At 42.6% G+C, this 144,179-nt stretch overlaps 1 protein-coding gene across 1 annotated transcript; it reads left to right on the top strand.

Annotated features, from left to right (window-relative positions):
* Nucleotides 1–29,841: 29,841 nt before the first annotated feature.
* Nucleotides 29,842–129,553, top strand: WNT7B (Wnt family member 7B). Its single transcript, XM_005239366.3, has 4 exons — nt 29,842–29,926; nt 84,252–84,478; nt 112,884–113,155; nt 124,295–129,553. The coding sequence occupies exons 1-4, from the start codon at nt 29,856–29,858 to the stop codon at nt 124,772–124,774; spliced, it is 1,050 nt and encodes a 349-aa protein (XP_005239423.1). The 5' UTR covers nt 29,842–29,855; the 3' UTR covers nt 124,775–129,553.
* The last annotated feature ends 14,626 nt before the right edge of the window (nt 129,554–144,179 follow it).

Here is a 144,179-nt window from a genome sequence, read left to right as displayed (position 1 = left end):
AAGATCAAGCCGAAAGCACAAGGAAAGATTACTCAACTACTATTACCTTTTTTTTTTTTCCTGTTTTCTCTTTCATCATGGTTTTGTTGATAGTATTTTTTTTCTCTGAAAAGGCCACAGTTTAAACTCTCTCACAGAAAGATATGGTTCCTTCATATGGTTCTATACCTTGACATTTTTGGCTTTGATTTCCCTTGCAGTACACCTTTAAACATTTTTAGGTCGTAGAAGGAGCAGCAGGTATTTCCTGAGACAATGAAAATGCAGAGAACAACAAAAGTCTCCTTTCTCACCAAGATGTATCTTGCCCCCTCTCGCTTTTCCTCCTCTTTGTTTAGTTTTTTCCTCTTCATTAATCATCATCTACTTGGAAATAGGGATTTAAAAGATCAGTCTGTCTTTCTTCAGATGAGGGCAGCTTATCAACAACATTTGTAAACCTGGGCCACTACACAAGATGCTGTAAAGACACCAATTATAAAGACACTTCGTCTCCTGAAGAGCTTACAATTAAGTGTCTGACAAGAGACCACAGCTGGACAAACACAAACACAAAAAGAAAGAAAAGAGAGACTTGTAGTGGTATTGGGCAAAAGATCAGGTAAATCATCACTCGGACAATACTTACATGCACGCACACACTTAGAAGATCACTGTGAAGACCTGAATGACTACATGAATGCTGTTCAGTTGTGCTTACCCAGCCAAGCTAACTCCAGGGGAAAACAAACAAACAAGTAATTTATGGATATTGTGTTTTCCGCAGTGTGTCCCTGGGCAAGACGACTGGGTGCTGGGCAGGACATCACAGCAACCCAGGAGCAGAGATTTGGTTTTGAACCCTGGAGCCCCCATTACATCTGGGGAAGGAAACCTCCATGAACTTCCCAGGGTGTGATATTCTGAGGGCTTTTTCTGCTACTGCTCTCTCACTTAAACCTTTTAAAAGCCACTGCCAAGCAGGGGAGAAGATCCAAAGATAAGAACTTACAATTCCTCAAGGTCTCACAGGTGGAAGACTTGGCACAGCTAGAGAAGATTTTTTCCCCCATCCATGTCCCTCCTCCCTCTTCCTACCCTTGCCTCACCACGTAGTGCCTCTGTACTCCTGGAATATTTTGATTTGAGCTTAACTCTACCCAAACTCTGCTACACTCCAGTAAGGCTAAGCTGAAAGGCCTGATGAGGAAATGCTGCTGGGAAACATCTGTGCTTTGTTATATGCAACTGAAGAGTTAAAATTATTTTCATAAATGCCATAATGTATAAAAGCTGTGAACACCCAACTGTAGTGTCAGACTTCCAAAGTGTATAAATGTATTTGTCTCTCATATTAGTAAACGTTATTTGAACAGAAATAGCACATTGTAACAGCCTAACAAGAAGCAGTCTTTCTAATGACGTTTGAGACTTCTTTGCTCCACTGTATGGAAATATTTAAAACTTAAAAGGTTTCTATTACAACATAGCATTTAAAATGGCTCAGTCCTGTTCCCAGTAAAGTCAAAGAGAGTTTTTACCATCAGCTTCAGTGAAAATGGCATAAGGGCCAAATTGTATTTTAACGCAATTTTTCCCCCCTGTATTTTATTCTAAGAGTCAAGGAATGTCTCCAAAGGCCCCCTTACCCCTTTAAAAAAATAAAAATAAAAATCAGGCAAGGTATCAAGCATCAGCCACTATCATGGCCAGACATTAATGTCCATTGAGACCTCTGCACAGCTAACAGTAAGTGGGTTCTGAATGTTAGAGTTCCACCATGCACAGCATGTTGGGCACAGAGAAACACCATGTATTTTCAAGTTTATTATGCTGCTACCTTTTAGGATCCTTTCTCACAAAATCCACCACACTGTCTTATTTGCACTGAGACAAAAATTCTCACCTTATGCACACATCTCAAAGATAAAACTCAACATGAACAAGTTATAAAATCTGATCCTTTAAAGAGATTTGAGCACATTCAGCAGCTTTTTATCCATTTCCTTTTTTATGATTGACAGATGTCAAATTAAACAAATGAAGAAACAGTCCCATAAATTTTTAAAATCCATGTCTCAATTTAAATAACGCAAGGACAAACACCATTTCTCAACTGAGCTTTTCCACCAGCCTCCATTATTAAAGTGGGGGGTTTTATTGGTTTTTATGTTTTATGCTTAGTTTTTTAAATAATGTTTTAGATCATGCATTTTGAATCTCTGTTGAGCCTTAAGTGTTATGTGAATAGCAAAAGCTTATCTAGCTTCTTGAAAAAAGTTTACAGGAAACATGGAAATGACACATCCTAATATTTAGTTTATTCTTCCTTCTTCTGTTTTTTGGTTCAGTTTTTTTTCCCCTCTCCTGTCTTTTAGATATTCCTCTGCTACAGTGCTCTAAATATTAATGTAACAGCAGAAGGTTTTCTCTGAAGTATCGCTGAAGAATCTCCACTGCATTTCTTAATGGGGTATTTTCCAAAAAGCTTGTTTGACATCCCTTAAAATATCAGCCAAAGTGCTTACCCATCCATCTTTTTAACTGCATCCCCTGGATTTATCTGACCACAGACATTTATCTCAAACAGCTAGTTTTCAATTCGCACATCTAAAAACTGAAATGGAAAAAAACCCAAACAAACAAACAAAAAAAAAAACCCACAGGAATGAAAAATAATGATGTTTCTCAGTTAGCTGTATTAGAAAACTAGAGGAAAACTAAACTTGCAATGAAGCCACTGAGCTGGGACAAAGGCGATATTTTATTTTTTTTTTAGTTGCTGGTTTGATCAAAGATTTTGTAGAAACTTAAGCATTGGCTAGTATGAAATTAATTTCCCCCCAAATTTCAGATGGGAATAGTAGTACTAATAATAATAATAGTAATAACAACAACAAATATGTTTCTCTTCCTTTTTGTTAAGCTTCACTGGAAACTACCTACTGTACATATGTCCAGATCCCACAGTGGTGGGTTCTTGATCTAGCTGGGTTGCTAGATGTAGCACAAATATAGTGGTCATGAAGCAAACATGTTTATGTGCTTCTTAAAAGTTATATTAAAAAAAAGGCCTGAGCATTTTTTAATGTGGTAGTATGCATCATATTAGGATGGGAGTCACCCAATATCAACATTCAGGCCTGCATCTTTTCCTTTAAATATGTAAGCAGCAGCAAGCAGTTTCTGAAATACTTGCCTTGAAGTTTTCATCTGAGCACGTTTCAGTGAGTAAAGGGGAGGTGTATAGGATAAGCAGCTAAATTGCTTCCTAAATGTTCAAGTGGGAATGAATACTCGAGAAGCCAACTGCTCATCAGAATCTGGAGAATGATGTTTGGAAACAGACTGCTATAATTAATAAATAAAGTCATAATAAAGTTTTTCCCATCTGCTCTTTGTTATGATTTCTGTTCAGTACTTATATGTATATATATATATGTATACACACACACACACCCCATGTATGAGTAAAACACATTACACTGAAAAAAACCTTCCAGGTTGCCTTCCTGATTATTTTTTTTCCAGTGAATAATCAATGTACATTACCATGAATACTGTGTCTCAGTGGGTAAGCAACAATATTTACATATGCAGATAAACACAAGAAATGTTCTTGCTGAAGTTCAGGGTTTATAACCTCCTGTTAGTGGTAAAGTCTTTATAATTTCCTGAAGTATTTGCTGTTTGGGTTGAGGTTACTTTTTTCTTGTACTACTCTGAGCTGTGGCAAACTCCTCTAGCATGGTGCTTCCCTCCCACCGGTCTAGAAGTGTGCAGGTACTCAGTGCCGGACACAATGCAATCCTGAGTATGTGTGTGGTGGTGCATATGCTACCCCATCTTTCCGAAAAGTAAGGATGTAGCAACAGCACCAGATAATCATTAAGGCACAGAAGCACATCAGGCACAAATATTATGTCCCCGCAACAAGCTCGTGTTAGAGTTGCCATGGGAAAGCTAACCCTGAATTTCCTGAGGTCTCGGGTAAAAAAGGCTTCGGCCGTGCAGCATTGACACGGGGGGCTGGCTCCGCACCCCTCAGTCACAGAGCTAAATGCTACAGGTGTTCGACTGAAATGGTTTTTTGAGCGTTTTATTCGCTTCTTTTCCTCTGGTGCCCTGCTTCAGTGTTGTTCTGTTTGAAGAACCCAAAGTGACCCTTTAAGCTTAAACACAGCCAGACAAACTTTTATCCCAGACAATTATGAGGGAAAACACGGTAATGTCACGCAAACGTGCTCCAGTGGCTTAATTAGAACGAAGTTAGAAGAGACGGAGAGAAGCTGTAAATCTCCTGAGACTTCGGGGGGCTGTTGCGGGAGGGTGAAGCCCTTGCAGCGCTGGGAAAGGGCAATACAAGGGCGGCGGAAAAAAACCACAAAACCCACACACACACCCCAACAACAACAACACCACCACCACACACCCGCATTCTACAGGGGAAAAAAAAAAAAGTTAGAATAAGGCTGTATAATTTTAAAGGAAAAAGTTAAAAAAGCCTTTCGGGAGAGAGCCCAAGGAGTTAATTTCCATCAGCGCTCGGAAGCGGCAGCAGCCTGGGAAGGCTCCCGGCGCCCTCTGGTGCGAGGCCGCAGCAGCAGTGGAAATTTCCTTCGGAAACCAGCTTTGTTACAAAGTTCAGACAGATTAAAATGACTCTTAAACGTGCCGACGGGACGAGGGGTAATTTCCCCAAGCGATGAGGCGGGACAAGGGAAGCCTTGATCGGAGGGCAGCTTAGTTTGGGGGTGATGGGGAGGAAAGGTTGCTTTTTTTTTTGTCTCGATATTTTTTTTTCTTCCTAATTTCGGCTCCGGAGTCTCAAATTCAGCCGGCTGCGATATGAAGAAAGGAGCCTTGAAAACCGGGCGGTGAATGAAAACATCGCAGGCTCCTCGGAATAATGGTTGCAGCGTGACAAACATCTTTTTAAAAAGAGAGAGAAAAAGCATGCACGCCTGTTTCCCTCCGGTCTGGAGTTTCCAAGGGAGGGCTAGCCTAAACGAGCACGGAGAAGAAATGTCTTCTTCCTACATTACTTTAATACTAAAAGGGAAGAGCCTCAAAAAAAAAAAAAAAAAAAAAAAAAAGCATTCCTGATTTCAAGCCCCTCTCCCTTAAAAACGAAGGATGCTACATAACTCCGGTCGACACCCTTATTTTAGTTGCCAGGAGAGCTCTCTGTTAGCAGGCTGCGAATTCAGATTTTTTAACATCTTTACAATAAGTAACAGCAAGTAATATGTAGCTACTTTTGAGAAACAAAACGCACAAGCACACACAAAAGCCTACCTACAAACGAAAAGGGGCCGACAGATCAAAACGGGAGTGCAAACCACGAGGTTCCTTTAGGTACATGCTGGGCAATGCGCTCTGGTTTTATCCCTTAAAAAAGGGGGAGGCGGGGGTGTGTGGAAACAGCTTCCCAGTTCATCTTTACCAGCTGTTTCTCCTTCATTCCTAATAACTCCCAAAATGGCCCATCTTCCAGCAAATGCATCCTCCAACCCCTTCAGGAGAATTGACAAAATGCAGGTACTGCTCTTTTTTTTTTTTTTTGGGGGGGGGTGGGGGTGGGGAGGGGGGGCGGGGGGCGGACCTGCAGCCCACGGAGATGCTCTGCCGGGGTGGGCGATGGTCCTCGTCGGTACCTGGTTACAGCGATGATGTTAACGGGGTTTTTTTAGCTCGCCTTTGCCCACATTTCTTGCTGTGGGCATCCTTTTCACAGGGGCAGTAGGCGCTGGGTTTCTCCCTCAGCTAAGGACAAATCTACCTTTAAAAAGGAAAAAAGGGAGGTGTGTTTTATTGTTTTTGTTTAAGGAGGCTTTAAGAAAAAAAAAAGGGGGGTGGAGTGGTTTTTGTTTGGTCAGTTTGTTGTTGTTGTTGTTGTTTTTTAAAAAAGGAGGCTTTTAAAATAAAGCGCTTTCACCTCCCGCCCTGACAACGCTTGAGAAAGTTTGGGGAAATAAGCAGGCTAGTCCCTGACGGCCGCTCTGCTTTTTGCACACCAACCAAAACATATTTCCTTGACGGAAAAAAAACCCAACAACAACAAAAGCCCAAAACTAAACACGATTTATTTGATAAAAGCCAGGAGATTTCTGCTGTCAAGGTGCGGAGCCTCGCCCGCTTGCAGATGTACACACATGCGACTTTTCCACCCCGAGTTCCCCACCGAAGGGCTTTAAAAGGGAAAAGACGGTGGTCGGTTTGTTGGCGGTTTTTTGTTGTTGGTTGTTGTTTTTTTTTTTACTTAAAGAACCCATTCTGCAGCCAGCGATGTCGCCGAATATTTGTAGGAAGGGTCGTGTGCAGGCGGATTTGTCCTATTAATAGGACACAGGAAGAGCCGGGAGAGCAAACGCCTGCCCTGGAGACAACGTTATTCGGGGTGATGGATTAAGGACAGGCACTGGATATCAGTACTTTGTGGATGCTGAAACGCGTCGTTATTTCGCGTTAAATAACATTTTAGAATAAACCCCCCCATCCCACCGCCCGCCTTTTCTGCTGGAGGGATGCGGAATTATTTGAAAGCGGTAGTAAAATGGATGGAGGTGGGGGGGTGTGTGGTGTGCGTGAATACAGACGGCGGCTCCTTCTTGGGAAGCCAATCAACAGTATAGATTATCAACGTCCAACTATCAAGGGCTGCTTTGCCGCGATTAGTTTTAAATCATAAACATATAAATACGGGAACTAATTAAGAGACCACATCGGAATTTACCTGGAAATGACTGGAAAGTAACAGACCATGCCCGAAAGCTGTCAGTACCTTCCAGGAAAGCTTGTTGATGTTGAAGTTCGATAGCTGGCGGCAAAAAAAATAAGGCGGGACACACACACACGCACGCACACACACCCACCCCCAATGTCCCCGTGCTTGGAAGGCAACACACGATACGTTTCTAAAAACCCCGATCGCCTAATGGTTATTTTTGTAGTTAAAATATTGGCTGCAACCGTAGTTGTTTAAGATCTCTGAGTAACACGCTGTTACAGACATACGGAACATTTTAAATATGACCTTAACAGTTTAAGAACTAAAGCATTTTACGTAAAAGGGCTACGGTAGCTATTCTTTTTCCCTGGCTAGAAATAAGTGATTTTTAATTAATTATTTTTGCAACAGAGACTTCACAAAATAAGACTTTAGTATTTTTGCTTGTGTTGTGGTGGTGTTTGGTTTTTTTTTCACTTCAGGCTTTTGTTGTTCTGGGGTTTTTAATTACCGACTTCGTGTCCATGTCTATTACCATTAATAGGAATATCCAGAAGAAAAGAAAAAAGGAAAAAAAACCACCAAACCAAACAAACATGGAGGCGAAGAGGAGGGCCTGAATATACTGTTTTAATGAAGTGAAAGACAAAACTTCTATTGACTTCCGTGGGAACAGAACGAGGCCCGACGAGAATTACTGCTGGGTGTCCCCATGTTTATTTTCCCTCAGCCTTGCGAGAGGAGACGGACGCTGAACACGGATGATGCAGCTCTCCCGGGCGGGTGCCTCGGCGGCAGGGCTCGGAGAGGCCGTGCCTTCGCAGGGAAGCGCGGTGGGATCGGAGAGGAGCGCTGCCCTGCCGCTGCCCGGGCGGCACCGACCGGGTCCCTCCCCGCCCGCCCCGCCACCGTCCCTGCCCGGCGCGGCCGTGGGGACACGCGTGGCAGCTGCCCGCCGTCACCAGTGGTCGCCTCGGTTTGCGGAGAGCCGGAGCAGGACCTGCGGATCGCAAGACCAGCTGACAGATGGGTTAGCGGGCTCCCGCCGGAGCGCTCCCTGGCTCTCAGTAAAGCCAGTCTTCCCAGGCAGCGGCAGCAAGCCAGGGGCTTTGCAAATATTCCTTCCAAGGCGGAGTGAAAGGGGCTTAAACGGGATTATCAAGTACCCCGCAATATTCTGCTTTCATTCCCGTTTCAAATAAATTATTTTATTAACGATCCATTAACTGTTTTAATGACCCATGTTATTTAATCACCAATGCTGCATGAAAGTTATTATTTATTTGAAACTTCATTGCAATTTCCAGTCACTTTCCACTTACCGCGGGCATAAGATGAAAGCGAGAGGGCTGTCAAATAGGAGAACACAGAGTTAGTCCCATGTATCGCAAGATGAACACGACCCTTAGCCTCCTGGTTCCATTTTTAATACAATTGAAAGTATTTTTCCACTGGCTCAGCACTCACTGTTCCAGCTGATGTCCCTGGAAGGTGTTGGGTACTGAAGCCTTAGGAAAAAACAGGCCACCTTTCAATAAAGGCCTAACTATTAAATAGCCTATCTTTAAGCACCTACATTAACAAACAATAAGCTCTGCGACTTCATTTCAATCCCCAACTCACTGTACCACTCTCCAAAGATGACATAAACAGATGTGAGCACTGCAGAAACTGTGCGAAAGTTAAAGCAAAAAAAAAAAAGGGGGGTGGGGGTGGGTGGTGCTGTATGTACGCGATCAGAAACGAAAAAATATTTTAGGGGATGTTAGCACTGTGACAGCTGCATTTTCGAGCTCAATCCGCAAACGCGTTCATTCCCTCTGGAAACACAGCCAGTCCGTTTCTACCGCCGTCCTAATAAGAATCTCGGCAGTGTTACACTCCCTGTACGGCCTCGTAGCACCGGCACCGACCCGCGGAGGGGATATTTAGGGAACAAGGGCCACCAGCTAATAACCTTGTAGCAAAACTGCCGAGGCACGAGAACCGAGTGATGCTTCCCGACATCCGCGGTTTCTTTTTATCCGCGTCTGACCTTTGCAACCCATCACATTTGTGCTCCGAGGCGGGGGTATAAAAAACCTCCCTTAGTCCCCTAAAACTTCACGGTGATGTGTCTGAAACTCAGCCCCGCGCCTAGCTGGCAGGCTTCAGATGCAGTGGCACAGAGCAAGCCCACGGGGGAAGCGAGGAACCCACAGCACGCACGGGGTGACACGGACACCAGCAGGGACTCCCTGCCGGTACGGGGCTAGGCAAGGCTGCAGGATCGGGCCCGCACGCTTTGTTCCCTGATCGTTAAATTAGGAACAGAAATAGTTAAAAAAATTAGCGCAGACCTAAACTCAAAGCATGGTTGAGATCTTAGAAAAGCAAAAACGCCCCAAACCCCACGCACAACCAAACCAATAAAACACCAAAAAACCCAAACCCAAACTAAAAGCTTAGGGCAGGCGGTCAGTGACACAGCACTGCATGTGCCTAATGACTGAACTGTTGCTCGGATCTTCCTCCGCGACGATCCCACCACGCAAGGAATTAACTTTTTTTTTTTCCCCCCTGCGATGTCTCTTATCTTTTCTGCACGAAGCAGCAATCTCGTCTGTCTGCACTAGGCCTTGTACAACCTCCTAAAACAGTGCAGTGCCCTGGGCATACCCAAGATTGAGATATTCTGATTGAGGTTTATTTTATTTTAAAAAAACCCTGCATCTTTAAATATATCGGGAGCAAATTAGACCCGAGGTAATGCAAAGTCAGTAACAGAAGCGGTTTTTCTAGCCAGGCATTGTCTTTATGTCTGGTTTATACAGCGCTTAGTAAAATGGATTAAACAGAACGATCCCTCGGTGAATCTAAGCAGTGTGATAAACCACAGTGATAAAATACGACCGTACCATTCTCTGCATAATACCTCCGGATTATTTTATGATGGTTCATTCCCCGGTTATTACCTCTGCTCATGACTAACGACCGCGGGGCTGGCTGCCAGAATTAAAATGCACAATCCAACTCGGGGAAAGTTTTAAATCCCGGGACTGACCTTCCTCTTCACCAACAGTAAAAACCGAAGAGTTTAGGAGGTGTAGCAATAAACTGTGACCTGGGAGCAATGCATATATTTTTAAATAATCGGTGTGATTACTTTTAAAAAATTAGTATGATTTCAGCAACCTTGTCCTTTAAATACACTTCGGGGGCCCCGAATATTATGCGTGCAATTACTTGAAAGGCAAAGGGCAGACAGGGGCACTCTGGAAGTTCGCATTCTGGTATTTTTTCTTAGAAATAAGGCAGTACAAAACGAAAGGAGACTACAAGCAGGATCAGACGGTCACTCCATGCAAGCAGCACGTAGACATCCTCGCCATTTTAAACAGTCACCACGAAAGACCCTGTTCCTGCGCATTAAGGACAGCGGAGGACAGGATTACATCAAATACTAACAGGAGCATTAATTTGGGGACTGCGAAGAAGCCGAGTGACTGCTCAGGGGCCAAGGTGCTTTCCGCGTTGCCCCCTGCGCTCCCTCGCCCGGCTGCGGAGCGCGGCCCGGCCCCGCCCGGGGGAGGGGGGACGGTCCTGCCCGCCGCGTTACCGCAAAGGCTTGGCGGTGGGAGACGGGGGGAAGCGGGTGCGAGAGCCCTTCGGCTGGGGACACCGCCGCTGGGCTCCCGCACAGCGACAGGCAGGCAGCGTCCTGCACCTCGCCGCACCGCGCCCGTTCAGCGACAGCGTTGCAGTTTCAGAGAGCCGAAAAGTTAAATAATAATAATAAGGGAGGAGAATCGCAACCTCCTCTAGTCTGTATTTCCAGGCAGGGCCCTCCATGAAAATAAGGCTGTCACTCAGCCCGGCGGAGGGGGTAGGACCGAAAATAAAGATGTCTGCACGCTGCCGTCGGGTCCTCCCCCCTCCCACGGCGGAGGGGCTGCCAGCCTCAGCCTGGCAGGCCCGGGGTCCCGCTGGCCGCACCCTGCACGCCCCGTCGCCCTTCCTCGGCCCCCCGGGCGGGGCAGCCCGCAGGCTCCCCTCAGGAAAAAGGCGGGCTCCGAGCGGCCGCGTCCTGTCAGTGCGTGCGTGCGGCCGGGGGGGCGGATGGGGACATCTGCCGCCGGGCTGCCGCTGCAGCGGCACGCACAGCGCGGGGGGGGCCGGGGGCAGCGAGGAGAGCCCAGCGCGGCAAAGGGCGGAGAGAGAAAATGTAGGAAGGCGGGAAGCCGGGCTGGCTGCCACCGGGGCCGCGCAGAGCCGAGCGGCCGCGCCAGCGCTCCGCAGCTGCATGGCGGCAGGCGGGGCGGGCTGCCCCGGAGCGGGGTGCCGGCCGAGAGGAGCGGCGCGGCGCAGCTTTTCCGCCTCCGAGGGCGGACCGGGGGCCGGGCTGGCACCGAAGCGACTCCAGCTTCGTGCCAAGGGGGTAGGGAGCGAGCGAGCTTTCTCCCCGGCCCGTGCATGCTTAACCGGGAAACTGCAGTGCCCCCCCAGGCCTGTGTCCGCCCCGCCTGCGCAGCCCGCCGCGGCCACTGGAACACGCAGCGGCGGCAGCGCCTGGCGGGCGGGGGGGCGATGCCGGGGTAACGGCTGGACACGCGTGGGTGCCCCCCCGGGCCGGCGCCACGTCGCCCCGGCTCCCCGCAGCCGACGCTCGGTCAGAACCTGCTGCGGACAGGGTGCCGCGCCCAGCCCGGTGCCGCGCGATAGGGTGCCCCGGGGGACCCAAGCGTCCGGTCAGCAAGGGACACGCCGGCGCCCGCCCCCACCGTGGCTCAGCCTCTCACGGACGGTAACGGGCCGCCGGGCGGAAGACGTAAACAACCCCTTCCAGAAGGTTCTCCGCGCGCTGACTAACAGGCCGGGCGAGCCTGCGGCGAGTGCAGGGCGCCCTCTGCTGCCGGCTGGGCAGCACCCGGCCCGCCCCGCCGGGGTCCCCTCCCGCCCTGGCGAGACCCTGTCCCGGGAGCTGCGGGGCGGGGCACCCCTCAGGGCACCCGGCAGGCGGAGCGAGGTGGTTACGGCTGAAAATAGAAAATTTAATGGTTTTGTGAGGGAAAAAAATCGCCTTTGAAAGCTGACTTGGCATCCTACAATATATACACTCCCCCCCCCCCCCAACCTGCTGTTGGTATAATTTTTGTCAGGATTTTGTCAAATTTTTATTTACAGCCTGAATGTTTTAAGGTAAAAGCACTAAGGTGAAAAGCAAAAGTTGAGTTAAACTCAGCTGATGAGCACAACATAGGGTTTTGTCATCTTTTAAAAAGTACATGACTTGTCACCACTTTATGGTGGTTTATAGTTCCATTAAATGGCTCTGAGTATCAGATCACAAACACTGAAAATGTAAATCCAGCTTGTCTAATCCAGAGTGTAAAATATTCTTGTGATGTCACAAAATGATGGCTTATAAAATATTTTCATTTAATTAGGAAACACTAAGAGGATTTCTGCAAGAAAAAAAAAGGCAAGGAAGCTCAGTCTGAATTATTTGTGTGGTGCGAACTATCATGACGACTGCTAAAGCTTTTCAAGTACAAAAATGCAGGCTTTGCTTGCTTTTCATTTTTAGGCCCTAATTCTTTAATTATTCAGGCATGCAAATTCCTGTGAATAGGGATTAATTATGCAGGTAATCAAGGTCTTATTCTGAGTTTACTGCTAAAAAGCAAAGATTAGCTGATACTATATACAGTGTTGCTGACTCAGTGTTCGTGCACTGAAATACTAATTTAAGGTACAATAATGGTTTGGGATTTCATGGGAGTAAAAAAAGGGCTATGGATGAATATTACGTGAACCGAGGAACACAATCCATGGCAGCAGCGCTGCAGTCAGTGGGCTGTCCTGTGAGAGAGATGTCCTCCACCTGGATCGGGCGCTCATCCTCCCCTTCCTTTGGCAGCTGGGTACAAATAGAGGTGCCGCAGTGTGTGCCGTGAAGGACTGAGGGTGTTGGAGGCTGTCTCAGGTTGGGAAGAGTGAGCTTGGATCGAGAGGTGGGAGGAAGACCCTTAATTCTGCCATTTTGTAAAGCTGAGCTAGTCTCTGTCGAGGATGCTGCCTGGTGCCTTCAGGGGTCTGCCTCCTCCAGGAAGGTGCTGCATTCATTACACAGCGTCATGGCACTTTATTTAGTTGCCCCATTCCCTCTTACTTCACTAGTGCTTGGACACCAAAATGGCGTTGAGTATCTTGGCTTGGGTGCCAAAGCACACAAATCTAAGTGGTGGCAGACTGTGACATAGAGAAGCTCAACTTCTGTACATAAATGCTGCACTGTATCATTTAATAAATGATGCTGTCAGAAGTACCACGAAATAACACCAACTGTGAGCACTGTTTACGTCTCAAAAATTTTTTGCAGCTGTAATCACACTTAGATACTTCAATTAGCAACCCCTTATTTAAAGCTGATGGTTATACTCGTATAGTCTCCAGACACACATGTGTCATTGTGTCTTTAGTATGACTTATTCCAGTAGAACTATAATTTGTTTTGACAGACCTTCTCCTGACCCTTCAGACTGATATATTTTAATGTGGAGTTGAGCTTAAGCCCCCAAAAACAGTGAGGCTCGGGGCAGGGAGCGGTGGAGCCCTGCCAGGCTGCCGCCATCCCACCCGGGGCCGTCAGTGTGGCCATCTTGTGTGAGGCAGTGGGGGGTGGGTGTGTGTGGCGCCTGTTTCAAGGGTCGCTTGCAAGCTGTTCATCACTTCAGTGCTTTTGGCTTTAAGATGCGGTGAGTTAGAAAGCCAAGATTTGTGGATTTTCCTGTTTTGGATACTTTTTAATCATGAGTCCCTTTGGTCAGGTAAAGAAATAAAGACATACCCTACAAAATGCCTTTTTGGAGTTGGAGAAAGGGAGTTGTTGTATGCCTCTGTCAGAAGAGCCGGATCCAAAGAGTTAAGGAGAAATATTACAATATTCATGGTCCAAGGAGAAGAAAATTAGGTTTATTTTAAATGCCAGAGGATTATTTTAAAATGTTAGGACAAGAGTTAGAGGTCTGTGGAATGGGCAGCCTGAGTCCTTTGGAGGCCTCGTGACTCTTTCATCTTTCTCCCTCCCCGGAATTCCCATTCCACTCCAATTGTTCATGGCACCCTCTGGGCAGCAGGGAGGCGTCCACACCATTAAAAAAGCTGTTTTATTTCAGACTGACAAAAATGCACTATAGCATCTGTCTCCTGCACACACAGCAACTAACAAACCCTTTCAGCTTTTCCCTACTGAAGTAGCTTCCTCAAGCCTCCTTCAACAGCCACTTCTTTAGGCAGGAAAAAGAAAACCCAGGCCCTCACCACCTTTTGCCCACCAATTAATCTACTGGCAGATGTCCAAAAGGAGAAATGGCCCTCTTACTTTCATTGAAGTTATATTTTTTAAACTCACCGACAAGAGTGGTGATTAAGCAGCTTTTACAGTGTGGCAGTTCTGACAGTGTTAGTAGGAAAAGACAGCATGGGGGATACCAGTACAGCAGGGAAAAAGTCCACACATTTTATAACCAGTCACATTCAGTTTGAAGAACATCATAATGCCATTAATTATATAGAAAATGCTATTGAAAAATTTTGTATGAAAAATAAATTTCCTGTTTACAAATAGTAAATAGCATTCTCAAAGAGCAAAAATAGTAATGTTGATACTAATCAGTATTAGCATTAGTATTAGCATAGTGTTTTTCAGCCAGCTTGAAGGAAGACATCCTGTTATGAACTGAACATAAAAGTTCAAGCTCATTCTTTATTCTGAAGATAACTGCTGCAATCTAAGAAAAACTGCTTAGGAAAGGAACATGATTAAAAGGAATCATGACTGGAGAACCTGCACGCTTGCATCTTCTGGTGACATTTACTTCAGATAGGAAAGGAGGGGAGAGAGAAAGAGAAATTAAGCTCACAAAGAAATCTGATTCACCCTCTTATTTTGTCAAAACATGATGAAATGTGAAGAAGGAAAAAAACCCCATCATAAAAAAGCACACAAAGGAGAAACCCATCAGCACTTAGTAATGGAATTATGACATTCTATTTACTTCACTAGAACAGTAAGGTATCATACATTGTCCTGCTGTTAGGAAAGTTTACAGATGGTTTACAGAATGCCCACACTCAGGACTTGCAAGCCATAGGGTTGCTGTAGTTAGATCAACACAGACATCATGGTGCAAATCCCTTTGTAGGTACTGTAGTATTGGTGTGACTTCTGAAGAAACTTCCTGGCCAGGGACAAGAGGGGATGGTGGGATCAGACATCTCCTTTTCTCCCTTATGTTGCATTCAGTTTCTCAAAGCATTGTTTCTCCTGCCCCAGGGGCAGAAGCCACTTCCAGCTTTGGGTGGCTGGAAGAAGAAAGGCCAAGGAGCTGATCTTCAATTGTATGGCATGAACAGCAACAGATGGAGGACTAGGAAACAAATGAATTGTTCCTTCCCTTTCTGGATCTCTCACTGGATTTAATTATCCAGGGATTTTGTAGCTGTCAACTGATGGATGTGCAGTCTACCAGCGCTTGCTGGCTAATCCACTTTTGGGCTGTATTAAATTGGTTGAAAAATGATTTAATTAGAATAATATTCTGCTGTAACATAAAACAATAGTGGGAGAATGAGGAAGTCTATGGAAAAAGTATTATTGGTATCAACAGAAGAAACTGAGTTTAAATTTCTAAGGGGTAGATCTGAATTTCAGTTACATTAGTGCAGCATCACAGAAAGGGTTGGGCTTGTTCTTGTAAGATTGAGAATTACATAAAAGAAAAAATGAGAGACAAAAAAATTTAGCAAAAATAATAATAGGATATATGGTCTTGTGGTTTGGTAGGAATCCAAATAAAGGATATTAAATTTGGTTTATGTGGTCAGTAGCATCTTGTAAACCCAGATGCAGAACACAGAGAGTGGTAAAACACTAACAACTGGAGGAAGAGAAATCGAAAGTTGTAGACCTATCAAAAGAAATACAAGTGAGCTCCTTTAAATAAGTACTTGAGGTTTACATAGCTGGAGATTTGTCTTACACCATTACAATCCTCTTGTGTGTGTAAAGTTTTTATCCAATGAATCAAAGAAAAAAACAACACCAAAACCCAGGATGGTGCACAAACCGGAGTGTGTTTTGACATTTTGTATCCATTCTTATGTTCTTACCTCTGAATAATGGTTTTAATTTTAATGCAGTGGTTTGGACTTGAGCCCTGAGTGAAATGAGGGGCTCTCTGTGTACCTTAAGGTCCAAGGAAACTTGTTTAGGATATATATGTTTTTTTAATATTTTGTGCTTAGTGCAACACACAGAGAGTCTTTTGGCAGAAGAGTGAAAGTTTTTTCTGCATCAGTGGTATGCCTTTATTATCCTGAATTGTTTCCTCTGAAGTATAGCTGTATACCAGTATTGCTGTTATCTTGGTTGGATTGAGTATGTCCATTTTCTCTAAATAACTGGAAAAAGAAAGTATTTTTTCATACAGACTGTTTGCATACTGAGAAATGGCATGGCATGGCATGGCATGTCAAAGAAAATTAGACTAGACTAGACTAGACTAGACTAGACTAGACTAGACTAGAATAGAATAGAATAGAATAGAATAGAATAGTTCAGTTAGAAGGCACCTACAACAACCATCTAGTCCAACTGCCTGACCACTTCAGAGCTGACCGAATGTTAAAGCATGTTATTAAGGGCATTGTCCAAATGCCTCTCAAACACTGACAGGCCTGGGGCATTGGTCACCTCTCTAGGAAGCCTGTTCCAGTGTCTCTGGAAACTTTAGTGCTTTTAGGAAAGACAGGTAAATCATTATTTTAGTATCCATGTTTATGAAGGGAGTAGAAATGGCCACTGAAAGCAGAAGCCTTTTACTTCCACAAAATTCCCTGAAAAAGCCCAGAGTGATTCAGGGAGTATCAGTATATCTCACAAGATACATACGGTGTCTTCAACAATATAAGCCTAATCTCCTTATGTTTCTGTCCCTGTGAGGAAAACATAATTTTCCCCTGTTTAATCCATATCAGTAATCAGATAAAGAAAGGAAGGTCTCGGATAAAGAAAGGAAGGTGAGAATACCCACAGCAACAACTGTTGCAGTCACTCGCATCTATGGATGACTTCTGAAGAAGTGCCTTCATTATGAATTGTGCAAGAGTGGCCAATACCCTGCCCTTTATGTAGGAAAGTGGGGTTTTTTTAGCAATTTTTTTTTTTGACATAATCAAATCTTGTCAGTAATAACATCAGAATATCCCTGTTGCCTTTTGCAAGCCATGAATACAGAGGTCTAGCTCACAGTTTTGGCACTTCCCATTCAGCAAAACTGGCTCAAAGACGTCCAAAGACAGTGGTATATTTATATTCTTTGGCTTTGTTACTGCTTCTTTTGTATCAGCCAAATCTACTGCCATCTGTTTAGGTTTTGCCTCACTAATGATACCACTGCTGTCTTTCGTAGCACTATTTGTGAGTTGATAGCAAAGCAAGTAGAGAAGGAACTAGCATGAATGTGCCCATCTCCTCACCAAGGCAGGAGGCACAGTGATGGAAATGATTCACACAAAGTCAGTCAGTCAGTCAGTGATTCAGTGAAAACTAGTACTAGGTGTGTCAAATTCAGTGTACTCAAACTTCCTTAATGTCATGACAAACTACATGAACAGTGACTAGCTGAAGTAACCTGTGACAAAGAATTAAAAGGCAGAAGGCACTCACTTGCCAGTTGTTTGATTTCTACGGGTAAGGGTTGTATTTTTTTATTACGTTATCAGCAGGATGTCTTACACTGAAAATAACTGGAACCAAGTTAGTCTGTCAGTATCTACAAGGAAGACCATCAGAAAAGCCACACCAGTCTGAAGGATAAGTAACAGATTCTAATTTAAAAAACAGGAGCTATAGCTATGAAAATCATTGGCAGAAACAGGGTCTTGTGGATTCCAGAAAAACTACATTTGCTGTAGGATTACATTCCTGAACGCAGCTTTCATTTTTATTTTCAAAATACCGTTCTTGAGTTACAAACAAATCCTGTATATTTTTGATACAATGGTTCATTTTAACGAAGTGCTTCTCTTTCATTTGGTCCCAGAATCCTTCTTTCCTTCACTCCTATCCAGTTTTCACCTCTTTTCACTGTCTGCTGACTCTTCTGCACACCATTTTTCTCTTATATCACTGTTCTTTCCCAGTTTCTCTGAGTATTACTACCTTACAACTTCTGTTCTCTTTGTCTTTTTTTTTGTCAGCATGTACGTGTAATAGCCACCCTTAAAGCCATTTAAATATTTACTGTCCTATATCAAATTCTTCCAAAGCATATATTTATGCTACGTATAGCAAAGAGATTGCTCTGTATTATGACACCAAAAAGTAAGATTTATTAATAAGGCAATCTTTACAAGAGCTGACGCAATACAGTTCTAAGGAATGACAAGTAAGATTTGGTTTCGATATTACAAAGGAAAAGTACCCATACAACAATAGGAAAGTTGAAAAGAATCTTCTAGAAAAAATCATGTTTGTTTTGTTTTAATTGCCAAAAGTAAATGGACACCTACAGCTGTCAGCCAAAAGAGGGGTTTCCCCTCCTTACCTTTATGCCCCATTGATTGTGAGAGATATTGTCTGTGGACAAAGTGGAACATTGCCTTTAGACTCAAATCAAGTTACAACTTTCTAAAAGAAGAAAATAGGGATTGAAAAAATATGATAAGGAGACATTTAACCAAGAGACTGTGTTTGATAAAAGCAGTAAATATGTTGTCAGTTTGCAGCTCATGGAGACTTAGTAGACAATAGCGTAACAATCAACTGTAGTTTGAAAGATCCCTGTTATACCAATCAAAGAGCAAAAGGCAAAAGACTGTATTTGCTCTGGCATGCACACAAACAAGCCCATAATGATTCTGTGAATAAAGCTTTCTATCGCTTTAGAGGGAACAATTTACTCTGCATAAAACTCCCCTGCATTCAGAGACCCTACAAACACAATGTGAAGTGGTGAGGAACATCCCACAGAGTGGTACTAGATTTCAGGGCTCTACTGTGGATTTGGAAGGATGTTGGGGACTAATCATTTAAGCTTGCTAACCAGCAATTCTGTGTTGTGGTGCCAGCTTGAGGAGGAGAAAGAGGATGTCAGGTTAACAGAGAAACAAGAGAAAATCCAGTAGTTAGGATTCCTAGATTCTGGACTACATTTGTTCTCTACCCAGACCAGACAACAGCCAGCCAGTAAAACCGGAAGAATTATCATTGGCTTACATGCATTTTCATATATAGAGTGGTAGTAAATAGAGTTACATCCAGCTAGCAACTGGTCACAAGTGGTGTTCCCCAGGGCTCAGTATTGGGGCCAATCCTGTTTAATATCTTTTTCAATGATCTGGACGAGGGCATTGAGTGCACCCTCAGTAAGTCTGCAGATGACACCAAGTTGGATGGAAGTGTTGATCTGCTTGAGCATAGGAAGGCTCTGCAGAGGGGTCTGGGCAGGCTGGAGCAATGAGTCAAGGCCAGCTGTATGAGGTTCAACACGGAGAAGTGCTGGGTCCTACACTTGGGTTACAACAACCCCACGAGCGCTACAGGCTTGGGGAAGAGTGGCTGGAAAGTGCACAGGTACAAGCACAGTGGCACCTATACTTATTTACCCCCCTCCTTTTATAAAAGCAGAAAGATAAATTGATTCTAGAAGCCACAGAGTATTAAAGACTCTGTGCTAAAGCAAGGTCACTGAGACTTTGTTTGCTAACATCACTAAATAACTGATTGCTTCTCCTTGCTTTACTTGTTTTGCCATCATGGATGGTAGGTATCACAGTAGCCCAGCACCTGCCAGCCCGGTGTCTTACAGAATCTCTTTTGCATGCTTCCTTAGGTAACCTGTCCACATGCTTTGCAGCTTTCAGGGAGCACACTGTATAGCGGGGAGACATGGGGGCTATGGCAGCCACATGATGATTTCAGATAATTGTAGAATCATAGAATGGTTTGGATTTGAAGGGACCTTTAAAGGTCATCTAGTCCAGCCCCCACTGCAGGAGTGCAGGTGTCATGCCAGAAAGGCCTAACAGGGAAGCTTCTGCCCTTTTGGACCTTTGCTCAGTAAGCCTGTGCTTGGTTTGAAAATAATTTTTTAAATAGATTTTATAATGTATGTAAGGTATGTTAGGGCTGCATCCAAAAAAAAATAATGCTGAGACCCTTCAGCTCCAATGAATGTGATGATAGAGTAGGGGCAGTCAACACCACTTAAGATTTAGGCCTTGGTCTCTACAGAATCTTGTACTGAGATTAATCAGACACTGGATTCAAGCAAAGAGTTAAATCTGAAAAGTAAAGTATGCACTTTTAAACATCTCATAAATTGCTTATAACTACACAAAATACTGCAGGGTGCATGTGAGTACCCCCACATGAAGCTGAACTGCAGCCAGAAAAAATATCCTGCAGCTTTTGCTGATAATCCTGATGAAAGAGAGACTTACTGTAATAGAAAGAAAATGTAGGAAAGATTTGTAGATAAGTAACCATTTTAATTCAGTGACCTGGGGGAGGACATGACACAAACAACATTATCTGATGAATCATTGAAAACTGTAAAGGGAAGAGTGGCAAACGTTTCTATATTATTTCCAAAGTCTGGTCATTTCTGTATAACTCAGTTAATATATCCAATGCAATTATATCATCCAATTGCAGTGTGGCAACATAGCTAGGTTAGTCGAAACCTGATACACAGAGGCAAAGATTAAAATACCAGTGTAAAAGAAACAAATGTTTTAGAAAACAGAGGAAGGGTAAACTTAATTGGACACAACCTTGTGAAACTATTCGTTAGGCATCGTCTTCACCTGAAAACCTCTTTAATGAGGCAGGTTTTTCAGATTTTAAACACTAGAAATAGATCAAACTCTTAAGAAGTAGGCTAATGAATGGACATATATCTCAGAGCTATCATTACTGTAGCTTTAAATGAAATGCAGTCCATCCTGAGAGCAGTAGATGGTCCTTCATAACAGCTGGGCAGAAGAGACAGGAAACTAAAGAAGCCAGTGTCATCATGTTTGGGTTGGCACATTAGTATCATCAATCCTGTGCTTTCAAAACTAATGCTTGGACTCTCCCCCCACTCCCATTATTAGATTTACTTTAATAATCAGGATAATTTTTAAAATAGCAATTCTAGATGTGTTTTCTTAGAAGGCCATATTTTCTGGGAGGAGGGGAAAAAATTACATTTAGTTTTTCTTGGCATCTCACATGTATGGAAAAAAAAAATTCAGAGGTTCTCATCTGTTATTTAAAAACATCAAGCATTGGAAGGCATGTGATTACCTTGGAAATCTGGCAGTGATGTACTGTCAGTTGTATATAATTTAAAAACAACATACATAAAATTGAGAGATGATACTTTTATTCCAAACAGGAGGGCATACATACATAAGAGATTTATCTCAAAATAGCAAACAGTATACAATAAAACAAATTAATAATTTCAATATGAATAAAGCCTGTTAAGTCCTGTATTTTTATGCAGAGACGGTTATGAGATCCTTTAATGAGTTATTCTCAGGAAAAAATGAATGTTTAAAAGCTCAATTACAAGATACAGAATATGACCTAAACATATGCCTGTTATAACGTTTCTTACTGGTTATTGAAATCTGTTGACTGTTTCCTTGATATAAGAGGAAAAAAAGATGCTATTATATGGTTTTCTGCACTTACTGTTTGCCTTTTAGGATGTTTCCCTAGCAGTAGACTGCACCAGATAGCTAGAGCTGCTGTAGCAAGAGACGGATGTGTACTTTGACTCTAGTCCTAAGATTTCTGGGAAATGTAGTTCAGAAATCAGAAAGGAAAAAAAGCAGTTTTTTTCACAGGATTATTTGCAGTTAGTGAAATTTCAAAATTTTTGTAATGTTTAAATGCAGTGATGATTTACTGGTCTCATGGCAATCCCACAGAAGCATGTGTTTCTTCTAATGCCAGAAACACATTTAATGATTTATCTGAGAGATGAGTAATACCTTTGAAAGCAGTAAGATGAACTGCTAAAGAAAATTCACATGATTAAGCTGTATCACCAGTAATATACTGATAAATGAAAAAAGAGGTAAGCTCATCCATGCTGTGGTCAAACCAATGGGAAGTGATTAATCTCCAAACCGCTCAAATTAGAAATGAGTAAATTCTCTGTCACTGTCTAACGAGGCGGGGGCATGGATGGATGGAGGTGAAGCAAGCAGGGTGAGAGGAAACCTTGCTAGACCTTAGATCTCCAAATGTTGACATCTGACTCAATCGGAGGAGAGAACCATTATATGTACTATTTTATTTATCACTAACGATTTTTTCCCCTGTATGTTCTTTTCCACTTCTTTTTTAATGAGCATTCCTATTGTATACGTATGGAGATTCTTACCAAGGTACCTCAGCTTTTTACAATGAAAAGTACCCTCTCAGAGGGTTACCTCAAGAAGGAATCAAAAGGACCTGCAACTCTAGATTCACAATGTAGCTACACATAGTAGGGAGGAAGCTAACATTGAATGAGGGGACAGCTGCAGTGGCAGAAAGGCTATAGTAGGGCCTGGTCAGGTTTTTCTGTTTGGTATTTAAAGGGTAAGAGTGTTTCTTTCTTATTTCTGCAAGGAAGCAATCTCCCCTTAGCATTGGTAGAAGAGTGCCATGCTCCCTGTCTATAACCTCATCCCATAATTTGGCACTGTGGGCCCACCCTCTGGCCTTACCTACACTGGGATGCTGCCCTAATGACAAACGCTCCGTGTGTCTAACTATCTGAACCAAGGTAAAGATGCTCTTTACCTTAGTGAGCTTTCAAGGTTTGTTCCTGTGATGCAAACAGTAATTTCTAAGTCATATTTGAAATCTACAATCATGCAATTTCACTGGGACAAAATACACAGAACATGTACAGCTTTAGTCTTCTCAGGCTGATTATCAGTGCTTACTGGTTTGCAATTCATAGAAGCCAAAAACAATTTTGCAGCAGATGGAGTAAGGTTACAATAGAAGAATGTCAGTTAGGAAAAAAGACTCTCTTATAGACTGCTTATAGACTCTTATAGACAGTATGTAGCTTCCCTTTAATATTATAAAAATTCCAGCACACAATAGACAGGCAGAATAATTTAATGTATCACATAACACTATTCAGTCAGCTTTTGAAAAGATGATTTTAAAGGCTAAGCATAATCTAAAACCACCGTGGTACTTTTAGTAGTCATCATTTGAAAACACAGATAACAAAAGAGATGTGTGCCCCCCTAGATATCTCTGAGATTATGATTAGAGAACAGGAATAAGCGTGTCAATTGCAACAAAATTTACTTCTGAGTCCTGTTTTTCCTTTTTTCATCATATATAGTTGTCAACCTAGAGACTTGCAACGGCTCCTAGAAAAAGGGAAGAGAAGGGATTCCTCTCTACATAACACAGAAACAACAGTGAAAGTTTGTGCTGATTACAGATGAAATTACTAGACTAAATTAATTTTATCTTTATTCCAGTATAAACCTTGATGAACTCAATATTTAGTTTGCATTCATTTGGGCTACCTTAGGCAAACAGCAGACTTGGGTTCCATGAGGTTGTCTCACTATTGTTACTTGAAGCATGGAATGAAAGATGTTCACAGAGTTTCAAAACCTAAAGTCTCAAACCTTAAGTCTCTGTATTACTGAACTTGATCAGGAATGTGCGAAGGCTCCTTTTATTAGACGTTTTCTATGTGAGGACCTGTGAGAGCACTTGCTACTGCAAGATTAAGATGAAATGGGTCACTTCATGAAATACGCCCTAGAGACAACTGCTTTGGGTGTTCCTCTGAGCTCCTGGATACAAACCACAATATCCTTTGGTCAAGTTACATGCTTTCTGAAACTCCTTCAGAGTAAGTTGAGAAGGTCTATTCTGTATCTCACCATGCTTTATGAAGCATAGAATTTTCATAGCACAGTGGTTGAAAGCAGAGTCACAGAATCGTAGTCATCATGTCTAAGAGGGACCTTGATGCCTGTAGCCTGTGGTAGGATCCTGTACAACTAAATTTCTGTAGATGTCTACTTCACCTAATCTTAAATCTTGGGAAAATTTTCCCTAATTCCTAAACTAATTTTCTCTAAATGCTGCTCAAATCCATTCATCCCATGCATCTGTGTACAAGTCCTTACCTTGCCATTTTTGCACATCTGAAGACTATTATCCTCTCTCTGCTTAGTCAATATTTCTGCAAAATAAACAAACGCAGCTGATTCAACTTTTCTTCATGGATCATGTCTTCTAAACATCTTCCTATTTTCCACCTCTGGGTCACCTCCAGTTGATCTATATCCTTGAAGTATGCTGCTCAGAAGACACAGTTCATTCATCAGTGTAGCCTTCCAGTGCTGCAAAGAGTGAAAGGATTAGTTCACATACAACGTACCAGTTTATTCAGAGCATGTAACTTTTTTTGCAACTACGTGATATTGCTAAACCATGTTCCACTTTAACTGCTGAACCTTCTTCTGCAGAAAATCTTTCAGACTAACCTAGCCAAGAAGTAAGAAGCCAGTTCATGCAGAACAGAAGAAAGAATTTAAAACTATGAGAAGTCCAGTGCAACAAAGCCAATAAAGATCCATTTAGCAAGGGAGGAGTTAGTGAGAAAGTCTGTTAGTTCCACATCATGCTGGTACCCCCAGACACATATAATGTATCCAATTATACATTTCTGTGGCTTGCCCAATGCCCCTCAGCTTTGACAAAACAAAAAGTAAACAACAGTTTTCAAATGAGGATTAACTTGGAAATGTGAAACATATGAAGCAACTGAGCATACACACCTCTGTTACTTATTAATCTAATTTGGTGTCTGCTAAAATGATGACATGTTAGCAGGCTTAGGAATTACAGGAAGACAGTTACCCTGAGAAGCAGAACATATTCCAGGCAGTGACATATAAAAAAGGGGGAAGGAAAAAAGGAGGAGAAACAGGGAATGGAAAACAGGGAAGGCACAGAGATGAAAGCCACTGGTAATCAAAGCTGTGGACAAATATTGTTTTGTGTAATACCAAGTGAGAGACCAATTAAGTGTAGCAATGGCATTTAGTTTCTATGTCAGACCAGATTCAAACCTTGACCTTGGTGCAAAGATTTTATTGCCATTAATTGGTGCTGTGCTGGACACCTTGCCAAATGTATGTCCCAAGAGCATAATCACTCACCAGATGAGTTTCATATCCTTCTCCTGAATCAAAGTTCAAATGCCAGATGACTGAGAACAGGACTGGGCATCAGAAACTCACTGAAGGACATCCCAAGTCTTAAAAAAAGCCCTAGAGACAGAGAGTTGGGTTTGGTAGTCCCTCAGAAAGAATGGGCATCTTAGACCTAGGAAGCAGTTGTGTAAATGAGAGAGACTAATTTAAGAAAAAACTTAATGTGCAAAGGTCTGGTAACATACATATACAAAATACTAAAAACTAGTAGTAAATGCATATACTTAACATATACATTTGTAAGAACATGTATAAATCATGTGTAAGATCATGGTCAGCTATAAGATACCCTGCTTTGTATTCTTATTTTCATTTTTCTTCTTTTAGTTCTTTTCCTCTCTCTCTTTTTCAACCACATATACTCTGTATATTTCCCCTGAGGAACATTTTCACTTTTTTTCTTAGGGTTAGATGGGGGCCTTCATCTACAATTGCATGGAGCAACAGTGCCAGACAGTGGCTGGCTGGGATAAATGCAGCTGGATTTTCCCTGTAGTTGTCTTTGGGACCTGTAACAAGCACACTAGTCACCTGTGATTGATCTGAGCAGTACAGAAAGAAGAGAAAGGCACGTAAAGCAGCCTGTCGCGGAGAAACTATCCCTGTTGTCTGCATTCCCCAGAAATTTCACGGGATTCATTCTGACTTTGAACACTGTGCTTGCCCTAGGGAAGACTATGTGAGCTGTGACTGACAGTTTAAAATTCCTTTCCTGTGCTACACTGCTCATACTTCCATTTACAGACCTTTACAGTGGTCATTCTCTCCTCATGCTGTGAGGATTCCTCCTTCTGCTGGGACAGAGCCCCCTGTCTGTAAGGCCCTACTAGCCATAGTAGCCCAGATCAGACTAACAGCACAGTGTCCCTTGTGGCACAGTATGGGTGCCGTGCAGTCTGGAATAAAATAAGACCGATGCCTTGGCCAGTGAATCTCGTTCCTGTTATCTCCTTTTTTTAAGAGACTGACACCCAAGCAACGGCACACCCAGTAGTAACCTCCTGTTGACTAAGCTGTCAGGCAAACCTGAAGATCACTTGGGTTCTCCACCTTCGGTGCAGGAAACGCCTCTTCAGTTGGAGTGGGGGTAAATGCATTTGTGATGGATTCTGAAAGCTGAAGAAGTCCAAAAGGCTTTTGAAATATTTAACCACAGGAGCCATTTTATCAAAAGGCTGTGGGGAAGTATGGGCACCAGGCAGCAGTGTGGTATAGATGACCTGTCCTTCTGTGGGTTTAGGGGAGTGAATGTTAAGCTTTGTCAGCAGAAGATCAATGGGTGGAAAAATTACTTACTGAATTTTCAATCAACTGTATCACCTGCCACGACAATTATTTTGGATGAGTAATGAATTATGATCGTGCACTAGAACAGCATTCAGCAAATGGTTTCAGCTCCCATCTGCCAATGGTTCTGTATTTATGAATATTACCTTATTTTCAGGAAGTCTTTTAGCATTACGAAGGTGATATTTATTTAAATTAGTTCAACGAGCTTCACACATTTTGCCTATAAAATTAAGTATGTGAATTTCTGAATGCTAATGTGAGAATTAGCTATTTTAATATTCTACAGTTGTTTTTTTCTTAAATCACAGAATTAAGCTTCATGAAATCATCTTACCCTCAGCCTAAGCTTTCAGCAATAGTTAAATTAATATTCGAAGGAAAGAAAATCTATCTTTTTTTTTCCCCAGCCCAGCATCTTCAAATCAATTAGCTGAAGATAACAGTGGAGTAAGGGTCAAAAGTACAAAAAGATTTTGCCCTTTAAACCATGGCATCTCCAAGCTAGTTTAGACACAATCTAGTTTAGTTTCTGTTGTTAAAAACAACTTCTTGGCTTTGCATGGGAAGATGAGGAATACTCACTAGCTCAAAGAAGCAAGGAGGACGCACTAGGCTGGTGGAGCACAGGGTTATGGAAGAGACGGCGGCAATCAGTCCTGCTTCCATGGGTCTTGCGAGAAAAAAGGCAAATGAACGCGTATTAAGTGATCTTTAGAGAAGAATCCTAACAACTAAGAGTTGTGTTGCTGAGCCCCTTCATTAACTTCCCTGGCTGGCCAGGGTCTAGTCTCTGTACGCAGACGGCGCCCCCCCGGCGGCTGCCAGACCCACGCTGGGGTTTGCTCCCGGGTGGGGGGCACTGCAGAGCCAAGCGGGCCCCCACGGGATGCACCCGGGATTTGCGCTCCTGGAGCCAGCGGCCGCGGCGGGAGTCGGCCTGCAGGGCCCGGGGTGCAGGGCAGAGCCCGGGGCTCGGGATGAGCCCATCACAGCAGGAACGGGGAGCCCCCGCTGCACCCTCCGCCGCCACCAGCCCCCGCAGCTCTCGCCCAGCCGCCCGGGCCCTCCTCGCCCCGGCCCGGCCCGCCCCGGCAGCGCCGCCGCCTGCCGCCCCTGGGTGGCGGTGTTACCCTGCGGGACGCGGCCGCGCCCGGCGCCGGGGCAGAGCCGGCCCCGCTCTCCGCGGCAAGGGCGCCGCGCCGGCGTTTGCTGGGCCTGGGGCAGAGGCTCCTCGCGGCTGCCCGCTGCCGCCGCCTCGGCCCTGCCGCCGCCCGCCGCGCCGGAGGGAAGGCCTTCGCGCCGCCCGCCTCCGCCCCGCCGCGGGCAGCGTCCGCTCCGCGACCCGCGGGCTCTCGGGGGGGACTTTGCCTTCCACAGGCTTCGAAGACCGGAAAAATAGGGGGCAAGGGCGGCAGGGGTGGGGATGTGGGGGGGTGCTGCATCTTGAATGCCCTCTGGATGTCGGTCGAAGAGTTTTGAAGGCAGCTCCGTGTAAAGTTTTGAGGCTCTTGGAGAAATGATTTTGCAAAAGGGAAACATGGCCTGTCTAAGAATCCCTAATAAAACAGTGGGGATGGGGAAAAAAACCCAAAACTATTAGATCGGGGAGGGGGGGGCGGGAAAGAATAAAGGGCATTTAAATACAAGGGAAAGAGTGTGAAAGGAAGACTCAGCATTTTAAAAGGACAAATTGTTCATAGTTAAATATCAGGGAAAATGTAGCAGAAGCGGTCTGGACGGCTGGGTGCCTGCAAGAGCCGGAGCATTGGTTATTAAAGAATAAAACGTGAGGAATGCGGGGGGAAAGGCAGAGCGAAACCGATCAGCAGGGTGAGATAGCGGAGGGCGGCGGTGGGGTGGGCAGCACGGGGGGCCCGGCGTGAGCCTCCCCACAGCAGGGCCCTGCTCTGTCCCGCTTGGCTCCCGCTGGCCCTTCCCAGGGACCGGCTTGGGATCCCCGCGCAGAGCCCCCAGGACACCCCGTTTCCGAGAGCAGGGTGGGTGATGGCAAGGTGCGGGCAGCGCTGCCTGTGGGAATCATCTAAAAATGACCTGCGATTTCACACTGCATCTCTCCAACCACGGCAGCCTGGCTGGGCTTTCAAAAATCCTTTGTGCTCTCCGTCAGGATAGATACTTTACGATGAAGTTCTGTGTTCAGCCTCTTTTGCTTGCTTGTCACTGCCTGCTTTCCTTTCAGCCTTCACTGGTGTGTGTTTAGCCGATTCTCTTTGAGAGACGCCTGGAGCTATCTGTGCTTACTGTTACTACATGTATATAAATGTATGTATAGAAGTGGGCATAGGTGCATGGGTTTATCCATATCTATATAATTTACCACAGCCCACAAACGTGTATTTGAGTGTTATTTAAGCGTGCATATGCATGTAGATATATGCCTTCAGACAGGCACACATTGTGTAGTAGACTGGAATAGATAATTCCACAGAACACAGGAATAAACTGAGCAGCTCAGAGATCAGTGAGGAAGAAAGAAAAGACAGACGAAAGAAAGACAGACAGAAAGAAAAGGAAGCCTTGCATGACTGTTAGTGTCTGAACATGAAGTGAGGTTTTGTCTTGCCAGTTAATCTCCCTAGGAGCAGCAAACTGAGTATCCTAAACTCGTGTTAAAAGCCAAGTATATGTGTTTCTTAAAGGAGGAAGAATGTTTTCTTACTGTGGAGTGGAAATGAATTCAAATCCAGTGACAGGCGCTTGTGTACAGCAGGTTCGGATGGCCAAAGAGAAATAGCCTTGACACACACAGACACATCGCCTTTTAGCCTACGGAGCTGTAAGCAAACGGGGGTTAACGCCTGCCTCTTTTTGATTAGAAAGCAAAAAGAAAAAAAGAAAAAAAAAGTTTTAACAATCTCTTTTGCGAAGTCCGTACATTGCAATTCCAGCCGCGTTACCATACTAGAGGAAATGAAAAAATGCTTCGGTTTCAGAGGACGAGTCCTTTATTTCCCTTACTGGATACGTTTCTTGTGTTTTTCCCAACACTCCGGCTTAAGGACATGCCTTCTGAAACACAAACACACGCATAACTCACACATGCACATGCACACAGACAGATAAGATATGTATTAGATCCTGACACATCGGGGTGGGGGGAAGAGCAGGAGAGAGAGAGAGAGAGGGAGAGGAAGAGGGGGAGAGAGAGAGATCCTCCTACCTGGAGCCATAGATTGCAAGATACGTAGTGCTACCTGGGGAAGTCAGAACAAGTAAAAACACATTGAACTTCAGGGCTCTATGAGGCAGTTGATCAAGATCAGTGCTTGCTCATTTTTTCCCTCAGACTGTCTGTCTTGGGCTTTTGTTTTACCGTTTTGAGCAGCTCTTTCTATTTTTTCCTCCCTCTCTAGTTTTAATATTGGAGCCGGTTTCGGTCACTATGGCTCTGGGAAGAGCTGCTTGTCTGCACGGTGTGGATTTTTTACAGTTCGGCCGGCTTTGCTCCTGGGTAGCTTCAGCAATGCTCTTGACTGGGATTTAATCGACAAGATCAGTTCGACTTTTTGTGCAATTTTTTATGGCTCAGTCCATTCTCTAGATCATGCACAGAAACTTTCGGAAGTGGATTTTCTACGTGTTTCTATGCTTTGGAGTCATCTATGTCAAATTAGGGTAAGTCCTTGTGCACGACAAATCTCCTTGGCTTTTGGGTCACGCTATTACAGAGTTGCGAACAAAATGTCGCAAAGGAAAAAAAAAAACAAACAACCAACCCAAGAAGAAGAAGGAGGAAAAAAAAAAGGTGACGATTTCTCTCTCTCTCCCCACCCCGCTCCCTTGGGTGTCCCAGCGGTGGCAGTCCCCCGAAGCACCCCCGTGTTTCTTCCAGGTCCCGGGGCAGCGCGGCGGGCGATGCCCGGCTGCGGGGCTGCCCAGCGACGAGGCGCTCCGGCAGCGCTGAGCCTGGAGGGAGTCGGTCGCGGGTGGTGACGGATCCTTTTATTTTGTACTGTTTAAGCGAACTTAAATATTATCTCTGGCGTACAGAACCCTCAGCGTAAAAAAAAAAAAAAAAAAAAAAAACAAACACAACAAAAAACACCAACCAAAAAGCAAAAAAAACCAAAAAACAAACCAGCCTGACAGAGAGCTGCTGCTGCTGGGACAATAGAGCAGAGCTGAAGTATTAAAAGGCGAAAGGGGCGGGAGGAGGGGAATCCCTGCTCTGAACCTGCACTCAGGGATTTGTTTTATGCAGGCCTAGACACAATTTGCGTTTCTATCCATCACACGGACGTGTTGAAATTAACTTGACAACTGGTCCGGCTGCCTCCGCGCTGAAGGGCCGGCGAGCCGAGCGGGCTCCGCCGGAGGGAGCGGCTGGGGCCCGCGGGCCGGCTGGCAGCGGGGGCTCCCGGGCAGCCCGCTGTTTGCTCCTCGGTATTTGATCACCGCGATGGAGATCGCTCTGTTATTTTAGTTGCCAAGTTTCTCCCTCTGCCTCTCCCCCCCCGTACCTGTATGCCCTTATTAATATTGGTCGTCGCAGTAGGCTGACTTGAGTTGAATTTCCACATTCCTGAGCCCCAGCCGAGTCCTTACCTGTCGAGCTACAAACTCTTTAAAGATCCTCTCTTTGCATAGCTGCGGGATTTTTTTTTTTTAATGATCAAGAATGCATAAGGTGAGTTGCAATCCAAAAACGCTCGCTTCCCATCTTGGAAATCAATAGGGGGAAGAGAGGGGGAGCCAAAGGGCAGCCCCCAAAGGCGGGATTGCGGGGGCAGTTCCTCGGAGGGACGGGCAGGCCGGCCGGCAGCACGGAGCAGCGGCCCGGCCCGGCCCGGAGCGGGAGGGCAGCGGCGCAGCCACAAGCGGGGAGCTGCCTGGCCCTGCCCGCCCGGCCGCCGGGACCTGCTGGGGGTGGCAGCCCGCCTGCCCCGCCGCCGCCGCGGGCTCTGCTCCGGACACGGTGCGCGGCGGGGAGAGCCCCGGCCCCGCTGCCAGCAGCCCGGGCAGTGGCGGAGAGGAGGGGGCTGGCGGGGGAAGGTAGGGAATCTGCCACGGGGAGCACGCCAGAACGGAGGATTAATGTTACACCGGGGTGGTGGTGAAATTAAATCGTGCTCCTCGGGGGTGAGAAGGGAAGCGGCGCTGCCCAAGCAGGGTCGGTGACCCCGCCCCGGGAGCTCCCCCAGCTGCGGGCAGCAAGGGCAGGGCTGCCTCCTTTGCAGGGCGCCGCCGAAAGCCAGGGGCTGCCTCCCGGAGGGTCCCCAGCAAATCGCTCGGCGGGCACCAGCCGGATTGCACCCCTCTGTGTGTTTACTTACTCATTTATTTTCGGCGCGGCTCTCGGCCCGCCCCCACAGCCGCAGGTGCCGCCACAGGGGCCGGCGGAGTGCGGCGCTGCCCCGCCGGAGACCCGCGGAGGATGCGCGGGCGCGGAGGGGGCGCGGGAGACGCCCCCACACTGCCCCCTGCCCTGCCCCGCCCCCGGTGAGAAGCCCGCGCCCACCCCTGCCCTGGCAGACACCCATGCCCGGGGGTCACCCCAAATCCTGCCTGCTGGAGGCAGGAGGGTGTTTCGGTGCCCTAACCTCTGCGGGGCTAAATACCTGCGCCGCCCTTTGTCGTAGCTGTGGTCGACAGCGATGGGCTCTGTCGTCCTCCCGGCTCAGTCTGGCAGGGGTTTGGATGAGAAGTGAGTTTGGTGAGGCTGTGTATCCATAAAGGAAGCGATGACGGGGGCACCCCATCTGCTTCAGTAGCTGGAGGACTTGGTACAACGCATCCCTCGCAGAGAGGCAGGCGAGCTCAAAAAAAATCTTTGTAAAGTAAGGGTAATGATATTGCTGTTCTCTTTCACTGCGGTTTTATTTTTAAAGGGAACGGAAGATTGGGCACATGTTGCAGCCTGGAAAGCAGATCTCTTTTCGAAATTGATTGTGGCTATTTTAGAAGGGGATTCAGAGCAAAAATCACAAGAATGCTGTTGGACTGAGCCTGGAAGTAAAACTGAGTGGACAGCAGGAACAGTAAAAGCCCTTACAGAAACCCTATCAGATCCATCACCGTGCCTGTAAGGTGATGAGGATACTTCACTTTCTCTGAACAATAGGAGATAAATTTGCTCTGAGATCCAGGGCTACTTCTAGGTTAGGCATGTGGGATGCAATTATTTCCTCTTTCATCAGCCACTGGAACTACCATTTTGTTGAAACCATATCCTCTGAGTGTAATGATACCTTTTCCAGTGAGCTTTTTGCATAGAAAAGGCGGAGGGTGGGGGGTGGAGGAGATGAAGTCAGATAAAACGTAGTTTGTCTTCCAGTGCATTAGGTTTATTTTGCAGCCTGAAGGAGAGAGCCATTGTGTCAGCTGTAGCAAAGAGGTTAGACTTGGCAGACTTTTTTTTCTCTCCCCTTTGCTGCGGAGCACGTGTTCACGTCTTAATAAAACGTGCTAAAAGCTCCACTTTCAGTGGCAAACATGAGACAGAGGGGCGAGAAAATAACGCAATACATTAAGTATTCACCCGGCTGTTGAACGGGGCGAGGGGTGTCCCATGGGGTGACACGTAAAGAAGCCGCTATGTCCAGTTAGGAGGAGAGAGCAAGATCCCGCTCAGGTAGTCCTTCCTCTCAGGGAATTCCCGTTGTTCCCATTTCTATTCCCTATCCTCGAGTTTGCTGGAGAGAGAGAGGCGTGAGGTGAAGCATCCCTTGATATTTCTGTCGATGACGTTTTCATTCAGGCAGCGAAGCGTAACCCGTCTGCAACCTGCTTACTCTCTGTATCCTCTCGCGAAAATAGATCACACCAAATATTGACCTCGGCTAGCAGCGGGATTAAAACAGAAATATTTCCTGCGAAGATTGCAGAGCACTCGGCTCCAGTTTAATTAATAAATACGTCGGAAGTTAAAAACCACAGCTGTACCACAGATGCAAGTGACAGCGGATGCGCTGGGGATGAGTGATGTGACCTTGGAAAAGACGGAGCCGAGGGCAGTGCTCGGATGAGGGCTCTTGGGGCAAACCCCACCCTTTTCTTCTCTGTCTTCTCTGGAGGGAATGAAGGGGGACAGCCGGGCAGCGCTACGGGGAGCGGGAGGACCCCCTTCCCCCGCGGGGCGGAGGTCAGGGTGCGGTTGGTGGGATGCAGGTGGTGGGAGCCGGCGCTGCCCAAGGGAGCAACGGAAGGCGCCGGCACCCCTTCGGGGGGCGGCGGGGATGTTTCCCCCGGCCCCGTGTGGCAAAGCCGAGCGGAGCCAGGGGCACACAAGGCTGTGGGCGCCGGACCCCCCGGCCCACCCTGGCGAGGCCGGAGCACGCCATTCCCTCTCGCGACTCCCAGGGACGCGGCGGCAGGGAACGGGCCAGCCAGCCCCGCTCTCCGCCCCTACGGCGAGGTTCGCCTTGTCCTTGTGGCGTTTACAGCACACGCCAACGAAATCCCGCTCCCCTCGTCCATCCCCGGGGCTGTCCGGCCGCGGGGAGCCCCGGCGCCCGGCCCAGCCCGGCCCGCCCCCCCGGCCCCGCGGCAGGCAGCGGCTGGGGCGCAGCCTCGACGGCGGGCACCACGTGGCAGCGTCGGGAGCGCCGGCGAGGCCGCGGGGGCCCCGGGAGGAGACCGGCAGGATTTACGCTCTGACCCCCGGACAGTGCGGCTACGGCACCGGGGCTGCCCGGCACGGTCCCCTCGGCGGGACGCTGCGCTCCCCGGCCCCTCCACGGGCATCCTTCGTTGTGCCGCTGCCGCCGCCTCTCCTCGCCCTCCCCGCCAGCCGGACATCCGCTCATTTTAAGAGACTCATCATTGCCCCCCTTTCTCTCCCTTGGGACGAGACTTGCAGCTCGGTGAGATACAAGAAATACTCGGTTCCGACCAGAAAGGAGTCCGGTGTGCTGCCTACCGGGCGTTACCTTCCGAGCTCTTACCGGCTTCCGACGGGCTCTTGCACCGGACACTCTCCAGGTTTGGGGTAAGAAGGAAACCGCAGCAGACAGTTAGAAGAAGGAAAGAAGGAAAGAGGAAAAAAAAAGAAAAAGAAAAAGGAAATACTTCATTCATGCTTGCTCTGGTTCATCTGCCCGACTATGGTGTCAGCAACCATTTCAGTGCCGTTGTGCCTCTGTTTTGTCCAAAATACACGTGTTTGTGGAAGAAGGAACGACAGATGTTGAAATGTCCGTATTAGGTGTTACCAACAGTACCCTCGCCTCCAGTGCCACACCATTTTATTGAAGGGAATATACTCGGCTTCAATCAACAAAACAAGTGCGCTTCTCGGTACCCCCGGCTGACATACATATAGAAACCATTTGGATGGAATTTAGCAGGTTATTCTTATCATCATCATCATCACTATTAATTTTCCGACGTAATAACCGGCCCGTGGTTTTAGAATAAAATTTAACTTTCCGAAAAGAAACGGCACGATTTGGTTTCTTTTATACAAGTTGCCTTCCCCTACACAGCTAAGCTGTGGATAAAACCAGCTTCGACCCGAAAATTCTGGAGATTGCTAAACCGTCTTCGTTTCAGCTGGGCTGGGTCAAATTCTGCCCGCACCAGTTCGAAGGTTTCCAGCACCAGCATTCACATTGCATTTTTACAAATGACTTTATTATTATTATTATTTCTTTCCCCCAGGCACATCTTTAAAAGCAGATGCACATTTGAAAATATATCCGAAGCCGAACAAATGCTAGAAATAAAACATCAAAAGTGGCTACCCGTTCTCCCAGTTCACGTTCAGCACAGCTGCCCCAACCACAGCCTGCATGCCTGAGAGGAAGAACGGGCATTACAGGAGATACACATCTATGTGTCTATATATATGTATACATACGCACACGCACACTTGAAGAAGTATAAATACGACGGTTTTAGAATCTTACATAATTATAAATAAGACGATTCTGGGATGTAAATAATCGTTGAAAGGCTGAAGCTTCTGTGTCTTGTTAACCGAGATCAGCGTTTCTCAAAAGGACGTTGACTGTCCCAGCGTCTGTACTGAACCTGTAGATGAAAGTGGTTAAATGAAACCAAATCCCGAAAAGATTTTTATCGCATATTGGGTGGCAGACAACGTTTTTACACCAGATCTGCAATTCCTATTCTGTCTGAAGGAATATTTCGTTGTGTCACGGAGGCAGCAGCACCCATGTACTGGGACTGGTTAGCTGGAGGAGGTGTTCCCAGGGTTTTTGGTAGAGCTCTTGGCCAAGAAAACTCCTTGAGTCATTAGTCGATTAACCTGAGACGAACATTTAGAAATCCTACGGACCGAGGAGCCTTCGGAGCCTGGTTTTTGCTCATTTCGGCTGCATTTGTGTTAAATTATCTGCGGTGCGCGTTTCGCTTTCGGGGTTCATTTTCATACCCTAGCCCCGGCATCCGCAGCCCACGTCTTTCCACCATCTCTCCCACCACTAAAACTTCTTTTTTTCTCCCTCCGAAAAAAAAAAAAAAAAAAAAAGGACAAAAGCGCACGAGGCAAAGAGGAAGAGCGACCGTCTCCTGCACAGTTGGGGCTACGCGGGGCGAAGGGCTCCCGCCCGCCGGAGCGGGACGGGTCGAGCATCCCTTCCCCCGGGGCGCGCCTCCGAGGGGCCGGAGGAGAAAAGGCAGGGAGAGGCAACTAACCTGCCGGGAAACGCCTCTTCGGGCTGGCATCTTCTCAGGAAGGAGAGAGGGAGAGTGAAGAGAGGAGACGACAGCTCTTCCTGCCGGAGAGGCGAGAGGTGCGGGGCCAGGGCGCCCTCCGCTCGCCCCCTACCCCGGCTGCTTCACACCAGTCCTCTCCCTCCCCTTCCCTCACGCGAAATTCAATCTCGCCAGGAAGCTACGCGTGTACATGTCTTTATTTCTCACTCAGGCGGGCTACTACAACAGATACGCTTTTTTTTTTTTTTTTTTTTTTTTTTTGGATAGGTTCCCCTGAAACCGGAGCTTAATTTTCAACACCGGGGACAACGACAGCCAAACCCCTGCGAGGCTAGAGGGCCGGTGGAACCCTTCAGGGGAACTGGGACAGCCGCCCATAATAAAGCAATTAACCGAGAGCGGAGCTGGGAGCTGCCAGCTCCTTCAGGATCTCTCCCGGCGAGCTGAGAGGGTGCCACGGCTCGCCGAGCGGAGGGGGGGCTGTCACAACGCCCCGCGGAGCCAGGCGTGCGGAGAGGGCTCCGCCAGGGCGCACGGATTCATTGCATCCCGGGCTAGATCAGTGTCTCTCCATTGTCATCCTCCCCCTTAAAAAGAAAGAAAGAAAAAAAAAAAACCCAACAAAAAACCACGAGAGAGAGAAAGAGAGAGAGGGAGAGGGAGAGGGAAAGAAAAAAAGTAGGCGGATTGCAATGACTGACTGCCCAATGGCAGCCCCGAGTCTCAGGAGAGTTACAGAGAGAGGGAGAGAGAGAGAGAGAGAGGCACTTTCTGCCATCCAAATCCCTTAAACCATCCTCATTCCAACACGAGAACCCACTGTAACAACTTCCAACCACTGAGACATGACAGGCAGGAGCCCAGAGGCAGCAGCAGCAGCGAGAGCAGCAGCAGCAGCATATACTCTGCACAGGGAGCAGCATTAGCACCAGGGGAATACTAGACACAACAATACAAACAAACAAACAAACAAACAGACAAAGCCCCCCCAAGCCCAAGGGACTGGATTCCAACTCAGATTCAAGCCACAGCTGACACCAAAAAGGGTGGGGAATTACGACCAGGGGGGGCCAGAAAGGAATAACCAAGGAAGCGAACTCCAAGAGTGTAAACGGGATTCAGCCATGATCCTTTTTTCATCTCGCAGTGTGTTACTCTCAGTGTATTACCCTCAGATTTTCCTCATCCTTACCAGTGGGAGTTACCTGTAAGTGATCCAGATTTTTTTTTTTTCTCTTCTCAAAATACTGTTTGAAATGACCCCGCTAGCAGCTACCTAGGGGCAATGCGCAAAGCAGAGGGAGCCGGGAGAAGCCAGCACGGGCGGCAGCTCCATGCAGTGCGTGGTGGTGAGGATGGTGGTGGCGGTGGTGGCGGCGGCGGCGGAGGTGCTGTGCCGGTGGCGGTGCCGGCGCCGCCGGTCGGACTTTGCCGGGGGAAGGTGCACACCGCCAGGTAACTCCCGGGGTTGCCCCGCCGGTGAGGCCGGGGCCCGGCGTGCCCGCAGCGGGGGCGGCGCACCTTGGAGGGCGGCGGGGCAACGGGGCACTGAGCGGCCGGCGTCTCCCCTGGGGACTCCGACCCCGACTCCTCCTCCCGCCAGACCGGAGATGGGCATCGCTTCGCGCTCGCCGGGGGAAGCGTGTTTCTGCGCGGAGATCCCGAGGAGCTCGGGGCTGCTGCAGCCGGCGGCGAGCGCCCCAGCCCCGCAGCCCGGGGAAGAGCCCCCGGCCGCGGAGGCGCTTGCTAGCCGGCTGCCTTTGCTCCGGAGGGATCTCCAGTCCCGCGGTTAGAGCTGGCTCCAGGACCTTTTCCTTGTGAGGAAGGGGGTGGAGGTAGGGGTGGGGGAAATGAGAGTCGGTGGGTGGGACTGCAAGGAGTTTCGGTCTCTTTTTTTTAATATCTATATCTGTATCTAACGTTGCGGTGGATAAGTAGCGGCTGGGCTAGTCCGTGCGGGCTGCGGAGAGAGTGTCCGCCGTCGTGCTCCTGCAGGTCCCCCGGCAGGTCTCTGTCCCCGCCGGGCGCCGCGCTAGGGTGGCGGGGGTGGCGGGCCGGGGTCCCCGCGCCGGCCAGCCATGGTGCCGAGGGGAGCCGGGCTCGGCCGAGGCCGCCAGCCGGAGCCCGGAGGGGCTGCCGGGGAACTGTCAAGGGCTTCTGCGCTCCGGGCGAGACCTGACCAGGCTGTGGGGCAGCCGTGGGGCGAGGAGGGCGCTGGGGGCGGCCGGTCCCCCGGACGGTGGAGCCGGCTTAATGCAGGGACCCTTCTCCCTCCCTCGAGCATCTCCCCACGCCGGAGCCCGGCGTGCCCCGCCGCGCCGGCGCTCGGGGATCGGTCCCGGGGAGACTCCGGGGAGCGCAGCGGGGGTCCGGGTCCGGCCCGGGGGCCCGGCGGAGGGGCTCCCCTCGGCTCGGGCGAGCGGGGGTCGGTGATGTGGAAAACCCGCCTCGGTGTTCCCGGCCTCACATTCACCTCGGCTGCCGGGTCCGGGCGGATTTCCCTTCTCTCCCACCCCCGCACCGAGCTCAGAGTTTTTTGCACCCCAGCGGGTGCAAAATTTGAGCTCCTGCCCCTGAACTGGATGTGCATCTATATATACGAATCTTTTCTTTTTTCCCTTTCTCTATGCATGCACAGGAACACATGCACATAGACAAGCACGTGTGCGTGTGTTCCTCCGTGTGTGCGTGTGCGTATTTTCTGTGGGCTACGGATAAATATAATCCACCACTATGGAAGAAAAGTAGGAATAAACACACCCATAAAAAGAAACTAAACGCCTATTTCTACATTCTTAATTCTTAATGAAATGCACATGCCTTGCCTACCGATTTTTAAAGGCGCTTGATTTATGGAAGCACGTTAGGTTTAATTCAGCCAGAGCTGCCCGTTTCTATTCACGGGCGGGATATGTCTGCTGGTAGGTGACCAATAGCTTGTAAAAAAAATTGCAGGGCTATCTTTTTTTTTTAAGCAGGAGGAAGAAGTCGTAATAAATAAATAAATACACCCTTATAATATAAGCGTAGCCATATTTTTCTCAAAACCGTAGGAAATTACTATCCTACAAAGTTTTCCTTCTATAAATAGTTCAAATCTTAAAACAAAAGTTTTAAACCGCACACCAGATGCTGGGATGCTAGTGGTTTCCCTTGCTGTGTGACATAATTATAAGGTCCGAAAGCAAAAGCTATAGAAGTATAATAATAATACTAAGGCGACTGCTGAGGGGAAATACAAGGGAAGCAATGCCTGCTTTATTTAGAGCGAACTGCTTGGGGATCTTTTGAGCGCTGCTCCGCGACAATGAGAAGTTGTTGCGGGTAAATAATGCTCCCTCGCCTTTCCCTGTGCCATCCCCGGTTCATCCCCTCAGCGGCAGGTCACTCGGAGCTGGACCCGCGGAGCCGGAGCCGGGGTGGCTATTGCAGCCCAGCAGAGCAGAAGGGAAAGGGATCAGAGGTGAAACCCAACAAAGCGGAGCCCCCAAGCAACGCGCACCTCCCTCCATCCATCACTCCAGAGGGACGGAGCCGGTTGCCTCCCCGGGAGACAGCAGCGCACCCGGGGCCGGCGGGCAGAGGCTGGCCGGCCCTCTCCCCGCTCTGCCTCCGTGCCACCCGCGGCCCCAGCCCCCGGCCCAGCCCCCGGCCCAGCCTCCGGCCGGGCTCGCCCATCTCGGCCGTGTCCTGCCCCTGCCGCCCCCCTGCCGTGGCCCCCCGGGCGCGGGAGCAGCGGCGGGGACAGCCGGGCACGCTGCGATGCTTCGCCTCGCTCCCGTTGGAAAGTTAAAAGAGAGGAGTTATTTCAGTGCCTAATGGATAGTAGCCTAGCGAACTTGTGGTGTTTATCTTGTGGGTAAATATACTTCTCTGGCTTACTAATGGTAGCTTTTGAAGATTAAAGCATAGTAGAGCCTGTTCGAGCATTATCTTCTGGTGTCTGTTTCTGCTACCCTCGCTCTCTGGAGGGGAGGATGCTTCCCAAGCTGCTCTTTAGTGAGCTCCCATGGACTGTCAATAGTTATGTTAATTTTGCCCGAGATCTCTATCATCTTTGGGCTACGGGAGCATCTCCTCGGCTTCGGAGTTGCTGGTCCTTCAGGGACAGAGATGAAACTACCCGGCGCAATACTTAGCGGACGAGCGAACCGAGCGCAGGGTGTCTGTGCTCCATCTCTCACTGCGTGTGAGGCGGGGCGGGGCGGGGGGGCACGGCTCAGCTCCGTTATCCCGCTAGGAAAGCTGTAAAGCAAAAATCCCATCGTGATGAAAGTGGGTTTTCAGAGTGAAAAAGACAATGATGAAATGAAATGTCATTTTAGGAATGAAAAAGGCACCGGGGCCTCAGTGTTCTGTGTGCACTAGCTGGGAGGAAAGTTAAGTTGGAGTAGACTGTATCCAAAATTAGTTTAAAGAACCAACTCCTTTAAAAAGCTGATTTCTATATTGTAGGTATGCTATCTGATAAAGTAATCTTCTTCGGTGCAATTGCCTACTAACCTTTGGCCCGCTGAGACACTGTAAACATTTTTACAACCAGAAGCAATTAGTGTCTGACTTGCTGAAAAAGAAAATTGACTGCAGCTAGTACAGCTGGTAGTAGGATGATCTATGCATTTTAATGCTCTGGACATATTTTGTTTAATTTATATTTATTTAATTATTTATATTTATATTTAAAATATAAACCTGACATTTAATAATATTGATGTAATTAGTATAAATGTCTAAACCCCAGGATTATATATAACACTGTCTGGCACTGTTTCTTGCAGTGCGTCTTTCAGTATGCATGTGTCTGTACACATATACATATTTAGCTTCTTCTAAGGAAGATGGTGCTACTCTAACTTTCCATTTGTGTACTCCTTTCACTGTTCATCTTCTTTAGGCATTCACCAGCACTTATGCATTCACCAGCAGCACAAGAGTTGGTTCTTAAGAAGCTTATTTTGGGGATTATCTGCTGGCACATAGACAGAGTTAATTCAGTTATTGGCTATAAAGCGATTTGGAGTAACTCATGAGAGAGTGTGTGTATGTAGTAATAGCAGCATAAATCTTCAAAGCGTCTGTGTATTCTAACACCATAATACAGCAAATAATTTATATTAGTGAGCAGATATTACTGACTGGTTAGGAAATACAGAGGGAGAAAAATCCTCTGCACGTTTTGCACCTGTTCTGCAGATGCTCTCACGTCCTTACAATTTCACAACCTTTACAACAGGGCTTCCCCACACTCAAGGGGAGCGGGTTAGAAGAAACACGTATTTTTCATATGCCTACAGGGGAGTACTCATGCCTAAATCCCTAAAGATTAGGACTGCTGGTGACAGTCCCCAGAGTTTGTCTCCTGACGTGTGTAGTGCAGGAGGGAGCTGCAGAAGCAGAACACAGCCAACCTGCTCTGCAGTGCAGAGCCTCCAAGGGAAGGGCAGGCACAGCTTTGCTGTTCATATCAACCAGAGTGACTGATGCTCCCACATTAGCTGATACAGTCAGAGCTACACTGGTTGGTCCACTCTTCCCATCCCCATTAGATCGAGGCTGTATTGACCTCTGTGATAGAACTGTTTGCTGTGGGAACAGGATTGTCTCTGGCTCAGTCACTGGACTGTGATGTAAATCCATCATTTCCCTGCTTTTGCACCTTGTTCATCTTACAACTGAGACTCTGTACCCTTTAGGGTGGGTTTGCTCTCTCAGCTTCTATTTGTGTACTGTCCCATGCCCGAGGAGAGCTCTGTGGAGATCCTTAGCTACTCCTTTTACATGGTACTGTAATAATAGTAATCTATAAGAGGATTTGGAACGGAACTTCAACTTTACTGTGCCCCAGAGATGTGTTGGCTTAGAAACAGAACAGATGAACCTCCAAAAGGTATTGATTGTTCTCAGGATCACCTAAAGCTAATGCTTTTGCTCAGCAGAAACAAGGAAGATAAAGAATATTTTCATGCTGGGCTGCCAAAATCACTGTGAGCTTGGCTTACCTGCCTGATACAGGCTATTTTCCTATACTGAAGCAGCCACACAAAGATGGGAGTGTGATTGTGCTATGACTTCTTGGTAGCTCTAGAAGATAGAGTACACCATTTCTTGGAGAGACCCAGACTAAAATTCCCTGTCTGAAACCACAGAGCTTTGGTGTATCTGTGACTGGCCACCCTGCTCCCTGCCATGAGCTAGGCCAAGCATTCAAGTTCTGAATATCCTTGAATCCAAATGCATTTGGATGTAGGCAACTCTCTTAATCCTTTGTGGCAAACAGGTTCTGGCAATTAGATGTCCAGCATGCTTTAAAATGGAAAAAAAGTAATGACTTCAGTAATTATAAGGAAAGATGGAAGCATCTAGAATTTGTAGGATGACAGTATGGAATTATTACATGTGTTGCATTACTAACATAATGTAACAAGTGGGTATAAAGCAACATGAAATATTCAGATGAGTAGGTAAGATTAAATGCAGATATGCTTGCATATTAAACAAAGAACAAGGCTAATCCCTCAGAAGACAATCTTTCAAAGGAGGTGTTAAAGAGCTAAACAAAGCAAGCTGCAATTATACAGTTAAGACTGATAAACACATTTTATGCAATGGAAAAAATGCACCACGTGTACCTGGCAATGTGGCATGCTAAAGGTAGAATGGTGCCAGGTGTTTTCTTAGTGCATGGGACTGTGTAATTTGGACCAAAATGCTGTCAGAGAGATTCCTAACCTCCAAAATACAGTTTAACCCTCTACTCCTCCCAAGTTACCACAAGCATCAGAAAGCTGGGACCAGCTACAGACCAAAGGAGATCTGCAGATGTGCTGACACCACGCGTTACAGAACTGGTTAATGTTGCAAGCCTGATTTCTTCAGCCTGTAACCTTTGCATGTCATTTTACCCTCAATGGACTCTCATTGGTGTCTTTCATGCATGATGGCATAACACCTCTACCTGCTAGCTACCTGTCAGATGGCTTTTTGCAACTCCAGGTTCACCTGCCTGCTTGATTCTTCTCATTGTTTTTGGTCTTTCCTCCTTGATGCTTCACTGCCTTCCTGTACAGCATTACCCCAACCTGCCCCAGGTATATAACTTCTATAGCATTACAGCAGCACTCTACATAGAAGAGTTGTATGAGGACCAGTCATGAGAACCATGACCAAAATATCTACACATGAAAGCAGAATCTCCACGACTTCTGGGTTCTGAGACTGTGCCATGCACATGTGAATACCCCGGCAATAAGCTGAACCAACTTGTCACCAAAAGCTTCGGATTTAGAAGCCCAGAATTACTTGGGAGGCTAAGACAGACCAGGAGATCAGACACAGGAGCGCCCTGGAAGAAAAGCCAAGGAAGGCAGGTTCCTGGAGAATGCCTTTCAGTCCTTTAAGGGTTCTTAGCATCCTCTCCTCTTTTACTTTCCCTTCAATCCTCCCCCAAAGGTAAAAGGATACATTTTCCCCCCACTGTGGAGAGTTGCGTAGGACTTGCTGGCTACTTCTTGTCAAGACAACTCCTATGTGTTTGCTTTTGCCACAGCACATGCATAAGGAGTGTTGCAAATACTTCAACTAGAGCAAACTTGAAGATACAGAGACTTAGAAGTGTTTTCTCAGTGAATTTTTCTGCCCATATGCAATATATTTCTGTGACTTCTCTTCTGTTACTGCCTAAATGTTGCTAAGACAAACCCTTAGATAAACCACTGAGTTGTCTTTTCCACACTTTTCCCTCAGACTTCCTTCTAAAAGGCAGTTTTCTTGACAGTGTCATGGAGCTGAAAGTTAGATGCCTCATTCAGTTCTAAGAGAGTATAGGCATCTTTTCTAAAGTTAAGATATTTAAGGCCAAATAATTGCTTTCATCATAAAAAAAAAAATCTTTCTTCCACTAGGACCTGATAGCAAAACGATTATCACATATAATTATTTTACAGAAAATCATATCTTCTTTAGAAAATCTAAAGACAGGTTAAATTAGAAAGTTATTGTATCTTTTTGTAGAAATAGTTTTAATAATGCATATGGTTTGTACCCATGTCATAGTTACAGTTTTGAAGATTTATTTTCTTTTCAGCCTATGCTTGCGGATCGTATTTCCCTCGTGGCAGGAACCCACAAAGGATAAAATTCACGTTTATGCAAAAATCCCACTTAATCATCATGGTGAAATAGTCTTTGTTCCAGCTCTTTGTTCAAGGTCAAATTTCACCCAGAGTTCCTGAGTAATAAGAAAAAACAGGACATCCAGTGGTATTGCAAGTGTGCAAATGAGGGCAAAAGCTAGCCTCAGATGTTTAACATGTTGCAGAATAATTTTTCTCTGTGAAGTGGCACCAAGTCCACTGGCCACTCTACTGCATATCCCAATTTTTTAATTTGAAGTAGAGCCACCCTTTTGCAAATCAGTGGCATCACTTTCAAAATGGATTGAACTCTAGGGAGTTTCCTGGCAGATTTGTGGTGCAAAGATAATGCTGATGAGTTGCATCTTCTACCAGCACATACCTGGAATGCACAAGGCAGGCATTCAAAAATATTTTCTTCTGGACAGCCATCACTGTAGATCTGTGTAGCATTTTGGGAAGCTCTTATATCTTGTCTTTTCATTCCTGAGGGCCTAAGGCTTCTCTCCGTTGGGGTTACGTCCACAGCTCAGCAAGTTAATAAAGCGGGAGCGATGCTGCTGCTCTCAGTGGAGTGACACTGGTGCCAGTGAGAGGAGAACAAAAAGTCAGCACAAGCCTTGTTCTTCCAGTATCCGTTTGAGTACAGCCTTGGCCCAGGCTGCCATATTATGCAATTTAAAGGGAATGTGGCCATAGTTTCCGAGAACATACAGCAAAAGAAATATTAATAGGAGGCCATGTCAGACAAAACCCAAAATCAGTTCTATGGGCTACTGAAAGAATCATTATGGCCTCTGGTGAAAGTAAGAGCTGACATAGAAACAAAACCTTATTTATTTTTTGAGGGGAGAAGCACTTCAAAAGCACTGCAGCATTTGCTCATTACGCATTGTGGGGCAGCCCAGCTTTCAGAGCTGGAAGTAAGTGTAAGCCCATAAAGATATAAACCACTATCTTCCTGCAAGTAGGGCCTGGAAAACAATTTGAGGTGTGTTTTATTTGGAATTGTTCAAGTGCTGAAGTACTGGGACTGGATATCATATCCACTCTCCTAATCTGACTGAAGTGAGACATAATTATGAAATGTGACTACTATTTAATAATAGTTTCTTTCATTCAGGGATCATAAGTGAACTAATCCTCCAGTATTCAGGTGAATTGGGCAAGGATCATTTCACTTACCACTTGGGTGGAATGCAGCAGCTGCTATGTAGCGCCCAGCAGAGCTGTATGGACATGTAGGACCAGCGCCAGTCCTGACATCCCTGGCAGCAAGGCAAGAAAGCATCTGAAAAAACCCAAGTGCATCTCTAATTAATCTGGACCCTGGCGAGGGCAGTAGGATAGCCCCTCTAAAGATGATGCTTTTCCATGGTGGCTTTCACTCTGCAGTGAAGACAAAGTCTGAGACTGGACCAACGCCTGGGATGCTGAATAGCAGTATCCTGACTTCTGCCTGCCTCAGTTTCCCACAGCTTTAATAGGGCAATAACAATGCTGGCATGGCTTGGAAGTAGGGGAGGGGCAGGAGAGAGAAAGCTGCCACAGCACTTTGAAAATGGAAAACACGGCGTAAGTGCCACATCATTACTTTCAGTGACTCTTTTCCAACCACAAGCAGCAAAGACAGCATGATTACATCTCATCTGAAACATGGCATTGCTATCACCTACTTCACCCCCACGTCCAGTGCAGTCTCGGGGAGAGGGCAGAGGGAAAATGCTGCTTACCAAAGTTATGAGCATCACTTCTGACAGTGCTTCCTCCTTCCGTGGGAGCCAGGCAGCCACCATAGGCACAGCGAAGCAAGGCTTGGCCAAGGACAGCCGCTGGCCTCAGGGTGCGAGGTGGCTGGTGGCAGGCTGGGTAGCAGGCAGGACATGGTTAAGGGAGTGCTGAGGGGAATGGCAGCATCTCTCATGACTCCTTTGGCTGCTTGCCAGGGAGCCATGTGACTCCTTGGTTAAAAGAGTCCTCTCAACCATGAGACACTTTTTTTTCCCCCTCTGGTTGTACCTTTTCTTTTCTGAAGTTAAAAGAAAACAAAACGTACCCACAAAACTTTCCACATTAAAGTTATATTGTAGTCCAATGACTCAGAGTGAGAAATTCAAGGGGAATGAAGAGGAAGGGGAACATTTCTGAATCAGACCTGTTGTGCTGAGCCTTAAAGGAGAGGAAGATTTTGCTGGATGGAGAACAGCACTGCTGTATAGCACAGTGAGCAAGGAGCAAAGGACAGGGCTTAAATCTATTCCCTACTGCTGTGGACTACTGCTAAATCTGTCAGGGTAGCCTCAAATCCAGTGGACTATGATGTTACAAAAGGGCTGAGGGTGGGAGTGCAAATAAATATGGCTTCATCTGATTCATAGTAAATTCCTTTTTCTCCACTCCCATGGCCTAAAGGGTACATCACCTAGTTTTACAGTTTTTGGTTGTTTTCATTTATTGGCACCTCTCATCACAGTATCTGAGCACTGCACATAATAATTAGATTGGCACATCCCTAGCAGACTTCCTGGAGTCTTTTGTTCTTCTCCCTTCTCTGTCTCTGGGGAGCTCTGCCTAGGGTAGGTGCTTCTGAGGGGAGGGATGGGGTCAGGTTATTGTTGTTAATGTCACTCTGGTTATGTTGTAAAAGATGTATCAAAGAGGAAGTTCTTGCACTATGACCTAAAGGTCATCAGACTCAGGATTAGTCTAATCTCTGAAAGTTTGTTCCCTAGACAGATCCTTTCGACCGAGAGTAACTTACCTCTGGGCTCAGAGCTTTGTCTTGTGTTTTGTGATCTTCATTGTTCCAGAGGAGCTCAACAGCCCTGGCAGAGGCAGAGGTTGGTCTGTCTTCTCTTGCTGGGCCATGATCCACTAATTGCCATGCGGAGATTAGGTTTCACACCTTGAACTGGGGATGAAAGAGAATAGGAGAGGCGAGAAGGACTTGCACGCAGAGGCAATGTGCACAGCATAACTTCACCTGGACACATGCTATCTATTTGGAAGTTGGTATGCTGTTTTCATGGTCAAAGCATTTCTGAGAGAAAACGGGCAAATGATTTTGCAAATTGCCAGCCAAGCAATTTTCCAGGCATATCCACCTGTTTGGGTCTCTTGTAGACTGCACTGAGTGGTTGGAAAAGCTGTGGCTGGAGACTGGCAAGTTCAGGGGCATCCTTTAGCCAGTAGCACACCATGCAAGCAGGACTGAGCGTGTGGGGGTGCCAGACAGAATCTAGAAACAGCAGCGGCTTGCTCCTTTGCAACCCCAAATGCAGACATGTTTCTGAGCAGAACCAAGGCATCCTCTTGCTGTAAATACTCACTTTTAAGGAATGAACTCGAGACAAGCATGTGTGCCTGCCCCTGTGTGCTCCTCTCCTCTCCCCACCCCAGCTGCACAGCGTGCCAAAGCCAGCTCCTCCGCAACAAGACTTGGCAGGTGGCACCTGATGAGATAATCATGCCCCTGGGACATTAGGAGGCATGAGGTGCAGCCAGGTGCTCCTAATCTGTCCATGGGTGTGATTTTCTGTGGTAACCACACCCTCAAGTGTTGTCTTACTGCAATTAGGAAATTTGTTCGGTTTAGGTCAAGTACTTCTGTTAGGGTGCTCTTCACATCTAACATGTGTTGGCATGGCAGGAGCATGTGGATGTCCAGGGTCAGGCAATGCACTGTGCTGAGTGGTGTTTCTGCAGCTGATAGGGAAGAAATCCTACTTCCTATCACTTTGCACTCTGCTTATTTCCGAACCTGGACCTTCCCTTCACAAAGACCCTTCACAATGATCTGAGCATTAATTCAGGTGCAAATAAAACCAAATGGAAACGGCTCCCTTGGACAAGACACTCCATTTCTGATGTGTCACAGACAAGGAACCTTGTTGTAAGAGTTTGACACTTTTGCTTCCTGGGATTTCCATTTTGCAAGAAGTGCTTTCAAAACTAAAACACGTGTGGGCCGTACTGCAGCAAAGATCAAATGACAGTTTCTTCTGCCATTTAGGCAGGTTGAAAATGCCCTGCTTTCACAGGCTGGTCTTACTATAGGTATGGAAGCTAGGTGTTAAATCAGTCTGGTAGTGAAAAATACCAGTCAGATACTCACAAACTCAGATACTACCTTCTTGTCAAAGACTTGGTGTAATAAGGTCCAACAGACTATGAGGCACTCTGGCTATCACAGAGGTGAATAAGAAAGGGGCTTATTAATCCAGCTGTTCGCAGAATTAATTCCCCACATCTTTACTTGGGCAGAGCTGTCATTGCTTGCCATGTCTGCTGCAATGCTGTAAGAGGTATAAAATGAAACAGCACAGAAGTGACTTCAAGTGTTGCCAAGGCCTTGGTGTGACTTTGCGGAAGCCTTTCCTGCCTGCATGCTGTGGTACCTCTTCCAGCATCGCCTGCTTGGGCTGCAAGCAGGGGAAGATCTCTCTGTGCCTTCACACAGGAAAGCACATGCAGAACTTGTGCTATTTGCCCTTTGCTCAGCCAGCCTAGGTGCTGTCTAATTTAAACGTTAAGTTTAAATTTTGGCTCCATCCAAATGTTGCCTGAATAACTGCAGGATTTAGCTCTCATGTTGTACTCTGTTAGGATAGTGCTGTTTATTGGAAAGAGGGGCTGGTGTATTTTACCTCTCCAAAAATGAAAAACACTTTCAGTACTAGCAAAAGTCCTGCTTTTCTTCGTATTGCACAGATATGTTTTTGGAGGTGCATCAGATCTTTGCTTACATGATTGTTGCCATTGTATACCTAATTAGAAATCAGCTTGAGCTTTCTGACAATAGCTGGCACGGATTATGTTCACTCTAAGATATCTTGTGAGATAATTAAAGCGATGACTGACAACATAGCACAGCAAAAGGAATGTTTCTCAAACTAGAGCCGCTTTACAGGTTGCTTGTATGCATTTTGTTAAATGCAGCCCTGGTATAACTACTGTGACTTTGATGAATTCCTCAGAAATGGTGCCTTATTCTTTGAGAGCAAGCTCTGAAATTCTCTCAGTTTCTGACTCCTTTTTAAATTCATGCTTAAATGCATGTACATGAATGTACTGCTTATGAAGGGTGCCTGAATCACAGCCCTGGAAAATGGATTCCTCTCCTTACCCACAAAACCAGCACAGCACAAGCAGAGGGTGTGTGAGCTTCTCCACTCCACCCCATCCTTGTGTCTCATCCATGACCTAGAGGGGCAACCTCCAGCTAGGCATAAGCGGGTGGCTCAGTCTCTGTACTTATTTAATCCTTGGCCAACCTGCTAAGGCTGCCAATAAGGGTGCCAATTGTGGTAGTGGTTTCTGTGATGTGGATAGTCATCCACTGGGAACTGGATTAAGACCATCAACTCATTTTATATACTCTAGGCCACAAAGCATCTGCCAAACGGTAACCATTTTTTTGGTCACTACTGACTTGGGTCATGTTTGGATCAGCAATGAAAGGCTCCGTATCCCAATACCAATCCCCTGAGCCATACAGTTTCCCGGAATAATTTTTTTAAAGAAGGAAAACATTATTTATTGTCCTAGATTCTACTCTGATCTTCAGATTTTTAGTGTGCATATTGGCCCTTTAAGGTACATAATTTTCATTAGTTGATTGTAGAGGGTTCAGGTGCTGGGAAAGATTTTGGAAGATGGCAGGTGGCAGATCCATGTGGCATGATCCAAAATGAGCTCTCAGAGACAGCGGTTACACACTCTGGCACCTCAGCTGGTCTTATATTTGGATCTACAACTGCCTTACACATTCAAACTTATCACACAGTCCCTCAGCAGGGAAACTGCCATTAAAGAGAAGATCACGTTGCTTCTTTTGCTCTTGTTCTTTTGGAGATACCTAGATCTGTGTCAGATCTGTGGCATCAACCAGCTTTGCTGGTAGCTCTTCCAGCAGCTAATTATGTTGTCAGTGGTCCCTGCTGAAGCTGCTACAAACTTTTGTGTATGCCCACTAGCACCCCATGTTGTCAGGAGATATTTCACAGATGCTGCAGAACTGCAGGAGGTAGGGGCTGAATTATTTGGCTCAAATGACACAGCCTAGCAGGGCAGGGAAGTGGAGTGGAGCTTTTCTGAATCTCAGCTTAGCTCCCAAACCATTAGCAGTCCTCTTCAGCACACCTGAGAGGGAAGCTAAGGCCAGCTGAAATTCTTAGTTTAGTTGGCAATGAATAATACGGCTTCTTATGGCTGTGTCTCTGGCCCAGAAGAGACCCAGTCTCAGAGGACACCTGGGATGAGAAGCATGTTGCCAGCATGCTGAAGGGATGTCTTTCCAGCCTTTCTTGGATAATACAAAGCTGTGCAATATTGCCACCAGCTCTCCACTGAGCTGAAGCAAATCCCAAGAGGTGGCTGCGTTTTTTTTTTTCTTGGGGGTAATTTACATTTACGCTAGCACAAAGGCACTACTTTGCTTGCATTAGCTTCTCAGAACAGTGAGTCACCTAGCTGCTTCTCTATTACATGTGGAAGTGAAGCATGCTGTGATATTAAAGAAGTGACTGTTAAGATGATAGAAAGTTCTGAGCAGATCCATTACAGCTATGGAAGTTCAGAAGCAACAGACAGAGGAAAAAGTGTTGGTATTAAGTGGGTGGTATTATTAGGCTCTGGTAGAATCTGCTTTGTATCACACAAAAGTGTCAGGAGCATCTTACCAGTAGACATCTCACAGTGGTTTATTGGTATTAGACTGTGAAACACATATTTTGGATTTCCTTTTATTTTGTTTAAAATAATAAACAATAGATTATTTTATTCAGTGTATCCTTCCACTGTGAAAAATTGTTTCTGTTAAGAGAAATAGAAGAAGATGGAAAGAGTAGGGGAAAATTGTGTTTGACAGATGATATACAGTCATATAGATATGTATAGAAGTCATAATTCTTGAATTCTTAAAAAAATAAATGCCTCACTACAAAGCGCTCTCTCTCTCTTTTAAAAAAGTTTCCCTGTTTATTTGGAATAATTTGCTCTTTTATGTATAGTTTCTCTTTCCAGAATAGAAGCTTCCCTTTCAATAGCAGCTGAGGTTTAAATTCAAGAAAACACATGGAGAAGAAATGTAGGCATACTGGCTTAAAAAAGCTTGTAGTTACATGCATGTATTTAAGCCAACTGTGTCCCGAACATGGAAAACACAGGACATATACAGTCCCTAGCACCCTTGTATGTTCCACAAGTAATAAAAGGACTCCAACACATGTTTAACTCTTTTCTAAATCAAGCTTTAAATTTGGGTGATAGCTGTCAATTTTGCTTTTTCACTAGTAAAGCCATGAAAAATGAGCTGAAAATGTACAGTGTCAGAGTGACAGTGAAATCTCAGCTTGGGACATATGAGTTTATATCAGTAAGTCAGATTTTCCCTTTCAGCCTGCTGGCTGTGTTTGAGGACCAAACTTACCACCTCAGGATTTTTGAGATGAAAGGTGATGGGGAGTGATAGGCAGCCAGGGAGGGGCAGTCAGGGCAGGGCCTTCGTGTGCTCCAGGGAGAAGGGAATGGAGAGAAGTGTGGGGTGGAAAACCCAGTGGGAAGGACAGTGAGAGGACTGGGAAGAGAAAAGGGGAAGGAGCCCAGCAGCTAGAAAGGAGAAAGTGAGAAGTTAGGGGAGCATGGAAAAGAGAAAAGTTGGAGCTGGAGAATGAAACAGGCTTTAGGATGATTGCCAGAGAGGGAGGCAGTTCTTGGGAGGTTCAGCATTTAGCTGAATCATCGTTCAGCCTGTTTTCTTGGTCCTAGTCATGACCTCGTCTGTTGGTCAGAAATTTAATCACCTGAGAGCAGCTTTTTTGCAATTCAGTGTGAGGACCAGAGTCTGGAGAGGAGCATAGCCTGGAACCAGGAGGCAAGCGTGGTGTTAGGAAGCATGATCAGAAAGTGTGAGCGGAGCAGCTCAGGAAACTGACCCCAGCCCGGAGACACCCGCTGTGCTGCTGAGGCTCATTTGTCCTCAGAAAGGATGTGACTGACCATCGCTGGTCAGGAAGAGAGACAACAAAGGACAGAGCACAACTCATAGCTGGCTAATTTCAGCTAGAAGAGGATGATCCCCCTTTTGAGGAGAGGGCAGGGGGAGAGGTGCAGGAGAGGGAATGTAAAAGAGGTAAGAGACAAAGCGCAGTTTACATCAATAAGAGAATTTGGCTTTGGAAGAAGATTTTCTGCATGGCTGCTCCACATAAATTGTGCTTAGCTCTAAGCTTAGTTGCAGGATTTTGGGATCTCTGATGAGGCTCTTGAACTCCTAAGGACAGTTTTACTGTTTAGCATCCCAATATGCTACCATCAATGAAACCTAAAGCCTTACGTGGGTGCACTTTTAGGTTTAGAGATTCAGAAATGCTGTGCTACTAATGGTTAGAAAGGACGTGGATTAAAGGCTCTTTGCAGCATTTAATTTGTGAGTATTGGGGTAAATGTACTCTTTGGCCTGAGAGTCCACAACTGGAGAGCGTAATGGCAACACATAATATTACAATTTTTCAGTCACAGCAAACACTGTGTAATACTGGTGCGCAAGGCTGAACTGGGCCAGGCACTACCGAGGGGATGCTCAGCTTTTCCTTCCTCTAGAGCATGAATTTGTTTCAAAAGCCAAGCTTTCAGGGGGTATAGCATTGTTTGTGTGCAGCCAAACCATGAAAGATTTTCTTCTCAAATTAAATTCACCTCTTTTCTTCCGATCTCTAGAGCTAACTAGCTAACTCTTTTCAATATTTCAGCTGACTGGGATCCAGTTGTAAAAATATATATAGGAGCTATTGCTTGGCACAGACTAGAGACCTTGGCTTTTATAGCATCCACGCGCTACCAGGGTCTGGCTTATTACTTTGTAAAGTATTTTTGGGATATATTTTTGTTTATATAAAACTAAATCCAGTACCATGCATATTTCACATCTCTCTCTTCTTTTATGTTGTTTTCTTCATCAGCACAAATATATATAGAGGGTTTACGAGATATAGGACTCAGGAGAGGGTCCTTTATGACTGACTATGAGTGGTTTGGGGATCTTCTTTTTAGCTTTGTTTAGAGTTCTCTTTCCAAAGTTGCATGCAGTTTTAGTTGAAATTGTTGCCTCATACACACGTTTATGATTTCAACCTATGTAACCTATGTCCCACAATCCTGATTCTCAAAGTTTCACTCAGCAGTTTTCACTAAGGACATATATGTGCAGACCTAAGACCAGGCAAATGTTAACATAAGCTGGTCATAGTATCTCATCCTTCTGAGGAGCCCAAATTCAACTCCTTGAGACGAACAGAGCAAGACTGTCATCTGAAGTAAACTGTCTTACTGAAACTAATGTCATTGTGGCTGTGCTGGTTTCACTCTTGTCATACAATCATGGAGCTGTATTTTTCTTTTTCTCCCTGTCCTCTATTCCCTCCATTATTGTTTCTAAAATAAAATGATTAAGGAGATAACTAATAGAGAAACACATGAAGCTGAAAGGAGGCTCAGAAATCACCTATGATCCCCATCAGTGGATTCTGCTCATTGGAATAAACCTCATTGCTCACTTTCCCTGGGATGTGAACACAAAAATATGCTTCCCAGGGACTGGGAAGCACTGGGAAGACACCGGAGAGAGTCTCGCTCACATGTTCAGCAACACATGCTGGCATACACGTGCAATCACCCAGGCAGAAGAGTAAATGCTAGCTCCAGTGCTTCCAAGTTGAGAACACATATCTGGGCAAACATAGGTTATTATAACTCTGGACAGCAAACCACAAAGGCATTCAAAGAATCACCACCACAACATTTTACAGAATATTATTACAACTGTCACCAGCAGTTCTGTCAGAAATCTGAAAATTGCAAAGAACAAAATTTAACTACTGAGGAGCAGGGAATTCTCAAAAATTGTCTGGCATTATGCTGGCATGTTTCAGACTGGATAGAAAAATGTTGGACTTTGCTGCCAACTAACCTGCAGAGCACAGGGGTAAAACTAATATCAGAATGATACTCGTCTACACCTCTTCTTTTAAGATCCTACGTGCATTCTCATTAGCATTTTTATGTCTGCTTGCTCTCCTCCTCTGTATTGCACCACCTCTATAGCTGGATTAGCTCCAAGGTCTAACACACACTGTTCATCAAAATCTCTAATCTCACTACAGCTGTGACTTTGTAAACAAGTTTGAATTTTATGAGAGAAAATAAATGAAGCTGTGCTCATCTGGCCTGTACCTGCACCAGCAACATGTGTCACAGTAACATTGCAGTTAAATTGTACCTCTGAAGTCACATGAGACATCTGGTTGGGCATGACCTCTTGTGCAGTTAAAAGACTTATTTTGTGCATTTATATATTATAATATAAATTACACGGCATTTTGTGTTGTTCCAGATTTTAATTATGCAACATTAATCCTCTCCCCATGCCTCCTTAATTCAGGAGGTTGTTGGAGAAGAAGTAGAGATTTGGACACAAGAATCCGGGAGCTGGTACTTCTGGAGCCTGGCAAGCTTCCACAGGAAACATTTTAGGTGGCTTGAACCCTTGGGACACCTTCTAGACAGGAGGTAAAGCAAGGCTGTTATGCAAAAGTGCAGAGCTTGAATTCCTTCCTTAAGTTCCACCAGCACCACTGGCTCTGAGGAACCCTCTCCACACTGCATCCCTTTTAGCTGTTACCTCAACAAAGTCATCCATGAGCACATTGCCTAAAAGCTTTTGGTTACATTATTAGGAGTGAAACGGTTAAGCACACTAATTGCCCTTTTTGGCAGATTTCAGGAAAAGCAAATTTGTAGCATGAGCTGCGCAGCTCACATTTCTCTCAGAGCTATAGTTTCAGACTCCTTGCAGACTGAGGGGAGCAGCAAGGTTACAGTAATTTATATGTTGGAGGGCTAAGGCACTAGTTAAGAAAATACTCAGGATCAGAATGGTCCCTGCAGCTTCCAAATAGTGAGGGAGGACATGTCAATGTAGTTGGTCCCAATTACTGTCTGTGCGAGAGCCTGCCAATATATATGCAACGTGTTGCTGCATGTATGTAAACTGCCAGCAAAGCCTTGTTGCCTCTGTCATCATGTGTTCCAGGGATGGCTTTCCTGGAGCCCCATGGCACAAGCAGACTCTGTGGGTGCTCCTGTATGCTGGGATGTGATCGCAGCTAGATGGTGCACAGAGTGATGCCCGGCAGTGCCTGCCTCCTATGTTCTTGTGTGATGCCCTGTACAGAAAAAAAGATTTACCCTAGAAATACCTGAGGGAGTTATGAAACATGTTATTTTTACTACTGGTCATGCCCATCTTCCTTTAGAGCCAGGTGTTTTTAATACTGAAAGTTCAAGGACTTGTCTATAATACAGCAGCAGCATTGTGGAGCTGTGAAAGTGTCCAGGTGTGAAAGTGTTCAGTTGTGCAAAATCCCTTCAGCTGACACTGCCCTAATGACTTAGCAGCTGGTGCAGATACAGAAACTGAGGTTCAGCAATGTGTCCTTTGGCTTTGGTCCCAATACTGGATGGGATATTTTGTTATCTAGTGTAGATATTTGCAATCAGGAGAAAATGCAATTGCATTTTTTAAAGTGTGAAAAGCCTCCTAATCTACAGGCCATAGGGTGAATGAGAACATGTCATAACAGGAATGCTTTTTAGGCAACCTGAGGCCACTGTCTACATAAGAGTGGATAGTGTGTTGCCTCAGATTCAGTAAGTATGAATGTATAGGGCCTAGAAATACACAGAAGACCATTCCTAGCTCCTCAGTGGTGAAGCCTGTCAGTCATCCAAGGCTGACTGTTGCATCTCTGATGTAGGAAATACCAATTCTGAGGGGAAATATGTTTATTTATATGCTAGTGGTTTGTAACCGCTGCTTTAGGTTTGGAGCTTCAGAAGTGGCTCCAGCAAGGCTGGGTTAATGGACTGAGAGTATGAGAGGTGCAGGATAAGTAACATAGGAGGCATTGCCACAGCTTACCAGCTGATACCACCACAAAGTAAGTGATATCAGTGCATGTGCTGAACAAAGCAATGTGTTGTATCGGGTTCCTTGCCTAGCCCAGTTCAGCAAGAGGCTGACGTTTTGTGGCCTAATTTCACCAAAGCAGTTAAGCCTGGGAGTATCCCACTGGCTCTGGTTCGAAGTCAGTGGGAACATATGTGTGTTAAAAACTTTCCACACGCTCTTAAGAGCATGTCTACAGCCCATGCCTGGTGTGCTCCGTGGGGCAAACACAGACAGGCTGCGTGTCGTCAGCAGCCACCGGTGACGTGTGTGCTTCAGTCACAGCATGCTCCCTCGGGTGGGTGGTTGCTTCACCAGACCGTTTTCAGTTACATTTTTTTCCTGACCAGGGTTGTTTAGTTTATCCCTTTGCTCTCAGATCTTTGCTTGGACAGTTTGCATTGCTTTTTAAGAGCTGTCTTTAATGCAGGAGCTCAAACCTCTTTGGGAAATCTGACTGCAATCACCAAAATTGAAAGGGACGAATCTGCATATGGAACATGCTAAATGTGTAACATCACGTAGATGCCTAAAGGAGATATGAGCTCTTTAGGAAATCAGACTGCTCCTGTGCTGGAAATCTGGCTTCCAGTTCTTTGGAAAAATCTGGGTGCTGGACAGACTTCCTTTTAGTTATCTGTCTCTGCCGTCAGCCCTAACACTGTTAAAAGCTTACTGAGGGTAATCACCTTCCCTGAAAGCCTGGAGAACATTCTTTCACTCACACATGTCTGCTATTGTCTGTACATTCAGCTGCAGATGCACACAGTCCCTGGCTATGCATATAGCACTGCCTCCCTTCTTGGTGCCTCTTCTCACAGAGCTGCACCTAAGCTGCCTCACCACCCCAGGCACAGAGACACGGCATAACCCTTCAGTTTTGGTCACTCCTCCCACAGCATTGTCTTTTCCTGTTCATTGCCATTCCAACATTTGCTGTTTATTTATTTTTAAGCTGGAGCTTTGCTCTACAGTTGCCCGTACCAAGTAACTTCTAGCAGGGCCAATCACTAGCACCAGTGGAGTTCATCACCTACCACCCATCCCCTGGTCTAGCAGGGAAGGAAACGGAAAACCTTAGGAACACGCAAAGTCTTGCACAGGACAGGAACGCTAAGGCGACAATAATGAGTGCTGATACTGACCCTGGTTTCCTATATACATATTGCCAGTGAGGACAGTAATTTCTCTGGAGTCCCTAGAGACTCTTGTAGACTCTAGAGTCTCTTGACGGACTTTTGCTCAAGCCATCTTTGTTTGATACAATCATTTGTTTTAATAGGATGCGTCAAATTACTCCAGTTCCCTCCCAGTTTGAGACACAGCTGATTGAAGGGGAGGGTGTGGAGGTTGCAGTGGGAGGGAGAAAGAGGGAATAGTCTCCTTTGAAAGCAAATAAATGCTACCACTTCTGCTAATTGCATAAAAGTTAAAAGCTAAGCCATAAATGGTAGTGCAAGTCAGAGATTACTGAGACAGCCCTGTTATTCAAATGCAGAATGCTGTATGAAGCAGATACAGAAGAGCTTAGTGTTAGAAAAGGCTCTTATCTTCACTTGTTAAACCACTCATGTGTTATGACAAGTCATCCCCAGCCTAACAAATGAAGATTAGTGCACCACCAGCAGCGTTAAACAGTATAGATACTGGAAACTTAACAGCGGACCCAAATGTACCCTGATCTTTGGAGAACTGGCACCTCAATCCACTTGCAGCTCAGACCCCTTTCTCATGAAACATCTGAAACTCAACTGTTTGTCATTACCAACGAACATGCAAAGTACTCTTTTTGATATGAGAACTGACTTCCCAGTCCAATTAATCTAGTGAAAAGACTCCCGCTGTTTTCTATAGGCTTTGGATCGAGCCCAGAAGTGGCTGATAATGCACATCAAGCATTAACATGGCCCAGAAGGATGGCAGATATCGCAGCTTCTACTCATGTTTGGTAGGTCCTGGTAAAGCCAAGGCATACCAGGGTGGCTCCTCATAGATCACGTGCTGTGGAGTGGCAGAAAATTGGCCCTGGCGTTAATATCCAGAGTTTTTTTCAAAGTCATCTGGGATATACATTTGTGTGTAGGATTTTTCCTTTGAAAAAGTCAATATGCAGAAACCACAATTGCTCCATGATAAGAGGTAAACAAAGGAAAGAACAAAAGGAGCCATGAAAGGCAGTGGTGTGTTGCAATCCATTTGAATGTTTATCTGCAGCAACATGCAGAGGTGGATTCATACAACCAAATTTAGGCAATGAGGAGAGGCTCTCAAGTTAGGAGTCTGGTCTCCCTGGGTGCCTCCTATAGTTAATGGAGAAACAGGCAGGTCCATGTGGTAATTCAATCCACCTCCATTCTGAATCATCCTGGGAGGTGGCTGGCTATTTCCTTGATGGTAGAGGGAACCTGGGGCATCCAGTTACCTAACCCGGGCACCTCTGGCAGCACTGTGTATGGCACAGAAAAGAAGCGAAGAAGACTACCAAACATCTTTGTTTAATTCCCTTTAAAATGGATTAGGCCTAGCCTGGCTGCCTGAATGCTGAGATGCAGGAGACTTAGAAAGGAGCAAGTGAGATGCTAAAAGGGCTGAGGACCAAACTGCGCTGTTTCCATGATCACATGATACATGTGGATCCCAAGCAGTGTAAGGGAAAATGTGCACTGACAGTCTTTGTGCTGCATGGATGTTTGGATTGATGAATTTGGGCTGTAACTCCCTCGCTAAGTTAAAATAGTCCAGAGGTGCTGCAGCAGTGGCATCCTCCTTTAGGCTGTTGGACTGAGTAGGGTGATGGCACTGATAGGTAGCAACATCTCTTTGAAGGTGGGATAGTGAAGACCTGTTTATACCAACCCACTGCTGTTCCTGAAGCAAAACAACTTCTTAGCCTTTGCCATGGTCACTGTGCAGGTGAGGAGAAGGCACAGCAGAGCTCTTTTCTAATTCAAGAAAGAGGTTCAGCAGCAGTTTGGGGAGAGGTGGCACAATCTCTAGAGCTACCAGAGTGTGCTTGGGACTTCCAGCAGCGAGAGTGAGTCACAAGGAGGGACAGAGAGAGAATTCAGATCTGGGAAGGTAGAGAGTGTGGGTGGAACACAAATACCGTGAAAGAGCAGAGGGCTGCTGTGTAAGTCGTTTGAATCTTATAGATAGTAATATTTATCATAAATACCAGAGAGGTTTTAGCAACAACGAACTCTCAGAAAGTAGTAAATGAAAACTGTTCCCTGTGGTTTGAAGGACCAGAGAGGAAGATGTGAGTGGAGGAAAAAGAGATAACAGGATTGTGCATGCAAGGGAAGAGGTATTGCGGAGTATGACATAATGGAATATGGATTAGCAGCAATTATGTGGCATGGGCAACAAGATCAGATGTTTAGCTTTTCCAGAAAGATGCTGTGTTGCTTTTCCCAGTAAACTCTTATTAAAAGGGTGCTAGGATGCATGAAGAATGCAAGAAAACCCCTTCTTATTCTAGTGGCTTTTCTTTCCATAACTCCATAAGTTTTGCCCATAAAGCAAGATTTTTTTTTTAAACTGTTACTTCATTTAGGCTTGATGTGTCTTGCTTGCCTGGGTTTTCAGATGGTGCTGAATGTGAGGCTTACAGTCTATGCAGAAATATTTTTAACTCTGAAAGTTTCTTTTGGGGAGCCCTGCTGATGTGGAGACCACTGTTTATTCCTTTTTTCTTCACAACATTCTCTCTCACAAGGACCTGCCCTGTGGAGTGCAATAACCTCTCAATGATTCATTTCTCTTCTTCCTTCAGAAAATGTACTGAAGGGTGAAGGAAATGATAAGCATTATAACAATTTTCTTACATAGCTTTTTAATTTTAATAACAAAAGAGATATCGTGAAAAAAACCCATAAAAGTACATCTTTGAAGGTAAGTACAACACCTAGGACAATACAGAGCTTTCTCTGATCCTTTTAGAACGTTATAAAATAAAGCCTAAACTTTGGGCATTCCCAACATGCAGAAGTGATTTCCACCCCCCCACCCCCCCTCCCTTTTCTGAAAGACAGATTGTAGTGAATTTTAAATATTATCGTCTATGCTGGACTCTCAACCTTCTCAGGTGATTCCATCTACAGGTTGAGTAGAGCATTATTCAGAATGGGTATAAGGATGAGAAACAGGGCCACAGCTGATATAAATTAGGACTATACATACAAGCCAAGGCAGGGAGGGAGAATTTTTATATGAAATTATAGGAGGGGTCATTATGCATTTAATTTGGTGTTGAGACTTTTCCTGTTCTGTGACTGCCTCTAGTAATTTCAGACAAGCCAGTTTAGAAATCTCCTAGAAGGACCCTACAGAAAGGGACACTGCCCTGACCTTCGTGACCATTTCTCTCATAATCTCAAGAGCTCTTGAACAGGAATTTGCAATTGGTGTCAGAGCTGTGTACAAATCTGGCATTTGAAGTTTGGGTTAAGAATTCTCAAGAGTTAAGAACTTCTCAATTTCAGTTGAGAAGTTATTTCTTTTTTTCCTGAGAACTGCCAATAGATCCTGAGTGTGGCTCCTACCTAAGTGTGCATTAGTATCTGATCTTTAATTCACAGTCACATTTTTCCACAGGATCCCTGCCTCAGGAGTGCACACTCCGGGGCACTTGGAGTGACTTTGGGTCAGTAGGCTTTCCTCCAGGGGCTGTGATTGAGCACAGGCTGTCCGGGAGAGCGGGAGGCTCCTGTGGGTCCAGGCATTTGAATGTTGCAATTGGGAACTACATCCTGTTCTTTCCCCTGGCCTGACTGCCTGTGTATTGCCAGCTGAGCCATTTAAACTTTCTTTTTCTTTATTTTTTTAAAGCTAGTAGTACCTGTTCCCTGTATTTGATGGCTTGATTAGTGTTCCCAGGATGTGACTTGCTGAAGTGGGGAGCAATCCCAGCTGCAGCAGCAGTCAGAAGGATCAGTGTTTCAAACAAAAAAAATATTTTGAAGGTTGGTGTCCTAAGCATTGTCAAGCTGAGCTCCTTGGATTGGTGAATACTTCATAGCTACATCTTGCTAAATTTCTAATGTGGGAGGAATCATGTCTCCTCTCCTCAAAGAGGTGTTATGAAATGATGTTTCTGTCATTCTCTCACAGATTGTGTTGATCAGCACTATACAAAAGCCAAGGTCAAGCTCAGAATTCATCAATAAAATGAAGTCTGAAGCGCTACTAAAGCCTGGGGCTTGCACGATGAACAAAGAGAAAGCAAGACAGAGCAGTCCCTTGTCAAGGGAGTGCATCCATCCTGTGCCCTAAGTGGAGGACAGGGTCCTGTGGAAAAAAAACATTGTGTTGCTTTTGAACTATGCACACACAGGAGATGAATTGCAGCTTCACTGTCAGTCCTCATTCTGGCATTTCCTAACTTACAAGTGCTTGACCTCATGACCTTAAACTGTTAGTGCAGAGTTACTTTCTATCAGTTAATATTATGTATGCTTACAGTGGTTTAAATGGAAGGACATGAAACCCTGATGTAAATAGTCTATCTTTTTTTTTTATTTTTTTTTTTTTAAATTTTAGGGAACAATTCTTTCCATACTTGATTTTCTGAGGCTTCCTATATGACATATCACAATATACTAGATCACTCACTTTTAAATTAACAACTTAATTGAAGCCTGTTAAATCCTAGAATTTAATGGTTTGGGATTTTAGAGGCATTGCCCAAATTCATCCCTCATATTACTCTAATGACTTTGGTATTTGGCTTATTGCACCCCTTTCATTTCGGAAGGTTAATCCTGCTAGCCTTACTCACAATGAAGAGATACATTGACTTGGCCTGTTACACTGGACTCCTTTGTGTCAACAATTCAGTAAATGAAGAGACATATTTGGATGCCTTTGCAGGGCAAAAAAAAAGAACTACATTGTGTCTTGCCAAAGAAACAGAAGCGTTCACAAGGCAAATTAAAACTTTGCCACATAGCTGAAAGAAAACCGCTCAGTGGTAATTTCACAGGGCAGTTTGCTGAAGACTATACCCTCGCTTACAAGCTTTTGGTTAAATCCATCCTCACTCTTAAACTCTAGGTCTTATTAAAACTAAGTGTATTTTTAGATAAAGATGTTAGAGCACGCTGTAATTTCTACAACTGATTACACTTTGCTAGAGAAGGAAAGCAAGGTTGGGTTGTGTGTGAGCATAGGTATGTGTGTATATGTGCATGTGTGTGTGTAGGTATCTGTAACAAGGGTGGAGTTAACTACTGCTTGAAAGAAAAAATCAACCCTGGAAGTTTCTGGTTTTACTTTTTTTTTTTTTTTTTTAAGAAAAAAACCAACTTTTAAAAGGTGCATCCTGCAAACCAGCTTGGCTGTGTTAGGCCAGGGTAAATGAGGAAGGGTGGTAGTAGAAGCAGGATATAATAGAACACATCTGAACAGAAGAATGGTGGCCTGAGGCTGACTAAAGCTCACGGAACGGAGATCTCCCGTCTGCATGGTAATCAGCCCAAATTCTGTCAGAGCAGCATTAGTTGGAAGACATCATCACACCATGGCTGCTGGGTGGTTGAGCAGTAAAGGGATGTTGTGGCTTGGCAGCAGCTCCCCCATGGGTCCCATGAAGCCACGTCTGTAACTAGCAGTAACTAACTCCCCTATATCCAGTGTTAGCTCCAAGGCCAAGAGACAGGCCTGGAGAGGTGAGACTCTCCCTCTGAGAGGTCACTAGGTTGTGGCTAAACTTGTAGAGTGAGCAATGTAGCATCGTCTGGACTTTAACACCCAAAGAGAGTGGGCAGCTGGGAAGAAACTAAATCACAAGCAGCAATGGGTTAAATTTACTCTCTCACCATTTAACTACCCTGAGGAAAAGCCATGAGATTGGTTAGTGAAGAAAGAGAAAGCAATGATATTTTAGGATGCTGCTGTCAGAAACCTCGCACTGCAGAGGTTTCAGTTTTCTTTTTGTCTGTTGTTTGCTTTGCTGTGGCAAGCGTTAGTGTCTGAGTCAATGACTGGGAGCTGAAAACAGAATCATTCAGATTTTTATGGCAGCAAACATTACAGCAGGAGTCGCTACAGCAAACCACTAACGGGACTGGTGGGCTGTTCACCTTGGGAAGTGCTCAGATAAACTCTGGATCCTTTCTGGCATGTGCTTTACTTCAGGTTTTCTCAGATAAGAAATTCATGACCTCTTTAGGGGTCAAAAGAGGACTTGGGTGATGTTACAAAGTTTTAGATGACAGCATGCAGCCACTTGGCTCCTCCACGATGTAAGAGTGGGAGGCAGCACAGGTTTGGGTGTCCCGTGGTTGCACCAGCCAAGGCAGAGTGCAGGACCTTCAGTTTGTTGGGAGCTCAGCTTCTCCAGACCAAGGGGAATGTGCAGCAAGCAAGGAAGGAAAGGACAGTGAAGCAGAGAAGAGGTGTGTTATTGCCAACTGGGGAGTCTAAATAGAATTTATGAATTCACAAAACTTTTGCTGTATTTTTACTTGGGCTGTATTTATGGTAAGAATTTGAAATATAATATATTCAGTGTGTCCTCCTTGTTTTTAGTGGGAGGTAATTGATATACAAACCAACATTAACATTTTAGGCATGTAACTAACACTGTAGTTAGTTAGTCTGTTTAACATAGCTGAATTTGAAAATGGTCCTTAAGATGGTACTGCTGAGCCACCTGAAGGAGACATTTAAGATTTGTTATACCTACACTCATGTACCTTCTTTGGAGCTGGAAAAAACTGATGTATGTTTGGCAAAAGTGAATAGGATGGTTTGTGGTTTGTTTTAGAATTACTACTTTGGCAACAACATCAGCCTAGCTAGGAAAAAAAAACCTATGGGCAGCTAGAAAGACAAAACAGAATCCCAACCCAACATCTTTCTTCCATGCAAATGAATAACAGAAGTAGCAGCGAAAATGATCAGGATCATTTAAAAGAGTCTGAAAAGGATAATCTGGGTGGCAGAGGGAAGCACTAAAAATGACAGTACCTATGTGAGAATCAGTTGGTATGTGCCTTCTGATTAATTTGTCAACTAAATTAATGTGTAGCACTGAGTCTGTGCCTTGGAAGAGATTACAAGAACGGGCAAGTCACTGTCCTGGCCCCACATACTGTCTAGGAAGGTAAAACAGATGAATGCAAGGAAGCAGGAAAGAAGTCCAAGGCTATGAAGCAGCTTGGCCAAAGATACACAGCGAATTAGACCCAAGACTAGGACCAGATCTTGTTATTTTGATCCAGTATCCAGGCCACTGGAGAAGTGGTTCTCTGCCTGTTGTCTATGGACCTCCTGGAAGAACAGGTAAGCAAGGAGAGCAAGTGTAGGCTGCTCTTCAGGACCAGGAGACTCCTGATATCCTGCACCTATCTGATGCATCCCTCACACGACGCAGGCTGTGAACACAGGAATTGAACTGATACCCTACATATGAACAGAGCCACATGAGTCTGGAGTCAGGTTGCCTGATTTTCGATGAGTCTGTGACTCCAGAGGACAATTTCTCAGATCTCCATCTCAAATTCTAAACACATGGGATGATCTGGCCTATCACCTCCCCAACATTCTAGTGCTAAGGTTTCTCATTCAGAAAGACAATAGGAAGCTAAACATGGTAAAATACCACACTAAATATATGTCAGCGAGGTGTCCCATGCCATTTAGAAGCTGTAAGCCTCTAAAATGTGGAGGATATTGAGGCAGCCAACTAAACCTAGAAAAACTTAACCTAGTGTCCAGCAAGATCAAAACTGCTTGCTTTTGATCCTATCTGAAGATGTCCATCTATACAAAATCATAGCTAACAGTTTTCTACAAACTCCTGTGTGGGGTTTTGATCCCTTTTATGTTGTGCTATAGTAGTTGGAGGCACCTAACCCCAAAAGGGAATGGATAATTCTGCAGGCTTCAATAAGCACTGAGGAGCTGAGGAAGATTTGCTTGGCAAACATACGGCGTGTGAAAAATTTCACCAAGTTAAGATGGTAGGGAGCCATTTAAGATATTCTCCAGCTTTTTCATTAAAGTTCATTAAAAGCTTTGTGAAGCAGAAGATGTTCTGGATTAATTGCCACATTCAAATTCAAAGCAAGCAGTTTTTTGCATATTTCTGTTCCTCAGTATTCACACTTCTAACAGTACCACTTCTCATCTATTGCTATTGCTAGGAATTTTCAATCTCCCATGTTTTAAGACACTAGGCTTTTCATTATTTCACACAGGGCAGGTTTGAAAATTATTTGGTTGGCCTGCACAGTGTCTCCCCATGCTCAGAGGAAGGTTCAGAATGTGTTGGATCCCACTGACAGCTGATGCTAATTAAGAAAAAATAATGGAAACGAACTCATTGTAGCAAGGATAAGTATAGAGTTGCTGCAGCAACACTTAATTCCTTGATAAAGTTGCTGTACAGAAATTGCAGAAGTCTGGCTTTGATTCCTGGCTGCAGTAACTCACAAGATCTTCGCAGGGATCTACTGCTTCATGTTTTCTTTTTAGTCATCTATTCCAGTGTCAGGTTACAATTTGGCTGCTTTCTACACAACTTTCCTTATGACTTAACACAGGCCAGGCCAGCTGTAAGCTTGCAAGTCAACAGCTTGCAATCAAACCCAAGGATCTCAGCCACCAGGAAGACAGTCTGTCAATAAGACAAAAAAAAAAAAAAAAAAAAAAAAAAAAAAAAAAAAAAAGTAAAAGCTACCCAATAGTTTACCATGCTTTGCAGTAAGGGATATTTAATTCCGTTCCCTCTAGCTTGAAGTAACAATGATTTGAAAATATTAGCTTCTGTGTGAGCTGACAGAATTAAGTGAAGCACAGGTGATATTGGTGGAATCTGTGGTATTTTGTGCAGAATTTTAAACCCGTGAAGATACAAGGATGTCACAAAGAATCAGTGACCAAGGAGACAACTTGCTGTAGGCAAATACAATACAGCTTCTTAGTTTCACATCATTGATTCAGATCATGATGAAATTAGTAGTTTTGAATGATGTGAGTTTGCCCAGCCTTGGGATAATTTTCAGCAGCCCAGAACAACACAACTGCCATTATCTGCCATTGCCTCATTGAAAGTTTCTACACAGAATTCAAGGACTTAATAGTTACAGAAATAGAACTACCTCCTCACCCTCAGAGATTTTTCCAGTTCAGCACTGAATACTGCAGTCATTGAGTGTGGAAAGGGAAATAAGGGAGCACATCAGTTTCTAGAAACCTACCCCCAAAAATGTGCCAGAACATTTTTTCTCCTCTTATTCTTACATTTTAAAATACACAAACTATATCTTGGAAGAGCTAGATGTGAATCTCTTCTATAACTGGAAAAAAAGCCATGATTTGGAAACCCCCCCACTATTGAATTATCAGCTTTTTCTATTTTTTTTTAATCCAGGCTATGTAGAGTCTAATTTCCTTAGCAGTTCCTGTATTTGTCACATCAAATCATCTAAGGTCAAGCAGCTCAATCATCTCTGCCATAGTGCACATCTTCTCTGGGATCACTATCACCAGGTTTGCACAGTGCAGCTGTTGGTGTCCTGTTTAGCTTGGGTACCACCAGTAGCACAGGGTGGTGCTTGGCGTGGACTAACAACCCTATGAAGCACAGACACAGCTTCTTTAGACCAGACTGTATTCCCTTCTGCCTCCTTCACATTGCTCAGTCTTTTGCATAGATCTTCTTATGTTGCTGTCACAATTGTGACCACATTACGGACAGAGGTGACACTCTAGCAATGGAGGACAGCGGGTATGGTCTGTGAGGTCTCTTTCTCCCAAGCTTTCCAGTTTTCTCTGGTCTTTCCTATTTTATTCCTGGAAGTTATTAACATTTCAGTCAGATCTTGCTGTAGACTTCAGTCAGTAGAAGTGACTTAAGTGGGCTGCAATGTGTTAGGATCTTATACCACAAGTTATTTTATTTCTCTTTTGGGATTACATTTTCCTTCTGAGTGACAGGTCTTTTGTCATGGGAAACATTTATCATTCCTGATGAACTTTCCGCGCTGTTAGGGTTTTATGCAGTGATATTGTGAAGAGGTGGAGGATATGCTGTGCTGAACATTTGGCAGAACTGAGAATAACACCTTCACCAAGAAACTGTCAATGTTTATGTCTTTCACTGAAATAGAACAATGGTGGTTTTGAGCTAAATAACCAAACTGGCTAGAGAAGTGATCATGATATTTATGGTTAAAAAAGGATCTATGGAATAAAAATCTTTATAACATCAAGCTTCCTGTTTGAAGTCTCCAGTTCTGTGAATCACATTTTCCTCAATTAGCAAAACAACAATGATCATCCTCTTCCATGCATTGTGGATTAATTCATTACCATTTCTAGATCCTCAAAGTACATGATTTAAATTCAAAAGTAGTAAGCCCATTTCATAAGTCTGTCTCTTTTGCCACCCACAACTCCTCTGTGGTAGGTTATGGCCAAAATCCATCCTGGCATCACTTCACTTCTCCAGCCAGAGAGCATCCTAACAAACAGACAAAATTGTACACCTTTTCTTTCTGAGTTAAAGACCCATCCATCTACGCTTTGTATGTGCTGTGTACAACTAAGTCATGAATATATGATATTTCTGTCCCTTCTGGAGTACCAAAACAGTTGCAGGCTTCTGACATGTGGGCGCAATTTTACATTCACTGGGCCATAGAGTTCAATATCAAACCATGTCTGAATTCCTAGGCAGAATCATTCAGTTCTGAACTGGAAAATATCAACCATTTAGCAGGAAACTATCAAATTTGCTCAAGTAATCAGCAGGTTTCTTGCCCCCAGCTTTACCAGAAAAAAGCTAGAATGGTCATTGTACAGACAAATGCAGAAAAACTGTTTAAACAGAAAGAAAAGAATACAATATATAGTTCATACTTACAGGAATTTTACACAGGCAAGTATAATTATCTGATCTTCCATCAGTTCTCTGATTCCAAAAAATGCCAGAGGTTTTTTTAATACCACAAGAGATCAAGCCCTCTGTTTCATCTCTAGTAGCCAACGTCAAACTGCAGGACATGCGTCATCATCTATCACCATTGTGAACTAGGCATCTGGTATCTCCAGAGGAACTGGATTTTGGGTTGGTATGAGATTGCATTGTTATATTCTACAACAAAGACGCTGATTTTTGTTGCCTTTTGGGAGTTGGTTTGTGATGTTTGGATTGTATTATCAGGATCTGCACCATATGGGTTAGTTATCAGATCCTTCATGAAGCTATAGTTTTCCAAACACTAAACAAAAAACCCCAAAGGGGTGATTTTCTTACTCTTGTACTTCTGTAAGGCAGAAAGAATGTTGTGGATTTTTTTTTTATCTCTTTCTGGTGACAGAAAGTTTTGAAGCATAACAAACAAGATGCTTGAGATGTCTAAAGTATACTTTAAGACATAGCATTAAGGTATTATTTTATAATACCTTTTTTTGTGAAAGCATTCAAAATGTGCTTTTTATTAATGTTATTGAACAAATACATATGGTGTTTATTCACTGCAACTAGTTCTTCCTTTAAAATAAAGATTTTAACAACATTATGCAAGTGTTTTTTAGAGCACATCAAAAGTCAGAGTAAAAGCACTCAGCTTGGAAAACACTAGCCACCACAGGAAGAGCCTTGGGAGGACAGATTTTGAACAGCATGAACTATGATTTTTTTTTCTGGGCATCTGTGGGGTGGCCTTCCCCACACAGAAAGGCAGCTTGTGTCTCATGGTCAAATTTTCAAAATAAGTGAGATTTCTGTTGACCCTTCAAATGGGTGGCCAACTCATCACAAAGAATTGTCTGTCAACTGAGTAGATTTGTGACAGGGGTGAGTGGTCTTACTTATGGACTGATCCCATGACCTTCTAATCCTATCTCATGTGTAGTGCCTGCTACGCTGTTCAATGGTCATTAGACCTGGGTGAACAATTTGGACAAAAAAATTGAGCCATTCTGGGGATTAAAGATCCAAAGAAACCAAAACCCAGCTCCCAAAGTTACTTTGGGCTTTCAGCTTCCAATTTTATATTACAGTGATGCCTTCCCCATACTAAGTGTTTGTTTTGCCATGACAGTAAACTTTCATCCTGTATCCTATAGGCTAAGCTAGGAATGCTTGAAGATATGGCACAAGTAATTTGTGTGTGAGCTAGAGAAACCGGAGTTTAAGGATTCACTGTGACAGAATAATGCAATGGTAATCCAGTAGAATCAGGCACTTTGATTTTTACTAGTGATGAAATACTCAGAAGCTGAAAAACCCCCAAGACATTGGCTTAATTCTAGAGCTGTTTACTTAAAGTGTATTGCATACAAAGTTTTATACCATAGTCTATAGAAAATCCATTAATTATAGCAAATTCAGAAGCATCTAACAGTTTAGAGTCAATCTTAACTCCTAGGGTCCCTTGAGCATGCAGGCTGGCCTAGAAACCAAACAAATAGAAACTGCATTTCAGCCTGCAACTGAAAGACACTTTTTCACCAACACATTACAACAAAAACTTCTTTGGCTTTGTTTTGAGAGGTAAGAGAATGACCCAGTAAGGCTGGAAGTGATGCCACCTCACTTGTCTTGGCCAGTTCACAGATCTCTGATTACAGTAATTCTCCTGAGCAGTTGTTCCAGTTCTCAGAAGTGCAATGAAAGCAAAGCAGCTCAAGCCTACTTTGGCTGTGGTTTACCGGGAAACTCATTTCCTCTGCTGAAATTCCACTCGATACTGCACCAAAACTTGGTTTAGATTTATTCAGACTGTGTATCGGTGGGGGCCAACATATGCAATGCTTTCAAGACTCTTAGAATAGATCTTTTTAAATCATGACTTTTTTGTATTCTAGGTATTTAGTGAGAATACTTTTACTTGCCAGAGTTTACCATGTCCCAGACACTAAAACTTTTAATGTAAATATCAAGCATAATCTATACAAATTTGTGTTTCTACACTTTTTACCATACTTCCCTTCCATCTGTCCCATGTTTTCAAAGTCAGATGCTACAACTCCCCTTATATGCGTATCAAAGGACTGTTGACTGGACACTGATTGCACAAGTGTTGCTGTTCCACTAATGAGGGGATGAGGCACAAGTTCCAAGGTCAGACCATTTTTGCAGGACCCATTTGACACAGCTGCAAGATAGCTTTAGCACTGGGTCCATACAGGAACTGAAGAAGTCAGAAACAACAGAAATTCACTGTGAAATGAGGACTAAAGATTACTTTACCTCAGTTCTCCTCCCTCCACATGTACCTATTTTTAGATTTGGTAGTGTTTTGCTTCATCTTCCTCCTATACCACTCTGAAGGCTACAAAAGAAGACCTCAGTGTTGAGTGTTTATTTTGATACACTCAATATATTAAATTTGCCTCTTAATATGATTACAGTGATTTCTCCAACCAACTCCTTCCCTCTCACCTACAGCTATTGCAGTGGTTAATCTAACATGGGTAGTCAGGGACCCCCAGTGTTGCAGGCAGCCTGAGGTCTCTGGTCCTTAATTAGGTCAGTGGAACTGGTCATTCCCCTTATATAGGACAGCTGTGCACCGGACCAAGCCTCAGAGGAGCAGCACACCTGTCTTTTCTGCTACGTGCTTTTTCAGACTGTGATATGAAGGAAGGAGGGACACTTTGGGGTTTGGTTTGGGACATAAGGATGGTGATTAAGGAAAGGTAAGAGTGGAAGATACCCACTGATCATAGCTGTATTGAGATGTTGCCCACATTAGAGCTAAGGGCAGCCCAGGACCAGTGGGTGGCAGGCAGCATCCAGAATGGCACTAAATGTGTGGGGTAGCAAAGACAGTTGTCTTATTATTGCATCTCTGTGAGGAGGAGAGGGGAGTGTATTTCCTTCAGTGCTAGTAATGATATTTATCTTGCTGTGCAGAAAAACATGGACCAGTGGGAAGGAACATTGATAAGAGTGATAGAAATGATCAAAGATCTCATGCCTGAGACTAAAAGTTGAATGAAGACTTCTTTGCTTTGCAGATCTATGAAAAAAAAAAAAAAAGACAGTGCAAGGCTTCTGGGGGTAAAATATTCTCTTTCCATTGGGCATTAGAAAAGAAACACTGAGCTTTAATTGCAGAAATTTAGGGAAAATTAAGTTAGGGTGTTTTTATAAATAGTGCAAAGTATCTGTCAGGAGTGAGGAAGATGTACCTGATCCTGCCTTAGGAAGGTGGAAGGACTACTGTCTCCTCAGGGTTATTTTCAGTCTTATTCACTCCCTTCTGTTAATACTGTGCCTTCCCATCACCATGCAGGCAGAATTGTTTACCACGTTTCTTTCTCATAAAACTCTCTCTGGGGAATGCAACTCATTCAGACTCCAGCATTTGTGGTCTTGTAACACCCTAATGGGAGCCTTTCAATGTAAGCATACAGCCGCCAGTTCTGCACACTGTTGTGCATACAGATGCCAGTCCAACAGAGTGCTGTGGCATGTACTTATAGATCCTTTGATGCACACATTCTGCTGGTATACTTCAAGACAGGCATGTGCTTTGTTTTGCCAGGGTTGCCTTAATACCATATGCAGAGGCGGGTCATATCATCTGGGTAACCACTGGGAGAATCGAAGGATATAGGTTGCAGATTTCACACCGTGGAGCATGTCCACGACTATCCTTGGCTGTAATCACAATCTTTTCTAACTAACCTCACTTTCTGAGTAGAGGGTAGATGCCTTAGGGTTTAATGATATTGAAGTTCTAGGTTTTTAGGAAAATTTGGTAGTTTCAAGACTTAATTATAGTCTACGATGCTGTTGTTAGCTTAAGTTTTTCTTCTTTAGAATGGTTAAATGTAATTCTGACAGAAAGGTTACACTTTATCAATTTCTATCGCTCTTAAGAGTAAAAAGGTTAAAAAAAAAATCAGTGGCCAAAGAATGACAGCATTGGGGAAAAAAACAGAGTAAGTATTTGTTATCAGTGAAGGAAGGTTTATCTTTGAGTGTGAGGCTGGCAGACAGATGAAGACAAAAGTGTGGCTCAGGTGTAGCTGTTCAGCCATCCTTAACCTGCCCTGGGTGCTCACTGACTGACACTGTATGCGCCACACCATCTGCCCATATACTCTATAGATTTCATACAACTCATTTTTATGTAGCTGTTTTAGTACTGCCTCTGCTGACTCAGCTGTGAATCCCAAACTTTTATTATCACCCCTTCAAATATGTTGACTCTTTGGATTACGTGGCCATAAAGAGACTTCTTCAAAATTAGGTTTAGAAAGTGAACTGGAGGAAAACAGGTATGCAAGATGCCCATAGCCAACAGCATCTTCAGTTTGAAGGCAAGAAGGAGCTAAATTGGGGTCAACAAAACAAAAATGCAGGTAGATGCTTGCATCTGTATGATTGTCAGTGTATGTGTGATCTTTTGAGAGATTTTAGAAGTATTTAATCCAGCTGCTTTCACAAGCTTATAGCAATTTTCAAAAAGCCAGGGACACACCCAGCACGGGGCACTGGGATAATAACACAGATGCACGATTTTTATGGCTGCCTACCAAATTTAGAAACGCCCTCTGGAAAAACTACTCAAAATGGCTTTTGCTAATCCTTGTGAACACCTGGAATAAACTCAACAAGCCAGGGAACTAGAAAAGTTACTGTGTGGTTTACCATGGCTCTTATATCACTCAAAATTAAAATTTTGAAATAAGTGGCTGAAAGAAACCTTAGAAATTCATGGATAGCCCTGTTGGGTGTTACATTGTTTTGCGCCAGTGTTGACAGTTCAGGTTATAAAACACTGTGTTTCTGTTTGCAGGAAGCCCACATGCTGAATACAATAGCGCTTTGAATGTTTGGAAATCTGCATAGGAAATACATATATTTTTTTATATTCTACTGTTTCTGGAGGGTTCCCTCTTCTTTACTCTCAAGGCTTTCTCAGACTGCAGCCATTTTATAATAACGTCCAACTTCTGGGAACAGATTTGAAGGTCTGATGAATCTCAGTGTACTACCAAATCCTCTTTCCTTCTCTTACTGACACGAATATCCTCATGTAGAGAAACTGCCTCACAACTTCAATGGGATAGTTCATGTAAGGGAGTTAAGCATAAATTATCTATCCAATGGATCAGAATTTCTTTCTGCAGTGGGAGTTCTGCTGGGTGCAAGGAATGCAGGCCTGCTCCATAAAAGTGGCAAGCAGTTTTGCTTACAGTTGGTTATGATGGTGCAGAAAGGCTGCAAATAATTTTCTTACTGGGAAATAAAGGTCACCAAACAGATTCTGAAGAGAAAAGGCAAGATTAGTTAATACACTAACAGGCTATTAAAAAAATATTTTTACAAGCGCACCTCAGTTTGCTATTTGCTCAAAAACATGCTGCTTTTTCTTTCTTTTGCTTTTAGACAAATATTTATTAAAAGTATATAAAAACTATTAAATGCAGCATTTCTGCACTTTGTATTTCTTAGCTACCTGCCTCAGGGCAAAGCTTCTACCTCTTTGATCTTTGATTCATTTTGATGATGGGATTTGATGTTTACTATGAAGTCTTCTTGCAGGGACATATTCTGATACATTTACCTAGGGTGACTGGCAGCTTAGTAGGAAATCTTCCACTGAAGCAAATAGGGCTACATGACCAGGAAGGCAGAACGGGTGTCAAATATGCATCTAGAATACTGAAATCTGTCATATATGTCTTGTATTTAATATGCTGGTCCTAACAGCATTTTCCCTCTTTAAATCAAGGCTTTGCAAGATCTTGCTTGAGCTGTTCAGGCTGAAGGGGACTTTCAGGGCACTTCTGTTTGAGGAGCATGCTCCAGTTGCAGCCAGTCTATTGAACTCATTTAAAGCTACCCATCTAACAGCACAACCTCCTAGTTGCCAAACCTGTCCCAGGAGCAGGACAAGTACCCAGGCAACCAGCCCCTGATCTCACATTTATGGTGGTTACACTGCAACTTCTGGCAGGTCACCTAAAGCTGGTCTGGGTATGTTTGTGTGAGGCTGAACTCACAGTGGGTTGATGGTGCAGAAGTACCCTGGTCTGAGATGTGGGTTGACTGTCCAACTGCTCTGCATCTCCAATACCAAGGACAGGAGGGAGGCTGTACCTGCCATGTTACCTAAAATTGAACAGATGCTTCCCTGCTGCTTCCATTAGCTTGTGCCTGTGTAATTTTCTGTGGACACTCTTTCTGGTCATGCCAGCCTGCCACTGACTGATGTGACATGGCATATTGCTTACTGGTAGCACATGCAGAATGGGTGTGAGTTCTCTAAATCAATAGAAAAATATTAGAAGAGACAAAATACCTTGATTCCAAAAGCAAATCACCTGGGAGAAACCATGATGTAATTTGTTGGGCTGAAAAAGGAAAGAATACCTGCATTCATGCCAGACCTGGAGAAGTCAACCGTTTCTGCTTCTGGGACTTCGTGTTTCCCAGTTTTCCCACATATTAGAAACAATGCAAGTGTGCTCATTAAAAATGAGTGCACACCAACGAGTGTAATTTGAGGGAAAGGTGAAAGTGGGCCATTGATATGGAAGAAGTCTGGGGCTCAAGGCTCTGCAACCAAAAGAACCAATGATCTGCATGGTACACTTGGGCTCTGCCAAGGATGTGCCCTGTCCTCACACTCACTTCCTTACCTCCTGCACACCTGTGCAGGAGAGGCTGCCCTTACCCTGACAGTGTGTCATCCTAAAGCTTCATCAATTATAGAGAAAAATCAAGCAAAGACCCTGTGGTCTCCATCCCCTGTGTTGGCAGACATTGATCTTAAGTGGGAGGATTAGAACAGATGGGGACAACGAGAGCTGCCACTGGTTTGAGCAGTGCGCCCACTCCAGATGTAGAAACAGGCCAGTAAGTAAACCTGGCAGCAACAAGCCTATGGGTTTTTGGTTTTAATTTTGTTGGCGGATGTTATTTAATTTCATATCCCAATATCTCATGGCCTTAGCAAAGATTTGCCACCATGAAAATAGTGATAAGGAAAGGAAGAAACAAATCATGACTCACAATACATTGGTGTATTCAGTATATAAAAATTCAATGTCACTGACAAAGTGAATTTAATTTTTTCTCTTCTGCTGCTAATTCAAGACCAGTCAGAAAGCTTGATGATTTGTGGTCATATATCTGTGCACAAATAGCAACCTCCAGTGGTCATTTAGTCCAAACTGCACATCGTCTGTGGGGTCAATATGGCCTCTCTACCTTCCTCACTTGAAAGGACCTCTGAGATTGCTTTGTACAGCTTTTCAGGTGTAGCTTAAAGCCGCATACATGCGTTCATCCTCATGTTTAAGACTTCACTGTAGTGGCTGTTAATATTAACACAAAAGACTAAATTTTCCAACATAATGGCTCGTTAGTAGATTTTCAGAATTTATTCTCATTGCTCACATTTTGGCTAAAATGCATTCCTACCTGAACTGCCAGAGCTACTAGTAAAGCCAGATGATCTCCTTTTGGGAAGCAGCTATCTTCCTTTCCTCTAGACCCACTATGACATGTTTTCCCCTTTCAATTTTTTGTATCATATCCATGGAAATCCTGTGCGTGCAAAGCCCAAAATTTAAGATATTTCATATACTTAAATGGAAAATCTAACAAAGCATATATCTTAAAATAGATTCCACCAGCAGAACATCTATAAGATTTCAAACTCACGATGCACACCTGCTATTAACTTCATTTTTCTTTTCCACTTTTAACCTTTCCACAAGAGAGAGCAGACTGCTAAACTTTGGACAAAGCCAAAATATGCTCTCCAGGTATGCTTAATTAAGGCTTGGAATTGATAAAGTTTGGAAAATGCCCATATCTATGCATATGTGATGCACAATGGAAAGTTTATTCATCCTTATTTGATATATGAAAAACGTAACAAAAGCATGGATTTTACATGTGAAGTGTGAAATTTTTTCTCCTCCATGATATTGAATTATTTTTGTGTAGACACAGAAAATCTGTGGCTTACCTCCTCCAGTCATTTTGGTATTTCAAAGTTGTATTGCCCCACCAGGGAACTGCAATATCCCACCACAGTTATTCTGCAAGGTAATTTTGCGTTCCACTGCGGTGGATCACTATTCAGCAAACAACTCTGTAACTTTCTGTTAGGTATCAGCATGACTTTTTCTAGTGCTAAAGGAAAACAGAAATGGGGTGGAAGGCAAATAACAGTGCTAGACATCAATACCAACTGCAAGGACTCAGCAGGATCTTGGCATTCACGATGGACATTTTTGCTACTGGTGCTGGAGGTTTCTTGCTACTTTGCTGGGCATAACACCCGTGTGTGGATGCTTGCAGAACTGAAATGGTAGGTCCTGTTAACTGTGTTTATATAACCGTAAGAAAAAAAATATATGGAACAGAAGTGTTTCAGTTTCACTTCTAAATCTGACAAAGTCCTGAGTTTTTAAAAGAAATCAAATAAGTTTATATCAACACCATTTTTCATTAGACTTACTCAGATAAGTTCAATTATGCTATGGTGTCACCACCCTCATCGCTGGCAAGACCAAAGCAGAAATATGCCAGCTTTTCACAAATAACCCCATGCACACCGGGAGAGCTGTTGCCTTCCTGCAGCTTCCAACACAGGCCTATCAGTTTACTCTGGTTTAGCAGACTGAACGCTTCTTGAAACCCAAATTGCTTTGGAATCGATTTTTTTCACACCTCAGATATTTTAACATCCTATTTTACTTTTATTAATTTTTATATATACAAGATGTTAATGCTTTCCACCCTATAGCAAGATGCCCCTAGAATAATGTGATTGGAGACAAGAAAAAAAACCCTTCTTATATAGTAGTTTGCCATGAAAATTCAGAATGCTTCCTGTAAGACAGTAAATGTCCAATGTAAATGTCCAATTTGACAGTGTGGTCTATACAACAAGGGCATGTGAGGCATTTCTGTTTTCCATGAGTCTTCCCTTGGTGTAAAAAAATTGTGTACAGGTAAACTAGAGATGTAACAGGTCTTCAGGATATCCTACTGTTACTTACCTTGTGTTGCCTCCCTGACTGATTAACAAAAATTACTGCGGTGGACCAGCCATAAACCAAGTAAGAAATAGGTGAACTTAAAATCAGACTGGATTGTCATTTTTGGCATAATCCTCAGGTGGCACCATCCCAGAAATGTTCCTGAGCCATAGATGCTTTTGCTTTCTCTTGCTTTGGCATGAACAGTAAGAATTAGTGAAAGGCCAGTACCAAGCACTGATGGAATCTGTGACAGCTGGTGAGTAGGATGGCCAAATTTTGTTTCTAACCACTCCCAGTCTTCTTACCATGGTATAATGCTATTTAGTTGAGGAATAGCTCCTGGGCTCTTGGTTGGAGCTTCAAGCTGTCTTCTGTTAGGAAACCAAAGTGATAGCCACTCCCTAGCTATCCTCCATTTCAGGCTCAGGACCACTGGTATTCCTATGGTTTTCCACAATAACTAAGAGCTACAAACCCTTTTTGTAGTGGGAGGTGCTCTGTTGGGTAACAGGGCTTTTACCATCTCCATTCTGGCTCATAATGTTCACACCTGCACTGCTGCTTCTGGTGCTTCGTGTAAGCTTTTCTCCAGAAAACCAGCAGGTAAATGCCACATCAGCAGGGACTGCATAAAGGTGTCATCTCTGAGGAGTGGAAAACACGTGGGCCCTGAGGCCACCCTTTGTCAGGGTGCCTGATGTGGGTGCAAGCCCATGCTTGCTGCTGCAGTGCAGCCTGTGAGCATGGGGTCCTAGGGGCAGCACGCAGGCCGCCGCTGCACCGGCGCCGTGACCTGCGGGCATCTCTCTGCTAGGCAATGTCCCACTCCTTCCTCCTGAAGCCTAATCATTTGCTGCTGGCTCCGTAGCAGCCACCCTGTGCCTCCCAGCTGGCAGGTAGGGGAGGACACAAATCCAAAGTTTTGCTGATGCTCTCCGCGTCACTACTGCATATAGGGATGGGGTCCTTGTTCCCACTCTTCTCTAAGGCAGGCATTTAGCCCGAGGCGCACACTGCCCTTGTGTGAATCAAACCTCAACTTAGCCCACCACTTTCATTCTTGACCGCGCAAGCAATTGTACTCTATAACCTAGCAGGCTCTTTTTCTGGGTGAGCTCCTCAAAGAAACCTCTGCCCTTCATTTGATGGGACTGAACACGTTGCTGCCTACAGCCCGCGGGTCCGAAGGCTCTGCTCGGAGCTCTGGCAGAGAAGGGTGCGCTGCAGGACAGCACCATGCGGCCCTACTGGATTTCCATTTCAATAACACGTGTGTTGAACAAGGATTCCCCAAAGTCAGTGGTGGAAAACACAATTGAAAGCCTAAACATATGCAGATGGCATTCAGAGCCTGGGATGCTCCTGCCAATTTCTGCAACTGATACACGCTCAAAATATTTACTTAGGAATTCTTAATTAAGTAAACCATTCGGTAGTGGTGTACTGTTTCAGATGTGTCACAGTGTCACCACAAAGTATCTTGGTGGTTCCTTCTAACAAAGAATCCATTATTGGAATTTTTTATCAGCTATGGTGGGGTAAGTTTTCAGCACAGTGTGCCAAGGTTTAAGCCATGCAGCTCATCTGCTGTTAATGGGGTTTGTGTGGCTAAATCCCTTCATTCGTTGAGGAAAATGACCCCCCCCCCCCCCCCCAACAGCAGCTTCAGGTGAATATCGAGTAGCGAGGTTAGGGGTGAGATGACAGTGACCCTGCAGGTGCCTGTTCGAAGGGCTGGTAGTAAGGCTGGCGCAGCGGGTCAGGGGGAAATGTGCTCTGTGCTGCTGTGCAGCCAGGAATACAAGCGAGGGTGTTGGAGGAGAAGGTGTAGCTTCTGAAGCTCCTCCTGGCCTGCAATAATATGTGATTTGCCCAGGGAGCAAGGATTGCTAAGAGGAATTTTTCGGACATTATTTTTTTTTAATCAGAAGGTTAAAACTAACTTGGTTAAGTGCTTCATCTATATGAAATGTGTTCTTGGTTTGGTTTCTCTATTTTACGTCTTCTTTTGTTCTATATTTGTTGGAACTGAATTTTAAGCACCTTGGAGAAATCTCAGTACACACCTGTGCCTGTACAGGAGCCTGGGGACAACTGAAAACTGGTTAGTTACTGCTGTTTATCTATACGTAGACAGTTCTACTTCATAATTTTGTCAAAGTTTGGATTCTTCTAAACCAGAAAAAAAAGAAAAAATTGTCCTCATGTAGTGCATGTGGTTGTACAACTGTTCGTTATGAGGATTTACTTTATATTTATGTATTTTCCACTTGTGCAAACACTCTGAGACCCTCTATAGGCTACAGTTCGTCACGACCTTCCTATGTGTGAAATTCATCTGAAATTGCAAAAACGTAACAACATTTGAAATCAATGAAATTACTAATGTGCTTAAGTTAAGCAAATGCCTATATTTGCAAATGTAAAATAGAGACTCAAGAAAGTAAATCATATATGAAGACTACACTTTTCTGATAAGCAACACTGCATTACATTTTATGTTCTTAAAACTCACATGATTTTAGGCCTTCACGTTTCATTTCTGAAGTGTAGTTCAAAGACCTTTACCTTTATGAATTGCTTGGAATAGATGGTAATTTTCATCGTTGTGATCTTTCAATTTTTCCACATAACTTTGTGAAAAGGAAAGCTGTAGTTGTTCAGTCCCAGAAAAAAGACAGAACCATAACAAGAAATACATTTTTGGGGACAATTTTCATTTTTTTGTGACAGTAGTCATCTATCTTTGCATAATTAAACAAGCATTAATTCTGAAAATAGGGTGAAATTTGTCTCCCACTGCCATGAACTTTTGCTTGCTATGACTGCAGTCATAGTAATTTTTTCAAAGAATTAAAAAATGGATGTTTCAGGATTCTGATGCAGCAGCCAGGCCTTCCAAAACATTGCTCCTCAGGTTTAGTTTGTTGGAAGTTTGAACTGTAAAGTCCTATCCAAGCCCAGATCAGTGTTTTTTTTTAATTTGGATGTAACTGTTTATAACTATTGCTCAATCTCAGTGCTGAACTTTCCCTTGGATTAATGACTAAGTGATGAAGAAAGGTAAAAACTCTTTATATGCCAGTCTCTACTGTTAATTGCTTAATACATGTGACATTATTCCATTAATGCTCTTCAGTTGGATAACCCACGTGGATGACCTTTAATTGGATAACCCATGTGGACGACGCAGCATCAAATTCTGAAGTGTGCATGGGCTGTCGCAGTGCGGGATGGTTACAATTACTGTAAACTGTACCAGAAATCTTCACAAAAATGCTGCACTCAGGATTTCCTTGTGATAAGAATCAAGGAAGTTGCACCACAGGGAAAGATTAGATGGGAAGAGATGCCAAAATATGGCATGGGCATCTGCCTTTTGACAGTTATAAAGTGAAACATTCTCCATCTAGTAAAAAAAATAATGCAGCCTTCAACCTGCCAAGGGGAAGGAGCATGGCACAACCCCCCTGAGTGTGTGACAGATGCACGAACTGAGGCATGCCACAAGAAATAACAGAGAGGAAGCTTGAAATGCTGTTGGGTGCATTTCTTTAATATAAATAAAGTTTTCCAAAACCTCAGTTTCATGATTCAGCATTTCTTTTGGCAGTAAAATTATAGTAACAATTCAAAAGTAGGCTAAACAAATCTGAGGGAATATGCTGGTAAGTTCAGGCCAGAAAAGGGGAAGTCCCTGCAAGTAATAATAACAAAACTAAGACCCACTCCACACCCAATATTTGCAGTTTAATTATTTTCATGAGGAATATCTTAAAGCACTTTACAAACATAATAATTATGATATCTTCACAACACCTTTTAAGGCAGATATGGTCATACTTATTTTCTGGATGGATAAATTGACCCGCTATATTAAAATACTTTGACCAAAGCCCACTCCGAAAACAATGGGGGACCAAAAAATACACTCTTTAACCTAATTATGTGACAGTAGCAATATGTATGGAGGAAGCAACTAAACTGGAAATTACACATGGGGTAGATACTGTGGCCAACTCTTTCTTGCTTTCCTTGGTTTGAACGTCATAAGTTTTTGCTGCTCAACTTGAGAAAATAGTGAAAACTCTGGGCACTCAGCACTTCTAAAAAAATTATGCCAGAAAGCTACCTTATAGCTTTTATCAGTTTTTTTATTTTAAAAAAATATTTATATCATATACAAATAATTTTTATATACAATTTTTATTAGTAAGTTGCTTGTGTGGCCTCAGTAAGTCAATGACCATCAGGCAGCCAAGGGACCAGAACTGCATGTCTTGTGCGTGTGTGTTGAGTATGAAGTTAAATTTTGAATGTGCAGGTCTGTTCTTAGGGCCCAACCCCAGATACCTGCAGGATTAGGTTTTCCTAGAAGGGTAAAAAGGTCAGTGTCTGTAGCAGCTGCTGTTGCAAGAAAGATGGGTTACCAGATGGGGAGGTCTTGCAGGATGCCTGGGCACCTGCTCTGTCCCAGAGAACCATGCCAAGCCAGGTGGAGGGGATGGGGTAAGGATGGGGCAGAGCCTGAGAGGCACCCAGAGAACTGCTGCATATGCTGAGCCAGGGAGGTGTTGGTGACAGGGAGCCCTGGCTGTTGCTCTGCTCTGAAGAACAGCTGTAGAAATCCACCTTTTCCTCAGCTGAATCACTGCCTGTGCATCCCGGTAGAGAGTGAGTGGCTGACCTGGGTTCCCTTCAGCCTCCCTCAGGGAGAAGAACCACCGACTAAACTGTAATGGCAGGGTCCCCTGTCCCTGCGGCATCTTCAGGTTACTTACTCTATACAAGATACCTTTCCCTTGTCATAACTTGAAAACCATGGAAGGGCCAGATGTGGATCCTAACATGATTTGAGAAAGGGTCCTGGCATTTTATGGTCATCAAAGAGTTCCTGGACACGACATATCAGCTATAAAGGAAAAATGCTTTTCTTTGCATTTTACTGCAACATTTTCAGAATGTACATCCTACTTGATGTGGAAAGTTGCTGAAGTCAGAGAGGTCAGGTATGAAAGAAAACAACACCTTCATTTGTCTGTTTCAGGAAGTGCTTGATTTTTAAAAAGCCAGATATTGATACTTGCCCCTGTGATTTTCATCAACTTTTGAAGCCATAAGTTAATATATTAAGTACCATTGTAAAGGTCAGAGAAACTGATCTCTACATCAGACTCATAGTTTTTTTTTTTTATAAGATTATCATATCTCTTGGAAAGTCATCATTTAAAGATGTTGTAATTTAAATATTTGATTCAGTTTAAATAGAGATGGGCCAGAAACAAAACGTTAGCTCAAAACCTGCATGAGTCTTGAGGACTCACTGGGTCTAATTGATGCTTCAGCTTTGTTGCTCAGTACCCAGAGGAACATGAATTAAAGCCACAGATCTGAGTGCTCCTGCTTCAAAGACTGTGAGTGGTGGAAGCTGCAACTGCATTTTGTTCTTATTTTTGTGTAATAGGTCATACCACATGGCATGCATGCTCTGTGTTTGCAATACCTTGTCTCTGTATCTATAAACCCCTCCCAAGCCATAAATGAAAAAACACAGTGAATATCTCATGGATTGTTAACTTCGGTAAAGATGCACAAATACCTATTGAAGGCAGAGTGAATCATCATGGAATTTCCATTTCACAGTAAAAGTGGTATTTCATTTTGGCCAGGGTGGAGTTCTCCATTTCACCCTTTTTGCTCTGGCTTTACTGTAGTTTATTGAAATGGCAAAATGAAACACTCTGAAATGAAGTTGAAATGTAACATTTATGTAATTTCGCAGTTACCTTTTTGATGAAGATAAATTCCTATAAAATTCTTCAATTTTGTTTAGTCAGTATTTTCCAAAAGCAACATTTCCAGTGGGAAATTTTTAATACTCAGAAGAAAGGCTTGTCAGTGTTCACGATGGAGAGGAAGGTAATGGGGAAGTTAGTTTGTATCCTGCTACTAACCTGTTTATATATTGTGACCTGTTACTGTGGAACTCCACTCAAGCCCGAGGTGCTGCAGCATGATCTGGATAATCACCTTTACCTTACAGAGGCAGTCAACAACAGAATTTGATGGGAAAATGAAATTACCCACATGATACAATACCAGCTGGGACAAGCTAAAGAAGGGAGAGGGTTTGTGGAGAGGCATCCTTGCAGGTGCCAAGAAGCAGCAGTGCTCTTGGTGCCCTGGTTTGCCAGCTGAGGAGCAGGAAAGCCTGCTGGGCAGCATGGCAGGTGCTTTGCCAGACTGGTTGTGTAGCTGTCTCAGGGTCCATCACACCATGCTGAGCAAGGCCTGTTTTGCTAATGCAGCTACACTGGTCTCTTTGCTCCTGCTGACTTGTCCAGAGTCAGTTGAAGCATCCCAGCATGGGCCTGGCTGGTACTTGGCAGATGTGATCTGAGGCATCACTGAACGTGTACCCCTGCTGTCTTATTTTTTCAAAATATTACCACTAAAATGTAGCTTCTAAAGATGTTGAAAAGTGAGCTGAAAAATGAAAAATAAATGTACTAAAGTGAAAACATATGGCAGGTGCAAGTTATATGCAAACTTCATAATGAATTCTGAAAATATACTTGAAGAATGAGAATATTTCTAGTCTGGATGGCACATACTAAGGATTACTCTTATGGGCTCTGTGATATTTGCCAGATCTAAAAGCACAGTCATGCTGGTGAACTTTCATTAATCACTTAATACCCTGAGTGTAACAATGGGCAAGACGGTTGGTAGCGTCGTCATTCTCTAAATTGTGCCTAACACTTTCAAATGAAGGATGGATGAACTGGCTGCAGTAACTAAAACACCGAGCCTGAATCTATGTAAGGCCGTTCAAAGCAGACATGAGTTTCAGCAATTTGTGGACAATCAATTATCACTGTTTTTGGCTTTTAAATATGTCTTGCTTCCCACATCTCATCAGCTGATGGCTCTGTGTAGGACTGGAAACAAAAGTGCCAAAATTCCATTTCTTTGCTGTTTCTGGCACAAATCAGATCAGGATTTACTGCAAGATTTCCAGACTCTCTTGACAGATCAGAGAGGCTGGGATAAGTTGGCATAATTATAGGAATCCAAACTCCTACCACTCCCCTTTGCCCAGCGCCTTGCCTGCCGCATGGCAGCACATGGCAAAAGCAATTAATGGCCTCAATTTGGTTGTAACCTGTCTTTCTGCTTTTTTTTTTTTTTTTTTTTTTTTTTTTTTCTTCAGAGCTTTGTCTTCTGTGGTGGCTTTAGGAGCTAATATCATCTGCAATAAAATCCCAGGCCTGGCCCCTCGGCAGCGAGCAATCTGCCAGAGCCGCCCTGATGCCATCATTGTGATTGGGGAAGGGGCACAAATGGGAATCAATGAGTGCCAGTACCAGTTTCGGTACGGAAGGTGGAACTGCTCTGCGTTGGGAGAGAAAACAGTCTTTGGACAAGAGCTTCGAGTAGGTAAGGGTATCTCTAATACAGTGCTGAAGTGATGCATTGGGGCTGGTGTTCTTTTAGCTTTCTCATTCTCATCCTGCAAAGGTTTATGACCCTCTGGTATTTGCCTACTGGGGCTCAACAGTGATGCTCCAAGAACAACTGTGGTCTGTGTGTTTCCACTCATTGAAAAGTAACTGGCAAGAGACATGAAATCTCTAGTGATCTGTAGATGAAGTCATTCATATCTGTGCAACTTCATACCCAGCAATGACCCAGATGCCTGCACCCTGTGCATCATCACACCCTGTGAAAAAATATTTCCAACTGTTGTCCTGTTAGAGGTTGCCATAATAACTGTGGTGAATGTTACGGCCAGTCAAAAGGGAAGTAAAATCAGCTCTAAAAAATCCCTCTGCAGACTTCCCAACAGCTTAGGTAATGGGACAGTCCCAATTAACTGATGGAAGTACAGTGCATACAACGCTGGCCTTCTGATATAAAGCAGCGGTACACATCCTTTTTAGTGTTGCTATCATACTGCAAAGAAAATACTGCAAGTGATTTGAGGCAGGAAACCTATTCAAAGAAAATAATACAGGACCTTGGCCTGACAAGCTGTTAGCTGGCAGAAGTTAAATTGATCACTTTCCATTTACCCTATGTTTGACATTATTTCATAGGGGAGATTATGCAATTTTTTTCCAGCACTGAGATCATAATTTTCGTCATTGCCTAGCTGAGTATCCTAAGCCTATCCCTGACCTTTCCTCTCTCCCCAAAGGGCTGCCCACTTACCACCCCCCTTACTGTCTGCTGCTCAGTGTTGGGATAACATTGTTTACTATGTGGCTCTCACAGGGTGCTCAGAGTGATAACATCTGTCTTCTCAGTGGGGTTGTATCCTGTTCTTCTAGTGCTTGATTCTTCCTTGGGTAACACCTCTTTTTTGAATTCAATGGTTTGGGTAAGTCTTGTGCCTCCAACACAACTGAACATGGTCATACATAAGATCTCGTTAAAGTTGTGTGAAAAAAAGGCATAACATTTCACCCCACCTGCAAAGAAGAAATTACTTCCATGGTGCTTTGGTTGTTACTGGAGATCAAGGCTTTCATTTTTTTTCCCCAGCACCCTTGTGAAGTGAATGCCAAAAGCTGAGGTACGCTTAAGTCAATGGTGGAACTGAATATTTTTTCAAAGGACATGCAAGTCTGAGAGTCTGGCTGAGGTTTGGGCATTTTTAAAGGGCACAGTGGCCCAGCTATAAAGTGTTGTAATTGAATAAATCCATTGGCATCAGGGGAACTGAGCTGAGCTACACCCACAGAGAATCTGTCATATTCTGTGAGCGTTACTCCACACCAAATCACAGAAGTGGAGAGGTCTAAAACTAATAATAAAAAGACCCAGTAAGCCAAATCAATGGCAAAAGAAGTCTGACCTTTCGAACTTCCAAAAAAAGCTTGGTAGAATTTTGTTTTGATGCTGAAAACCTGGTGGTGAGACATTTGCTCATCAGTGTCTCTTCCCACATTTGTCCTATTGGCTAATTCTTTTTAGGTAATACTTCTTGCCTAGCTTTGTGTCTAAAAGAGTGTAAGTGGAAGGCATTAAATATTCTCAAGACACCATATACAGGCAATAACCTGACATTTGACTTTTACCTTCAACTTTAAATGAACTAGAAAAACATCTAGCCACATGTCTTGACTATTAGACACACAGGTCTGGTCCTCCTTGGTCAGGCTTATGCTTATTTATCTTGATGTCCAAAATTATGTTGCTGCCAGAAAATACAGAACTGCCAAACATACCACTGATGTACTTCTTCATGCAGTATTGTGTTGATCTGCCAAAGCTTGCAGGCATGCTCTGACCCTTAGTCAAGCCCTCTTAACATCTGTCCTTGAAGAGGCACGCTCTGGAAGGTTGTACCAAAATTAGTGTCATCACTAAGCTTCCCGGTGAAAAGGTTTTCACCAGTTCTGCTCTCCTCTTTAAGGCGAGAATCTTGTGGCACATCATCAGCTCCATCCTTGTACTCATGAGTAATAATCCTTTTCACCAGAGAGACTCCTTTCATCCTCAGAAACCTTGCAAGTGAGCACAGCCAAAATGCCTAAAGAGGACTACAAGTCATGCCTCTGCTTTCATTCTGAACGTTTTTATACAAAATAAAAGCTACAGGGAACAAAAATTGTTTGGCATCAAGATAGACCAGCTATTAGGTTAGTCAGACTACAAAGTCTGAAAAACCCAAGGTTTTCTTGAGCCACTGGTCAAGCCATATTTGCCAAAATGTTTCCCAGATTCCTGACCTCTTCACCGAACCTGGGTGGTTTCTTGCAACTCTGAAATGACTGATGTGGAATTTGGTGGGTTCTTTTATGGCTTAACCCAAACACAGACAAAACTTGGCAGTTGCAGCTGAGTTCTGCTTTGACATTTGTTGGGTGTGAAACCACACAAACTGTAACGGATGGAGAAGGTTTACATGACCCTGCCAGCTAAGCCAGATGAGTTCCATGCAGGTCTATAAAGGATCCCATGATCCACATGTCTTTATTTGTTTTATTAGTGGAGTAGCACCCAGAGATGATGTGGTCAGTATCTAGGAAAAGGAGAGGGTTTAGTAAGTGGTGTTATTACACTAGTAATATGTAGGGGGGGAAATGTAAAAAAAGTAAAAAAGGACGAAGCTTAAAGAAACCCTACTTAAAAGTACAAAATTCTTGTAAGCATAAATATTCTTATGTGTAACAAAACACGTCTGTATCTGACACACATGGCAACACCGAACCAGACATTTGGTTCTGCCTGAAGAGACTGAAGAAAGAATTAAGACTAAAAAAGATAGGCATGTTTTTCACTTCACCCCAAAGGAAAGCTCATCTAGCTTCTTCCCAGAACTGCTTAGGGAGATGAACAATCAAGGCAAGTTATTCAGGTAACAGCGTGGAGAGGGTGAGTAAGCTGTGATAGCATGAAATTAGTTGCTTTTTCTCTGTATGGGAAAGAAAGGACCCACTCTTTAGCCTCTGGGCCAAGACTCTACCACTAACACTGACAGGTGCAGATTTATGTTTATGGTAATTCGTACCCTGATGCAACACTCCCCATCAAAACTCATAACAAATCCCCAGACTCACCCAACATGGGGTTTCTCCAACATCTGTGCACCTGTTGACAACAACATCTCTTGGGTGCCATTATGTTCCAACTATGCATGTCTTCCAGCCACAACCAAGCAGCAGCCAGAAGGCATGGCACAGGAGCAAATGTCCACTCTGTGGCTTCTGGGGATCCTACTGTGCCAAGGGAATCCCCAGTAAGTTAGCTAAGCTGGATTGGTGCTGAGCCGTTTTTTCAAAGAGTTTCTTCAGTGAATGAGGGCTGTACCACCTATATAATACGTGGGAGTCTGTATTAAAAACAACTGAAATAGCTTAGAGGACAGTGTAACAACTGTAGAAATTATGTTAGGCATGGGGCGTTCATGTTGGTGTGAAAGATTTATAGCAGCCAGAGATAAAAAGTGATGGAGAGTTCCAAATTAATAGCATGAACAAAGGATGTAGCATGGGATGAATTAGCCAAGCATTGTGCATAGCTTTTTTTGGTATATTTATATCTGGGAACTTTTCCATAGTCATGCCATCCCCAAAGAAAAATCACTACTGCACTCACTTCACTCATCCTGTCTCTGCACATACTTATATTTGTCAGCTTCCTGCACTCATCCCTGGTTTTCATGCCACCTTCTCACATAAAGTCATCTTTTGCACTCTCCACTCATTCCTCTTGTTGCAAGCTTCATCAACATATTGCCTCTTCAAAGATTACCTCTTTAACAGATGGATCCAAAAATTAATTGGTTAATGATATTGTTATTGATAACCATTGTTTAAAGAGAATTGACCTAACTTTCTGAGGGCAAGGACAGTGATCTGGAAAAGTAAAGCCTGTGGTCCTATCAGGTTATTGATGCAAAAGAGCCCCAGCATGAGGGACTGGTCTCTTGTCCTCTAAATGATGGTTGGAACATTCTGTTATGTAGGTACCTTTAAAAGTTACAGATCACTAATAATGTTCAGAAGCAAATAACTCCACACAACAAAGTAAATAGTGCAGCCTCTGAGTATGGAGTCAGAATCAATAATGAAAGTGAAATCCACTGTTGTTCTTTGACAGTGGATGATTCTGGCTAATTATTTGTGCATTGACCATTTCTGCTGGAGTTCTCCAAATTGAAGTGCTTATAAACAGACTGCTCTTGCAAGTGTTAAATTCAGGGCAAAAATAAGGTGTTTTGAAAAATATAGCTGTCCAGATATCAAAAGCAATCTGTAGATGTCTCCTTTCTCAGACTCATGATGTGGAAAATGATCATGATTTAGTATTCATTTGGCTGTGTTGTTGTTACAATGATTTGGCAAATCATTGATCTGGGCCACTGACAGGGAAGAATCAATGAATAGGCAAAAAACAAGGGAGTTCTGAAGTTTTTAAAAAATCTCTGACCTTTTGTATTGTTCTGTGGTTTTCTGGCATGTTGAAAGGATGCATCTGAAGTGAGGTTAAAACCCTGCTTGCCATGGGATGTTTAGGAGAAAAACATCATCTTAAGAAGCTCACTGTTACCACGCATTTGCTGAGCTTCTGGTCCACTCTCCAGGCAGAAAGGGGGAGGGATGGGAGAGAAAACTACAGTTCTAAAGACAAATCTGTGCATGGATTTTGTTAACTCACAGGTGAAGAAGACTTTACAAGTTATTTTGAGAAACACAATCAGAAAATAAAGTTGAATGTCAGAGTTATATACAAGCATGCACTCGTACACATGCACACATAAACTTCTAAGAAGACAGCATAATTCCAAACAGAAGAAAGACTAAGAAAGGGAGGGAACATCTTCTGAAGGAAAGATCCTCATTAAAAAAATGATTCTTTCTATGTTTGTACTGGAAACAGGTAACTAAGTCCACATTGGATCCCAGTGTTTTAGCTGCAGTCCTGAAAGAATATGGGAATTGGGCATGAAAGATATGTAAGTGATGGTGTCATGGAGAAATGGTTGGCATCTTATCATACATGCTGAGGGGGTGTCAGTCAGTAAATTATTTTTGGTTCAGGCCATATATAGGCTTAATTAAATTTGGATTCAGACTCGCATATGAATTCAGTCATTTTTATTCTGGGCTATGATGGTGGTTTAACCGAGATGCCAAATGTTCATAAAAACTTCCTACCAAAAATGGGAGGAGTAGAGAGACTCATTATTCTCCAAAAATGGAAATTTGTGTCCAAGCAGATACATTAATCTAGCACAGTAGTGTCTAGTATGGTATGAGTTGGCCAACTTGGAAAGCTTGACTTTCAGTATGAGCAGAAAACTTCCAATACATGAAGATAGGCGACATTCTTAGGAATGCTTTACAACCATACTTGTGCTGTAGTGCTATCAAAAAATCAGTAAAGGGAACCATAAATGAATCCAGATAGTTTGCCTAAAGTAAGTACATTTCTCTCACTTTTTGCCTTTCTTTCCTCCTGTCATTTCTTTCTCTATTACTTTATGTTCTCATTTTCCAGTTTTTTAATCGATTTATGTTGTTAGTTATATATTTATTAATGCTTAGTAATATTCATATATCAGGTTGACTGTATGTTTATTATTCTAACATCTGTGTATTTATTATGGGAAAATCTATCTTTACAGACTTGCGTTATATCCAATAAAAACAATATGGGGGAAAGAAAGGAACAGTACAGCTGGAAACAATTTGGAGGGGGAAAATGAGTTGGAATTAGATTATTTTAAATATGATACAGAGCAGGGTACACACTTCACTGGTGGAAAGGCAGTAATTATCTTTGTCATAGCAGTAGGTGCTATGATTGGTTTAGGCATTTGTCAGTTATTGTGAACCTCAATTGCACGGTGGCTTTTGGACCTAATGTGGAAAAATTTCTGGGTTTTTGTTTTGTCATATAACATGGTCCCAGACAACAATAAGGATCCAAGCAACTGATCAGAAAGAAACTTGTTTCTAGTAATTTGAACTGGATGTTTGTGTTGGTGCTAGGCTATAGTAAAAAACATTGCAGTGTGAGAAGTGACTTCTCAGGGGATGGCATCAGCTTTCATCTCCTAGTGCAGCAGCATGCCTGGGATGCCAGGAAAGAGGTGCATAGGATGTATTCAATCAGCTGAAATCTGTTCTAGGAATGTATGCAACTTACAGAAGTCCACATAGGACCAATAGAAACTGCATCTTTCTTATTCACATGGCTACTTCGGAGTGTCTGCTGATGTCCATTCCACAAAATGTTGTACAGAGCCATTGCATTTGCAAGTGTGATTTAGTTAAACTAGTAGATGATATAAATACCATGGCAAATTTAATGAGCTGTAGCTTATGTAAGGATAGCTTTTAACAGAAGCACAGTGGTGTATAATAAGATGTATAAATCCCGGTTATTTAGAGAGAACGTTTGCTCATTACTAGGCTGAATTAAAAAAACCCAAGAAGACACACATAGTGAACCACAACCCATACCGGCTGGCTAACTTACAGGCAGGCAGGCAGAGGCAGCTGGTAAAGAGAAAAAAGACTCCAGAATTTCAGGATGGCCTCAGAGTGCTCATTTTGCAGGAAAGATTTATCACACTGCAAACATTCATTGCAAAGCCGTCTCTTAAAATGTCTCAAACAGCGCATTTCTTTTCACAACTGACATGTTGTTGCTGGAAGGAGAAATAAAAATATCCTTAAGCTTAAGGATATCCTGTATATTTGTTCTAGCTTATTAGATATATATTATTGCAGAAAGATTTAAGTTATGTCAGTGACTATCTCACAACTTGCCTTACAAAGGTAGAAAGGCCATGTTGGAGCAAAGCTGGGCTATTCCACCTAAAGACCTGTGCACCTAGTTACCCTACAGGCAGTAAGGTAAGCTATAAGGCATGTAAGATGCCTTACAAGGACAGTTTTTTTCAGTGCAATTAATCTTGATGGAAAGCAAAACAGTGGAAAAAAAGCTGTGAAAAAAATCTAGCAGTTACAAACTAAAGTAAGAGGTCTATTTTACTTTGCATTATCATCTTTGGAGGAAATGAAGTTGATTCAGTTCATACTTTCTGACTGTAGAAGGGTGGATAAGCTTTCTGCTATCACAAGCAGCAAAGCAAGACAGTAACCCAAACCAGAATAAGAAAATAAACCTCCCAGCTGGTGGTAGCTGAGGTTGGGAAGGATTGGTAAAAAAGTTATGAAACAGCTACTGTGCTAAGAATTTATATTATTTTAACTGGGGAGACAGCCTATTATGAGAGTGGTAGGTTCAGACTTCATTTTAGTAGGTTTCTGTCACTTGGAGGTTTTTAGAAAACTAAATATATCTTTCTATTCTAAGGAAGTACTATTGTATTAAAGAAACATCCTATTTTGAGAGGACGGAGGATTCCCAGTTAGTGAATCAATCTGAAAATTTGTGGGTGATAATTTTTCTGTGCTTTAAAAATTTTAGATGCCAGAACCTCATAATGATCCAGTGAAACTTTAGTAATGTTTTCAAAACACAATGTAAATCATAGCTGAAAAGATAAACATGAATGGACAGTACCATTTGTAAATTATGACTTGACAGTAATAAATTTTTTTTGACTTTACTAGAAAAAAATGCCATTTTTCTGCATTAATTTTATTATCTCTATCTCTTTTTCTTTGTCTCCCTACAAAAGAAATGTCTAGCATATATAATCTGTAGCATATGATACTTTCCAGCCATGAATAGATTTATATTTCCCAAATAGATCTATATTTCCCAATTTGTATTGTCTATTCCCTAGTCCTTTTGTAAGGTACTACCGTCTAGTTCAAATGTAGCTCAATCGTGTTTTCTTTTCACTCATTGGTCACAAGTTTGAAGTACAAGTTATCTTCAAGTAAAATGTTATTGTTGCCATTTAAATATTTACCTCTTTGGCAGCAGGCTTGCTTTAGAAGGCAGACATCCTTATTCTAAACATAGCACTAATATGTTAACACAATTACTTCATGAACTCTGTGTGGCTTGCAGCTGGATGAGAAATGGTAGATGCTGACCTCAATGAAATCTGGAATTTCCATCCTGAGGGAAGTGCTAACTTTTTAAACTTCTGTTTCATTTCACTTATAAAAATAACGATTTTCTTGGAATTGAGGTTTTTCTGCAGATGTTTTCAAACTAAGATACACTGATATACCTGACTGTGAATAACTAACTCCATTTTGGTTTGTAGTTTAAATTAGTTAAGTGCATTAATGTAAATTGATGAAGGGAACTGTCACTGCAGAGACTCAAGTCTCTGTATCTCATGAGCTCTGCTCTCACATGCTTCTGTATGTATTCTAAGCTATAGGGTTCCACAGCATACGGCATAGCTTGGTAACAGACATCACATAGCATGACACATTGCCTTCTTGCGACCTTAAACCTCAGGTCTCCCAGAAAACAGTGGACTGATGTGGGGATGCAGTGTAAGGCTTTGTTTCAATGGTTCAAAACCAAATGTACCTGGTTTTTATTAAATGGAATAGCTCCATTTAAGTGTCAGTATGGAAAAGAAACATTTTTTTGGGGAAGGGAGTGAGGTAGTTTTTTTTATATTCTGTGATCATCCTAGGAGTAGTCAGCATGGATTCAGCAAGGGGGAATCATGCCTGCTCAACCCAACAGCCTTCTGTGATGGATGACTGGCTGGGTAGATGAAGGGAGGTAGGTAGATGTTGTCTACTTTGACCTCGTGTCTCCCATAACTTCCTCATAGGTAAGCTCAGGAAATACGGGTTAGATGAGTGGACAGTGAGGTGGATTGAGAACTGGCTGAACAGCAGAGCTCAGAGGGTTGGGATCGATGGCATGGAGTCGAGCTGGAGGCCTAAAGTGTTCCCAGGGGTCAGTATGGGGCCCAGTCTTGTTCAACTTATTCATCAATGACCTGAATGAAGGGACAGAGCGTACCCTCAGCAAGTTTGCTGACGACACCAAACTGGGAGGAGTGGCTGGTACACCAGAAGGCTGGGCTGCCATTCAGCCAGACCTGGACAGGCCTGAGAGTTGGATGGAGAGGAACCTAATGAAGTTCAACAAAGGCAAGTGTAGGGTCCTGCACCTCGAGAGGAACAACCCCATGCACCAGTACAGGCTGGGGCTTGACCTGCTGGAAAACAGTTCTGCAGAGAAGGACCTGGGAGTCCTGGTGGGCAGCAAGTTGCCCACGAGCCAGCAGTGTGCCCATGTGGCCAAGAAGGCCAATGGGATCCTGGGGTGCATTAGGAGAAGGGTGGCCAGCAGGTGGAGGGATTCTGCTCTGGTGAGGCCCCATCTGCTTTGTCTAGTTTTGGGCTCCCTAGTTCAAGGGAGACAGGGAATGACTGGAGAGGGTCTGGTGGAGGGCCATGAAGATGATGAGGGTACTGGAGCATCTCCTGTATGAGGAAAGTCTGGGAGAGCTGGGCATGTTTAGCCTGGAGAAGATGGAGAGGAGAATTTTACTAATGTCTAGAAATACCTTAAGATTGAGTGTCAGGAGGATGGGCCCAGGCTCTTTTCGGTAGTGGCCAGTGACAGGACAAGGGGCAAGGGGAACAAACTGCAACACAGGAGGTTCCATCTGAATATGAGGAAAAACTTCCTTACTTCGAGGGTGACAGACCAGTGGAACAGGCTGCCCAGAGAGGCTGTGGAGTCTCCTGTGGAGGCACTCAAAACCCTCTGGGATGACTCTGTGCAGCTTGCTCTGGGTGAACCTGCTCTAGCAGGGGGTTGGACTAGATGGTCTCGAAAGGTGCCTTCCAACCCTGATTCTGTAATATTATTCTGTAATAAATATGTACTTAGCTGTAGTGGAAAAAGGTACTGTTATGTATATTGTGGCCTTACAGGCAGTCTGTAATGACCTGCAACTCTATGTCCTGCTCAACATTGTCCATAACAAAAATCCTCCTTTTCTCTTGTTTTTAACCTTGTGCTTAGCTACTCAGGATGAAATTTTCCATGTTACTTTTCTAGTCTGTCTTGGGATGAGTGAGTCAGACGTCCTGCGGAAAAGGTAGTTTGCAAATTCTAGGCTATTATTTAATTGAATACTGTACCAAAATTTGGACACAACAGGGCTAACTGTGCAGCAACATTAAGTCTGACATTTTCTTACTTCCAAGTGCCTCACTTGGAATGCTAATGTTCTTTAATGTAATTTTTTTTCATGTCACTTTGTAATAAAATTGCTGGCTACAAATGATCCATAGCATGTTGACTCAATTAGTCACTTCCAGTGTCCCAGTCCTATTGGTCAGTGACTTACAATGTCATGTACTCTTAAAACAGAAAGGCAAATAACATTTAAAGTTAAATAGAGTGGTGCTGGGCTTAATCCAAAATGACAGGGGCCAGAATCTGGTCCTATTGCTGTCAGTAGAAATTTTACTACTGCTTTCACCAGACCCAGGGTTTTACAGCCACTAAAAAGGCTCTTGGCTTTTGGGTATGGGCAGAAGTTCCAAGTGGAGGTGAATTTCATAGCAAGGACTCAGCTAAAACCTAATTAAATGGAAGTTAAATGGAAATCAACTATACAATATTTGATTTTTTAAGTACAGAGCAATTTTGTGAACAGGCAGGTGCTGCCAAAACTTGCCACTGCAAGGGAAGCTCTTTACCTAAGATGACAGGTAGCATGGCAAGGCAGCTAACCTGCCAGTATGTGATCCTGTAATAACTTGGGGTTCTAATGACTTTGGAGATTCCTTGAGCTTTACTACTGTGGTTAACTATGTTGTCAAAATCTCTTCCCTAGAATTACAGATGATAGGCTTGGTCATCTAGTACAACCTCTACATCAAGCAGGACAGGCTAAACATAACATTAGACTTCTGAGTTACATTTGTAGCAAGCATCCCTCCCTTTCCTCTGTTCTTTGGGTTATGTTCTGTTTGGTAAACCATCTGTTTCTAAATTGAAAAACTTGAAATGCACAGAGAGGCATTTACAAACATTACAAAACACACAGCATTCGTTGATCTATAAATTTTGATTTGCAAACAAATGTTTTAGCATTCAGGCTTAGATCACCAATCCATGCACTTTGCTGTCTTGCCTTCAGTCACGAACAATTTCTTTTTGTTATGAAGTGGCTGGTGTATTCAAGAATATTACATCTGACAAATACTTTATTTTCTAATTGACAGAATTTCCTTCTTGAGTATCATGCATGTCTTTTTAGCATTGGATTAAATTACCCATGACTGTAGTTTATTTCTTACTGACATATTGCATATCCATAACTGTTACTGATATAAGAGTCAGATTAAAATGAAAGAAATAAAGCAAGGAAGTAAAAGGACTATATTATCTATCATTTGGAAGCTTGAAAAAATGAATGTAGCATGGTAGCGCTGAGGTAACTGTTCTCTCAGGATTCGAACTGGCCAACAACTTTAGTTGTGCTCTGTTAACCCAGTACATGCCTAACTTTAAACTCTCTGTTGTAAGTCCTGTTAAAGAGGTTTGAAAGTGTTTCACTTTAAACGCATGCCTGAGTGGCTTACAGAATACAGTAGTCATAGTGAAAGCCAACATGCAAGATCAAGCTGATGACGGGTCCTTCAGCTAGTAAAAACTGTCACACCTATCCAGTTTTGATCAGATTTGGGTTTAGGATTGAAGTGGCTCTAGGAGACACCTTTTAGCCGCAAGTGTAATCTGTTGCTGTCTATAATACTCTCTCCACTGCAGAGGTTCAATCTCTGGTTAAGTGTCAGTGCGAAAAGTGGACTTGCATTGCTGAGGAGTCTTTAAGTAGTCTGCTCATGCCAGAAAGCTATACTCAAGAAGAAGACATTTCTATCTCTAGATAGAAGCTCAACAGACATGAACTGAATTGCTGTAGACTGGAAAGTTCTATTCAAGTTGCTCAAACAAAAAAAGTTTACTCATGGATCATGATTTATTTTTACCTGTTCACTCATTTCTTCATGACAACATGGAAACTTGTTCTCTGTCTGATTCAGCCTCCATCCATCTGGTTCAGAAGAGGTCTCCATGCAAAGTCCCGTTGGACATGATCAGTGCAAGCTTGCACCTTCTGAGGGGAATGGCATGAAGAGGTAGCTATGGTTTCTGTCTGTGTTGCTGAACTAAAGGCTTCAGACAACAAAAGCAGAGAAATGAGGAGTCCTTTCCTCACTTCTTTCCTTTGGCCCAATTTCATACCACATTGCTCCAGGCATTTGCACAAGATGTCTAAGATAGAAACCTATCAGCCTGTATTCCTTGTATGGTCAAAGAAGAGAGAGAAGCACTTCCAGAGGGTGATTTGGATCTTAATTTGACTGCATGACTGTCCCTGTTGACTATCCTGGGAGCTTAGACTACCTAATTATGTATCAAGCTTGTTAATATCTATGAATTTTTTCTGCCTCTCCATGTACGTTTCTCAGGGGAGCATGTGGTCCTCTCATAAAGTCATACCCACTTGCCCCACACAGCAGACATAGGAACTTGATCTTCATTTGAAGTCCTAGTTATTCTTTGGTACTCATTCACCAGGAGTACCTGCAAAAGTTGTCTTAGCTGATGACTTTCAGACAGATAGTGGCAAGGAAATAAAATAAAGTATGCTGCAACCACAGGCAGAACTCCACCACTGCTATTTGGAAATTTAAGAACAAGTGGGAGTCCAAAATTACCACCAGATGGTGCACCTATTTAGCAAGTGACAGAGACATGTTCCACAAGAAAGGGCAGCCACAGCCTCTAGCAACCCATCAAGTTGCTTCCCCTGCTGTTTATTCTCAGCTGTGATATAAATCAAATGTGTTTGAAGCATAGACTTGCTGGTCATACTATTCTGTTACATTTAATATGGAGTATGTTTTCAATCTCTGTGATGGAAGCCTTTTAACTGCCTGGCCAGGGACATGAGGATGTGGGAAAGAGCGGAGCAGTTCTACAAACGCATTGAAAGAGAGAAGGAAAGAAAAAGAGATGAGCCAGGAGCAAGAAAAATTGGTAATGGTGAACGGCAATGAGCAGACTCCAAAATTAGAAGTCCGCAGAGCATCTGTGCATTGCTGTTCATTAAGCTGGGTTAGTTCTGGCTGTTAACGGTAGGTAGCTGGGAGAAGGTTGAGGTCAGTGCATTTCTGAAGGATAGTCCTGATGTCTAAGTCAGTATTTTGGAAAACTACCAATGCTGGTATCCCAGGTGAAAACACATGGGGTATTTTATTAACTGCATAGCAAAGGTGGTGAACTTTCCTAAAATATGAAGTGGCTTTTGTTCTCAAACTTCTTCTCATTCCTAAGCACTTGTGGCACTCCATACTCAGAGAAAGATTAGTGCAAGTTGATAAACATATATTTTCTGCTGCGTTTCTCACAATGTCACAAGAACGTGCGATTCTTTCAACTAGATTTGCTGTAAATCAATACATCATGTGTAGGACACAAGTAGGTCGCTCTTTCCATTCTACTCTACTTCTTGCCTTAAAGAAAATTCTAAAGTAATGTCCAGGTTCCTGCAATCTTTTTTCATGAACAATTGATGCAGAAGAAAATACTGTGAGTCTTTCCTTCCTTTGCAAAGGTGGGTCCTTTACTGCTTTCTATTGTTTTGGTATGTTTTAAAGGATGCCATAAATAGAATTTAATATATTGCTAGAGAATGATTGATTAGAAAGGTTGCTTTTTTAATTATGACTTGGTCAAGCATCTGAACTGAAAATTTCCTCTGAGCAAAAAGTGAAAATATTTGAATATTCTTTGACCTGAGAAGTATTCATTCAGGATGGATAAAATAACTTTTCATTCTCTTTGTCCAAGCTGAGAGGAAGGTGTCACCTCAAGATGCTCAATACAATTCCCTTCCTGTCATTTTTCACATACCCTGCGGCTCCTAGTTCAGTGTGAGAATTATCATTTTATGGTTAAAGCACGGACCAGGAAGGCAATGGAGACTTGGACCCTGTTCCCAGCTGTGCCATACACCTGTGATCTTGGGCAGGTCACTTCATACCTCACTGTCTGGAGACTAAAGGTATCTAATTTCAGCCGGGAATGGAAAGGCTTAAATAACGTGGACTAACCTTCACTTAAACATTTGTGAAATACTCTGGGCTCCTCAAACAGAAATGGTTGCTGTTGAAGTCTTCTTATCCAAACAGGAAGCAAAAGACAGAAATGTCATGGAGGGATTTGGTCTTCTAGAAAGAAAGTCCAGGCCTGGAAAAAAGACCATGCTGAAAAACCTCAGTAGAACAGGCCTGGTAAGTTTATTACCTTAGTTTGCATAAGAAGGTAGTTTGGAAACTTCAGGCAGTTGTCCACAAAGAGCCTAAACTCAAATTTCAAGAAGAGAAAATACTTACATGTTCAGTACTTACATGTAACATAAAAAAGAGAGAACAAAGCCCACAGGCAGAGAGACTACTGGTTACTTACCGTACGCTCACTGTATATCTGCTGTGATTCTCCAAGTAAATCTTCCTGACACCCTCTTTTTCTAGCTACCGGTGCACAGTGACATCCTGACACCAGCGATAGGGCTTGAGTGCTTTTTGCCTCCTTCTCTTTCTTTTTCTCCTTGCTGTCTCCCATTTTCTTTTACTTCAGCAGTTCAATAATGTGAAACCAAGTTCCCTTGCTTTTTGTTTGCTTTGCCTTCGTCCATTGATCAACCATGTTGCTTTATTACAGACACTGTAGTATTAACTACAGTATAAACAGAAGCCCATAGCAGGAGAGTTAACTGGGATTTCCCTGCCCTCTTACACAACCAACATTTCTTCAGCACTGCTTTCTTGTTTGTTTTCAGGGATTAGTGGCAATATTCCACATACTGCTGACATAATGAGGCATAAGCTTCGCTCAAAGAAGGCAAGACACTGATTTTTAAAAGACCTTGGACTATTGTGCTCCTAGGGATGGGCACGGAAAGTTTGAAAGGTGGCAGACTACCCTCAAATCTTAGTGGCAGTAAGATTGCTGATGGGTTTTTGCACAGCACAAAGTATTTCTGTGAATACTGTGTCCTGCTCAAAGTTAAGTTCAAAGTGTCTGCATGGAATATCTCCTACAGCAGCATGTGCGTGCTGTCAGTTCGTTGATAGCCAGAGGAACATGACATCATGTGATAGACAAAAACACTACTTGGTACCATATAGCCTAATCCAAGACTTTTCACGTGAAACATTTGTTTTGTTTTGGTTTTAAGACATTTGCCTTTCTAACTGGTCTGTTTTAATTAGAGCTCAACCTGAACCACAAACGATAGATTTGAACTTTCCCAGAGTTCAGTGGTGTTCAGATCTGGCTTTTGGTTTGGCCCATCACAAAGATGGGGTCAGCTTCAAAGTTCAGATGTGGGAACAGGCTGCTGCAAAGCGGGGGGCTAAAAAGATTATTTAATGAGACCCATATCTTGTTTTAGTGGTGGATTTGCAGTAGGGACATTTGCTAGCATTTTTTAAAAAGTACTTTTATGTAATCAGCATCTCAAAGACTGGTATTAATACCAATCTATCTGGTTCAATACTCTTGTATTTATACTGCAGAAAGGGACTTGTCCCTCCTTGCCTGGTCACAAAGCCTGGTCTGAAGCTGGAGTACCTACAAAACCTACTGATTTTGCTTCTGATCTTTGTTTAAAACTCATCCTTCGGTTCTAGCCTATTGCATTTAAAAACAATGGAAGAAGCTCCTTGTGGGCTAGAAAATTGATCTTTTTATCCTTATAACGTTTATTTTTTTCAGCTGAAGGGACAGCTAACTCACAGGGCCGGCATCTACTCATTTGTCAAGTTCTTGCAGGTATGGATCAGCATTTTAGGGTGAGCTTGCTCAGCACCTGGCAAAACACAAGCTTAACACAAGACAAATAACAAATAACAGGCACTAGTCTACTGGGTAAGATAACATGACTGGTAGGGTTATCTGGACAGGTTCAGATTAAACATTGATTCAGTATCTTTCATGAGTCCTGAGAAGATTCATATAATTCTTCCTTGTTTATGTGAATCTTGTCGCTTTCCAACTCCTGTCAGGACCAGAAACTCCAGAGCTGAAAAAAAAAAAAAAAAAGACTTTGCTCTTGTGATGCTTCCAGACTCATTTTGCAAACCAGAGAGGTTTGGACCAGAATCTAAACTTTGTGTATTTATCCAAAACCGTCTGAGCTCTTTACTCTTAAATCTCTTTCATATGTGTGATTTGTGCCATGTCTTGTTCACTGGGGTTACAAACTTGACTACCAGGCGAAACCCTTTAAACACCAAGAAGCGTAGACATCGTTACTTGAACCTAGGTCTCCTCCCAGAAAGATTGTCAGGGAAGTCAAATGTATCAGAAATGTGAATGCAGCCACACAAGCAGTGTAAGAGCATTTGGAAAATATTTAAGCAAATTTGAAAGCAGCTTTAAACCCAGCCTTTTCACCAGATCTTTCTAATTTGCTTTCCACAAAACCTGAGCTCTGACAGGGGATGCCAGTGACTTAAAGGGTTACTGCCCAGTTGTTTGTCCTATGCCTAGAAGATGTGATCTCTGCAGCAGAATTAGCAGAGCAGAACACAGGCTCATACTGATGACCTGCAAACCCAGCCTCTCTGCTGCAACCACCAGGGAGGGGCTGGTTTGGGCTGGACTATAAGCTAAAGCCAACGAGGCACAGTTCTTCTGCTACCATGGGAGATATCAAGGGAGTGGTAACATCCTAAACTACCAGATCAAGACTCACTGCGTCTCAACTGTGAAACCCTACCTTGCCAAGAATGCACCAGAGAAACACGTTAAAGCCCCCACACCTAAAGGATGAGTGGTGAGTCACCAGCCATAGTGCTCACGTTATAGATTTACTTGCAAAATTTGACATCTTGAATTGGTCCTCTAAGTTGTCCTGCCAGGCATCAGAAACCATGCCAGGAATTTATGTAAGAAACAGATTTGTAGGACAACCTCAATGAACAATATGCAGAATTATCCTCCAGGAGACAATCTAACAGCAATTCCTAGAAAATGCAACGAGAACCTCTCTGCTACACTCCTGTGCAGAATTTTACAGAAAAAAGGCAACATTCTGGTACACTATTTACACAAATTGCTTTTCAGGGCCCCCAGCCTGGCTGTCACTACTTCTGAGGCTGGGCAGTACTTCCTCCATACTCATTGCTATTGCCACAAAAGGGTATGTAGATCAAGGTATTTCTAGATGGCATTATTTCATGGTCATTTGACATAATGCTCTTCTTGTGTTGCTGTTGCAGTGAAAGCTACAAAATGATGGATAGTTATGCTATTTTATAATATTTCTCTGGATTTAGATTGGAAATCTGACAAACAATTTAAATAAAGATTTATCAGATCCTGGCCAGACCAAGTAGATGCTTAGTGTATGTGATTCACTTTAAAAAAAGATACTGCTACTCTTCATAAGCCTTATTTTAAAAACATCATGACTAAGTAGAATTAGTACTTTATATAAAATCATCCTAATTCTGTACTTGATAGAATCAAGTTAAATGATATGCTGAAAAAACCTAGAAAAATACACTAGTAGAAGTTATCAGTAGAATATTTTTATCCTAATCAGTGAAACCAACAAAGACAAGTTCTGGCTTTTAATGTAATGAAATCTTTTTTCTCCATTCAGAATATAAAACAGGATAATGGATTGATAGTGGAATATTTCAAGGGTGGGATCTCCTTTGCTAAAACCACCATATACCCTCAGTAATTACACTTAGATGACTGCTGCCAACATAGCTGGAAAAGCTCACTGTGCAGGGAGATCTGGCTTTACTCTCCGATGGGATAACTTTAGATTCTCTCTCTTTCTTCGCATTTTCTGCTCCCAGCTTTGGGGCTTCCCCATGCAGTTTGATAGCTTCTGGAAGTCTTGATTTTTTGGTGTTTAACTCTCTCAGTGATTGGTAAGGCTGGATTCCTATCCAGGCCACATGCAAAATACTAGGTGGAAGAACATCTAAAAGACAAACTTTAGAGCCAACACCCCTTCGCAGATTTAATTTTAGGTGCCTAGCTCTTGTCCTATAGATTCAATTAATTTTGTATACTGTAAACATTGGCATCTAATTTGAAAACAGTACTTCATACCTACGAAACATCTTGGTCTAGGCTTGTTTGCTACTGCTATTGCTTTGTGTGTGTTTCTAGATTAATACACACACATATATATATCAAACAATGGTGTTGGCTAACATAAGAAGTGAGTATGAGAAAAAAGTATGCTGACAAATAGAAGAAGCCAGCTTTTAAGATCCTGCTTAAAGTTGCACATCTTACTAGTAGTCAAGAAACATCATCAACTCCAAACAGGGACAGAAGCAAATGCAACCTCACCAAAACTCCACGAAGACACTTAAATTAGTTACTTTTTTCAAGTGAAAAGTAAAGGAAGGATGTGGATCTCATACTGTGCAGGTATGGCATGTGAGGAGGTATGAGTACAGAATGTTAGCAGTGTACTTCTCTGGCAGGCATGGTGATGCTGAGCATTGTTGTGTCCAAATCCCTTTATGGCTCTGGCAGTAGATGACCAGTTCAGTACTATGCCAAGAACAGTATGTGGAACAGGAGAGCAGAGAAGTCCCAGCTCCAGGAGCTGCTGCTTCTTTCTTGGAGCTCTCCTGTCCCACTGAGACATCCTCCCAGAGAATGGGGTTGAATTTGTGTTTCAGTTGTCAGCTGAGAAGCCTACAGTTAAATTCCTCTGCACAAGGGGAATCCAACAAGAGGACAGCTTGTTCTCTTACAGGTTCTTCTGCCATATGGATAAATGCCTTAACCTCCTTCTGCTCCTGTGAAAAAGAGGCAATAGTAGCTCTCTTCTGCTGTCCTCCTCAGCTAAAAGATGCAGCTTCTTAAGGCAAGGACTACCTCTTGCATAAACAGATTTGCATCTAACACCAATTTCAGCTGGGTTTCACTTAGTATATCTATAATTCAATAATTATAGCAAAGTGCTACTGGCCCACTAATAGGTTCTGCACAATATATTGAGGTAACATTCATGATTTAACTAAACTGCCTCAAGAAATTCTGAAGCAAGAGATGAAATTTCATCTGCAACATACACAGACGTTCGCACACACAGACACCCACCCACAGGCACTCTGGCATGCACAGGTATAGGAACTTAGTGCTTACAACTACTCATAATTCAGTGAACCCTTTAAAAGGTGTTATTATTTAACATGTTTCTACAGCAAAGCACAGGTGTGCACAGTGATTTACAAAAGAATACAGACATGATCACTGCCCTCAGGGGTTTGTTATCTAGGTTAGAAGTGACACAAGATAATACAGCAGAAGATGACTTCATGCAAATGGCAGTGCAGATTTATTTTTAAAGAGATGTTCTGCAACACAATATTCGTATGTCAGGCTACTGAAATGATTGAAATGAGTTAATTAAAATAATGAACCAGTAGAAAGCCCACTGAGAAAGTCTGATTCTGCAAGGCGATGATTTCTTAATATTTATGAGGGTAGTAGTAGGGATGACAGAGTATTTGTGAAATTAGGTCTGTAGCAAAGTCAAATACAAGCACAGAATCATAGAATGATTTAGGTTGGAAATATCTGCTATTGACAGCCAAGGAGAACATCCATTCTGGACTGATTCACTCACTAAAGGCTCAAGCCTATAAAATCCCTGCACATGAAAATTTCAGTGACTAAAATGGTTTGGTAACAACCTGCCCTGCTGTTGTACCCTACTAAACTGAGCAAGAAAATGGACTTGAAAAGAAATTTACTTTAAAAATGTGGTAGTACTGTCCTCCATTTCCCTGACAGGTTCAGAGTGGTGGTTTCTTTTCTGTCGGGGTTTTCTTTTGATGATGTAGTAAGCATAAAGCATATTTTCTATTTCTTAAATCAGAGTGGACAACATTTCCCTTGCTGAGCACCACACAGGTATCTCAGAAGCCTTTAACAGGTCATATTTAAACCATACTTAACAGGTCTCAAGCAAGAGCACTATCAAGAGCAAACCTAAAAAAAAAAAAGAAAAATATGTGCCCATATATCTATAGATTCCCTTACCTTTTTCTTAAATACCGTTTTTATTTCTCCCTGTGAAATGCACTTAATAAAAGAGACCATAATGCAGTGGCAAATCCTACAGATAAGAACTGTGACTGTGAATAGATTGATGTGGTTGAATTATTAGCATGGAATAGAATAGAACAGAGTATATAACAACATCTGGTTCCTCACAGCCCCGTTTAATTTAAGGATGTCAGCATACTTGAGGACCCAGTTTCTTTGAGATGCCTTCAGGAGTCCATGCTTTCTGACAAGGCTTGCAAAGAACTTTTTAAAACCCCAGTACGCTGCAAGATGTCTCCATCTGAGCTTTCATATATTATGATATATCAAACCACTAGTTATCATTGAAAAGAAAAAGCACCAAACATTCAGCAGGGATTCATTAAGTCCCACAATGGGACGTCAGTAGGTCCAGAAAAGAACACAGGCAGGAGACAATTTCTCTGCTCCAGCTATTGCTTCCCACATAGTACTTCGATAGTATTAGCAGTAGCATTGTGAAAACACAGCCGGCTGTGACACTGCACAGGCTTTTCTCAATGGTGCAGTGTATCTGGGAACTACCCCCCTCACGCTTTGTGCACTGCGTATTTCTCAGGCCATGCTCTTGTGCATTCTTTAAATGTGTGCTTAACACCATGTTCTGATTAAGCTTTGACAAAAACAAGCAGTGGTGCTTTTGGATCAAAACTCAATGTCCCCAGTTTCTGTAAGAATGAGATACAGATTGTTTGTTAGGGCTGAGTTAGTAAGAAATATTTGCTGCAACAAATACAGTTTTACAGCCCAAAAATTTCATATTTCTCTGGGCACTTCTAAACACCCTTTCAAAGATCACAGCTAACTTACCTCACAGGAGCTGTCCCAGAAAACTTCACTAAGGGACATGCTGCCAAAAGACAGTCAAAACCACAACAAAATTATGCTCACTTTGGAACAGAAATGCTGACTATTGTTTACAGTTGCCAGGAATTAGCTGAATATGTTTTGGGGGTAAATTAAATAAACCTCCCCTGTAACTTGTTGGAAGCCTCCTTACAGAAATCATGGTGGAAAGTACCACCAAGCCTTTAGAAAATAACCAAGAAATTAGAAAAATGCTTGAAAAAATGTGAAAAGCAGAGGCATAGTAAATAGCTCTTTTTAATAGACATGTTTCCAAAAGTATATAAATAGTGACAGCAAGGAGCTGCAAAACGGCAAGTGTGAAATACATCTGGCTCCTATACAGCCCATTCTAAAAGAAAATTTGACAAACCCACATGAGCAACAGAAAACAATCCAGTTGACAGAGTGATTCTAAACTGATGGCCAAAATTTTGGCACCTCCAACCATAAAAACAGTGGGAGTATAGAGATGAAAAATGCTAAATAGAGAAGAATCTGTAAATAAACCATTATGTCATAGCACTACACATTCTCAGCTTTGAAATCTGCAATGTTCTCTGTCCCAACCACATGAAACCAGAACTAGACAACATGAGCTGTCTAGGAAGAAGATGCTGAAATCATGTGCAAGTCCTGCTCTGGCTCTAGTCTGACTAAAAAGACCTATCTGGATGAAACAAAATTAAACAAGACTATTTTAATTAGACTGTAGTAGAAGATAAGGGTTTTAGGGAGGAAATGGGAAACAAATAAATATTGTAAGGAGAACATCACCCAACATGACCATCAGAAGACTCCATCAGATTTGACCTGAAAGTCCTACTAGAGTAACAGATATTTAATCTGCACCAGGCTCATCATTCAGAAGCACTTCTGAGCACTGGTGCTACAAGAGGAACCTCACGAGCATGGATAGTTATATCTGTTTTTTTGATGACAGGCTACACAGTAATCATTCAGTTGGTGCTTCATCAGTGAGTGGAAGATGAAGAAAAAAATCTGGTCTACTACTCAGTGGAGTGGACCCCTGGGGGGAGTGTAAACCAAGGTTAATGTCAAGAAAGCCAAATGCTTCTTGCATCAGCCTTTGCTAGAAAGGTCAATGGTGAGCAGATGGTTATAGAACTAATATAATTGACAGAGGAATACCACCGTGGCACCAGACAGAAGTAAGCATTTGTCCAGGTTGAATGATTTCCAGTTAGCTGTCACTTACCTTGGAACATTTAATGAAGCCATTTTACAGCTGTTAGTCCTGACAGCTATTAGCGCTGAAAACTTGTGGAGAACTCTTAATTAAGAAGAATTGAAAAGACAAATGTAGTGCCTTTGTCTAAAAGAAAAATAGAAAGGAATTATAGGGCCAATCAGCTTAATTTCAGTAAATGAAAAAATATGGGAACAAAACCCCATTTGTAAGCTCATAACTGAGAACATGGAGATGAGTAACAGTCAACAAGTATCTGTCAAGAACAAATGGTGTTAAACCAATCTAATTTCCTTCTTTTGCCACCCAGGGCCTCAGAGGCAGAGAAGAAGCAGTTTATACTATATATCTTGGACTTAAATGAAGGTTTTGACATTGCTTTCTGTGATGTTCTCATAAGGAAACTAAGGAAACACCAAGCAGGTACATACCATCTGGAAATTGAACTTGGAGGGTAGTCACCAAAATGGAAAGATGTGATAACTAGGTTTTCTGGTGATCTGTGCTGGATCTAATACTGATTTACACGCTGGACATGACCACGGATGTCAGGCTGGGAAGGACTGCAAGGAAGTTGGAGGAAGTTTGGGTCAAATTGAAAATGACCATGGAGAAATGGTTCAGAAAAGAAGAAAAAAAGAAAATAAAGCAGAGGCAAATCAGAAAAAGAAATGCAAAGATCTGTACGTGGGAATAATCAGCTGCTCAAATGCAAGATGTGAAACATCTGGTGTGAGAGCAGCTGCACAGAAGACTACTGCAAATTGAGTAAGAGTCAAAAGTGTCCTGCTGCTGTGAAAACACCATGCTGGCATGAGTAAACAGGAATGTAGCATGTGAGACGTGAAGTGCTCCTTCTGCTCTAACCCCAAGCAGGCAAGACCTCAGCTGTTGCATCTCTGGCACTACACTGCAAGGCCCAGGCCAGCCGGCCAGGAGAGCAGGGCTCTTGGAAATGCTCTGCGAGGTCTGATGATGGAACACATCTAGGAAGGGGTGGAAGACTAAATATTTAAAGGCTCCTGCTGCTAGAAGGAAGGAGTAATTTGTTCTTAGCATCTGTGGAGAAAGCAGCGGTGGTTTTGTGTTCAGAAAGACAGTTTCAGGTTAATATTAGTAATTAGTAAAACATGTACCAGCAGGCATCCTGAGGCACTGGAATGACTGTGGAACCTCCACTACTGAAGACATTTAAGAACAGGAGAAATAAAAAGCTGTTGTGAAGGACATTATTAGCCTATGATAGGGTTAAGGGTCAGACTAGAAACCCTTCTGAGGGTCCTGCCAGCCCTGTTTTTCTGTGGTGATTTTTTCTGCTTGTACAAACTGATTTCAGTAGTCTATAGTGCTGATATGCAGCAGTGGATATAGTAAATTAGAGGGATAGTGGAATTAAACCAATCCCTGCTTTTAGATTATAAACCAAGAAGCCCAAAACCAATTACACTGAAAATGCAAATAGAGAAAGGATCTGCTCCAGACAGTGAGAAAACTCTCGCTGGCTTGTATTGCCCTTGGACTGAACCCAAACAGAAGAGCCTGTACTATTTTCCTTGAGAATTGCTAAATAGTGTGTTGAATAAAATACAGAATTACAAAGGAACTAAACTTGTCTGCAAAAGTCTTCATCCAGCCCTACTTAGGGTGCTGTTTGCATTTTAGTTTACTCATCTAGCTGTGCCTATTGTCTTTTGCCCATTAAAAATGACTGAATGTGTCCTCAGCTTTCACTTGCAAAAGAAGACTTGTTGAAAAGGATAGGTTTGGCAAAAAAATCAAACTTCTGCCATGGTTCATTTCTTGTTACCACTGACCTATATTGTATTGTGTCATATAATCAATCTGGTGTCTTGTGTAAATACATGAGGAATTTATTTTGTTTAACAGTAGCGTGTAGTATTTTTTTTCTATCATTGTTGATAGAAAGATTTAGCAAATTACTGGCTAAATAGCATGTATTCTACAGTTTTGTATTACAAGTGAATTTACAGTTCTAATAGCTGACATTCAGTGGCAGTCTTATTCATCTAGCTGCTGACATAAGCCATTTCAGAATGATGTGTGGAATAGCAAAATATTCTCGTCTTGCTCCTCAGAAAAAGAGATGCCTTGCTAATAACTGTGAAACAGTTAAATCTTTAATCCTGCACTCACAGCTGAATGACCAAAAAATGTATTTAGTGTATATGACTCTCAGCTGATTGTGGTTACATGCCAAAAATATGCTGCTGAATATATGCATGTTTGACTGTAGTAAACTACAGCAATTATGGAACTTGTAATAATTTCCACATCAGACTGTACTAAGTTTAGACTGCTCAGTTACCAGTCTAAAACTTAGTCAGAGATGACATCTAAATTAGGGGTATAGGCTGCTCCGCAACTCCAACAATGGATAAATAGGCTCCTCTCACCCTATCTGCCAGAAATCACTCATGTGAAGAAGCAATGATCCAATATCTGTCTGGCTGAGCAGCAGCTGCCTGCATTGGTGGGTACTGGAGTGCTTTTAAAATACAGCCCTCAGTCAGAATGCAAATGAACTCAAGTAAATGGCAGTAACTCAGACCAGCAGACCACAGACAAGTCTTCTCTCATGGCATGGCAGATTGCAAGAAGTGACCTTCAGCGCTTTCACCAAAGACAAAAGGCTTCATTTCAGTTAGTACTGGTAGTCATCTCCTGTTGGAGTTTTTAGATGAGGCAGTTATCAGATCAGACAATTATTACATCAGACAGAGTAACGTTCATGTTACTCATGTAAATATTCATTCTGTTTTGGGAATTAAATCAGATCTGTCTTCTTTGACCCCAAAGCAGGCATTTCTAACAGAGAAATGGATGAATCCAAGGGTCACAATAAAAGCCAAAACAGTGTCTTTTCCACCAAAATAAAATCTTGACAGAATTATTCTGATCTATGTGACAGAAAACTTGAAGAAGTCAAACAAGATTTTTACTTCTGAGACACAGATACTGAGCATATGCAGCACCAAATAACCAGATGACCAGGATATTCACTGGAAAAAGAAAAAAAACTAGCTTCAGAGTTGGGTTGAATTCCCTATCTACTGCTATTTATAAGTATTTCTTAATGTCATGAACATTTCTGGAAAGACTTGTCTCTGTTTCATTGCAGAACAAAAATATTTTTGAAATCTCAAAAAATTCCATAAAATGAGATTACTGTTCTCCATTCAGGTATCACAGGAATCATTACTTAAATATTTTTAGCTGCCCAACAAAGACTTGCTTAGAACTGATTCCAAGTGATGACATGCTAATGGAAAGCTTTTGTACAGCAGACACATTATTTGAGCACAGAGGTTCCCCTCCCTCCCCCCATCAGCATTTTCTGATGGACTCTACTGATCCTAGGACTTTAAAGAACTGCTGAGGTAATGCTTACACTAAAGTTCAAGGCAAGTTTTGGAACATCCTCTACTTAAAGAAACCTAAACCTAAAAAATTCTTATTTCTTAGCAGGAGATCTTGCAAAAGGAATAGGATTTTCAAACCAGATTTATTTCTGAGCCCTTCTTACTTTAGAGCTGCATTGAAACAGAAGAGCGATCTCTTCGGAGAGTCAGTATGGTTTGCATTTGGTATTACTCCATTACTTGAGAGAATTCCATCACTGCTATAGCTCTCATGTGGGTGAAGAAAAGATGTTTTCCTCTTTTCCTGAAGGTAATCAGTAATCAGGGGTATAACGGGGATGAGGGGGAGTGAAAAAAAGGTAAAGACAGGATATTCTTCAGTTTTACAAAACTGACTGAGGAAAGCACCATGTGAAAACTCACAGACAGGTCACAGACACAGTGGCTGTGATAAAATGGCTTGCCTTCTACTCTGGATACATTTGGCATGTATTGAGCTTCAACATAAAACATAAGCAACCTCTCTGGTTAATCTCTGAGTAAATCTACTGAACTGTGGGTCACAGCTGCTATATTGCCTGACAGGAATATGTTTCTGCTTGTTTATAAGCATTTCTACATGTGTTTCAAAGGTGTCTGAACAAAAATTTTTCCTGGGTCTGATTATGCATTCTTATTTACCCCCATCCTGAAGAAAAGAAAAAGTTATCTATATATGTAATTCCTATTACATCTGGTATTTCCAGTCATTTAATTTATAGTTAAGAATAAATTTTTTTTTAGAAGAACAAAGTCAACAAGATACATTTTAAAACACGGGTCCCAGATTTGACTTCAGCTGGTGGGTGAAGAAGAGAGGAATGAATATTGATATGCATTTTTAGAGAACACACTAGGAACTAAAACAGTGGTTCCCAAACTTTTTTGGATTGCTATCAACCCTCAGAATTTCTTGCAGACCACCAGGCATCATTATCATCAAACTTTTAATTGAAAACACTATTAAAAACAGTGTTTAATATGGCTCTGCGGATTAGCTGCGAACCCTTTACTGTGGCCTCCTGGACCACCAGTGTTCTGCAGACCACGGTTTGGGAACCACTGAACCAGACTACACACATCGTACACCCCAACAAAACAATCCTGTGTCTGAAAGCAAAGTCAGTGCTTCCATTGCTTGATGTACTCAAATAATACACAAGTCAGTTTAACCTTCTTGGTACCTGAAGAACACAGCACCCTTTTGTTTTTCTCTTACCTTAAGTTTCTTTTTTATTGCTTTGGAGAAACAAGTAAAGGGTGCCAAAAACCAGTTTATGATTTTTTCTTGTAGGATCTTTCTCGTATCCGGCAGTGGTGTAACCTTTCAGGAAGCTATCTGTGAAAATAAGAAATATAAAACACAAAAAGCCCCATAGTGTGCACTGGTCATTCAAGAATAGTTATGATACATATGAATCCTAAAATAAAAGATTAAAAATACCGTCTAAGGTTTTTTGGTTTTTTTCTCCTCTGGAAAATTTATTCTTTTTTTTTCCTTTACAAATCTGTTAACGATGTTAAAGCTCTGTGTGTGGTCATTAAAGCATTTCAGCAACTTTCTGCAAATTCTTTACAGTTATTCTTTGGCTGCAGTATTACAAGATTGCCTGTTTATCACCAGATAAACACACAGAGGAAAACGATGATAGCGCTGAGAAGGGAACTTGTAGGGAAATGTTATAGATCAGAACAGCAAAAAGCCAAGGGCTGTGATGCAGCCCTGCTGAAGGTCAGTGACAGTGTGGTCTCATGTGAGAGCAGGAATGGGCTGTAGCATCCCTTTTGTTCTGCCCCTGTATCTCCTTGCTTATGTGCACCCCACAGGCAACTCGGCCAACCAGGGTACAGTAAAGAAAGGGGATTATTTACCTCTCTTCATATAGTCAATAGCAACAGCTGTAACATGGAACTGGGAATGAGGAACCTTGGCAAGCAGTGGCTTCACAAAAAAAAAAAAAAAGGAACTTTCTAAACAGACTTTTTTCTGAACAAGGCTGTACTTCCATAACAGTATCTCACTTGTTTTGGAGAGGAAATAATGCTGCCACAGCACTTCCATACCCCTTGTATGCTCAATAGCCAAGGTAATGCAGAGGTCTGAGTCAGAGTGGGAGTGGAAAAAGGTCATTACAGCAAAATTAATATCGCAGAGAAGTCAGCTAGGGAAAGGGGTAGCTTCTACTTTACCTAGAAATAAAACAAAACCTACCCAGCTCTTGTCTCTATAGTCCTCTCTTGCAATACTTTCAGCATCACTAACGGAAGCTGCTGGAGCATTTATAAAGGTGGATTAGTAATCTTCCTCATTTGTGTTGTAGTCCTCTCACATGTCTGAAAGGGTCTGGTATTTTTTACGTTGTCTGAATGCTTTTCTTTTTCCATGCAGTGCCAATGGTTAGAGGTAACTGTCGTTTTCCAGTAAGCATTGCCGCCAGTGACTCGCTTATTATTCATCTGAAATAGATAAAGTTCAGCTTGCAAACCTGACTAGACAGTGTAAAAACAAATCAAGTTGCCTCACCTCACCACTGTCCAGAATCATTGCCAAATTGCCCCCTGGTGAATGGGTTTAGGTGGGACTACCATATGGCTGGTGCTTACCTGGGGTAATATGCCCCGGTTGAGCCAAGCATTTTAATTACATATCTAATTCTGTAGGAATAAGAAATACACACGTAGTACTAATGCCCTCCTCACATTGCTGCCTGACACCGTTCCTGTAGAAAATGTGTGTACTTTCTTTAGTAAGTGCTGCCTTTCTGCCAACCCATCAGCTTTTGGCTTCTCTCCACAGGAAGCAGGGAAGCTGCGTTCACCTATGCCATTACTGCTGCCGGGGTTGCACACGCTGTCACGGCCGCCTGCAGCCAGGGCAACCTCAGCAATTGTGGCTGTGACCGAGAGAAACAGGGCTACTACAACCAGGAGGAGGGCTGGAAGTGGGGAGGCTGCTCTGCGGATATCAGATACGGCATTGAGTTCTCCCGGAGATTTGTTGATGCCCGAGAAATCAAAAAGAATGCACGGAGGCTGATGAACTTGCACAACAATGAGGCTGGAAGAAAGGTATTCCAGAAAGGATGAGGGATGGGGAAATGTGTGCACTGGAGGACGGGGGGAGGCTGGCTTGGTGGCAGGAGGCCATCCCGAGAATTTACCCCTCTCTGCTGTTATCCCACACTCACTCATCAAGTTACCTGATGGCATCTAATGTTTATATTTTGTTGGTGTTTCTTTTTATTCAGAGATGACCATGTATTGTAGCTGCTCCCCTAAACGTTTCTGCTTCCTGTCTTCTTTTCAGGCCCGCTGGTAACATAGAGGGTTTTGGTGGAGCTGTTTGGCATAACGATAAATTTTTGCTTTTCATCTCCTTCGCAAAAATCTAGCAAGAGATGTTGGGGCCCATGATGGGACAGGACTGAGTGTCTGCATTGCATTTGTAGCTATTTATTCCATTCCAAACCAAAATACTTCTTTGACAACAGCTCTAATGAAATATTTCATAGCAAATGCACAACTGTCCATTTCTCAGCGGCGGGCTACAAGCAGCTGCATAAGAATCACTTTGGAAGAAGAAATTTTAATGTCTACAACAACTAATACGTTGCTTTCAATGGAAACAATAAACATCACAGAGCTATGCCAATATACGTCCATTGAATAACAGTCCTCATAGGTCTCAAATCTTGCCCTTGAAAAAGTATAACAAATCTTTCTGCGTAGTGTATAACTACCTCAGGTGAGATTTTACTATACCCTTCCAAGTTTTTCCGCAGGGTTAAAAACATGCTGCTTCTGCCCTCCGGTGTTGTAGAAGACTCCAGTATACCAGTCCTCCACAACCAGCCCCCAAAGTTAGACTGAAATTTTCTCCTTTAAAATAGTGTGTGCTTTCAGTCCTACACTGAGCACTGGCCGCTGCGGTGGGCAGAGGTGGCAGAATTGGCAGTGACAGAAGCAGTACAATTACCTTACTGCCTGTATTTTCCTTATTAACACTCAGTTCATGCAACAAAAACTCCTGGGGATTGCAGCTGGCTGTGCACTGAAACTGAAGTACGAGCAGTTATCCACTGGCATGAAAGTACTGTATAGATTCAATGTGATGCAAAGACCAATTATGGGGCATAATCTCAAATGAAGAGACAGGATCGATACTTGAATGATGGTTGACACTGAGGTCTTGAGAGGTGAAGGAGAGAGCTGACTGAAAAGCCAGACAGAACAGCATCCTTAAGAGGTGTAAGAACAGAAGTTCTGTTCTTCTCTTGGTAAAACAGAAGCTTGCAAGACCCACTCCAGGTCTCACCACTTCTCTTAGCCTGGGCGTTTCACCTCAGCATCATACATTATGTTCAGATGCAAAAGAAGATGGAAGCCACCTGTTAAACTTGCAAGGGAGCATTTTATTACTGCTAGGTGCATTATCATCCCTGCTTAAAGTGGCGATCCTCTGTGGTGGGCACTGTGTCACCGCCACAGAGATGCTGATGCATGTCCCATTTTGAACATGGGGATGTGAAAGAGTCTAGATGTGAAAGAGGGACAAAAGAGCAAAAGCGGATGCATGGATAGAAAACAGTGAAGTCCCTTGCCCAAGGACCGAAGACAGCTCAGTATCTGAGCCAGGCACTGATCCCAGATCACCCAGTATAGCCCAATAACCAGTAACCACTAGGCCACGTTGCTGATTCTTATTAAGCAAATTGCATTTGTACTCTTTATCAGAATTTCATAAGCAGGGGACATAAACAAACCAAAGTGTGTGTTTTTACACATACCAGGGTAGCAGCATCCATGCAAATGCATTTCTCTTAACCTTTCTAAAACTTAATTTTTTTTTGCAAATGTTCTTGTGAAAACAAAGGATAACACTCACTTTCATGTTTTTGAGACAGTAACAAAAAGGCCTATAGATACTGACAATATATTTTCCCAAACATATTTTTTTTATAAACAGTATTTTGGAATTTAGCCACTTTTTTTTGTTGTTGGCATTTTCAGTAGTTATTTATACCCACATATATTCATTATAATCATTAATGTATTGTATCGCTTTTAAAAGCTAAGGATGACTGAAAGGATTTGGTGTAGCTTTTTGTTTTTGTTTTTAAGTACAATCCATCAAATCCCAAGGAATGTGCTCATATAAAATATTGCTGGGGTCATGTTTAGAATTAATGTTGGTGTGATGACATACATTCCCATGAAATGGATATGCAAAGGTGTACAGTATATAATACTTAGTGATTTCGGTTCATCTGAGATCATCTACTATTTGTATAATTTAGACATTATGAATTCGAGAGTAACTGAAACTAAATTTAGGACAAAATTCTGGAAACTAGGCTGTTTTCTTTGTTTTGAGGTTGGGCCATTACAAAAGCAGCCACAGAATTTTGTGCAATTTCAATGTGAAATCACAAGTCCCTTCTGAGAATCCAGGCAGACTTGAAATCTGACCTACACTCACCTGAAATTTGGCAGTTACGGGGGTCCTGGGTAAACCTGGGTTGCATTGTGAGCTTGACACAAAATCTGAAACCAGGAGATTTTGCTTATGTGTGGATGTCATTCCGACACATTCCACATGGTCCTTACTGACACTCAAGTCAGAAACAACTGCATTTATGTCTGGACATTTGTGAGAAGCACAACACTGAGCCTCCATCTTCCTCATTTCACCTTCCAAAAATCTCACAACACAACTGGGAAAAGCTCGTACCTCTCTGAGCAAGACTCTGTCAGCATGTGACTAATCTTAAAATTCGGAAACAGTTTGGAACCAAGCTTCTCTTCATGACTGTTATTATTAGGGACGAAAGCAAGGTTATTTCCCCCTTCTTATGAACAGGAATAAAAGGTAAGAAGGAGATCACAGGCAACTCAGATTATTTTTTTACTTCTTTGTTGCTTCTGAATTTCTCAAATAATCTTTTCAATCTTAGAGTGGGAATGCCAAGACAGTAAAGGAAATATATATGCTTTTGTAGTTTCCTACAGAGATTTTACAGCACTTTCACTATTTAACATCCCGCACCCACTCACCCTCACCCCCCAACATTTACAACTCTAATTGTAAGGCTCACAGTTCTTTTTTAGTCACACCAAACTGGCTTTTTGAGTTAGGTAAAGATTAATGGTATTTAGCCAATAAATCTGTTATCTTCCTTTTAGTCTTCTCCTTAAATCCCATAGGCTCCTAAGGCAGAAACAGGAAAAAAGGATGCAGAGAGCTCCCAACCCTACCTACAGTTATTTTCAGCTTGCTCTGAAGTCAGTGGAAAGCACTTGATAACGTCACTAGATCTCTAACAGTGGCCAGAAGATCACTGCTAGGATCACTATCCAGGACTCTGACCACCAGTTTTTCCCCCAGAGCAAATATTTGGATGCTTTCCTATACCATCACATGGATTTTTTCATATGCCAGGGCAGGAGTCTTGCCCACCCTCAGTCTCTCCCAGCACTTGTCCCAGACATGCCTGGAAGCTGGAGGCTTTTGTAATTATATCAGTGACTATAATGTTTTGCTCTCATAGGGATGCTCTCAAAAGCTGGCCTGCTGGTATTTCACTGTTGGTAAAAATAGAGTCCTGAGGAATTTCTCTTTGAGGAAAAAACAGCACGCTGTATAAATAATTGCAAAAATTTTGCAAACAGATGAGGGGGGGAAATAGTTCCGGGGGCTCTTTAACCTGAGTCTGGGGCTGGGATGCTCAGCACAACACTCTGATAAAGTAATTCCCTGGAATAAATTTATTTAGGTTTTTCAGGGGCTTTCTGATGACAGTGGAAAGAATGAATCCCCTGATTGCCCCATGTTGCCTCCCCTAATGGCTCCGCATTTCATTTCTAAGAACTGTTTCAGCTAATGGCGAGTTTGTGAAGTTTCTAATAAATTTATAATGAGTAGCAACAGTGACAAAATAATGGACTTGCCATTGGTGCCATTTGGAAGAAATAAATGCTTAGGGATTCCTGGTGACATGAGATGCTACTGATGGAAGATTTATGCTTTGTGGCAAAACAGCGCCGTGCTGTGTAAAAGAGCAAAGCAGTTAACTTCACCATCAGTTTTCAAATGGCCGCTATGATTCAGGGTGGAAAGTACAAGTGTGGTAAATGAAAACAAGCCCCCAAAGGAAGACTGGTGTAAGTCTAATGCAAATGTTACTGAAAGAATGGTTTGTTGTAAATCTGAATGATTGCAGAGAGATCTGTGGGCAAAAATTTGATAGAGTAATGAAAAATTAAATACCAACAAAACCAAGTAAGCTTTGATGCTGTTTTATGAGATAGCTTTCTGCCATGTATTTTTAGAAACAAGTATCCTTATTCTGGAATAAATGAACTTAGAAAGAGTAACATCTGGGAATGCACACCATTAATCTTAACTTTTTGTTGAAAGCTTCAAAACAATGACCGCTCTCATGGGGAATCTCAATTATAAAAATGGGGTTTTGTGTTTGTTTGTTTTTAAGGGGGGAACTAAAAGAACAAGCTGACAAATTGGTAGCAGATCACAGCTTTTACCAAAAAGAAGAAAACAAATGTTTCTAACAGTTTATCAATCAATTAGGCTCTTACGATAGACAATGACTGTGGTTATGCGGAGAAAAAGCTGGCCTATTTCTTTCCCTTCCAGAAACACACCCATCATGCTGACTGCCAGCAACTCAGCCTGGTACCATCCCAATATTTATTCCTTTGTAATGTCTATGGGTTTTTCTTCTTGGTTTTTTTGAATGCCTGGAAGATGACAACATCTTATTTTGCATTTGAAACAATAAGAGTGTGGGGACAAAAAAAAAAATAATTCAGACTCTCTTCAGAAGAGATTATTAAATTACTTGGGACAACATTTCCATCTAAGCCATGGCTTGTTCTCACAGTTCCTGGCGCCACAGGACTGTGGTACTGGGAAGGGTTTTTTTGCTGACATGCCTTGGCTGTAGAACAGCTAATGAGGTGATTTGTTGGTCACCATGCTTTATATATATACATACACACACACACACACATGTAGAGTGTGTGTGTGTGTACATTTTTATGGATTTTAAAAACATTTCTATGTTTGTGCACAAAATATGTAAGGAAGTGTTAGCTCACTTCACCTCACATGAAATATTTAAATTAGTAAGTTCACTTCTGCAAGATGCACAGCATGTTGTAATACGTTGCAGGCTGCCCTCACTGTCACCTAACAGGACATAAAGGTTAGAAGCAATGCCCAGAAAACGACTCTGGATGAAACGGTTCAAAGTCCTAGTCCAGGCTGAATCCCAGTTTCAAAAGTGAAAGCCAACTAATTTTATGTTTTTATAAGCCTAAAATATTCTTTAAAATGTGACTTTGTTTCCTAAGTAATTTCAGTGATTTAAAGAATGCGACTTTCCAGGTTTTACAGCCCTAAGTCCATCATTTGCTGAAAGTTTCTTTCTCTAAAAGAGACAAACTATTTCACTGCACATCCCTTGTGAGAACACTCATGAAAGAAAAGCTTTCGATAGTTGTGCTTCGTGGCATAATTTTCACTTTCCCACTTAAATTGATTTGCAGACAGATATAAATCCAATTTCAAAAAGTTTGGTGTTACAGCTTGGGTGGGTTAGATGGATAACTAATGCTTATCCATATGTCCTGAATATTCAAGCTTTGGCTCAAAAGCTCATGAGGATAGTTCTCCTGCTTCCAGTCGGGCTGGATTTACTAGCCTATTTTTTTCTTCCAGAAACACACCCTTAATATTGACTGCCAGAAGCTACATCTGGTACTATCCTACTTTTGAACATTTTGCTTTAAAATTAGAGGGGGGGAATAGCCAAATATTTTAGGACTTGCTAAATGGATTTATTCTAGAAATGCACATGCTCATGCATATCATTCTATGTATGCAAGACAGATATCATCCATCTAGTAAAATATTACTGCACCTCCTCAAACCTGACATCTCTATATAGCCTTACAGAACAAAACCAGCAATGGAATATTTTTAACCCTTTAAGATGAAACTTAAAATTTTACCTTCAAGCTTTACAGCAAATTTCATAGAAGAGAGTGTGAAATACTGCAATCACACTTGGTTTGAGGATGATTTGAAGGGTGCTTCTCAAGATTTTTGCTTTTTGCAACACTTCACTGTAAAAATAAAATTCAGGAAGTTTTAACCAATTGCAGCGGTTTATTGCTCAAACTTAGTGGCTTTTTTCTCTTCTTCTAGAAGGTAGAGAAGAGGCACAGATGGTTAGGCTCTATAGCTCATCCTCATTAAAGTAGGGAATTTCATCTGATGGGCAGGAGGTCCCAGAATCCCAGGCTTATTTTCCCGTTAGCCAAGAGAACTTGGGTAAAGAGAGCAGTGGGCTTTCAGTTTTTTTAATACATTCAGTGGAGATATTATGGGAGAGCATACCTTACCTAAGGAGGCAGGTGAAGGGCAGAAGGTCAGTTGGTGCCTCTTGGTACTTCAGAGGGTCCCCAGCCCTTCTGAGCTCTGGCCAGTGTCAGGGAAAAACCATCTCACGCTGTGGCTGGATACTGACCCACTGCAAAGCAGTGGCCCCCTCCTCTCATCAAATTAAACAAAAGGAAAAATAGGGATGTGACAAGAGAAGGGGTAAGCACAGTGATTCAGTTCCTCATCTTCCATCCCACAGAGTATAAATAGTGTTTTGATGCTTGATGGAACAGCTTCACAGAGGAGCAAAAAGAAAAATATGCAGCTGAAGCACCCATATTCCTCTCCTGCTGGCTCCATGTCTTCAGGGCTTGGCACTACCCGAGGAGACATGGCATGAACTGCTCAATTTTGGGCTCTGTGATCTGCTATTAATGAAGGATATTTTCAGGACATTTGTATTAGAGAAGTAGCATTGCACCCTACTAATGTTAGTTATACCCCTAGCTATCCACGTTAAAAAACCAAACCCAAACCAACTCAACTTTGTTTCCCAGATGGGTCCATGAGATCAGCGTTTTGTCAGCAGTGGTGGACCCCAGGCTGCACTGAGACTAAGGTTAGCCAGTGCCCACACACCATCAGCAAGCCATCAGCTCCTGTGGCTGCAGCTGCAAGTATCCAAAGGGGTGCTGACATCTTGCGACCAGGATACATCTCTTTTGGTACTGTTATTACCCAGAACAAAAATTGATAACTTGCATATTTGATGGGGGAAGACTCCTAAGGTCTTCTATTTCTTTTTGATACTGTAGTCAAAAAGTAATATGGATTTTGTTACATTCAACATCTGGTCCAAAAATGTGCATTTCCACTAAGGAAAACACAAACCAGAACAGGCAAGCCAAAACAAACACACACAAAATGTTACTATTGTTTTTACATATTTTATTCAGATAGGATTTTTAATATGTACAGAAACTGTATCTGATGTTATCCAGTTGGGTCTAGATATGGAACTTGAAAAAAATAATTTCTTTTCATGCGTATCATTTTGTTTTATTTCATTCTTCATGAGTCGTTTTCTACTTAACTGGCAGCGGACAACCTTCAAATTGCATTTTCAGCATATGATTTATATAGGTACAAAAATGTGGGATAAGAAAGCTTAAACATTATATTTCACAATTCATTTAACAAAGTAGCAGTAGTTAGAAAATTTTACTTGGCAAGATCATACTGGGGTGGGAGTGGGTCTGTATGTGGAAAAGGGACCTAAGGAATGTTCCTATGATTAGTCTGAGGCAGCACAGTTCAACGATGGGAATTTGCTCTGGGAGGTAGATCTTGCTGTAAACCATTCAAGATTAGATACAAGGCACTGACATATGACAAATGAAACTGCTGAGAGAGTGGGTTGTACGAGCTAATGATTTTCAATCTTTAATCAGGCACCTAGCTTGGCACAGTGTATTACATTTGAGTAAATAAGTACCTTTAAGGCTCAGGGTCAAAGCTCTGATGGGAATTTTGCTGAGGAAAACCGAGCTGGAGGGAGATTTAGGAAGAAAAACGTTAGTCACTCTTCATCCACAGCATTGAATGAACAGGGTCAAATCCTGCCACCTTTTGCCAGTGGCACCTTGCTGGCAAGTGGGAAGCTGCTTGAAACACCATGCAGACGGACATACCTCCAGGAAAGATGGAGCACGCTGGCTGGTCAGCAAAGAGGAACACTCCACACCATCTGGGTGGAAAGAAGGAAAAAAATGTTGCTTAGAATCTGCTTAGTTTGGGCCCTGTATTCCCTGACCTCTAAGTTTTTGGGCACAATTTTATACCCACAGCTGACTGTGGGCACACAAATTATAGCATTCAGGAATTTAACTACCTGATGATTGGGCCTGCGCTCAGTGTTGTAACCCCAAGCATTCCACATTCATGAGAGAAGCCTCCAAAAAAATAAAAAACCTGTGAGATTGGCTTCAGAATCATGAATTAATACTTTTTGAAACTTCTGGGTTTTTGAGCTTGCGTGGCAGCTTATATTTGCAAGTTCTTCCAGCACAATAAACAGTGGGAACCATTGAAAAAATACAGCAGTGAAATCAGATTTCTGTACAGCAAAATGACTCATAAAACTGGACCTTCAGAAAGACAACAAAAAAAGAAATCAAGACTTAGGATAAAGATGGAGGTTGTATGACAGACTGCGCCAGACAGTGCTGCGTATAAATGGCAGCATCTCAATGAATACACAAACCCACAGGCAAACATTTATATATACACATATCCATATATAAATATACATCTACAAAGATATCACCTAGGACACCAGAAATGGTGATATCTTTGTCTTTCAGGAACAATGACACTTTCTGTTGTATCAGGGAAGCACATCAATGACAGAGACAGAAGCTCCTTGGAAGTGTCCAGGGTGTTGAGAATAAGGAGCCTCACAAGCTTCACCTCCTCCCACTCTGAGCGAGTCACTGACTTGGCCTTTTCAACCAAACACCAGACAACAGAAACACGTGCAGAACATGAAAAAACATGTATTCTTCATCAAGATTTACTACTTACGGAGTGGATCAGGTGTGGCAGATCCATCCCATTGGTAATGCTTTCCTGGAAGTCCTTAGATCTTCGGGCTTTTTGGTGAAGGTGTAGAAAAGGTTCCTTCCACCCATCATTTTTTCATGGATTTTGCTGCAGTTCTTGTAGCTGCAGCTGCGTGTTGACCAGTGGCTGAGAAAGCTGTAGAAATGGGCTAGTTTCAAAAAACGTGCACATTTCAGCAATATCAACCAAATCTTGTAAGCGCTTTTATACATATTTACATGCATATCTAAACACCAATAGATTATTCTAACTCAGATTTGCGGAATAGGGTTGCAATTGTGCTTGGGGTCTTTGAAAAATCACGTCCTTCTGCCCAGGCACGAAGTGGAGACAGTGGAGACCCCTGAAAAACCCTGGAGTATTTCATAAGGCATTCCCCTACTCACCACCACTGAAATGCTGCCACTGCAGCAGATGGTGGCAAGTTTTCTCTTTTTTCGATAGGGAATACAGGAAGGTGATACCATTTGTCAGTGGCCTTTCCAGTGTCCACAAAAAAACAGTTCATCGTAGCCTTTCTGATTTTCTTTTTTATAGTAGTCACACCTATAGGAACTTCTTCCCGCTAACCCTTCCTGGATATCACTTCTGCCTCTGCTAGGCTAACTTGACCTTGACCTGGGCAAAGCCTGTAGTTCCAGGAGGTCTAAGGTATTCTTCAATAGGATGCTCAGCTATCTTGTACTTGCTACTGTGTGTTGGCAAGGCAGAATCAAAACCAAATATTCTTTTCAATATTGAAACCCCAGAAATCTGGAAATAAACAAAACATACAATTTAAGTGAAACTCGAACAACTCAGGAGGGTGCCCTCTATTTGCAGGGATAAGCAGATCCCTACAGCTTTTATTTTAAGGCCAGTTTCTTAAGCAGTAAGCATTTTTTACTCCCTTCTACTTCATTATGCCATTGTACTCGGATTTCAGCCCTTTTATCCTTTGCCCATTTCAGTCATGTTCTGGGATCTGCAACAAAACCACTACAGGAGATGGTCTGCAGCATCAGTAATGCTTTAAGACAAGCTCGGTAGCTCATATTTCTTTGTTAGCATCCCATGGCGAATGGGAAAGATCAGTTTGCTTTGTTCTTAGGCCTTGATTTTCATAAGCTAATGATGGCTGTGGGTGTAATTGTGGTCAGGCTTAAGTGGTAGCGCAAGGGCAGAAAATCAGAGAGGCGCTTCCGTGAGGCTGGTTTCCCCTCCGCCATGCACACGGAGCGGGATGGCATCTGCTTGCCTTCCCCCCAGGCATACACCCACGACTGGAGAAGGAGGGATGTGCCAGTGGAGGTGGGAGGCTGGGAGCAGAGCGTGAGCCTGAGCACCCACCAGTTTGGGTCCCTTCTAGGGACCATCTGATGCTGGATTAATCTCCTCTAGCTTAACCTCCTCCAGCAATAGCAATAATAAAAGCTCCCCTTTCTCTTTGGCTCACAGCTGACAGGACCCTTCAGTGCATTGTATTTCCTCTAACAATTGTAATTGTTGCCCTGGTGCAACAGATATATTTGTTGCTGAACATTTGCTTGATAGTTGGGCTAAATAGTGTAAGGAGCGCTGCTTTTAAAGGGGATGGTATGCTCTGTGGTTTGAATAGGTAATAGGTGTGCTACTGTTGCCACTGCTGGTACAGGATAATTTTTTAATTATGCAGTAAACATGAATTTATGTGAAAACATGTGGCTGCTTTTCCAACCAGCCACACAGTATATATTGTTCTGTGATATTAAAGCTGGTCAAAAAATTTTAAACATTCTTTGAACACTACTTAGAGTAGTTAAGATTAAATATTCTGAATCTTACAAGACTAAAAATATTTTTTTTTCAATTTTCAAAAAGAAAATGGTTTGAATAATTTTTTTTAAGTCAGTGGAGTCCCATGAATTACTTTGGCTCTAAAGACATGTCTTGTGAAATTTAAGTAAATAGTTTCCAATATTTGGAGACAGAATGCAAATGTTCTTTAACAAAATGACAAAACACTGCATTTCCAGCTAGATGCCATGTAAAACAAAATGTGTTATAAGCATTCTGCTGGGAGGTGAGAAGATTTATAAGCATGCATTCGTAAAATTCAACCAGCAGTAATGAATATTCATATGAAGTAAACAGATTGAGATTTAGCAAGCTTGCAATACTGTTTTCCTGCAGTAACAATGTGCAAATGTCTGTACACATAGGTTCTTGAAGAGAGGATGAAATTGGAGTGCAAGTGTCATGGAGTTTCAGGGTCCTGTACAACTAAGACCTGCTGGACAACGCTTCCTAAATTCAGAGAAATTGGATATATTTTGAAAGAGAAATACAATGCTGCAGTGCAAGTGGAGGTGGTACGAGCCAGTAGACTAAGACAGCCAACCTTCCTGAAGATCAAGCAGATTAAGAGTTACCAGAAACCCATGGAAACGGATTTAGTGTATATCGAAAAGTCACCCAACTACTGTGAGGAAGATGCTTCCACGGGGAGTGTCGGTACCCAGGGACGACTCTGCAACCGTACCTCTCCCAACGCTGATGGGTGTGACATGATGTGCTGTGGAAGAGGGTACAACACACACCAGTACACCAAGGTGTGGCAGTGTAATTGCAAATTCCACTGGTGCTGCTTTGTGAAGTGCAACACATGTAGTGAGCGGACAGAGGTGTTCACCTGCAAATAACGGCATCGTGCAAATGAACAGAACAAATCACCATGAGTGAAGAAAGTGGAGTACAACAAACAACGACAGCATCATTTTGCACATCTAATCTTCTTTGGGAAAAAAAAAAAACAAACAACCAACCAACACCACAACAACCACTCCCTCCCCACTACTTACACTTCTAAGGATGGTGCATTTTGGCTGGCTGGCTGTTGTAACTGCTTTGGAAACAAGGGCAATAGGATTAAGGTGATGTTGACAACCACATGAAACTTCCTCTGTCTCTCTCTTCCCGACCCCCCCCCCCCCCCTTTTTTTTTTTTTTACAACAATCTGGGTGTCGTAGAGTTCTCTTAGTGTTGTAAGTTATACATATCAGAGAAGCTGATTGCATTGCAGGTCCCATGAAACTTAAAAGAAAAAGACACTTTCTCCTATTTTGCAACAACAAAACCACCGAGCCCTGTGCAAATAAAGACTTTTTTTTAAGGAAACGAAATCTTCACTGACTAGAACACAGCAGTCTTCCTGCAAAAACCTAAATTTCTAAGAAAGCAGGTAGAGAGAAAACAACTGGTAGGGAGACAAAACCTCTGGTGGAAATACTCCACTATCAGTTTGGAAAAAAATAATGTTCACAAAATTACATCAGCTGCCAGTGACACTGGAACTCTTTGAATGAACATTAAAAAAAAATTATTTATGTTTTTAATAGTATAAAAAAATCTAAGCACTAACGGGTAGCTATGTCTTAATTCTGTACTAAATGTAAACTTATTGGAATTCTGACTTTATGACTTTTGTATTTGGTTCTCCCTAAGTTCTTCAATGCTACTGATCTGTTGTCACTCCACTATTAGAGTTCAATTACTGTAGGCCTTAAGCAATTACCAGAACTAAGCAAAAAGATCATGTGAAACTGTGGTTACAAATGCTTGATAAAGACTTTTCCTGCTTGCCTCCTGAATAAGAATGACTCTTTAGACTCAGGCTTGAGGCATGGAGCACCTGCTTTCAGCTCCCTGTAGGGAGTTTTATGATACAAAGACATGCTTCGACAAATATCAAAGGTTTTGCTTTGCCGTCAAATGCACTGGCAGGATCTTCCAAGCATTGCATTTTGCTTTTAATGGTTGAAAGTTAATATTACCAATAGTTTTAAATAACTTATGCTCAGTATGAACTGAGATGTTAATAAAAATATGGTAGCTGAGCTCTAGGTTGCTGCAACCTGTGAGCTGTTGTGGCTTCACAAGCATAAGAAAGCTAAAATTTGGGTTAGTTTGCATCGTTGTTATTCTAAGGTTGGCAATAATGTACCTCCCGGTAAATATATGAATGTTAAGAAAGAAGCTGACTTTACACCAGCGCTCAATTCTAACTCATACACCTTTTCCCTATGAGAGATTTAAAAAAAAATCCTCGGATATTTTACTACTGTAAAATCTAGTGCTTTTAGCCCCGAGAGCCAGATATGCCCACTTACAATGCAGCACACTGAGTGACAAATGTTTGCTTGTAGCAAAGGTCGCTACCTGATTTTCTGAAAACGTGGATTAAAAACTTCCTAATGTCTGCATATCTGCATTACTAGCTTTTGCCTCATTCGATTACTTTTATTGAAGGGCTGCAAGCCATGAGCCCTCCCCACCTGATACGGGAGCACTTGCCACACCACATGATGCTCTTTGGGCAAGGGGCTGGCAGAGCTACCACTCTGCCAACTCCCATGCTGGATATGTGAATGAGCCAGGATTGCCTCCATAATTTTTGGACCTGTATTATCAAAAGTAGCTACTCACTTGGGGACCTTCGTTTGAATGCTCATGAGGACCTGCCTTTCTGATCCCAAGCACTTACCCTCTGAAAATCAGACCCCTTTCGTGAGTCTGCCACAGAGCAATCCAAAACTGAAGAGCTCATTTTTTCCATTGTTGCTGTTGGTTTCTAAATACCAGCCTTGGTGTGAACGAGTGCACCTTCAAAGAAGTCAGCAGGGGCCCTCAAAAATGCTAGAGTCACTCCATATTTGAAGTCTCTTTGATTCATGGGTATTGTTGTTGAATAATAGCGATATACTGTATCTTCACTACATTCTTGACAGGAAGCAAATAAAGCTCCCAAACACAGTAATGCACAGTCTTATGGTACTAGATACTGTAAATATATTAGAATAGTATTTGTTAAGTACAATTGAGGAATCCAATTAAGTTATATTATTGTATATCGTTTAAATGTCTATAGAATATTTTAAATTATTGTGAACTACACTGCATTAAAAAAGAAAAAAAGGTTATATATTATAACACCAGCCACTCTGAAAAGTGGACCAAAGTGACACTTTCTCTCTTTTTTTTACATACCCCTATTTCAAATAGCTCTGTCAGCTATTGTAATACCACAGTAGCAGTCCTACGATTGGATTAGCTGTCTAGAATATAACGTTTCAGAGCATCCTATAGAAGTTTTGCTCATGTGGGGTTGCAGCATTCAGAAATGTACTGAACAGTACAAAGCAGGGGCTGACCATGGGAATGCATGGACTTTGAACTATGTCCCAAGAAAAAGCAGTTTTGGTCAGAAAACACCATTACCACTTATGTACTGAAACATCCCCCCAAAATGGCAACCTTTTAATGAAGGTGTCTATGAACAGAAGTGGGCTACCCACAACTTTTATTTTAAAAAATGTAGTTTGATGTCAAAGGACTGTGACAACAGAAGTTTGAATGTGACCAGGAACACAATGTGGTTTAACCATACCTTAGCCTTGGCAAAACTCAAAATACTGTATGCTATTAAAGAATTTAAGAGCAAAGATAAATTTGTTTACTATGTGAATGTTTTATGGCAAGCAGAAAACAAAAGATGAAATGTGTTTCCATTAAAAAATTTTCCCCCTTCTAGTTCCCTTTCTTTTTGTTTGTTACTCATTTAGGAAAAAGAAAGAAGGCAAGAAGGCTTTATGCAAAGGTCATTTGTGTACAGGCTTCTCTGGGTGAGAAATGATGGGCAGATTCCAACACCAATGTTTTTGTGTTTTTTGAGAAACAGTAATGAACATGCCTGTGTTCGGTATCACAGTCCAAAGTCATCTACCTATGCCAGTGATACAGAGAAACTGGCACAAGCACCAGCCTTGCTGCTGCTGGAGACTTTGGTCAGCACAAATGAGGAGACGATAAATGTTTTGTGATAGAAATGTGTCATTTGGCTCCAAAATGGTTCTTGATCATGAACCTCACATCACAGATTAGCAGAGAGGAATAAGAGGCACAGAGGAGAGTCTTGAAGGCCCTGGCTTCAGCACTTGCATATGCTCCAGCTGATTCAAGCAAGTTATGGACGCATCTGAAAACCCTACCTGAATCTGGACCTAAAAGGTTTTACAGCATTTATCTTGGTCAGAATAGTAGCAACAACCCTGATACTGAGAATAGTGTCTTCCTATACGAAATCTAAAGACAACGTAGAACATTTTTTGTGTTTGCCCCTTGGGGAAGATACCCAGCTATAGATAAAGGTATAGCCAAATTGCGCAAGAGCTAAGTCCAAAATAATTTCATTAAAATGAGCTGAGTTGTCCTGGGTTTATAACAGCATAAGTATCACAACATTTTACCCACAGATGCAAAAAAAACCCACTGCACCTTTTTTCTAATTACATCATGGGAAACTTGTTAATAGAGTTGCAGGAAGTTTTTATAGCAAACGGTAATATTACATTCGTTTCTACAATGACATCTGGAAAGTAGATGAAACTCATCAAAAGTTCGCAAATCTTTTAACAAATCTGAAGCATGTTGTGAGTAGGTCACTTAGTTTCAAACATATTTCCATGGATTTCTTTCTTAGTTTAACGTTAAAAGCCAAAGTGGTACTGAACGTAACGAAGACCTTCTTTTACACCAGCTTTCCCATGTGAATAACTTGATATGCCTTTCACTATTGAAGGCACAATTGGTGTTCAACAGAAAATGCTTTCTATAAAGCTAGAGATAATTTGCATTCATAGCAATTTTCATAACTGGACAGAATGACTGCACGTTTCCTTTCCAATCCTTCAGACCTTTTGTTGCAATGACAGTTCCCACAGCGAAGGCAGTACAGTAAGTGGTACAGTAAAGACCCAACATTCTTCTCTCCAAGTGACAGCCACAACAAGATGTGGGATATACACAACTAAAACTACGTCTAAGGGGAAAAAAACACATCAAAGTTGGAAAGGCAGGGGAAGTTGTAAGCAATTTCAGTTTGTGATACTGATACTGTAAGAAACCTCCTGCACACAAAACAAACCGCGTTGTAGGCTGGACTTCACCCACAAACATTTTTCCCCTTGAATCCAAAGTCCCCATCTGCATCTCTGCACATTCAGACTGTTTCACTGAAGCATAAGTACACCCAAAGGCTGGCAAGTATTTTCCTTTTGGTGCTTTTTACCTGCTACTAGGAAATTTTAGGGGATCATTTTCTGACAGAGGACACACACTTGCAAATTTTAAATTTGTATCTCATCTTTTAAATTAAGATCTAGGGTTTTTCCCAGGCGTAGTCCTGCACTACAGGTATATGTGATTTAGAAGTTTTGTTTGGTGAAGAATAAAGATAGCAGTTTTCACATAATACATGTTTGTTGTTTGTAATGTTTTCCACAGAATGCTGAGGCAGAGGGAATAATACTGCTGTAAATTAAAAATCTTTACTTGTGCTCTTTTTACTGAAAGCAATACACTAAATATTACCTGTTTGGAGACCCTAGGGCAATTCTGTTTCATAGGACGGTCCTTTTCATAAACTGGTACTATGAAAGACCAGAACAACGGGAACAATAAAGTTTACTTTGATTCTGGGTTTTCGCTGTAAACAGACCATAAAATCAATAATGAACCAGCTCAATGGTATTTCAACTTGTGCATAGGCATTAAAAATGATTCAGATATTTTTTTCATAGGTGATTCCTAACAAATGGCACTGCAGCAGACATTGGAAATGTTTGCATTGAAAGCCAGCTGTATGATTAGCCTCTGCCTTCATTTGCCCAGCAATTTAGGGGAAAACCAGCATTTTAGATCCCATACAACTAAAAGGAATTCCCAAGGAGATTACAAGATTTTGATCTTATTGTTTAATTCCTGTGGCTGAGAATGAAAAGGAGCATTCCCTCAATCTTTGGGTAAAGGGAAACCCAAAGGCATTTTGAAGACTATTCACACCACTCAACTTAAAAGACTAAAAGACTGGGCTAAGTGAGCTGACAGCCTCTCTGGACTCCCTCTACAATAGGGAGAGCAAACTTGCTCCAGGGGAGGTGTTAGTTCAGCTCTGACAGACCCTCTCCTCCTCAACTGGAGAAAAACCCCAGGGAGACATGCGGCATAATTTATCAGCTGAAATTAAGCACCAAAAATTGTGTCATGTGAATGAACTCTGATTTCCCCTCTACCATTTGCCTCAGCTGCTCTTGGGCACTAATTATATTTTCCTTAGTTTTTTTTTTAAACTGCAAGCTTTATTATTTCATGTGTTGTGGAATAGATACTCTATTATGTCAGTGAAATTGGTTTTGCCTTTCCTTTTTACTGCTACCCTGTTCTTGTCTCTTCCAACCAATCTCCGACCCCTGATTTTATGCATGAACTATTTTCCTGCAGAAATTATTTCAAAGAGAATTGTAAAAGCCAGACTATTATCCAGTGATTTGATGAAGTAGTTTCCTACAAAGCAGCCCATTTATGATTTTGACTTCCTTTTAACATATGTGCTGTGCAGGGAACTTCAGTCCAAGGGGTGACTGTTTAACAGTTCTATGATACAGGTTGTGAAGGAGCCTAACCTAACGGGTGTGCATGGCAATGCTCTCCCGCTTATTTCATCGGATTGCATCCAGGCTGCTGTTCTTGAGCACATCAGGCCACACGCAGCAGCTGCATCCCAATTACCTGCATGGATTACACCCTCCCATTGAAGCCGAGTTCAGGCTACAGGTTAGGCTGGTTAAAAAGGCAGTGAAATTTAGCAGTCATGGATTTTCAGTAGTGCTAGATATCACACACAATATGGTAACTTGTGTCAACATCTTTTGGAGGCAAGTATTTTATCTTTTAAAGACAAACAAATATATACATAGCGGTACTTGAAAGAATTAGCATACCCAGAGTAAGGAAAAAAGGCACTCCTCAAATTGCATCATATATCCCAAATAAAAAGCCTAAAACGCACACACAACATATATGTATTTGCCCACACACATACAATATATGCAAATACATTAAAATATACATACATATATGTGTGTGCATATCTGAAAAATACATGCTGCAGATATTCAGAGCAATTTTTCTAAGATCCTTTCTCAATTTTCCCTCTTTTAAGGGGAGTGGATTTTGTGGCCTCTTACTGAAATACAGGGATACGACTTTTCTACATTTCCTTCCAGATGTGCCGTGTCATCAGCACCATAATAACACCTGGTAACACCTCTTTCTTTCATTTGTAGGTCTTTTTGTTTGGAGGTCTCAAAGAAAAGCAAAAGAAAGCTCTCATTTTGCAGTTGGAGAAAGTGGAGATGTGTGAAATCTCCCCCCACTTCATCCAGGCAGGAATGGGAAGCAGCCTCACTTGGCTCTAAATCACTTGCCAAAGCCCCCAGCAAAAGCCAAGAGTCAGGGCTACAACTCAGACCTGCTGCTTTTCGGTCTGGGGCTCCAATTACCAGCCGTACCTGCCACGGTTACTGCAGTGCACAGGAGCGTCAGTTGTGATGAATATACATTTATTGGCAAGCACCTCACAACCCTTCCTCCTTATCTCTCTCTTTAAAAGATAAGCCACTTAATATTTGCCCCTGGCTGGTATCAACAAATGTGTCATGATACGCACTTACTCTGCACCCGTGTTAACCTTTCGAACAGATGCAGGCACTTTCAGTCAGAAAATCATCACCGGTATGCTCTGTTAGTACATTTACAGTAATGAGTCAGATAAATGCTGTCTGTTTTTAAAAGGCTAGAAGCAATGCAGCGGGACAGGTTTGTCCACCCACTGCATTTTGTTCCAGCAATTCTGGCACAGAGCTGCAACTAGGATCAAATACTCTTAGGAAGCCAACATGCCAAGCCTGAACAGTAGGCTAATGTAAATATATAATGGCGTGGGAAAAAGCCTTTTGGTTGTTAATATTAGGTGATACAGAATATCTATTATTCAGGACAAGGAACCAGAGAGAGAGAGAGAGTTGTTGGGTTACGTTCAGCAATGCCCAGTTGTCCTTTGTATCAGTGCATAGATTGCTTGCCTCCCTGGGCATTTGTGCGTGCGTGCACGTGCAGGGGGACTTGGGAAGCATTTAACTAAGTCAAAGCATTAAACTTTTAATTTCATGGGCAAACGGGGTGTGTGCAGGGAAAAGCATTTAGTGTGAATCTAAGCAAGAAATACCTGGAGATGGGTTGCAGCAGCATGGTAAGGAAATACGTGCTCTGGAAGTTTCAGCTGAACTACCTAATCCAAACCACTCCTGGAGGAAGGAGAAGGAATGAGGAAGTCAGTTTGCGGTCACCAGCTTCTCTGCCCGTGATCTCCAGTACATAATTATTACAGGGCTACAGTTCAGCCAGCTTTTGACAAATGAACTACCAAGAGTTTTCTCTGCATGTTTTCTATTCAAGTGTGTTTAGTCATAAATACTTGGTTCTAATGGCATTTTCTTAGTCAAACAGAGCCACTCCTAGGCATTAATAATACATTTTATTCTTGTTATATGCCTCTGAACAAGATTCTTTTATTCTGATTGAAGGCCTTTTTACAGAAGTTGAACATCCTGGATTTTTTTCACCCACGCTAATTTTAACTAATTATACCCCTAGCACTCTTAATCTCCAAATCCTTTGCACTACACTGTATATTCTGTGCTGAAAAGTTTCCATGAAATAGAAATAATTTTATTAGATATCAGGGATTATCAAACTGATTTTATAAAAGGAAAAAGTAATAGCACAAGGACACAGGCATCAGAACACCGAATTTCCTTGTTCCCAATGACTTTCCCCATACTCATCTTTTCTAGTCTTCAGGTTCATAAAACAGCAACTCCTGAGTGCATGTAATGTTCCCATTAGCTCATCTAGAGATAATCTCATTTTAGAGCTATCTGTAAATACCAGGTTTCAGTCCCAAAGATCCAAAACAGGAAGCAATGAGCCATAAACACTCCCTGGTAGTGCTACTGTATGATTTGACTGTATTTGTAACCAAGAATAAAAAGATAATGTAAATATGGAAAATACTGATTTTTGATCAGGGCATATTTTACAAAACATATTACTATTTAAAACGAGGGGCAGCACTTGTTTTCATTCAATGCATTTTTACAAGCAGATAGTAAGAGGTCATATGAGCTTTTGGTGATGGTTTCCTGAAATGGAAATTAAGATTTGATAAGTCCAATGTCCTCTACTAGTATTTGAACCATTTTTTGTAGTTTTTGACTCTGTATAAGTCATATATACTTAAAACACATTTAGTGAAAGCACCAGCACTGACCATTTGTGTTTTCAGGTGTTCCTGAAATTTTCTCCCCATCCCTAACTATCCACCAGCAAAGAGAACAAACAGAAATATTAAAAAAAAACAAAACAGACAAACGGATGCTTTTCCAAGGACCTGCATTTCCTTTCCCTTTAGAAAATTATCTCAGTTTCTGTTTAAAACATTTTGCATTCAATAGATGCCCCTTTTCTCTAGATGGGCTCACTTGAGCTCCTTTTTCCACTCCAGCTTTTTAGTTAGCTACACTCCCTCATAATCTGATGCCCATTCAAATGTCTCTACTCAAGCTGAGACAGATCCAAAAAGTACTTGTAGAGGGAGTCGGCCACAGTTCCGAAAGACTTTCTGCTGGCACTTCAGAGCAGTGAAGTGTTTGCCTGCTCCCGTCCTCTCTAGCTGAAAGAGGAGGGAACTGATCTTACCCTTCAGCTGCAGATGACTGCAAGGTAAGATGCATCAGTTTAAGGGGCAAGAAATCAAATCAGAGCCTGCTCAAGCTCCTGACCTGAAACTTGCCAAAGGTGATGGTTTTCACCAAATTCAGCTCTGACTTTACATCCAGCAAAGCTGGACTAGAGGATGCTGTGACTTAAATGAGAGGGTTGTCTAAGTCTGGCTTCAAAAGTGATTAAAACCCTCTGACTGACTTTTGAACACCTCATCCTAAATATTCCATTTCAGCTTTGAAAATTTTGAAACACTTTTTGTTTAAAAGCTTTGTTTTTAGGATAATTCCTATGTTTTACTAACACTTCAGTACTTCGGCTATTGAAAAAAGACCTCTCAACAAGGGATTTTCAGGATTTGTCTCAAAATGATAATGTCGCTCACACACACAACAGAAACACCAGAAAAAAAAATATGATAAAAGCAGTCTCATGAAGATCAAAAATTGAACCTACTGAAAAGATGGAGCCTGTGCAGAGCAGTAATGTTAGCACAGAGCCTACTCAGTATATAATTGCAACAGTTACGAGGCTGACACAGTTGTGCACATTTTGTCTGTCCTATAACATGCTCACACACTTACATTGGTTGGAAAAAAACCCCAGAGTTGTGAGAGAACTTTGCAAAAAAATTTCTTTGATGAAAAAGGAAAGGTTAATCAAGACCAAAATAAGGAAGAGTTGGGATGCAGCGCTCAAGTTGGCCATAGAAATGGGAGACTAACAAGTGAGAAAACTTTTTAGAGTAGGCTTCCTCAAAGTCTTAATTTTTGTTTCATTTTAATTATCTATTTTATTAAATTTAAGCTAAAAGCTCAAAAAAGAGAGGGAAGAAGATACAGAAAGAGTTGGCTGGTCCAAACCAGACCCTATCTTGGGTCCAAGGAGCTACAAACTTCTGTGCTCCCCTGGAAAGAGAGTACTTTTCAGGATACTTTTCTTGTGTGTATATGTGATAGGAAAATAATTTTACTCCTAGCTTAAGGAGGATGCTATCTTTTTGAACCTTTCTGTTCAAATAGAGCCCATATTCTTTCTTTCTTCCTACTTTGGTAAAAAAAAACTGACCATGTGACAGTGGTGGCATTTCATATTTAAGTTCCAAAAGAAGACAACTCTTTTTTTATTCCCTCTAAGCCTTCTCAGACATATACTATATATTATGTCATTCTTCCAAATGCAGACACCCAAGACAAACAAAACTGTTTCTTAGATAAATTCATCTTAGATAAATATATAAAGCCAAAACATGTTAAAAGTATCTTTTTTAAAAGGTAGGGGGAATATAAAGAAAAAAAACACTACAGAAAACAACATTTAAGTAGTAGAAACCTAATATTGAAACAAAGCCAGGCTGTCATATTATCTCAGTTTTAAAATAAACACAAGTGTTTAAATATGAGCTTACTGGCCAGACTTGAGATCTCATTTGTGAAATATTGCCCAACAGCTAGATAGTTTCCCCTTTTCCTTCATTCAGAAAACCCTGGCAAAACTCAGTCCCGAGGTCGGGTGTAGCAGAGGTCAGGAAGACCAAATCAGACCTGGGAATCCAGGGAGCACATGCCAGGTGTAGCACTGCACAGATTTAGCAAGCTGTTTTAACATCACGGCAGCCATCTGTAAAACACAAAAATACTCATACCAACCGCCGTGCCATAGGCAACTTATGGCTAGAGTTATATTCAGCCATGAAAAGTGTTTGACTTCTCCACACCATCGGATGGTGACTGCTTCTGCATCCTCTGAGGGAGAAGAGGGCAAGAAGGAAGGCTCCGTGACTTCATTTTGAGAGCTACAGGCAAACTGCTGGAAAACCAGCACTCTGGCATCAGTGTGGTGGCGAGCCACAGAGAAATTATTTAAGAGAGAGAAAGGAGTGAGGTGCAGTTGGTGGTCAAGTGCAGAGCTCTTCTCAAGTGACACTGCAGCCCTGTCGCAATGCTAACAGCACCCTACTGAATCCCACAGCATTTAGCTGCTATTATTTGGAAAGCCTTGTTTTCTTGATGCTTTCCTAAAAGCTGACAGCAAGTGTCTTTCTTCTCAAGACCAGTGACAAACCAGGGCAAAACAGCCATCCTGCCATGAGAGTGTGCTGTAAAACATCTTCAGCACAGGTTGCAGAGTCAGTCCAAGTGTGGATAAGGCAAACCAACCAACATCCCCCCCACCAGCTGATGAAGCAAATATTCCATTTGTGTCATTTTGGCAGTGGCTGTGTCAAGAAATCCAAGGCATAGGGGACCCCATCGACTCAGGGGACCAGACTGGGATTGCTGCCCTGCTGCCCGCAAACAGCCCCGGTGCAACCGAGGAGCTGGAGAGGCATGAGCCCAGCCCCCAGCACACCTCGCTGCCGCGCTTGCAGCTCGCGCTGAAGAGATCATGTTTGCATACTCAGGGCATGAATAAAAGCAAAATTTTCCAAACTATTTTAATGTAAATACAGGGGCGTCCACAGCTAACCAGCGTGGCAGTTTGACTGGGATGACTGCCAAGGAACAAATTTAATGCAATGTATTTCATTTACTCCTAAACAATGGGCAAATGGCACTCTCTTGCTGTTTAAAGGGCATACCCACCGCTGTCTACGTGTCTGCCCACAGGTGTTATGCAGTACGAACACTTACCGTCTGTTAACATAAATTTGTTCGCTTGTGTTTGCTTCCCTCTTCCAGCTCGGCTGCTAAGCCTATCAAAGGTCCAAAGCTAAACAAGTACAAACACTGCTCGCAAAGTGTGTAGGCAGCAATTAAAGCACGCCGAGGTGGGGTGCAGCGTTTTAATCACGCTGGCCAGGGGCCAAGGAGCTGCAGAAGTGAACTGTGTTTCCCTAGCCATGGAGGAGGAAGGAGGAGGAATTCCCTAACGTGTTGCTATCAGTGCTCCTTCACTGCGGAGCTGCGCCCTTGTCCGCACATTTCTACCTGCCGGTGGATATTCACATGCCTCTTCCCAAAATTTGCTGTCACAGCACCCAGTCTTGCAACTGTATTAAACAGTAGTTATAGCCCTATTTTTTTTCCCCTGACAGTCACATGTGACTAGCAAACAAGGTGCTACTGAACTGAATTTATTACTTGATTGGAAATGCTGATGGCTCTTTGTTGGTTTTGCAGTATTAGTGAAAATTCAGTGCCTAAACAAAAACAGAAAATATTTTGCTATTACACAATAATAAGGGGGGGGGGGAAAGTAATTTTAAAACATTGAACTAAGATATTTTTTCAGTATACAGGCTTAAAAATGAGGATGCACAGAAATAGTTTGCTGCTAAATTGTAACCTAAATGGTTTTTACCTTCTGGGACAAACCCCCAGTATAGTAATGATGATGGGTAGCAAAAAAACCTGTTAATTCAGTGAGTTTTTATTTCTAGTATTTTTTTCAGTTGTTAAGCATATACATTACGACAAGGAAATAGATTCAGCTCATGTAGTTTTTCCTTTGGATGTAAAAGTGGAAAAAAAAGTAAAATCACATGTTTCACTGCAGTGCTCCCAAAACTTTCAGCTTTCTGTTCACTGTTCTATTGCTGTGAAATAACTAGCAGTGCATTCCAGATATTAGCATACAAATAGTATGTATAATTCAGTATAAACCGAATTGTTTATAAACATCAAACATTATTTATAGCACTCTCTCACACACACACGTCACCATGGAAACAAAGTAATTGCTATACCATTAGGACGCAATTTCTCTGTGCAGTGAGGGAGAATGGCAATTTATCTGCATCTGGGTGGTTTCACGTTACTGTTTGTGGTCACAGATCTCCCCTCCAAAGCATCTTTTAGATGTAAAATTAGTTTTGATTACTGAAGAAAAGATTAGATCAATATAAGAGCGAGACAATTTGAAACAGAAGAGCACATGTACAAACACTGCAATTATTTTACAGGAGTGATGTGAACTATTCAACGATGGGGATTCAAAGACAAACTGAGGAATTACAAGCCCAGCTGAAGGTCATTGTGGGCCAGGGTCTCGCACCTTGCTATTGCTGATGGTCAATGGTTGCTGCCATCTGCTTGCTGCCTGGCAGCCTAAATGAAGTAGTATTGATTACAGATTCAAAAGGTAAAACATTAGTATGAAGAGACATCCTTGTTTATAAACCTTCTAGCAAGGTCAAGAATTGAATGGACTGGAGAACTGTTTCTCTTCTTTAAAGAAAAGAGAGGGTATGCAGTACCAGTATTTAAAGGTAAACAGAGCTTTATCAGAAGAATATAGAGGCAGAGTTTCTAAAGGACAGATACGCCTGCATACAGACAGACATCTACTGAAAGGGTTTTTTTAATGTAAATAAGAATGTAAGGCATTAAGACCACTGCTTTCCATCTTGCATTTGAGAAGGAGACTATGATACAAAGGAACATATTCTTAGCCCTAACCGTGTTAATGACAAGATTATCACACCTTGGCAATAACAGCTTCCTACTTGGTCATCCCTGTATAACAAGAGCCCTTTAAGACAGATAAGAGAAAATGGATGATAACTCTTCACAGCATCATACCAGACTATATTAAATCATGGCTTGAATTAATCATGTGTGTTTTAGTACAAGAAAACATAATAAAATTCTCAGCTGAAATTATCAGCCCTCTCAACCAAGATGGTATGGATGAGCTTACACAATCCTTGTAATTTTGATGAAAGGTTCACACTGAGGTTAATTTCGTAATATTACTGCAGGCAAAACTCTCAGAGATGTTAAGTCAGAGTTGCAAGGTTACCCCAGAAAGATTGTATATAGGAAGACCCATTACTGTGTGAATTGAGTTTATTCCCCAGCTAGATTTCCTATGAACTGACCTGCATTCTGTCTCATTAAAAAGTGCTCCTGAATTCAGAATGGAAGATTCCTTTGTGCAATCTGTCCTAATAACAGTGAAACCAGAATGGCTTCTGTATTTCTGACAGAGGCTCTTTTTCAGAAGGGGAAAAAAAAAGAAGTCTTCTCTCTCCTTGCAGATGTAAATGCTGCAAAGTACTTTGGGAGCCTTTAGGATAAAAAAAAACTTGCTCAAGTAAACACAGGGTATAATTATCATCATCTGTCATCTCTGTGAATCCATACATTTTATATTCCACTTAAAACAGAAAAAAAAAATAAATCCTCAGTGGGATGTCTTCCAGCGAACCAATTTAGCTAATGAGAGTGAATATCAATGACTGCTGGCTAATCAGAATGGTATTAGCATAAATTTTACTTAATGAGGACATATTTGCCTGGTGCCAGGAGCAAAATGGTACTGAGCTGGAGTGTAAAATGCAAAGGATGGGTAAACCTCATTTGGAGGGGGAAAAAAACAAAAAGCAAAGCAAATAAACAGAAATGTATCTGAGGTCACTGTTACACTAGCACTTTTTATGCAACCCGGGATTTTAACCTCACCTGAAGCTTTTCAAACGAATTTTTCATTATTACAGAGTTTTATCAACGCTTTAACTGAGATGAATTAAACACCCTGGGGAACAGTGTGACAAGAGATTCAACTGAACTCTTTTAACCTCAAGTTGGTAGGTAGATCACCGAGGGAACTTGCTTTAATTTAAGGCACACAATACATGCGCTCTGCTGCCCGACAAAAGTATATTTTTCCTTTGTGCATTGTGTGAGGCTCTCTTCTGAAAAATGCCCAAATATTACTCCCAGCTTCAAAACCAGCAATGTTACATTGCCCTCTGTCTGCCTGTGAGCAATCTCAGGCGGAAAATTCCCTTTGGCCACTATTGTCTTGAAGGAGTTAAGCCCCAGCAGCATCCCAGTGCTGTTATGCACACTGTGTTTCTTCCTCTTTATATAGGCTCCATATTGGATAGTCTGAGAAGTCTCCATGAATAATATGAAAGATTTTTGTCTACAGTAACACAAAGGGGTTAGAGTTCAATGCTCTCACAAAATATTTAATCTTGTGAAATGTTATTTGTAGTGTCATTCTTGTATATACCTGCTTTGAAATTCCTAACCTTAGATTCTTCTATGTAAAGGAATATAGGGCACAAGTGTTCTTACCTTTGATATACTATAGGATCTAACAATATTTAACTGGTGAAGTCATTTTTGTTTCCAAACCTGTGTCTCAAATATGCTTGGGAACGTGGAAACTCACAATGCCCTTATTCATGACATCAAAATCAGTTCCATGGTAACACATTGTGATGACAAAATACACAGATTGCAAGGTCACAAGTCACACTTAAGAACAGGCAGGGGAGAAATTGTTAGTTTAATGAATAACATTAGACAATTCCAATAGGAATAAAAATAAAGAAAAAAATAAAGTGCCTAAAGTAAACACCCTTAAATGCACTTCAGAACCATTTCATCTTAAGTAGTTCTTCAAAGGCAGAAGGCTTCCACAGCTTTCACCTCTGCGGCTAGTAGAAGCCCATGTTAAAAATAAAAGAAAGACGCTGTGCACTAGCAATGGCACCAGCAACGCTTTTCCTCTGTATGCACAGAGAGAAACAGCAACTGCAGGGAAGAAAATCTAAAAGAAAAGGAGTGATGTTAATTCCAGGCTAAATCCCCCAAAGCAACTAATGATTCTTACACTTAGCAAGGACTGGGTTTTCACACACAGCGACGAGCCACTTTTAAAGCTTGCATTTCCTTGGGCTCTAGCCAGGTATTTGAAATATTTCTGTCAGAGAAGTCAGCAACCCGCAACTGTGGTACAGATCCTTCTAATGAATTCAAAGTGATTCCTTCATTGCTGATTTCCTGAACACTGTATCACAAGAAAGCAATCCAGATTTACAGGGTTTTAATGTACACAGGCCACCTCTGAAATTTAAGCCCTTTTGCTGCAAGGACCCCAACATATGTAGGTAAAAAAGAAATCACTGCAACTGGCTCATCACCTAAGTAGATAAAGGCTGCAAAAAAGGGAGAGGAAGGAAAAACACAAAAGAAAAAATTCCCAGCCCAGTATCTGAAAAAAAGCCTGACGTCTCCAAGACTTTGACATACCCATCAGAGTTGCTTGTGACTTCTCATAGCAATGGGAAAAATTCGGAGTACTTCAAGCAAATGAACCAGAAAACCCTGTGGTTAAGGGAAAGTTCTTGCATATGGCGTATTTTAGGCATTAGGTGGTTGGTCCATGAAGTTACTGTACAAAAAGTAACAAGAACACATTTGACTGAGTTTTCCCTTCTAACTCATACATCAAAACCTTCTTTGAAATCACAACTAAAGTATATCACATACAATATATTTGACGTGGCTGTGTCATAAAATTGGCAGTGTATGTTCTTTGCTTACCACAGTCTAAAAAGGTCAATGGAGAGGATAGATTCACTTTAACCTCTTGTTTAAATAGCATCTTATTTTTATAAGAAATGATTTTTTTTTCCATATCATGGCAGACAGCCCTATCCCAATACATCCTTATACAAACAGCGACTGAATAGCCAAAAAACAAATTGCAACTAAAACTCTACAAGGAGAACCTCAGATTAGCTTTTGTTCCATATATCAGAGCAAAAGATTTGAAAGACTGGAGCATTTCAAAATAGATCAGGGAGCAGGATCTTTGTTTTTATTTAAATGACATAAAATCACTGGCTTATTAAAAAATAATGAAGCATGCTTTGGTAATACATGAACATTTTTAACATATTCCCGCACTCTGGCAGTGAAAGGGATGGTGAAATTCCCTCTGTATTATATAAAATGGCTTGACAGTTGCATACATACTTAACCACAGGTGGGGGGTTCTTCTTAATTTGGTGTCTATCATGTGATGCTTCATAAGCAAAGAATAGCAGGCCATGCTGCTTTATTCAATTGGGTTATGCTTTTACTCTTTCTTCCTGCATGTGAAAAGCATAACAGAGAACTAGCAGAGCAGAAGTAAGATGTGTTTTGTTAGTTGTCTGAAGCCCTGGGGCCCGGAACCGGATAAGTCCTGATATTATACCCTGGATTGAGCAGAATAAATCCATTTTGTTTCCTCCAAACATTTAGCCATTAAAAAAATATGAGATAGAAAAACAGACTTTGCTGTCTGCATGCCTTCTTGTAAAGCTTGTATTGTGGAAATGTCAGAATCATTAGGTCATTGGCATATATTTTGCAAGCTAATGCTTCTACTTTAATTCTCGCTGGGGACTGCATGTCTGCTTTTCAAATAAAACCCAGACTGAAGAAGGTGAAGAGAGCTTAAAATGATGCTGGTAACACTCTGTGATGGCTGATAACACTTCTAGATATGAATAATTAGGAAATATCAGCCAAGGTTGGTACAGCCACAGCTAGTAAAGTACCTACTCTAATACCAAGCCCCACAAAAGTAAGTGGCAAGTGTTAAAATTGCCTCGTAAATATTTGTGGCTCCTTTTAAATGCACACAGAGACATGTGACTGAAAATAAATACAGCACAAGAAATAAATTTAATATGTGGAATTATGCACATAACAGGAGAAGCACGGCGGGTTATACTTCAGAGAAGACAAGTGCATGAATTTGCTTCCGAATCACCAAAGACAGATGCAGAAGAAACAGTCACGGAAACACAAGCACTGTTCCAAAAATAGTTACTCATCTCTCAAAACATGTATTGCTGATAAAATCTGGCATAAGTTGAAGAAAGAGGTTAATACTAGTAGACATAATAACGCAAGTAGAAACACTCTCAACTCACAACTGGATAAATAGCTCTTGAACTTGCAGCAGTTACTCCTCTGCCTGAATGCATACTCCCCAAATCAGCTTTTCAGCTCTTTACAGGCACACACACACGCGCTTTCTTCTGCAACTGAACAGAGAAATGCCTCTACTCCCGAGAGAAAGACGGATTCCTTCAGTTATAGTCCTGCCCTTGCAGAAGCTGACCCGGCTCCCCTGCGTGGCTCCTGCAGCCCTGCCAAAGGCTCCTGGGGAGGGCATGGGGCAGGCTTGGAGCTCCAGGCTTCCCACCTTGAGCTTGGGCTCTAATGAACTTGAAATAGCCAGTCAAAATCCAGCCAAAACCACCGAGTGCTACCTGGATTAGTAGCATGGCCAGTTTAAACTGTACGAAACCACAAAGTTAGCATGATTTTGATACTGGTTTATAAATCAACCCAGGTTTATCTGAAAATTAATTTGGAGTCAGTAGGTGAATTAGTGAACTTGAGCAAACCTTTGGACAAACGCAGTTTTTATTCTGAATTTCTAAACAATTCCTCAAACTAAACAAATCTCATGCAGTTTCTGTTTTCATTGTGGACATCTTGCACAGCCCTAACCAGTTGCAGATTTCTGGGTCCATTTTTACATTTCTGATCCATATTTTGTGGTTGCATGCTCCATAACAATCCTACAGGATATATCCTGACCGATTTTCACAGGAACTTCATGTACTGTGACACACTGGCTTAGAGTTACGTTGTGCCAAAATGCAGGAAAATCAGCTGTGAACACTGAAAGATGCCATTTAACCTGACATTCTTCAAGCTATTATTTAATTTCTGAGTACTTTAATAAATCAAAACTTTGTGGTAAACTTCTTTAAAGTGAAAATGCAAAACCCAAACAGATCATGGGCAATGCGTAAATATGACTCTGTAGCCATCAGAGCAGCAATCTGAATCATGCTCTGAAGCAGAAAACTTTTCATGTTTTGCTGATCACTTTTTTCAACCTGTTTTCCTTTGTATTTATTTTAATTAAAATCCATCTGGGTCTACAACCTATGCTACATATAAAAGACAAATATATAAAAAACATTCTTTGTCATTCCTCTGAATCTGTATCAGAGTTGGCATTATCCCATACAAATAAAAATGAGTTTACAGGCACTCAGCTTTTAGCTGTAAAGCGCCTCCCCAATTCTCTACTGCACAAATGGGTGAGATGATCAGTAAACAACTCATTAGAAATGCAAAATTAAGTTTTACTCAATCCTGTTTATGATTTATTCTTGTTCTTCAACTAATATTTGAGCAGTTCAAAGCATACTGGGATGAGGTGAATTCCCAAAAGCTTGAATGCCGGAATAAAATAATTTTGAAAATATATACCCCCAAACCATTAAAAATATAATCTATGCAATGTAAATAATCCTATTAAAGCAGCGGTCTTTGACAAAGAGTAGAACATCATCTTAAGTATCAGTACTTTCAGTGAATGTCTGTGGACTATTCAGCGAGGAAGGTGGTTCACACAGAAAACTGGGGAAATCAGAATTAACAGTTTCTTTGTGGAATGCATGTAAGTTTGGAAACATTTTCAAAAAGCAAATACATATTTTTCACAATCAGCTTTGGATATGAATTTTTGCTGATTATTAGCTCAGTGGTATATCTATTTATTCTTAAATTCTATACAAAAATTTTGCCAAGTATTGGCCTCATGTATTTTCCTTTCCAGATCAAGCACAAGAGTAACTGGAACATGATTAAAAAGAAGCCCAGATTATTGCTCCT

This window comes from Falco peregrinus, chromosome 6, assembly GCF_023634155.1.
Source record: "Falco peregrinus isolate bFalPer1 chromosome 6, bFalPer1.pri, whole genome shotgun sequence".
Lineage (NCBI taxonomy): Eukaryota > Metazoa > Chordata > Aves > Falconiformes > Falconidae > Falco > Falco peregrinus.
This window is presented reverse-complemented; position numbering and strand designations above follow the sequence as displayed.

Coding starts and splice junctions, on each gene's coding strand:
- WNT7B (XM_005239366.3), top strand. CDS start 29,856: ATGCACAGAAACTTTCGGAAGTGGATTTTCTACGTGTTTCTATGCTTT. Junction 29,927..84,251: donor GTCATCTATGTCAAATTAGG/GTAAGTCCTTGT, acceptor TTTTTTCTTCAG/AGCTTTGTCTTCTGTGGTGG. Junction 113,156..124,294: donor ACAATGAGGCTGGAAGAAAG/GTATTCCAGAAA, acceptor CTGTACACATAG/GTTCTTGAAGAGAGGATGAA.